Source organism: Paramacrobiotus metropolitanus, unplaced genomic scaffold, assembly GCF_019649055.1.
Source record: "Paramacrobiotus metropolitanus isolate TYO unplaced genomic scaffold, Prichtersi_v1.0 Parri_scaffold0000001, whole genome shotgun sequence".
Classification (NCBI taxonomy): domain Eukaryota; kingdom Metazoa; phylum Tardigrada; class Eutardigrada; order Parachela; family Macrobiotidae; genus Paramacrobiotus; species Paramacrobiotus metropolitanus.
Genome location: NW_026570221.1, coordinates 3,595,893 through 3,729,596, shown reverse-complemented (window position 1 = coordinate 3,729,596; position 133,704 = coordinate 3,595,893). Strand labels below are relative to the sequence as shown.

Genomic DNA, 133,704 nt, shown 5'->3' with positions numbered 1-133,704 from the left:
TGGCACTCGTACGCACTGAAGTATGCTGTGCGATGCATGCGTACGCCACTTAATCACCGCTTAGCAAAGCCGATTTAGCCGATCTACCTGTCTTTCAGTACGAGCGCTGACGCATCAGTACGCGCCGCGGCCAACACAAACACAGCGCAGCGTGACTTTCCGCTGTTACCGCGAAATTCCCCTCTCTTGTTGTTGTTCCCCAGCAGCATATTCTAGCACAGAGATCTTGTAGCCATATTTTTATTGTGGCGGAGGCGGTGCTCGACTGCCGAGAAAACCAGTCGAGCCACTATTCCAGCGCTCACACCGGTGTTGCACAATCAATAATACTCGTATAGAGTGATGTGATAATGTCATTCACGTATCGACAATTTTTCTCCGTTGTTAATCGTGTTTCTATGCTGCAGCTTGGCCCATCTTGTACGACCGCCATCACTGCCGGTACAAATTTGATATAGCATTACGGCGTTCGTCGGCTGACGAATGCCCCTGATCATGACCTCTAACCAAGGGATCCGCCGCTCCGATGTCTGTACACGTCACGAGCCATGAGCGGCACGAATACCAAATTTTAGTGCGCGGTTTACAGAAATACAGATGCATGGGTTACGCTAAGCTGCAAACCACGTCCCGCCACACCACACTCTTTACGCAGTACGTGCATTTGGCATTGCTGATGCACGTCAAACATCTATTCTATATGTGTCGTACTAGCGGTGATTGCGAACCACATTATTGCACGAGCGCGAGCCCCGGTACCACTGGGAAATGGTATTGGGATTGTGGAATTGGAAAAGCGTGACGTACGCTCTTTGTGGCGTCAGACAAATTTTATGCTCTTGACGAAGACTTATTGCAGCACCTCGCGCTTCGCGCTCGGAGCAAAAAATCGACGATTTTTGCAGTCGAATTTGTTGAGCCTAAAATGAACCTATTATTGCCAGAATTGTTGATTTCTAAACGCCAACCTCGCGCTTAATATATATGTACTACGTGTGCCTTTATACATGAAAATTTTCACCCCGCTTTTATACGACGTCGCAAATTAGGTATAGTTTAAGCAGCGACTATCTATCTAAATACAAAGTGGAAATGCGATATGTGTAAGGAGAGCAATCCCTCTGCATTATAGCATGGAGGAAGTGTTTTTGCTATGAATTTTGTTTTTGGAATTTAGTTTGTATCCGACATACTGTATTATGATACTTATTAAAGGCACTAACCCGTACCGTGTTTACACTTTGCACAATTACTAAGTAATAGATTATTATCGCCCAACAGTCGCGATATACGGTCCGGTATACGATACGGTGGGACACCGTATCGTGACCGTACCGTTGTTAAGTTGGAGTGATCGCAACGCGCAGACGGTAAACGATACGGTCCAATCCTGCCTCTGACGTGAAACATGCTGCGGTTCAAATCGGTTTTAAGACTTTGAAAGATGGTAACAATCGTTCAGTCGAAAACTCGATGAAAATTAAAATGCTTAACTATTTTTCGATACCAAAACGGCCAGATTTAACAGCCCATGAATCTTTCTACGAGCATTTAAATTTTAACACAGACGCGTATGGAGTTTAAATAACAGCTCGCGCAGAGTACTCCAACGGCTCCGTAAGCTTTGCATGCTAAATTCACATGGCTGCAGAATAGTTCGTTTTCGGATAAACTGCACTCGCTTGGTATCAAAAAATTCCTTAGAATTTTATCTTTCTTCTAATATCCTTTTCTGACGAATCAAGAACAATTAAAATCTACCAGAACAATTTTAAAGTTGTATGATTTGGCAGCTGCACACGTTGTGCTTCATGCCACTGCCACTAAGGGTGGTTGCTATATCGCAGATGTCAACGGTATGGTATTACGATATCTCAGCCTTCTACCGTCAATCCTACCGTCAAACGGTCCGGTAAGGGTACGCCGTGATGACGTAGAAGAGCCTACCGTCTATCATAGGTCCATTTTGTGTTGCGATAAGAATCTAATAAGCTGCAATGGCGCGTTCCCTTAAACTTTAAAGGTACTAACAAGTAACTGCCGTCCGTTCAAGCCGGCAATGCTTCAGCCTTCAGCTGATCCAGTAAGTATGTATGATACCATGAGGTGAGTAGTCTGCGCTCGCAGCTCCGCATTAACAGCCGGCATGCTGTTTCATTAATAATATTGGGCGTTAACAACCACGATTACTGCAAAATGCTGGTTACGTATGCGGCATCCCGTAAATCATGGACTTCCTTATCCAGCTGAAATCGAAGTGCTATTATTAATATTCGGATTCCCTTTAATTCTCTTAATGAGTTAACTTGATTCCAAATTTTTGTTGGCATGCATGATCAAATGAAAAGAATACGATGCGATCTAATCTTTATTAATTGGTTTCCTTTGTGTTCAACAACAATGATTACACACTACGGTTACAAGTTCCAAAAACAACCAAAATCATTCCCTTCCCCAAATTTACTTCTGCCCGGCAAAGTGCCTAAAACTGCGGCAGCGTTTCACTTCATTATCGCCAGACTGATGTGATGCGATAATGCGATAAAATGAACAGACTGATGTGATGCGATCTGTTCATTTTATCATAAATTGTGAGTTAGCCCTGCCATGAATCATGCCAGGAGAAGCTCCAAGGAAATTGCATAAAAAGCTTGCTACATAAACGGAGAATGAAGCCGGGCGTGCTGCTGACGGTGGCGTTGCTGGAGTCGTCACAATGGTGTGGTTGCCGCAGAAGAGGGGGTAGTGGAGCGTCTGGATCGCCGTGGTCACCGTCATGGACACGGCGGCGATGGGTCACACTGAACGACGTGACTGCCCATTAACCGTTCAGTGCGACCCATCACCGCCGTGAACGATCGCACACGTTGGTGATGTGACGGTGGCAGTAATAAAGCATTCCCTGGTGGCCTGGTCAATCTCTCCCAATTACGTATCGCGTTAAGTGAAGAAAAGAAATATAAAAATAATAAAAATATGAAGTTAAAAATTTAAGAAGAAAAAATATACAGTAAATCAATAATGACTTTACGAAACATAAAAAGCTGAAGAGTTGAGGTCGATCCTGTATTTTTTTCGTAAACACGTGCAGAGAAACCAATTCCCGTAGCGACTGCTTACTGCCACGATGCCGTAGCGAATTCGGTGAGATCATTCAGTGAGATCCGGTCAGTCTGATCGCTGATCGATATAAGATGCGGCCAAACTTTTTGGACGTATTTTATATCGTTTAGCGGTCGGAAACGGAAAGAGGAGTTCAGCTGTATTTTATGGTCATAGCGAGGTTCGAGCGATGAGGTCGGCGCAAACGGCCCCAAAATGGCTGCGGACCCCCCAAAAAACAATTGCGCCCGTCAATTCGTCCCGGTTAGTTCTATGGCATAAAAACGTTCTCAACCAGGGAGAGGGTGCGCGCGCCCGTGCGCTTTCCGCCCCCCGATACGGCCTGGAAGCCTTCCAATCAACAGCCCCACCCCCTCCCCCAGATCGTGGCAAAGCTAGCACCGCCAATGATAACCTCATAAACGGCAGCACAGTACAAACGCTGTTTTCATTTATTCTTTCTAACCACCTTATTAACAGTCTTATAGTTATGTATAACTACTTTGTATTACTATTATATCATCTTATAATTACCTGTCTGTTATGGCTAACTTAGTCCTGTAATTCATTGTGTTATCGTTCTTATACTGGAGTACATATTCTTCTAATTGCTCGTTCTCTTTCCCTTACACTGGCTGACCTTTAGTGTTTGACTTTGAATTTGATTTTGAACTTATTTGACCCACCCATTTCAGGCTTCCTCGAGTGATAGTCTGCAATAGAATCTTCAATTAAAATTTTTTTTATTATGTTTACGGTTAGCTCCTGGTTTGAATTTGTTATTGTGTACCTTTCCTCATTATTTCACTCGATCTTTACTTCTTTCACCGAAGACTTTGCTGCAACTTTCATATACAGATATACTGTACACATTCCTTAAAAAATTACTAGTACCTTGCGAAAAACTGAAATCTTCACTACGTACTCGTACATTCCAAGTACAATACCTTAATGACAGTCAGTTCTCCTTTCCCCTCCTCTTCGTATCTTCAGTCGCCATGGAGTCAGCGCATTACAGTATTAAATTTTGTGCAATTATCGACATATTGCAATACCCATACCACAAATCTGCTTTGAGTTAACGGTCTACGATTTAAATCTAGGTTTTATTTTGTAAATTCCAATGTGCAAAAAGCGAAGCGGAATTATACCACAAGTTCTTAGTACGATAATTGTCATAAAAGGTTCATGAATGCAAGTGGGAGTTCATTAAGTTTCGAAAGAAATTGCTAGAATTGATTTCCGTGAAGCTGACTACGTTTTCTCGTGGGTGAAGCCCTTGGTAGATAAAAGAAGCGAGGTACAATATTCGAATAGTAGCCAAAATATGGAGTGATCAAACTGTTCCTGTACAATATCAGCATTGCTTGCGCACATAATCTGGGTAATTCCGTTCCAAGATTGTAAAGCGGTAACGCACCTTTGCTTGTGTAGTTGGCCGACGTTGCCTTCCGGTGCTGTGGATTACCGTTAGTCGGGAAACGACTTCGCTTGAGGGTTGCTGCCAGTGCTTACGTTGCGCCGTCAAAGCCACCTGTCGCACTGAAAATCTCCACCTAACTGTACAGTAAGTCAGCTTTTATAAGCCATCACGGTTTGCATTGTAGACAGTCCGCAGCCTAAGCAATCGCTGTATTAGCACTGGTATAGCAAGTGCAATTCTCCACACTGCAAAACCTGATCAATTTAGTTAGCGCAGGCTTCCCTGATTAAATTAGTTTCTTGTAAGTCAGTGCAACGCCATATCAGGGTGTGGGCGATGGATAAGATGGAATTGGCCTGCGCCAGTTGCACCGCTTTAAAATTTAGTCTCGTTGAGCCCGTTGCGCCTGTATGAAATTTCTGCCTCCAGGCCGCGGTATACTACGTGCTATAATGTATAATTATAAGCAGTCTAATTATTGTAATTTCTGATCTGTTGATCACATCATCACTGTACATCCAGCGATAGGTACATCAGGGCAAATTAGTTTGAGACCACGGGCGCATGACTTGTGGCGCAGGCTGCGCCACTGGTCATGCGCCCCGCCAAACAACACTCGGCACCGCTGCTCACGTCCCCAACGAAAGCATGTTAAAACTCAGTCCCAGAATAAATTAATCTAGCGTGAAGTAGTGACAGGCTATCCACAAAATAATCAACACCGTCACCTCGAAGCGTTTACTTGCGAACCTACGATAGTTATGGGAAAAAGCACAGCGCCACGACGCGGTTGGCGGCAATGTAAAGATCAGTCCAATAGCCGGCAGGAAATTTATATCCACTGCAGACTTTTACAGTATTTGGCATTTGTCGGCCACGGGGATACGTGATTACGGTAGATATTGGTGCCCACAATGGGGAAACCGAAACCAAATAATACGGTATAGGCGATGAGGCAGTGCGCGATGAGTAATCCGTAGCCAGTGACGCCCGCTGCGCCCTTAAAAAAATCTAGCAAAAGTTGTGCGGCCATGGCCAGTTTAACCGTTACCGAAAAGATATGCGTGCGCCTATACCTTCCCTTACAGGACTGCCGATGTGTAATGGAAGGCTTTGGTTCGCTTTACGCCGTACGTTTGTTATCAACATCTCTCAGTTTCTATTTGCTTCTCCGCATGGTTAGCAGTCGTCGACGTGGTATGCGGCTGTACATTGACGACCTGTTGCTGCTCGTGACTTTGTCGTTGGTATACCGGCAATGTTAATTGCGTAATGTATTTTAAAGAAACAAATGACGTGACGACAGTTTTGTAAGAATATGTTAAGCGGTCTAAGCTTCGTGACAACATGTAGCCTAAATTGCTGGGTGATAAAGCTGCATTTAGAAAAAAGAAAAACAGTGAGTAACGGTGTTATCATTTTAGCGAAGAACAGCAACAGAGCGGAAACGTTACATATTGGCTGGAATGCACTTTTTGTGAGGCGAAGCCCGCGTATACCGACATTGCCGACCATATGCGCAAAAATCATCCGGGAAGTTGATGCACTAACTGTTGCATAATGCAGTGAACTGGTTACTAAACACGCGTCTTTTGAATTTGCAGAATGCGCGTTACGATATTTGCGTCAAGTGTTTTGCTCCTTTGACTGGACCACGTCGCCTATCGGTTGCCCATGAAAGTATCTGCCCGCGACGACGTTGCCCTTTGGCCACGCATCCAGCAGCGAATTTTGGCCGTACTCCGTATGTTCCATACAACCGGATTATCCTGCCTCTTCCGTTTCCCGCCCCTAAGAACAAGCAACGGTTTGTGGTCGAGCGTCTACAAGGGGGGAACGTGATCGTGCTCAACTGGAGAATGAACGGGCGTCGATAGACGGAACAAGATTTCGGCGTCATGTTTGAACGACTACCGTTCCTAGACAAGAATTTGTTTTACTTTTACTTAGATGTGGAAAAAATAAGTAGCTCTGGTTTTGCTTTTTAGTTATACAAAAATTTCCTTTTTTGTGGCTTGATATGTGCAAATATCTTTTTGAAAAGTGTATCTACACCATATTTGCTTTTCATACCTTTCTTTGCAACATGATTTGAAAATTACCGCTGTAATACCAAGTTATGAACGACTTCTTTTTTTGCTGGCTTTTTGTTGCGAACGTTTCAGAAATAAAAACAACGCTGCAGCAGAATGCCTCTTTCTCAGGAAGCCCGTGCTCTCCCACATTTTATTGTCCAGATCAACAGCGGCTTTCGGCAAAAGACACCGTAACCATCCCTTAACCATCTCTGATCGAGTCGTGGTAGACCGCCGTGAAGGTGGCAGTGTATGGGATACTCAGCAAAATCGCGCAGCTCACTTCTTAGGTGCCTTCAGATTTTAATTTTTCTCTCGCACTACATGGCACGGCAACATTCGAAAAAATTATATTTATCTTCGATAATGTTTTCTGTATTATAAAAGTGCACATTTAGTGCAATTTGATAGTACACGTGTTAAGAGGAGCCGTTGGAAATCGACCACCATACGACGCGTTTGTATGGTATCCGCACTTACCATACGCTCTCACTTAACCATACTGTATGGTTAGTGTATGGGCATAGTTAAGCGGAGAGTGTGCCGAAAGCTTCTATTATTATAATGCAAACACAGCATATAAATTTCGCTTTAACACAAACTTCCGGTTAGAACTCGGATCTCGTTTGGAACTTTAGGATTGCCAAAGTACGATTGCAGTGTTTTAGATTAAGTGAAACCACAATGGAACCGGTACTGAACTCTTCTGCATACTTAGCGAGTTCGAGTTCCACTTTTTGACGTGGGAAAGGGTTTTGGGAGTGCGCGAAAGTGAAAGATTTCGTGCATGTACACGAATTTGGTACCATGTACCGGGCCACTTACCTGAATAGAATGCCAGTCAAAATAGATTGGAATTACAAATACAGCCCTGCCAGGCCATGTTGGGGCAGTTGTACAAAATAAATTTTAAAATACTTGTATTTATCGTATTGCTTTTTTCTTTTAACATAATCAGTTCAACTTTTTATTGCAAATCCAGTACTGTTAAAACCGGTACTTACGGATTAGCCTGTAGCGAGCCGATCCGTGATTTAAGGGGTGGGGTGATGATCTGTTTTAGAACGCTTATAACTGCGCTTCTAAAAAAGTCACCTGGAGATATTTTTTAGTGAAAGTTTTTGTAAACTATTGAGAGACCAAAAGGTATCCATTGTAAGTTGGGAAAGCAATCTTGCTCAAAGGGTGCTCGCGGACCCCACAAAATAAGGTGTCATCCACTTAGACTCGTATGTTATAACGCACCTTCAGAAGGAGAAGGTTGCCTAGCGCCCCTCGTGTGCTAATCTCGAACTGATATTTTCATGGAAGACACATGGATAATACAAATTTGATGGTTGGATTGGCATCTGTTGCACAGACGGGGATACGGTTGCGCCGAATAAGTACATAGAACAAACAACCGAAGCTGTGGATAAAAAAATACAGTCGCTTTTTGAACACTCTTGAACGGAATACCCCGAGCCTATTGTGAGGATAGAGAGACTTATACTAACCCCAAAAACTTCCTGAACAAGAATTTATTAAAAAAATGTGCGTCCGGCAGCCTGCGACTATACGGCGAGCATGCAGAGGAGGTCATCCTCCAATTCTCTGGTGCCTGCAGTCAGACTGCAAAGGTCACGCACGTCTGCTTGAAATGGGCTGGTATATAGACTAATTCGCAAGAGCACTGAATGGGAAATAGTTTAAAGTTACAGATTTCAGACTATGACATCTACTGAATTTTTAAACGAATTGTAAATGGGACAATGCCTAACAAGTATGATGGGTCAAACCACTTTTTCCAGCTAGTCTGCTCTAATTTTTATCCCGCTGTAATTCGAAACACGCTTTGAGCATGGAAAACCTTAAATGCAAAAGATGCAGGACACACACAGGAATCATGAAAAAATTTGATAAGTTTTTATCTTGTGACGAACAACTCACGGGAATTTGTGAGAAAAACTGCCCCAACTTGGCCCGGGCAGGGCTGTACATTAATCCAGCACATAAAATTAAACTGATCGTGCATTTGGATGGAATCGCCTCACCTCAGATTCGTCTGCATAGCAAGACACTGCGATCAAATTTATCACAACTACAGCACACCACAACAGAGCACACCTTGTGCTCTGTTGTGGTGTGCTGTAGTTGTGATCTGCATGATAGCAGCATTTATGGGCAATTGGCAATTAATGTTAACTTGCATGAAACTGGTCAACAGAAGAAATCAAAGCTCAATGCATTATCAAAAGTTACTCAAAAAGCTTCATTAAATCGAGCACTACCTGCTGAGCTTGTCACACATACCGTTTTTTGATATCATGTAAGCTTTAAGAGTTATAGCAGAAAATATTCAGGGGCGGCACTGATCCACCACCCCTGGTACGCTTTTTTACACTTTAAATTTTAAGTAGCAACGTTATTGGGATTTCCAATGTGGGATAAGCTTTTACACAGTTTCCGCACCGAATAGCGTTTCCAGAAATTTTTTTGGATGAACAGTACTCAGTAATTTTCATCCTGGAATGTTTGACTTTATAAAACTGCATTGTTAGTTTATTGAGTAAAATAAACTTTTTGCTAACGTTATAGTGTAGCAAAATCATTTTCTTGATATATGTTTAAGTGCGTTTGACGCAGAATCGTGTTACGACCGTGTGGTATGAGTTACCGCAAAGGGACCGAACCACTGAGAACCTCGCGTTAAAGGCCGGTTGGCTCTTTATATTTGCCCCTTGGCTTAATACTGTGATACGTTGCTGATCACACGCTGTTTAAGCGACCACAATTTGTCGAGTGTTTACAGGAAATAGATTTTCCTTCCTTCCAGGCCGGAAATGATCTGCATAAATAGTTCTTGAAAGAAGGCCATAATATGTACCTACTCTGTTTAAACACAGATTTTCTCTGTTAAACTGCGCTGGTGGCGCTGATGGCTAGCAAAACGAGCGGTACTCCTGCATGCCACTTTCCGGGTGCAGCGCGCGCATAGAGTACAAAGCGGCATTGCAAGCTGGTGAGTGACCCTTAATAAACCGGTTGCTCGTTGGACTATGCTTTAACCTGGCAAGCGTTATGGGCGGCGCTGCCCCACATCGCGGCGACGTACATTCGTGTCAGTACTGAGAATGGTAACCGGAATACACAGCATGTATCATATATAACAACCCCACCAAGATAATAAAATTTGTCAAACCAGTGCGCGCTACTTAATCAGTTTAAAGTAATTGCGCAAGTCACAAGGCTGTAGGCAAATGTACAAAGCGGGCGGCGTCGCCCCACCGTGCCTTTTCCCGAGCTGAACCTGTACTGTACCCTTGAATATTTACGGGGGGCGCTTGTAGCCGGCAGATATATTGGCCTGTTTCCTGTTGGCGAGCCCGGCAGGAAAGTAGTTTTCCTCCCATAAATCTGCCGAAATGCACCCACATTTCTGCCGACCCGATCCTATGCATTGCCTATGGGAACTCCAATATATCAGCCGAACCGGCGCAACCGTGAAATTTGATACTTTTGCTGAGCGCGAACCGGCAATAGCACGGCCGGGCTGCATCAGATAAAGTATAATTATTGTACCGGCACTAAACAGAGAGAAGCGCGCGCTTTCGCTTTCGCCGTGTCTAAGACTCTAATCGTTGCAGGGGAGCGCTTCTGCCGACTGTGGATTTATCCACAGACATCATCGCAAAACAAAGTGAATTGTTGAATGTATTTATTTTTTTCGATTACCATGCTTCTGACGCAAACAAACTGTGAACGGTGTACATTATCATTAGACAGCAATACTTAAATATTATCAAGCACTTAATCCGGCAATAGCCACTATACAAACCAGTTTAGTATGCCTCTACATGCGCTGATGAAACGTTTACCGAAAAGCCATAAACACCTTAAATTTTCAACACCTTCAATGCCTTAAATTCTTCAATACATAGCAACATTAACACACTGACAGTTTAATTGGCAATGTCATGCGAAATTTGGGCACCCAAAATTAAAAAGTGTTTTCCATACAGCGACCAATATATCTGCCGAACTGCACCCACATTTCTGCCGACCCGACGCTATGCATTGTCTATAGGAACTCCAATATATCAGCCGAACCGGCTCAACATTGACATTTGATACTTACTTTTGTTGAGCGCGAGCCGGCAATAGCAACGCCGGGCTGCAGCATGAGATGGAGCTACCAAGGCATATTGCCCCGGTACTAAACAGAGAAAAGTGTTAAGTGTTGATTTATTTTAAATGTAAGTAACCAGTTACCTATCATGATCGGCAATTTTTTATCCTGCATAATTTTACAGACTATGCATATTATTATCCATTCTATGAGAATTACAAAAAAACTGTGCAAAAAATTTTGCAAAACACGGCTTTGTAATGCTGAAATGATGGTTTAAAACTTGATCAGTATTTTCAAAAACTAATATCTGCTAAATAAGTTTATGCGTTGGTGTCGGACATTACAGCAGATAATAATAGCGTGTGTGCTGCGATGTGCAAGATATCATAATTTACTAAACTGCATAATATCATCATTCTATAATTGCATCCGAAAACGGCAAATGCAACATATAGACAGTTAGGAAGATCGCCGCAAATAATTTGAATAAGCACAAAATAATAAGTATATCAATTGTAGTAATGATGGTTGGCAATGAACTTCTTTGCATTGCAATAAGTAATTACATACATTGATGAAGTTTTATTTATGTACAGTTTACTCATAATCATAATTTACTCATAATTACTTATAATTTGGCTCCACAATGGCCTGTTGCAGTTTTAAAATTTAATGGTAAAATTCTCAAAGGGTAGCAGATAATAGCAGATAATAAACGCAGCCTCCACAATGATATAAAATAAAAATTTTGCAGATAAACAATAACAACTTGTAAGTGCTTTAAAATAATTAATTACCGTCTGCAACGATCGATGATGATGCCGGTTGCCCGGTGCCAGTATACACAGTCAGTACAGGCAATTGTAGCGTCATTTGTAAAAATTAAGCACTGCATTAATAAAGAGCAAGCGCTTCTCTAAATTTGGTGTCGGTACAGTCCCTAGGCAGCTACGTAGAAATGTCAAATTCCACTATTATTGTGCCGGTTCGGCTGATATATTGGAGTTCCCATACGCAATGCATAGGGTCGGGTCGGCAGAAATGTGGGTTTACTTCGGCCGATATATATTGGTCGTTGTATGAAAAATACTTTTTTAATTTCGGGTGCCCAAATTTCTCATGACATCGCCAATTAAACTAAAAATATGTTCATGTTGCGTACGTGTTGAAGAATTTAAGGTACTTATGGCTTTTCAATAACCGTTTTTCATTTCGTTTACAGTTTCATCAACGCATGTAGAGGCATACAAAACTGGTTTTTATAGTGGCTATTGCGGAATTAAGTGCTTGGTAGTTTTTAAGTAAAGCTGTCTAATGGTAATGCAGATTGTACACCATTCACAGTTTGCATGCGTTAGAAGAATGGTTATTTGGAAAAAAATAATATATTCAACAATTAATTTTGTTTTGCGATGGTGTCCTCTCCTGCAAGGAGTGGGCACAGCGCAAAAGAAAGCGCTGGTTTCTCTGCCTGTTTAGTGGCGGTACAATATGCTTAGGCGGCTGTATGTGTATGTGTATATGATGCAGCCCGATAGTGCTGTTGCCGGCTCGCGCTGAAAAGTATCAAATTTCACTAGGGAATTTTAGATTTCACATGGTTTAGGCTCCGCCCACTAGAAACTACCGCGTCATATAAACAGTACGTTAGCAGACTGAAAGTCGTTTAAATTTAAAATGCTTGTACGGAATCTACCGATGCACACTTGCAGCGACGTACAGCTGAAAAATAAATCGAATCGAGAGTGCCGAGAGCTTGACCAACCTGCTCTCGGGGAGGCGGTTAGAGCACACAAAAAAGATCCACAGGCAGCATACGCTGGCTTAGTACTCAGCCATATGGCTGAGCCATTGCACAGTTCCACGTAAGGCAGATAGGTTTTACGCGTCAGCCAACGACGATTACGGCGCCTTACGTCGCGAACGGACGTAATTCAACCCGTAACGCCAACTTCTGTCCGAACGTCGAACTGTACGGAACTTGGTTTGTGAAATCTAAAATTCGCTACTGTTGCGCCGGTTCGGCTGATATATTGGAGTTCCCATAGGCAATGCATAGGATCGGGTCGGCAGAAATGTGGGTGCATTTCGGCAGATTTATGAGAGGAAAACCACTTTCCTGCCGGGCTCGCCAACAGGAAACAGGCCAATATATCTGCCCGCTACAGGCGCTGATGATTGAAGAACTGCCTGCGTAGCTCACCTCGGTGTTTCCGCGGCCGGAGGTTTATGTCTCCACAACAGTTCCCGCTAGCAAATCCGGCAGAATGCGCTTAATTCTGAGATAATTTTTTGATGTTTATAGTGCACGTAGACAACGATACAGTTGCCGTGTGTAGCAGCTATTAGCTAAGAGGATTTTCTCCATCGACCTCACCGCATCGCGTTTATTGTTTGGTCTTAGTTTACCGATACTGTGATAAGCCAGCCAAGCCCGTACTTTCTTCCTTCAACAGCTGAGTAGTAGCGATTTCGAAGGTCTGAAGGAAGTTCCGACCTTCGAAATCTTGCAACCCAGCTTAAGGAGAGCAACGATCGCGGTGCGCAATACGGACACCTGCTTCGATCAGCAATCGGTCAGTGTGTGTCCGCCTTGTGAATTACACTGACCGTTTCCTATCTGCTGCTTGTAAGTTCTTTCTTCATAAAATGCATATATAGTATATAGGGGGACAAACAAGTCTTCTCGGGCCGGTTCCCTGTACTGCTGCCGTCACCCGCCTGGAGTGCGACATTACGGCAATACATACGGTTAAATCAGGCGCGGTACATAAGCGCCATGTATAGCCACAACGTAAAACACCAGCCGGCTGACATCGGCAGTACAAGGGACTGGTTCGGCTAGACTCATTTTTCCCCTATATATTTTATTTATTTGTTTATGTATACAAATGTCTCAAAGACAAGGCAAAACTGTAAGCGTGACCCGACGTTTCACGACAGCGGTGTGCCGTGGCCGGGAAAGTTGGACAGTTACGGCCAGCTGGATGTGGACAAATACGCATTAAAAATGGTAGTACTACGGTTTCAAAATATATGAGAATGTTTAATCTTACTGTGCATACCTTAAGAAAACTAATAAAATTAATTTAAGTCAAACGACAGCGTTTTTCAACCGCAAATAAAGTTTTTCTGTCAAAATAACTGACTATCCAACTGTCCTGCCGGCGAAGTGTCTGACCGCGATGTCTTCGTGTTACTTCCCTCATATCTGACGCAGACGATACCTATACACAGTCATCTAGAGCGGTAGCGAGGTGAAGTTGAAGAAAAAACGGTGTTTTCAGTAACCTGATACCGGTTGTCAACACTTTTTAAAAACTGCGGCCTCCCGTTTTCTTAGTTGCCTTCGGCGAAATATTGCGGCTGCCCAAAAAGGCGGAAACCAAATTTTTTGGAGCGCTTTACTGCCTAATAAAACAATCTCGCCCAACACGTTATAGCGCTGAATGTTAGTAAACACTTTTTCTTCCTCTTTCTCTATCGCTCGCGAAAAAGGCTCTTGTGCAAGGCAGCGTGGCGCGTAGCTTAAGAAGTCAGCCAGTCAATCGGCGCGCTGCAGGTAGCACGCAGATGGCAATCAGTGCAAAACCGGTTTTGAAATATAGCCGCTGCTGCCACTCGTACGCGCTCGGGTATGTAGTGCGCGTACGCCACTTGAATGCCGTTTTAAAGCCGTTGAATCGATAATATTACTGTACTCTCGACTCACGATGTCTCAGTTTTGTATGGTCTTTCCATGCAACACTATACTGACGTCACGGAATTCATTGAGTTCGGCTTTTCAGGCTTAATGAACCGTCTGAACAGCTCGAACCCTTCATTGGGTACTCCAGTAATCAAAATCAGGCGATTCTTTGGAAAGCCAAACTTATTCTTTTACTTAAAGTACCAATTTGACTTTTGTTTTGATTTAAATTTAAATTATTTTTCGGAACTTTTAAAATTGCGAAAATAAAACTCATTATTGTTGCCGTGGAAAGAAATTTAAGAAACTCAAAGTTTAGGCTGTGAAATCTGACGGAAAAAACTGAACCGTTACTGTTCAACGCGCTCGAAAACCGATCGTTAGCCGCTACTTTGACGGGTATTACAGCCAATCACTCTCATGGTGGATTTATGTTCACCTGATTCAGCGAATGTTTTGAACCGCGTACAGTGCATGGCTGGCTATACTTTACAAAACCGGGACATATTGAGCCGAGAGTAACAGTAATTTTAATACCAGTCTTTGCACTCGTACGTACTGAAATATGCACTGCGGTGCATACGTACGCCACTTAATCACCGCTTAGCAAAGCCGATTAAATCGGTTTTAGCCGATCTGCCTCTCTTTTAGTACGAGCGCTGACGCATCAGTACGCACCGCGTCCAACACAAACACAGCGCAGCGTGACTTTCCGCTTTTACCGCGAAATTCCCCTCTCTTCTTGTTGTTCCCAGCAGCATATTCTGTAGCTGAGATCTTATAACCATATTTTTATTGTGGCGGAGGCGGTGTTCGGCTGCCGAGAAAACCGGTCAAGCCACTATTCCAGCGCTCCCACCTGAAAGAACATAAGAGTATAAGTAAACAAGCAACCAGTTTAATATGGGTCACTCACTAGTTAGCCCTTGTGAATATTGTGGTAAAAAAATTGTCGTAACTTAACCACTGCGGAACCAGCAAAGTATCATTATGATTTGAGCCGGCAAAGTAAAACAGCTGAAATTTCTTTAGTTGACCAGTCACGGCAGTTCATCTGATTTTTCAAATCAACATTTTGGAAATGGTGATTTGAAAAATCAGATGAAGCGTCCCTCACTTTCGCAGTCAGGACAGCACGTCTTTTCCCATGATCGAGCAGGTGTCGGTTCAATGTGGAAGGTTCCACGACCAATCGGAGGCCAACCTGAACCTTTCCGATGCACCCATCCCCGCTGTTCAGCCGACCGGAAGTGGACGCGGTCACGCGGTGCTGTCGATAAACGGAGCCGTTCTTTCGTATCCACTCGCGATTCGAGACCAGGGAAAGCGGTCGGTTGGCGATGGTAACGACTGTGTGCCGTTCATAGCCACGAACGAACTGTGTACATGTATGCAGCATTCATATATCGACTTTCTGTTTACATTTTTGTCAATAAGAGGAAGTACTTCAGTAGATGAGCGACTATTTTAAGGGTATCTAACGTGTATGGTACAACTATACAAGCACAGACATCACTGCATCCCAATATAATTATGTTGCGTAAAAATGCCTAGAAAAGTGGTGCCTTTACACAACAGGGTGTCTGAGCTTGATTAATTAATTAAAAAAAGGGTGCTCAGAATTAACGGGGTGCGGAAAAGGGGTGGCTATAAAAAAGGGGGGTGTTAGGGGTGGCCATAGTGTCACCCTATTAATAATAGCACTTCGATTTCAGCTGGATAAGGAAGTCCATGGTTTACGTAACAAAAATTACGTACAACCTTGGGGATTGTGCAGGTGCCTTACATTGGTACCCGTTATTTACTATCCTTGAAAGCACAAAAGAGTATAAGTAAACAAGCAACCAGTTTAATATGGGTCACTCACTAGCTAGCCATGGTAAATATTGCGGTCAAAAAATTGTCGTAAATTAACCACTGCGGAACCAGCAAAGTATTATGATGCGAGCCGGCAAAGTAAACAGCTGAAATTTTTTTAGTTGACCAGTCACGGCAGTTCATCTGATTTTTCAAATCACCATTTCCCAAGAAAATTGGAATTCATCTGTCATGACTAACTCACGTACGTACGTGAATTAGTCATGACTGAAGAATTCCATGACAGAAGAATTCCAATTACACGTATACATGTGCACGTGCTGTTGCGTGTTTAATCATATTAATTTTTTATGACATAAAAAATTAAAATGATTACACACTGCACATACACATATTGATTGCACATTCTACCAGCAATAAAGAATTGCTCCCTAACTGCCAGTGTTCGGGTTTTAATGAAGTCATAACATTATGGGCTGACACCTACCATTGCGAACTGCCAGTGGAACATGCTCGGAAATCTCAGAAAATTTGGGCCTGGCCGGTGGTGGAATTGTCTTACTCGAGATGGAGACTTGATCGATGGAGAAAAATCCTCTTAGTTGATAAATAGGGCAACTGCATCATCGTCTAAATATACCATAGTAATCATAACACCACACACCTGTACTGTAATAACGTTAAAACCAAATCATTATTTAAAAGGCCAATGTCAAAAGGAGAAAGGAAATTTTTGAGGAAGGAAATTTTGTGTGGTCAAAAGAAGGAAGGAAACACGGACCGATTTTGCCTACCTACCAGGCTTAACCCTGGTCAAGCCGAACAGAAGATAGGCATGCATTGCTGAATACAGGACAGAATAGAGATTACAAGACAGAATACAGCGTGTTTAGTCAAAACTGTGCATTGAAATATGCATTGCGGTGCATACGTACGCCACTTATTCACCGCTTTAATAGCAAAGCCGATTTAGCCCTGTCTTTCAGTACGAGCGCTGACGCCTCAGTACGCGCCGCGTCCAACACAAACACAGCGCAGCGTGCCTTTCCGCTTTTACCGCGAAATTTTCCTCTCTTGTTGTTGTTCACCAGCAGGATATTCAAGCACCGAGATCTTATAGCCATATTTTTATTGTGGCGGAGGCGGTGCTCGACTGCCGAGAAAACCGGTCGAGCCACTATTCCAGCGCTCACACCTGAAAGGACATAAGTATAAGTCAACAAGCAACCAGTTTAATATTGGTCACTCACTAGTTAGTCCTTGTGAATATTGTGATCAAAAAATTGGCGTAACTTAACCACTGCGGAACCAGCAAAGTATCATTATGACTTGAGCCAGCAAAGTAAAACAGCTTAATTTTTTTTAGTTGCCCAGTCACGGCAGTTCATCTGATTTTTCAAATCACAATTTCCCAAGAAAATTGGAATTCTGTCATGAATAATTCACGTACGTAACGTGAATTATTCATACTGAAGAATTCCATGACAGAAGAATTCCAATTACACGTATACTTGTACACGTGCTGTTGCGCGTGTAATCATTTTAATTTTTTATGTTGCACATTCTACTAGCAATCAAGATCTGATGCATTTGAACGATGCGCTAAGCTGGACTTGGAACTGCCTTAACAATTCCTTAGAGGAAAAAACAACGAAGCGAAACGAACTGAAAGAGCAATTCTTTCATCTCGCTTCTTTTCGTTGTTTTGTTTGTTGTTTGGTAATGATGGAGAGAAATTACGTCTGCATGAGTCTTTTAAGGAATTAATGGCGAAGTCTTGCAGAACCCCATGTTACCGTCGTGGGAGTGATCGTCCGTAAGGTAAGAACCTTACGGACGATCACTCCCACGACGGTAACACTACGGGACTCGGCTACGGGACTCGGAAAAGAAAACGCTACGGGACTCTCAAAAGAAAACGCTACGGGACTCGGATAAGCTGAACGTGATTGTTAATGCAACACAACTGCCCTCCACCCTTCAGTTTCATATATTTAATAAAATAATTATTTTTCAGTTTTTTCACGTTGTATTTTGTGCTTTTTATATTTTCCGTTTTTCTGTTTTTTTTTTGTTAAGTTGTCGGAACACTTTGCATGTCACCTGAGAATAATCGATTAAATTTAATTCATAATTGCAGCCACTGTCCGATGACCAGCATGTGGGACCGCTTATCTCACCACTCAATACAATAGTGCATTTGCGTTTGTTACTTGTATGTATACAATTCACGCATACATCTATACAAGTAGGCAAAAGTAGGCCGGGCCAGCCAATGGCAATTGCGAAAACGTCTTAGTTGTATCACTTGTATGTAAGTATGCGTGATTTGTACACGTACAAGTTGCAGCGCTAATGCACTAATGAAACTTCTCTATAACATACACCCTCCGTTCCAGGCTTTCTGAATGTTACAGAGAGGTGTCTGTTATACAGGAGCACTGCCCCCAGGGGCACTGTCCCAGGGGCACTGCCCTCAAGGGCTCAGGATCGTAGCCGCCGGGGATTTCACTTTACCAAAGAATTAACAAAATACCAGAATGTGGATACAGTTGTTGAGATTCACGGTAGCTCATTCGATTTTTCCAGTTGCCACTCGTCCAGGAAACTGCAGGAATCCTTCTATTATGTCTGCACAGTGTGCTATTAGTTTGGTTTCTTTTGTAGCACTTTCTTGCAACGAAAACGATTTGATTCAGCTGAAAAATGCATCATGTTGCAAGCGGTATCTTACAAACAGTTCGTTAATCGAGCAAAATATACTTTCGAGGGTCTTGAAAGAGTAAAACTTAAAGACGTGTTCGGCCATAGTACGGAAAACTTGATAGTTTTTCTTATTTCTGGTCGAAATTCTCTCGTATCGATCCTTCGTCGATTTCATGCAATATCGCTTGCTACAATCTTGGGAGTGATCGTCTTTAAAGTAAACAAATACTTCGGGATTCAGTTCTATGCACCGGTTGACTAATGAAGCAGGATTGACCTCCACTCTTCAGCTTTTTATATTTTACAAAAAAAATTGTGTTTTTCTATGTATTTTTTCATCTTGTATTTCGTGCTTGTTATTTTTTTTTTAAATTAGTGGAAAAATATTTTAAAATTAATCCTCTTAATTTTACCGTCGGCACATCGAGACTTCAACTAATAGTTTGAACGCGTACCTCGATGGTAGATACATTTTCGCGCCGTTAGCCTTCGAAACACTCGGACCATGGGGCAAGTCGGCATCCGCTCTAGTGAAGGAAATCGGCAAGCGACTGCAGCAGCACACTGGTGAACCTCGATCACATGAATTTCTACGCCAGCGTCTGTCTATCGAAATTCAACGGGGAAATGCGGTGTCCGTTTTTGGAACTATGGATGTAACGGACAACTTACGAGAAATTTTTCTGTTATAATTATTCTTGGTTTATTAACAAAATTTGCAGTGTGACTGGCTTGTGCTAATAAAGACACATAGTTTGAAATTTAGAATAAATTTTGTATGGGATCGGGGGCGCTACGGTCGTGCAACCGTAGTCACTTCAACCAGGAAGGTGTTTGTGGCTAATCCATTAACCAGGAGGAACGCAGAAATTTCTTAACAAAATGTATAATATTGTTTCCCACTCCAACGGCTGTGAAAATCAAACACCCATAATTCCTTCAGTATGAGTAGTACATTGTAGTGTTCTCAGGATTTTCGGGCAAAAATGTCGATGGCCATTATGATGTTGGCTTGTATAAATACATTCCATCAGTTTAAGCCAATCAGATCGGCGCCGGCGGGCACTGCGTGTCGCCGTTTTCCATCCACACTTTATTGTCCCGAGGCGGTGCACGGTTGGATCCGGACCAGGCTACATAGAAATCTTTGTCCTTCAGACTCAGTCTCCTATGCAAATATTTGTACGATGCCCACTGCCCAAGTGGTAAACACAAAACCTGAACCAAAACTGTACTCAAGGGGCTTTCTTGAATACTTACAGTATACAAAAAGATGCAGCGCGCTGATTGGCTGGCTGGCTTCTTAAGCTCCGCGCCAAGCTGCCTTGCACAAGAGGCTTTTTCGCGAGCGATAGAGAAAGAAAAAAGTAACAATTACATATTAAAGTAAAGTAAACAATTATTATTAAAGTAACATTTACTAACATTCAGCGCTAGAACGTGTTGGGCGAGATCGTTTTATTAGGCAGCAAAGCGCTCCAAAAAATTTTGGTTTCCGCCTTTTTGGGCAGCCGCGATATTTCGACGAAGACAACTAAGAAAACGGGAGACCGCAGTTTTTAAAAAGTGTTGACAACCGGTATCAGGTTACTGAAAACACCGTTTTTTCATCAACTTCACCTCGCTACCGCTCTAGTCTCTAGATGACTGTGCATGGGTATCGTCTGCGTCAGATATAAGAGAAGTAACACGAAGACATCGCGGTCAGACCCTTCGCCGGCAGGACAGTTGGGTAGTCAATTATTTTGACAGAAAAACTTTATTTGCGGTTGAAAAACGCCGTCGTTTGACTTTAATTAATTTTATTAGTTTTCTAAAGGTATATACAGTAAGATTAAACATTTTCATATATTTTGAAACCGTAGTACTACCATTTTTAATGCGGATTTGTCCACATCCAGCTGGCCGTAACTGTCCAACTTTCCCGGCCACGGCACACCGCTGTCGTGAAACGTCGGGTCACGCTTTCAGTTTTGCCTTGTCTTTGAGACATTTATATAGATCAACATTTGTATACATTAATACATGACAAATAAATATATACAGTATATATGTATGTTATGAAGAAACCACTTACAAGCAGCAGATAGGAAACCGTCAGTGTAATTCACAAGGTGGACGCATACTAACCGATTGCGGATCGAAGTGGAAGTAGTCCGTATTGCGAACTGCGACCGTTGCTCTCCTTAAGCTGAGCTGCAAGATTTCGAAGGTCTGAACTTCCTTCATACCTTCGAAATTATTGCAGCTCAGCGACTGCGGTCCAGCAGCATCAGCCCAGAGTCCCCGCCATCAGCTGTTTATTTTTACTAAAGTAATTAGTGATTTCATTTCAAATGGCATAGAAGCTGATGCAGTATTTTTGGACTGTTCAAAAGCATTTGATAAATTGTCACACGACTCGATTGTAAAAGCCCTTGTTGATTTAAATCTACCAAGTCAGATTGTGCATCTGATTTACGACTACCTTAAAGAGAGATCTCAGTGCGTTTCAGTTGAGGACGCTATTTCTGACATTTTATCAGTGATAAGTGGTGTACCTCAGGGGTCAGTTCTAGGTCCACTTTTGTTCATTTGCGTATTAAACGCGATTCTTGCTGTGCTTAAAAACGGCAGCAAGATTTTTGTTTTTGCTGATGATATGGTAATTTTGCGTCCACTAATTAATAACAATGACTGCAAGCTACTGCAAGAGGATATCGCGTGTGTTAACGAATGGCTAAAAGAAAACTGTCTGTCCTTGAACGCAGGCAAATCAGTGCATGTTTGTTTTTCCTTAAGGCGAGAAATTATGAACTGTAACAATTACTACATAAATGGCAGTGATGTTCAGAAAAGTGATGTCGTCAAGTATTTAGGTGTTCAGGTTGATCGTAAACTGAGCTGGAAAGAAAACTGCGAAAAACTGTTTTCCAAATGCAACCGAAGAATTATGTATATTAATCGATTATTTAGGTTTTCTCATTCTGGCGCTAAAATCCACCTGTTCGAGTCGTTAGTTTTACCGGTAATCGATTACTGTGCTTCCTGTGTCCACCCAGTACTTAAAATGTCTAGTGATATCATTGAAAAGTGCCAAGTTCGCTTTGTGAAAAGCATTCGTCTCGGAAGTAATATGTCGGATTACGAAGAACGCTTAAAGGAACTAAAATGGGATAGCCTCAAGTTACCCCGTGTAAAGAAAGCGCTTGTTTTTGTGTATAAATTATGGTTTTGTAAAGTCCCGCTAGGAAATTTTTGTTTTGTAAAGTTTGTCGGTTCGGCTGCTGCGCTTCAATCTGTTATATGGCTCACCATCCTCACCCAATAATGCCGGCTCCAACATCAGTATGCGGAACTACCGTGACTGCTGTCCATGGATCGCACGTGGAGCAACTTGCGACCTTGTGGAATGAGCTTCCTTTACCTCCAGAATCCTACAAGTCCCTCTCTGCGTTCCAGAAGGCACTCGACGACGTGGATTGGATGAAACTTACGTGGATTAAGAAGCATCCTCTGTGGATTAAGAATCACCCTCAGTTTGCCGCTTGAAACATATGTGCTGTCGTTGTTGTTTTGTTAAATTTCAGCTGAAACTGACTGTACAGGAGGCTCCAAGTGATATCTGTAGAATCTGTTTGATCTTGGATACAACATCCTTCTTTTTACACGAAAATTTCTGTTTGTTTTCCATCTTTTCTGTCTTAGCTTAAAGGGGGCAATGCTCCGTAGCGAAGGACAATAAATTCCGTTATTATTATTAATCACAGGATGACGCCCCATAGTGCGGCACACAACACTTCCGGACTAACCGAATAAACACAACTTATGCAAGCTAATAACTAATGCAAGCGGCATTGTACTCGTACCTGCTGGGCAGATACATCTTCACACCGCTGGCCTTTGAAACTCTTGGACCATGGGGAAAATCAGCTAGCCGTTTAGTAAAAGAAATTGGCAAACGACTCCGACAGCATACGGGAGAGCCTCGCTCCCATGAGTATCTCCGTCAACGTCTGTCGCTGGAAATTCAGCGAGGCAACGCTGCTTCCGTGCTCGGGACGATGGAAGGAGCGGCAGCGTTAAATGAAATTTTGTTACTTTGACTTGCTGTTTTGGAACTGTGATGTTACCGCATTTTGTGAAATAAATCTCATTAGCTAATAACTTATCGGCAATCAATTCAATAACATTTCGTTTCAAATTACTGTAAATTTCCGTTTAAAGGTTAAAGGAAGTCAGTCGTGATGGGATATGAGCAGGACAGGATGCGGGAAATTTGTAATATTTTGATTTACGGCTACAGTACGGTATCATTCCTCTGAACCGGCTTGAAATAGTGTCAGCCTTGGCCCCTGGTCAAAACGTACTTTCAGCTGGTCCTGCGTATGCGTAGAGTGACCGTGTCGTGGGAAATCCGTTACCACGGAAACTCCGTCGACGCCTGGCCCTCGAGAAACCTTTTCTCCGTCTCAAAAACAGGTTGACTATGGGGCCGCCTTTATTTTATGTATCTTGCCTATCTGTAGCTAACCTCTGTTCAGCTTGACTGCGACTTAGCTTAAAAAAAGCCGTACTTTGCGATTGCTTTATTCGGATTTATTTAATTCGGCTACATATTTGTTCCGAACACGGATCGGTTTATATACTCAGCAATGCATTACTCAGGTGACAGACAGAACATTCTATGCAAAGTACGTTAATTCGCTCACGCAGAGTTACAATGGAGGCTATAACACTGCAACAGGCAGATCGTATGCGGCAGCTCGCAAGCGAGAGCAAGACGTTCAACAGAACCAGACTCAGAGAATTCTAAACAGATAGACAGCAAGCACATCTTTAGGGAAGACGCTATTATTCGCTAATCCTCTGCTTCGACCGATCTCCCTGTCTCCTTCCATTTGGCAAGATTCTTGTCCCGACCAACATAGGGCCGGCAGCGACTGACAGGAGTGCACAACCCCGGTCCGCTGATTTTATTTTACTAGTTGAATCTTCATCTTTTATATGTGTTATAATACAAAATATACCGATACGTACTATGCGAGTACAAGTGATGTTGTACATTGGCTTAGTGTGCATAAAGAAATCTCAAAGTGCGACTTTTTTAATATAAACTTCTGTTGGCTGATTAACTGAATCAAAATTTGTATAACAGCTATTAAAAACTCGTTTATTATTTTGTGTGGAATTTGGAATCGATGGCTGTATCCGCAAGTATAATAGGTACTATTGTACAAGCCTAATTATTACTGTTTACCAGGGACCAGTTATCGGTTCGCCTCTCGAAAATTTTGTTCGTTGCATGATGGTAGATTTAACGTTAGAATAAACTCAAAAAAGCCCCTTCTGGGCAAAAATCAACGAACAAAATGACCGTTGTTTTGCTGTTTGTTTACATTTTGACTCCTATACCGTAAAATTCTGTTTAGACGTTCAAAATTTGCTGCAGACTGTGGGAATAGTGATTACTTAACCAATTTACCCTGAAACGTTGGAGTATCAAGACTAGATTAAGGAGAATTTGTACTATGGTCGCAAGATGGAAAACGAGATTTTCGAAATTCTACAGTTGTAATAAGAAGGGTGACATCTATCACTGGGCGGAAGTTTAGTAAAATTACGGTGAAAAGAAAAAAGTTATTCAAGTTTTTTCGTTGCCGACCAGGAGCGATTCGGCGGGCTGGCGTATCTTTCTACACTACTGCCACCTGTGGTCAAAATCGGTGAAAGTAAGATTGCTTCAAGAAGCGCTTCTTTCATTCTGAAAGATGCCTTGTGGTTGTTATATACCATGCCAGTTAGCAAGTGTGGTAGGAGCAGACAAGGCTCATGTTTACACAGTGAGGACGCATAGAGCATGACAAAGGCGCTAGACAATGGAAAGATATAGCGCTGTCCCGTGAGTGCACCTGAAAGAGTGGCCAAAGTCCCCTCTTCGGTGTGCACACAATCTAGTGTGGCGGCACTGCATGCGCAGAATCGGTAAGACCAAAGGAAAGCGCAGTACAAAAGAAGGTTCTTCGTCCCATCCTGAACAATTTTCGAAAAACAACTTCTAAGATCAATAACAATTCGCAAAGGTTTCAGAAAATTTCTAACTTTGATCAGACTTCAGAAAAATCATTTTCAAAAAGAATTGTGAAGCGTTTTCGTGGAAAATGTTTATGTACTCTTTAACAAATAAAAAAAAGTAACTTTGGGTGTAATAAAGTTTGTTTTTTGCAGCACCGGATGGGTTTTTTTGAAAAATCGCTCCACAATACTTTAGTCATTCCATCGGAACACATTGTTGTGCTTGAATGAAAAATTTAAAAAATCTGCTTGAATTGTTAATGCGTCCGCAAAATAACGACTTTAAATCAGTAACTTTTACACTTTAAAATACCCAAACCGAGTTCAAACTTCTAACTTATGTAGTGAAAATATCATAGTGTTTGGTGAAATGCATAGTTAGCATGCAACACAAGGACACGCATTTCGCCAGAGAGAACAGTGAAAAGAGGTCGAAATCGGTAGAATCTCTACTTAAGACAAGATTAAGATTAATAAAATAAATTTGACTCTTAATAATTATTGTCCTTTACAGAAGGGGATGTCTGTGGGGAAGCCGAACCGAAAACTTTTGCAAATGTAAGTATTTTCTCAAAACGCAAGTATTTTGAATGTGTTTTGAATATTTCAACGTCATAGCGAACGTAATAAATAAATCATTTAGAGGTTTGTAAATTCGTTAGCTTGTAATTTCAAGTACTTTTATCTTGCTACCGCTTCTAATTCCGCTGTATCTCTGTAAATTGTTGTCTTCACAAATTATTATTTTCACTACAATTTTTTAGAGGAAAAATGATTTAGATGCCTTTATACCGTTGCAGTCTAAACTCTACCATCTGTAAACTGTGAACATTGCAGGACTGGGAATACATTGCGTATCTGAATGCGGAAGCGGCTCGCTTTCAGGCTCTTTACGAACAGCGGATGAAATCACTTGCCGAAAAACGCGCTGCTAGTGAGCGGACACGCAACGGACGCAATTTTAATAAGTTTGGATGCTGTACCATAATGTAAGATGGAGTTCACTGACGAATAACTAACACTACCATATCCTCGTGCGTTTTTCATTTTCTTGTTCCTGACTGATCATTTCTGAATAATAACAGTACTTTGGTGTTTGATATGCATCTGTATAGTCTTGGCTTAATATGAGGCCTTATGTAACGTTCCCGAAGGAATCTGATTTTTGCGCACGGGCCGATTAGCTTTGCCAGTTTGCCTAGCTTCGGCTGAGCGCAAGCATTAAATGAAGAAAGGACTGTCTAAATTCTTCCACACATGCATATAACATATATACTTTCCACATACAGTTTGCAGCAACGCATTGTCAGGGATGGAAGAGCAAACACGATAACTGCTTTGTCTATTCCTCTGTTATAAGGATTAGAGGGAGGCACTTAGCTGTCAAGGTAGCGGGTTGAGCCACTTATCTGGCTTCGATACGATGCATACCGAAGATTATCTGCGATTATTGTTCGTCGTTGTAGTTTGGTCTCCGTTGCACGAGCATGATCAGTGCCGATAGCTGTCGACTAGTACAGTGTATTTGCGCTGTTCTTCGGCTGTTGAGTGATGCTCCGCTGTGCAAAGTTCTCCAGAATTTTTTCTTCAAAAATTACCCGTATTCCTTGCTGCACTTTGGCCTTCATCCTCCATTTAGCAGATCACATTAACTGAGGACAGTAATTTTTGGGTTTGATCCCACATTGGACAACAAGGATCGAATCATGCATTCAGCGCATCAGCGATGATTATTTATTAATTGAATTTAGTAGCTGGTGTGAATGATTCTGTCTACTTTGCGGCATCCAGCGAAATTGTTCAGACGGCCATCGAATCATTAATAGCTACTGCAGTGATTTGTGTGGCGCCAGGCACAGAGCGGAGGATGGCGTATCAAGTATCTCTATAATCTCTATACCTACATCGGTACTTGAATATTTCTATAAGTACATCTAATTTTCGTTGCATATATTATAATATCCGTGTTTTCTTGCAACCTTCGGTTATGTATTGCAGCTGCATAAATACCGGCGCCTAACTTCGTATGCTTGTATGTATCCTGTGTGCATAATTATATACATATTACGAGTATATAACTCGTACATGTACATATGTAAAACAGCGTGCCGATGTGTATTAATTTACAATGTTAGTTGCAGTTTTTTAGTTGCAGCTGGCCTCTGGCCCAGATGCCGCGCAGACTTCATTAAAAGGTCAGTCATTCACTTACTACTATTTTTTTCAAAAACTTTCGTTGTGTTAATTATGCGAAAGTGAATTTCGAATTTCTTACTACACTCTCATTTATTTACCGTAAGCTACGGGCACGGAAGACGTTGTGCGCGCGGTTAACACATTATGATGACGAATTCCCGGGGAATAATAAAATTATTTAACAATGCGACGAGAATTTCCTGAGGCACAGAATTGAGTGGATGCATCTTCTTTACTATTTCACAATTGTTTATAATCTTTCAATTTTGAAAAATTGCACTGCAGTTTTTCAGGGCGCTTAACAGCCCGTTATTACTGTAAGCGGAAGTCGAAGAAAACAGATTTAAGGTGTTATCTTCATTCTCTTACAACTGGGCAATTTCATGGTCCCTCATTTCATTTCTAAAGTTATGATTTGATTCTGATTTTTTCTTGCAATACAGATGTGCGTCTTATCTAATTACAGTGGGATACATATTACATAGACGATGATGTGGTTGTCGTAAACTCGTAATCAGCAAATAAAAGAAGGATCTCCTCCTTCGACCATCGCGCTTCGCTTACTTAATCTTAATCTTACATTTACCTATACTTTAATAAGCCAGCAAAACCCATACTTTCTTCCTTCAACAGCTGAGTTGTAACAATTTCGAAGTCCTGAAAGAAGTTGTGTCTCTTGAGAGTTTCAAACTCAACGATCGTAATTCGCCCGACGGAGAATTCTCCATACAAATATGCAATTCATAAAAAAAACTTTATTTGCCGTCCTAGTTTTTCAGTTGCCTTTCTGCTGCGCGCATAAATGGTTGCTGGATTGCCAACGAGCAATCAAGTAAGCAGTTACGCGCGCAACCAACCCTCCATCGGCCTCACCGCATCGCGGTTATTGTTTAGTCTTAGTTCACCGATACTTTGATAAGCCAGATAAGCCCGTACTTTCTTCCTTCAACAGCTGGGTTGCAATAATTTCGAAGGTCTGAAGGAGTTCAGTATCTCGAAATCTTGTAACTCTGCTTAAGGAGAGCAACGATCGCAGTTCACAATAAGCACAACTTCCACTTCGATCCGCAATCAGCATGCGTCCGCCTTGTGAGTTACACTGGCCGTTTCCTACCTGGTGCTTGTAAGTGCTTGCTTCATAGAAATATATATAGGGGGCAAAACTAAACGTGTTCCACGGTTCCCCTGTATTGCTGCCGTCACCCGTCTGGAGGTTTACGTTGTGGCTAAACATGGCGCTTATGTACCGCGCCAGATTTAACCGTATGTACTGCCGTAACGTCACACTCCAGGCGGGTGACGGCAGCAATACAGGGGAACCGTGGAACACGCTTAGTTTTGCCCCCTATATTTACTGTACGTATATATTAACTTGCTTACGTACTCGTATATGAGAGTGGAAATCACACGTGGAGAACGGGCACTATTAACGGAAATCCAAAATTTTGCCTTGGCGAACCTAATCCAGTTGCTTGCTCTGTTTAATTGTTTTACGGCACTATACAGCCGTCAAATAAGCGCGAGTACTGACCATCGAACATATGCCGCCTCTTAATTCGGAAAATTCTCGTTTTTTTTGTGGAAAGGTAGTATACTTTCGTAGTATGTTTGAAAAATATTTACATTTACTGTGATCAACAGGGCGTTGCCAAACAAAATGCAGAAGTTTATATGAGCTCGCAGATTAATTTTTGAAAATGTGCACCTCGGCATCAGAAGCCCGGGCCACCGCACGCGGGCTTTAATTGCGTCGGTAGTCAATACCTGCAAGAATCTGCAGCTACTGCAGTTCCTAATTTGCATCACCGTAGTGTAGCGTGTATTAGCGGACAAGAGGACCGCATCCGGAACTGGCGCCGGGCGCAATAGTGACGCAATGCGTGGTGTACCGACCGCGTTCGCCAGAGGACACAGTGATCCCGCCGACTTCGACTGGCGCGATATAGCCTGGATGCACGAAGTTGGGACAGTCTGCGAAGGGAGCAAGGAGCCAGCCGATTTCGTTGGCGGAGGATGCCACCACGGGACACGCCTAGAGCTTCAGTCGCGTCAATCACACCCTTATAAACGTTAGATACATTCTGACTTAGACGATATTAATTTTTATTCATACGTTTACAGTATATTATCGTAAACTGACGAGTCACGACGTGTTCACGCGTCCGAATATTTACGGTTTTGGACGGTAAGTTTGTATGAATATAATAGACATAAATCATGGGATTCCAGGTTGAGTTGTTGTGTGCCTGGTATCCTACAAACTTTTGTCGACCGGTCTATGTTTGTCGCTACACTACTCGAACGTACACCCGGCAGCCCACATACTGTATGTGGGCTTTCGAGTGTTGGCACGAGTGGGAAAGGACCCGGTGACCTTGACGACTCCACCAAGCGCAGTCTGTCCGAGGATCAAGAATCCTTGATGGATGCTTGCCGGGACTGCTGAGCAGGCGGGCTTCGCGAAGCCGGCGCCATTGTCATATCCGGCAATCGTGTTACCGGCACAATCCAGCCTGTTTAGTACTGGAGCGGCTCTCACTCACAGCATATTAAGTGAACTGGCCCGGTACATGGTACCAAATTCGTGAACATGCAAGAAAATGTTCATTTTCGCGCACTCCGAAACGGTTCCTTGCTTTGTCTTATGACATTCTGTAGCCAGCAGATTTGTATACAAAGGCGTAAAATCCATTTGTGCGCGCAACATCCGGTTCGGGAGTTATGGCTGTTCGAAAATTCCCAAAAGTTTAAATGCATTCAAGTGTACCAAAAGTCTCATTATGGACCGATCCCTTTCAAATTTTGCACGTACATGCACATGGCCATGAAGATCGTTTTTACCCCGATCCAGACTTTCATGATTTTTTTTCAAATTTTGAAATGAACTTCAAATTTTTGAAATTCATTTTAAAATTCGAAAAACATGCTATAACAGTGGATCGGTGTAAAGTCGTTCTTCGTGGCTATTTGCATTTATGTGCAAAATTTGAATGAGATCGGTTCATAATGAGATTTTTGGTACACCTGAATGCATTTAAACTTTTGGGAATTTTCGAACAGCCATAGCTGCCGAGCCGGATGTTGAGCGCACAAACGGTTTTCTCGTCAGTGTATACAAATCATCTTGCTACACAATGCCATAAACCGAGACAAAAATGTGTTTGGGAGTGCGCGAAAGTGAAAGTTTCGGTGCATGTACACGAATATGGTACCGTGTACCGGGCCACTTTCCTTAACAATAATCATTCCTCTCCTTTGTCTCACTCATCAGATTTCGGCCACTTCAAGTATACAGTTTCTTATTTCGGTTTTCTTGGGCATGTTAGAAACCAAATTGCAGAGAAATTAATTTCCTACATTTTAGTGTGAAGGTAAAAGGTGAAGTAACTTGAGAACACGCAGTACACGGGTAAAAAAATATAGCTACTGCTAAGTAGCTACCTGTGTAAAATCCGCAATGCTCTGACCCTGAAATATTAGCAGCGCATGAGGTGTACAGGGAATTATCGAAGCGCGTCTGCACGAGAACATCCCTAATTGCGCTCTGTTTTCGACATTGGCAAGCGATAAAAAATTTCAGCTAAGGATAACACCCATGGCACGGCGATTGCTAAAATATTTCCGGGCATGTGTTTTAACCTGTATCCACAGACCACAGTGTCAGAGTATTTTCATAGTCGAAAAACACTTTCAGGAGATTGTGTACCTTTTGTTGGTCTGTATCCGGTACAAGCAGTATCATATTCTGCTTGTATCCTCAAAATTATCCAGACTGTGTTATTTCGCTTATTTATGCTACTGCTCTCTGCATCATCTTACCGTATTCCCATGTATTGTGCCCCATTCACCGCATATTTCCTGTTGTTTTACTCAAATAACCGAGTAGAATAACTGATGGTGAGTACTGAGTACTGACTAAGTAGAAACCTTGGAATACGTTTTATCATACGTGTACTGGAGTACGTACGTAGAATGCGATGGTCAAAACGGACCGATGTTACACAGAATCAAGAAATTGCCAGAAGATGTGGTTAGGAGTGGTGGCCACCATGACTATGTGCATTTGGTGGCGGTGACCGACGAATGGACACCGCGAGTGACGTGGGGTGTGAGTATATACGGCCACTGTGCATATGTGCGTCTGTTATTAAAGCCACCGTGCAAATGTGCATTTCGCGGCGGTGTGTATGTTGCGGCGGTGTGCGGTGCACGGCGGTGCGCGGTGCAAATGTGCATTTCGTGACCGACGAATGGATGCTGATCGGATTTTGCATTAGCGCTGAAGATAAAGGACCTTCGCTACGCTGCGGTCGATTATTTGGTTATGTTATTAATAGCCAATTACAGCCGTCAATCTCGCAGGGGCGCCGGCGATACACGGCCTGGTTGGAAGCCGGGCGTCCGAGTGATCACGTCATACGCTGGAGTCTACTTGGACATGCCGATTCCGTTCCTGCGCTTCCGCTGCACGGACACGCCCCGCCGAGTAGTGTCGCCGTTGCATCGCCACCGTCAACGACAACTGTCCGGCCGTTGGTGAGAGCATCCACGCCAAAATAATGAACGTACATGGGCGCTGGGTGGAGGCGTTGGAATCACCCGCCCCAATGGACCGGGAGTTCCTCACTCTGTGAGTTATCCCATGCATGAGCTTTGTTCGTTTGCGTATAACGAGACGGATCCTTGTTCATTCAGGTTCAGCGGTGTACTTCCTGGCGGCCATCTGCAGCACTGGGATGGACGTGCTCAGTCCGTCAGGTCCGCACATACTCGACAATCACTGTGCAGACTGAGGCACATATTATGGAAGCAGTATGGGAAAATCGTGCATCTGTTGCAGCTACAACTATACATGCATCGCTGCAGAATTCGTGTTGTTTGCACCGAGCGCGAGCCGCGTGGTGTTGCAATAAGTCTTCGTCAAGAGCATAAAATTTGTCTGAAGCCACGAAGAGCGTACGTCACGCTTTTCCAATTCCACAATCCCAGAACCATTGCCCAGTGGTAAATAATTTTGCGCTCGCGCTCGTGCAACAGTGTGATTCGCAACCACCGCTAGTTATTACTGTTACCATAACTACGCTTTACTATTTCTAGTTGTACCGTTTATTTTATTTATTTGTTTTCTTATATTTCCAACCTACACGACTAATCCTTGGATGCGGTAACCAGCATTTGCAGTTACTATTATTAACCAGCTGCACAACAAACCTAACTATCATACGTGGTGCTGATATCACCAAATACTCAAACACGAATTGCGTTTTTTTCGGAACACCTGGAATCCGACAAAAACACAAACAATCGTATGACGGCAGCCGACTAGCGGGGCGCCATCCACAATTCGCCATCCACAATTTCACTGTACGATGTGAACCGCGAAAACGAGGCAGCACGATCCACGCTGTAGCGTGGTATTTGTGCAAAAGAGTGCGAAATTCCTACGGCCCGGCAGCCTCGATTATTAAGTAATGTAAAATTTATTTACCGGAACGGATAGCACTGGAATGAACCCCCTAACTATCCTTACTAAACTAAATTGTACTGCGACGATATTATTCACGTAATGTAGACTGTGCCATTTTCTTCATTTCGCAGACGGGTCAACAACGTGCCCGATAAACAGGACTGTGCCGGTTTGCTCGTGCCGCAGCAGGAACATAAAGGGTCGATCGGCGGCAAATTCGACGCTGGTCCGGCGTGGCGCACTACAGTATACAAATCTCTCCGCTGTTGCCGCGGACGCAACCGTTCCTCTCTCACTGACATCTGAATAAACATAGTGAACAACTCAGATACAGAAGCTGATTCGTTCTGGGCCTCTGGCGTGTGTGATTAGGAACAATTTCGTAACCCGTCGTTGTTATTCAGTAACAACCGGATACGAAATTACACTCAGGCAGAAATGACCTGATACGAAATTACACTCAAGCAGAACCGACCGGATACGAAATCACACTCAGGCTGAAATGACCGGATACGAAATTAGAGTTATTCCAATTGTTCATTATAAAAAAAAACGTTAAAAAAACTGAGTGGGCAAAATTTACGGCGGTCGTTTAGGCTGCCCCTGGTCGTTTCGGACGGTTTAGGGGCCAAAACGAGCGGCGGACGTCTGAGACGACCAATCGTTCTGAAAAGGTTGCACATGTGCAACGATGAAATTGCAACGGTGCGATTCATCACAGCATGCACAAAGTCTCCAGAATAATTCATACGACAATAATCACAAGAATAATAGTACTACTTGTTACTAACAGCGATAAATTTTTTTCAGCAGTAATAGCTTAGAAAAACTAAGAAAGTGAAAAAAAGCCTTAGAAATACAGTAACTTAAAAAACTTAAAAATCTGGGAAAACATAAGAAAAATCTAAAACTACCTGAGAAAAACAAGGAAAAGCCTGAAAACTACATAAAACCTGTGAAAACTTATCCAAACTTTTTATCGTGCTTACCTATGTAAACCTTGTGTTTAATCTTGTCTATGCAGATGGGTGCCGACGTTATGCCGGAGAAGTCGGCAGTGGTTTTGAAAGCCGACCGCATTCCCAGATCCTGCAGCGTGCTCTCCAGGTCGATGCTCTGCTCTATGGAGAACTTCGGCAACTGGATTGTGCCGTACCGGCCCGTACGTGATGGGCTGCAGCGAGTCCAGCGCCTTTTCCAGCATCATCGGCGTCAAGGCCTGCTGGAGACCCGACAATGCGGAACCGGGTGTCCACGTGGGAGATCCATCGTTCTTTCCCGGCAGAAAGAAGCAAGTGCTAGAGCGCTTGTCGCCGTACCACAACTGCATGCAGAAACCGCGCGCCGCCTAATTCTTTACTTTCGTAATACTGGCAGTCCATCAACACGTGCATGGTATCCACCATCACGGTGCGGCCGTCGGCCAGGGTGAAGGGTTTCTTGACGGTGCCCCGCTCGGGAAACACACGGTTCCATTCCGCTTGAAAATACACCGCGCTGATCAGTATAAACGCCGTATCGGGCGTTATGTCCGAAGGAACCAGTATATCGCGGATGGTGCCGGAAGTAGAATCCTCCACAAGTTTGTTTATGCGCTCCACGGCTTCAATGGGTTCGGCGCGAAAGCGCGCAGGATGGCAGACGGTGTTGAACAAGGTGCGCAGTGTCGGTGTAAGTGGTTTTGATGGGAAAATCTTCGTCAACGTATCAATTCAAAAACATACACTTTGGAGGCGCGTCGTTTTGGTCAGCGTTCCTTTTTATTTCCGTCAGCAACGCGGCAAAGTGCTCCAGCGTGTAGTCCTCGCTGAGTCCCAGTAAATCAATCATTTGTTGTCGCGTTTCCCCCTTTGCATAAACGCAAGCCATAACAAGAGCGAGTTCCGCACAGAGCGGCGACCACAGCGCATTAGTTTCCTTGGATCCTTGCGCACAAAGACGTTTGTAAACCTTTACACAAAAGTCCAAACGGCAATCAGTACCCATGCTTATGGTATCGGAGTTTGGAATAAAGCAATTATATATGTATATGTGTTCCGTCACAATTTCCGTGAAGTAGGCGAAAGATGAGTTAAAGAGATCAGTTTGTTAATGATCAGGCAGGGAAAAATCAGTCTGCCATCATAAAATGTACTGCAACCTAAAACACTACAAAATTTGATACTGAATATACTAAAAAAATACTGCCAGCGCTGAACGCTCTTAGATATGATTCCGGTTTGAACATGACCCAGGAGATTGAGACTGGATTGCTGTTTATACATGAGATAAATAGGCATGCCACAAGATGGGGCGGAGTAAATCTTCCTTGCTCACACATCTTGCACGTACACATTCTCTCTCTCGCCGTGTCGCATGCTCATGCGAAGATTTTTTTTTTTATGCGGATGATAGCAGCAAAACCGGCTACTCTCACCATGATTGTATCGATCGATTTTTGTTTTTGGGTTGTGCGTAACCGCCACAACGCGTCCAGAGTGGTGCAGCATCTTGGAATGGCTACATTATTCTAACCTGAAAGTATTTAAACCGTATTTAATGATCAGCTCATGTTGCAAAAACTTTTGCTTTTTGCCGGAAAAGTTACCGCCCTCAACTCGGATTTTGAGCAAGTACAAATTACTAGACTTATATCCGTTTCCTTCGTCTTGGATGGAATTTAAAAACTGTACTGACTATTGATGAGCAACACGTATACAACCTGCCAAACCATGCCTCGATCCAATGGGTCCGGAGTACATCGGCCGTAATTAGAACCGCAAATATTCCCTGTTCAAATAGGTTTGGCGGAATATTTATCCGGATTGCCGGCAAGATTTTTGCCGGAACTCTTGAAAAATATTCTGCCCTTTCCAAAAACAAATATCAAACTTGGAAAGTTTTGCCATATTCCCAGAAGAGCGGGTTGTTCATCTGTCCGGTAGGTTTCACCGGATACTGGGATTTATTTTATATATATACGCACTTCATGGTCTAGAAACTGCGATTTAGATAAACATGATAACAATTACGGGGCCACCTAATAAATGTAGTACTCGCATTCCTGCTACGCTGCGGTTATGCAGTGCGCGCCAGATTCCAGAAGCGAGTGCACTTTTCTAATTTATCATTTCCTTTGGAGAATCTTGGTTAATAATATCTGTATAATCTTTGGCGTCCGCCACTTTAACGGCCGCAACAACACCACAGACGACAAAACCCCGCTTCGCTTGTTGGAGAAACCAGTCATGGAGGATTTCGGTCGGTGAAGATCTTTCAGAAGAAAAAATCGCGGTGTCACAAAATTGTTGCCTCGGAACATTTCTGGGTTTCGGGACCGTTCCGCGTCCCTAAGAAATGAGAATGCTGCCTTAAGAACTGCGTGGATGGTGCTGGAAATTACAAAGGCATCGACAGTATCTTCAGCGGCATAGCGCTCAATAGTAACCTTTGGAAATCAGACGAGTCGCTGTTCCAGTTGTACCGAAGCGATCCTACAAGTGTAGCTAAAACCTGACTTGCTGATGTAGCGCTTCGAGGAAGCTGGTGACGGATACATTGAGAATAAACCGTAAGTCGTAAGACTATCAACGTCAGTGTGAATGAAAATCTGCGACCGTAAGAATAAGGACATTTAACTACTGGCTCGGTTTCTTAGGCGTACAGATCGTTGCGTACCTTAAGAACCCGACGATTTAATTCTGAAAGCAAAGAAAGAAAAAGCATACCAAGCTTTCAGTGATTCTGACGTCACGCTACGCTTTTGGTATCACACAGACAAAGGTTGAACGGACTAGACTAAATTAGAGCCTTCCCGTTGTCACGAAAGTGACATGAGTTCCTGGTTATAATTTTTCTCTCATTCTATGAATAATAATTTATTAGTAGAAAGAAGCTTAATAAATGATTTGGCCCGGTACGTAGTAGCAAATTCGGGTATATACACGGGAACGTTCTCTGTCGCGCACTCCTAAACACTTTTTTTGCATTGCTTTATGATATTTTGTAGCCAAAGGATTCGTATATATTGGCGAAATAACCATGTACCAAAAGTCTGATTATGAACCGATGCTTTTCAAATTTTGCACGAAAACACACATTAATATGAAGATCGTTTTGGTACCGAACCAGCTTTCTACCATTTTTTTCAAATTCTAAAATGAATTTCAAAAGTTTTTAAAATTATTTAAAATTTGAAAAAAATTATAGAAAGCTGGTTCGGTACCAAAACGATCTTCATAGTACAGTAAAATCTGTGTACATTGAACACCTACGGTTCCTTTAAAAGTGTTGAAAGTAGACGAGTGTTCAATATTCGCAGTAGCTGCCCTGGGCACCAACTTGGGGGGCCCCCGGGGGCAGCAAGACGGACCCCCAAAGGCAGCTATCGGGGGTCTCCCTTTTGTGATGTTCAATCTCACAGATTTTACTGTAATGTGCGTTTTCGTGAAAAATTTGAAGATCGGTTCATCGGTGCATCGGTTCATCCGTGCATCGGTTCATAATGAGACTTTTGGTACACCTCCGCGCGTTTAAACTTATGGAATTTTATTTCGCTAATAACTTACGAACCGGATGTTGCGCTCAAAAAGCAACCCAAAAAAGTGTTTGGGAGTGCGCGAAAGCCAATATTCCCCTCAATGTACACGAATGTAGTGCTATGGACCTTTCCAAATCCCTTAAGCGGTGACACTATGCCACTCACGCCGGCGTTTATACGGGGAAGGGTAAACTCCCATTAAACCGGACGGGAGTGGTGAGGATGTACCACTCCTGCTGCGTGGTGTCGGAGCGTGCCCAGCACGCCAGCTTGGCTCCGGTGTGGTTCGGCCAGGGCACGTGCAGCGTCAGCGTGGAGGCGCAGTGCAGGCGGCCGTCGGCGCCCGTTATCTCGGAGTAGGTGGTGTGGATCATCAGCGTCTGCCGGTCTTTTTCGATACAGGCCGTCTGCTGCAGGTAGTGACCCGGCGGCCAGGCCAGGTACATTCCGCGGTAGCGCCAGATGAAGTGCTGCGCCGGATTGGGACCACAGGGGAAATCCAGCTGACAGGTCACCGCGAACGGCATGTATCGCGGCACAGTGACCTCCGGCATTAACTGCGCGTACACCTCGTGGACATCGGGAAGAGGTTTGGGGAAGACCCAGTGTTCTGCTTGCAGGCAGAACGTTCCTAATCCGGAGTTCGGACAGCGCTGGTGGCACTCGAACTTGCCCCACGCCGCGTAGGTGACGTTGTGCAGGATCAGGGCGTTGTCATGAGCGCGGCTGTGGCGAACGGCTCCCGTCGTCTGGTTAAGGGGTAACTGGTGACCTTTGTGTTTCCACACCACATCATTCGGCTGACTTGATCCAACCGCACACGGCAGGCTGATCGTCTCGTCCAGGTAGGGACGGTGCACGTGACCTTTAGGGTCGGGAGGGGGCCTCGAGAGCTGCGGCAGCCAGACAGGATTCTTCCCCCGGTGTGCCTGCTCCGCTTGGATGATTAGATTCCACGCTGTGGATACGAGAAGATGTTAGTTGGCAGTTTAGCGTTCAGATTACGTAGCAGAAGTAAATGCACATAATATTGTGTTATGTTGGCGGAGAGACAATCCTGATGGGCACTAATCGGAATCCAGTTTGTCGTCTTATACCGGTGTAGTTCCAGCATGTCTCCAGTGCCGCCGTAAGACGATCCAGTGCGCCCAGCATTCCGGAAAGGCTAGTCTCCCGTTTTGTTGGCACAGCGTTCACGAGTAAAATACCCGCAGAAGCCAAGAAAAACAACGCGAAATCGCTTATCGCGGCACAAGCCATCGTTCTGCCCTGGTTTTTTGAACAGGTTGATTTTATTAAAGTGAAATCATCAGAACTGGTAAATTTTTGCTAAGCATAGGAGTAATAAGCAGAAAACACGAAGGCTGCACCGGCAAACCCCGCTGCAGTAAATGTGAAAGCATAAATCAGTAAACGGTTTCGGCTTAGAGAGGTATGGTTTCCGTACCGTACGGTGGTGCCGCTTAGTAGAATATTTCATCAACACTTTTGTTGTCAAGGTGACAGTTGGGAAAAATAAATGAAAGTCGTGAGTCTATTCGTAGTTGTGTTAATCGCCGTAGATTTCCCGTTGTAACGAAAGTGACATGAGTTCCTGGTTTATAATTTTTCTCTCATTCTATGAGTAATAATTTATTAGTCAGTAATAATTCACTTCACTTTTGCTCACGTCGAGATCAATCAATAAATTTAGCACTTTTACTCACGTACGTGAACCATTGAAACCCGACCGGGCGTTTGCTTTACTGCACAGTTACACGATTACCGTATGCTACCGTGACCTTTTTAAAACTACACCTTATGTTTTATTAAAATCATGTCGAATCGCGACATTACTTACGATTTACAACCGGATTTTACCGATTATGTCCAAAAAGTTACTGACATATTGACTGCCCTCTGCACACAACTGGCGAAAGATATTTGCGAATATCTTCAACAATCTTATGAGAAACGTGAACAGTACGAAGAAGCTTCCTCGAATATTCCTGGGGACAAAAACCTGTATGCCGCGGACTGCAATACCTCCAGTTTAGACCGTAATTCTGCTTTTAAATACGTCAAGTCTGTCGGAATCCAATGCCACATTAACGCAAATGCCTCTGCCGACACCACCATGAAATCTGGATATTCCACTGTTTTCCCAACTATCTGCACCATCAAAATCGGCTATAAACAGGACTGCTCTACGTGGAAATTCACCGACTTCTTCCCAAACGGTAAGCGGAAAAGAACAAAGTTCAAATCGACGAAGCATGGTAACCACGACCACGAAATTGCGCCTCGCTGCCATGCTGACGAAAATTACTAATGTGTCTTCGTGAACTTATTGGCAACTTAACATATCGCATGATTCTTAACCTCGTACTGGCTTTGTCTTGCTTCTGGTATCTGATTAGTGATTACTCATTGCACAACCTGTTTAATTTACGGAATTATGTAAAATAATTCAAAATCTGATGTGAACTTCACTCTGACAGTAATGCATCACCAAGACGAAAGATAAAACAAATTCATCGAAAATTAATCCTTATACAGTAATAGGAAAATTACTTTTGATTAAAATCACCGGCTGCGAAATGAGAAGCATTGTTAGCGAAAAGTTGACAGGTTTGTTTGGCGGTAAGAAACTCATCAGTTGTCTGAGATTCGAAATAGAAGTCCAGCATGAATAATATTACATACTCCCACAGCTAAAGAAATTGCCCGGGCAAAATTTACGCAGTGTTCAGGAACAACGAAATGTTCATCTGTCCGGGCGGTTTTACCGGTTATAGATTTTCATGTACTTCGTAACGCCCACGTTAGTAAAATGGATTTTACGAAATACAGCAAAAATCAATAACCAGTAAAACCGCCCGGAAATGCCGTACTCAGAAATATAGTATTTGGAACTCTAATCTAATCGATAATTGTAAACATCGTATGATAGACTAATATCGCCAACGACCTAATGTGAATAATCTATCATATAATCCTGCTACGCTTCGGTCATGCAGTGCCCGCCAGAAACGAATGCACTTTCGTAGTATTATACAAATAAAGAGGCGGGAATAATCTTAATTACTTTCCGCCAATAGGAAATGAAAAAAAGCCCATGAGAATTAGACAGAAAGGTCATCTCCGTCAGGAAAGCGGGCATTGCGGTTAGTTTTTGGTAAAATTTTTACAGCGCATCGACGGCGACAGCAGAATGATCCCCTGCCGGATCTTGCACAATGCTGCTCTACAGGGTGCTGTTCTTGGGAGTAACCATCAGCGTCGTCGTCTGCACGACCCATTCATGGAGGTACTGATGCGGCCGGAACCAGCACTGGATGTATCCTTCATCGGCCAGTTTGACGGCCCGGAAGTAGAGTCTAACGTGTTCCAGCTGGCCCGGGCTGTTGGCCGACCCTCCCAAGTAGTACGGCTCAACGTCACGCGGTCCTTCCGTTCTGGGCACCAGACCCCGGTAGACAGCCTCCCACGGACCCTCCACGACGCGACCATTGTGGACCCAGATCAAATGGTTGCGCAGTTCGAAGAAGACGTCCTCCGGTACGGGCAGCCGGATGCTAAACTGCACCGCGACAGCCTCGCCCTCGATGGCGGTCACGACGGGGCGTCGGGCGCGGCGAAGACCTCGCTGCGCTGCGTGATCAGCGGCAGCAACAGGAAGCGCTGCAGGACGCGGCGCTCCGTATTATACTCGGGGCCCTGGGGCTCGATGACGCAGCGCACGTTGCCGCCGGAACGCATAGTGACGTTGCGGACGACGAAAATCAGAGTGTGATTAACGCGGGTGAAGTCGTAGGTCTGTCCCGTGGTGTCGCCGTCCCGCAATGCCTGCGGCTCTCCTGCTTCGAAGACGGACCAGTCCTGGTGCAGCCAGGCCACGTGGCGCCAGTCGACGTCGACGGGGACGCTGCAGTGAAACACCGCGTCCTCCCCCAAACGCGGTCGGGACACCACGCTGTCCGGTGGGGTGTCGCTCGGAGCCAGTCCGGTCAGCACGATGCGGTCTTCCTGTCGGTTATTCAGCAACGCATCCGCCAGCATGTCGCTCACTATCAAGTAACAGGTCTGTCAGTTTCATTTTATTACGTCTGTCTATCTCATTTGGGGCACGGTATTTATTCAAAACACTATCGCCATTCTCCTGTGAGGCGAGAAGCAGCTCACGTACAGCGACAAAGTGTTTCAAATGATTTCAACGTATTGCGCCGTGGTGCAGTGGTACTGTCTACGCGGATCTAACGACTTTGCCGGGGTTCGGAACTCCCATCGGTGCCTTTTTCAGCCGTTTCTCGGTTTCCACAGGATTGCGCCCTGCTTAGACGCCATTCACTGCGCCGCTCCTGCGTCTGCCTCAGTTAGATTCAGACACAGTCACACAGACGTTGTTTTAAACTGACCTTATGTTACGGTCTGACTTTATGCTAACTTGTTTTAAAAAACCAGGAGGAGTTTGAACATGTCCCTTTAACAAAAAAATAAAAATAAAAGTTCGAATTTCCCTCGCAACGCCAAGCAACACCTTCCCCTGAAATCAACTCCAAATTCATTGCAAAATAATGACACTCCTAACTTATTTTTGCTTCGACACACCGGCCCTGTGACATATTTTTAAAGTTATTAATCTTTCTATCAAGCATCCTTGATCAAATAAATTAACACGACGTACAGCGCGTTGAAAACGACACAAATGCGTACAGCTGCATTTTAGCCAGAGACCTGACGCAGGTGGGCAGTCGGAGTGCCTTGTTCCGAAAAGAATACTCATCCCACAGATCGGCGAAAAATTAGGGGAAAATCTATTTGTCTTTTTGATAATGACGCAGTACTCACGGTTGACGGGTGCCGAGTAGGGAGATGATGAGGGACATCCCGCCGAGCAGTGCAGCAGCACCAAGAAACACCACCAGAGGCATGCTAGACTACCTGTTTTCCAGCAGGGAGACATCGCAGCGGCGGCCAGCACAATAACCATACCTGGAGGAAAATGGTTAGATCTCAAAAATACAGCAGAGAGACCAAGCTATAGTAAATAACGGCTTAGTTAATTAAACTAGACAATTGAGGTTGTTTCCTCAAATTAATAACCAATAACCCACGACAGCAGGCTGTCAGCGTCACCAACCGCACGTGCCGCTGGTCCAGGCACCAAGAAGAAAGACCTAGGGGCGTAGTGAGCTGACCAATGGGGCGGCTATCCCCTGCATCAACGGATATTGGCATCAACGGATCAGCGCAGAATCCAGCGAGGCAGCGCCTCAATCATTTGCAGATTGTCGTTTCCGTCCAGTTCAGCCACTAGGCCCACTACTGAAAATTAGTTTCCCCTAATTTATTAAAATTTGTTTAATTCAGTTTAAAGAATCCCCAGTTAATTTCTACAATTATGTTTATGCTTCGTCTACTGTAGTAGCTGTTTTGGCTTAATTGAGGTTTAAACGGTACATTCATCGAGTATCTGCGTTAATTTTGCAAAATTGAAATCTCACTAAATTAAAGGTGGGCGCGCCGCCCTCATCCGGAACATCCGGGTCCCGTCATCCCGGCGATCCTGCGCGGGATGGAGCCGGTTGTTTGTTGGACCACCACGTCATTAGCCGACAGGTTAATTTACCTTCAACTGGATTTTTAAAATTTTATTCTTTTTCCCATTTTTTTTTATTTTTACTTCCAGGTAAAATTTTTTCCCGTTATTTCCCTTACTTTCTATATTTTAAGCTTCCCAAATTTAGTTGCATTTTGATTTCGGTAACGCATTTATTGCCACTGTGAATTTGTCATCGGTATTAGGTAATATAATTCCTGGGTTTCTAATGCGTACGACTCGTTATTGGCCGAAAACTGAAAAGCCAAACACTGACGCGCAGCCGTGGTTCGCTTTTCAAAAACAATGCGAAGGCGACGGCATGCCCATGGCTTAATTCTGCGAAGGTAATTGTGAGGTTCTGTGGGCGGGCCGGACTGTGGCCGCCAGATGACAGGTTCGGCTCACTTCGAGAAAGCAGTATGAACTGTAAACGATTGTACGTATACGATTGCATATTATGGTCACCGGTCACTAACACCACCACCCATGTGGTGCGCTACAGCAATAGATGCGGACCGCACAACGTGCTTCTGATTTGGTTGGCACTGGGACTCTGTAGTCATTAAAACAAAATAAAAATGTTGGAATTCAAATCTCTGAAATTTGTGCACGTGGAAGAGCGGTTGTTGTGCATTGCACCCGGTCCACTCCCTGTTCCTACTTTGGTTTTTTATGGAAATTGTTTTGAGTATTATGAAGAAATCTCGGTTAGAGATACTGAATAAATATGTAATAACATTATACCATGGGCATAGTGCATCTATGACAGAAAAATGAGAATCCTCAAAATGGCGAAAGATTATCGAAGTGGCTATTTTACCCCAGTCTTTGTGGCAAAATACATAGCTTTTGGCTATTTTGCCCCAGTATGAGGGGTGAAATAGCTTACTGCTATTTTGCCCCACACTGCGCGCAAATAGTCTTCAGCTGTTTTGCCCCAGTACAGTCGGCAGAAAAGCCTATTGTATCAAACATTGCGCTTGGATAGTATCTAATTAATTTGTCGCAGTTTCGAGGGAAATATTGCTTTGGATTTGGTCATTACGATTTACAATCACGCGCCTTTGATAGTTTTCCGCTGTATCGGTGCATTGCTGGATCTTTCTGCTTAACAGCCGTCGATGTATGTGAGAATGCCTTCAAGTACTAGTAATACTTTCGGGATGAATGCGGCTAGACCGCAGTGAACGCGTTCGGCTGGGCCCAGCCGGCCACTGGGGCACATTCCGACAGCTGCGCGATTGGCAGACTAAGCAAAGAAACAGCTCATTATACGCATTCGCATCCCGTTCCCATTCGGGCAAGGCCGGTTGAAAATTCAAATGCGTAATGTTTTCTTTGTTGCTTTCAACTCTATGTGTACTGTTTTAATAAAATTTGCAGATGCGAAACTGGCGCCTCCATGCGCTTTCAGTATGAATTGCATATTATCAGAGTTTGACCTTTCACGCTTTCACTATCACGAATCGTCGACATTGTAAATGGATCAGAAAACGGGTGCACAAGCGATTTGTGCGCATGTTATCGTATGGTATGTTGATAACGTACCCGGCCAGATAATAATAGTTTTTCTTGAAAACGTTCCTGCTTCGAAAGCTAAAGCAGAATTAGTTTGGACTGCATTCACCAAATGCAACTAATTAGTAATCCTAATTAATTACAATATTAAATTATCTTGACTGTTTAACCAGACAACCTCACCCGGAAAGCGGAATGAGGATGATAGCCTGGTCGTTACTCGCACCAATAAGAGGTCCGAGCGCAGCGTCAGATGTGTGGCCCAGAACATCAGCATCCATGTCCCAATGGACACGGATACCGCACCGCCCTCATTGGACCCACCGGCCCGAGTTGACGCCAGTACCAGTGCAACGGACTTTGATCCATATAAATACGCCGCAGACCAAGGCGTTAACATCCGGCCACAATACCTTCAGGGGCCGGCACAGAGACTACCGCTTCCGTCAACCTGACGCCCACGAGGACGGGGCCGATGAGTTCGTTAACCGAACGGCTACACGGAAACTTCCAACGAAGTTTCGCCGACAACAGCCAGGCCGATCGTCCTCGCAGAACCAGACTTCGGCTGAACAATCCGGTCCAGCAGCCCAACCGGCTAGCGCTTCCAGTCACCAGGACCAAGAGGAACTGGCGCTTATGGAAGAAAGTGTTGTCGACCCACTACACCCAGAACGGGCCGACGACCGCCATGACGACGGAGATGCGCAGGAATAGGCCAACGGCCATTCCTGCATGTCGGCCCTAGAAGTGGACCGACATTGGCCTAGAAGTGGCCTTGGTCCCTAGAAGTGGGACCATAAAGCTGAAGCGGAACTTTGACCACCTTAATGGGTAAAATCCAACGGTTGTTACCCTCGCCCAACAAACGTGGCCTACGGCCATGTAATGTCAACTTTACTGGACCTTAATCCCTGGATCTTAACCGGATTCCCCGGATTGGCTCTAGCTTAGCGGCTGGGACCATGAATTTGGCCTGGCCATCCCAGACCATCCGACGGAGTCCACCGGACCGAACTTGGCGCGAGCTAAGTTCCCCGCCACGGAAGAGATTCAGCGCCCAGAATATGGCGACGGCCCGCCGAGAGGTTGCGACAAGCCGTGGACAAGTCTTGGCCCATAGTAGTTGGACCAGGCCCGCTATGCGTCTAACGGACCATGAGCGGCTCATGAGTCTAGTTGCCATACCAGGTAACTGGGACAAGTGAGTTAGTGGGAGCCACATAGAAGTTGTGGTACACCCACTTTTGCATGCACCGCCCAGAGGCAAAATCAAAGATTTTACCACTAACCGCCAAAGAGGCGAACTGAAGACACTCCCGCCCAGAGAAAAGACCAAAGATTTCCAAGACCGGCTCCTCGTGGTAAACGCCTACCGGCGCCCACAACTTAATTTTTGGAGTTTGGCCCGGCTAACCTGATGTTTCCATCGGAGCCACCGTTTGGACACGAGCCACCACTTTGGTCTCGACCAGCGTTTAATTTTTATGGCCACGATCTTGGAGAGACAAAGTCAGAAGACCGTACTTAGGCGCATGACCCAACCGGGTCCATGGCCACACTTAGGCGCAGGACCAAACTTGGGTCCTATGGCCAAACTTGGGCGCAGGACCAAACCTGGGTCCTATGGCCACACTTTGGTGCATGACCAAACCGGCATGCAAGACCCAACTTGGACTAGGACCAAACTGGTCCAAGTTGCAGACCCAAGTGGACCACCCTAACGGGACCGGTTCAACAGAGGCAAGTCAAAGACCGAGTTTGGACCGGGTTTGGTCCATTACACCATTTCGGTCATAGGGACACAGGCCCATGGCCACACTGACGCGCGCGACCCAACCGGGGCGCGCGGCCACACTTGGGCCCATGACCCAACTTGGGTCCATGACCAAACTAGGGCCCATGACCCAACTTGGGTCCATGACCAAACTAGGGCCCATGACCCAACTTGGGTCCATGACCAAACTAGGGCCCATGACCCAACTTTGGTCCATGACCAGACTCGAAGAAGATACTTGTGTAATTGTAAGTGTAGAGTCCCAAACCTTTGTTATACACCGCGTGGCAGGTATGCCTCGAGGAAGGTAATATTTTTTAGTAATTTTACTCACAGTTGAAAATGTTGAAAAAATTCTGCCGGCGCTTTGACCACCGGAAATTCGGTCGGCGTTTTGACCCCACAAAAATTCTGCCGGCAGGAAATTCGGCCGGCATTTTGACCACACAAAAATTCGGCCGGCAGGAAATTCTGCCGGCGTTTTGACATTGGCCTGTCCATATTTTTCCACTGCTTATCATGCGCAAACATTGCCATAATTGCTGGGGTTAATTCAGTCGCCCTTTCCGGTACAAGTTGTCTGCCAGTCCATTTGCTCAACTTAAACTCAGTCACCTCTTCGATAATTTAACTGCCGAACATCTCCATTTACACCCAGCAAACTGTGCATGCTGTTCATATGGATTGCCAGCAGAAAAATCTTACTTTCACTGCAAAACTTCAATAAGGATTGCAGCGCCTCGGTCGCCCCGCACAAAATGCATAAATTTGTGCTCAGTATCACGCTGTAGTCTGCTGTGCATGCGCAACCGCATTCCACGCCACTCGACAAAAGCCCCCAACAATGGCACTGCAATAAACGACAGCGATCTAGACGACATGCGTACTGTAATCATATTGCCACAAATTACGTACGAGATATTTTGGCGACCATACTGCGGCACAATACAAAAACGCTAATGCAACGCATAGTGGGGCAAAATAGCAAAAGGCTGTTTAGCCACACATACTGGGGCAAAATAGCTAAAAGCTATTTGAACTCAGTGTGGGGCAAAATAGCAAAAGGCTATTTTGCCACACTGCAGAATACTGGGGTAAAATAGCCATAGCCAAAGATTATACTACAGTGAGCAAAGGCTTTCTGAAAAGTCATGCATTCTCTCCACACACATGAATAAGAGAGAGAAAAAGACAGCAGCGTGCGACGACAACTAGTGACGGCAGAGATGGGCGTGGCCTGACTCAGGAGTCGGTGTCGTCGTAGAACTGCTCGATGAGGGCGCCGTACTTGGCGGCGACGACGTTGCGCTTCAACTTCAGCGTGGGACCCAGCTCGCCGCCGGGGATGCTGAAGTCCTCGGGGAGGAGCTTAAATTTCTGCACGCACTGGGCGCGACTGGTGGCACGTTTGTTGACCAGCGCCATGCGCTTCTCGATGACCTTCTGCAGGCTGGTCAGCCCGACGGCCTCCGTTACCGTGCACACGTCCTGGCCGATGTTCTCCTTAATCCTGCAGAAACAGACGCTTTAAGGAAAATGCCCAGTACATGGGATCACAAATGGGATTCATACACTAAAACTTTCGCTTTCGCGCACTCCGGACCACATTTTTACAGTACGTTATGTCATTCTAAAGTTAAAGGATTTGTATAAATTGTTCTGGAAACCGTGTGCGAGAAATCGCAAATTAAAACGGGCGAAAAGTTAATATTTATTGTTGAGTACCAAAAGTCTGGCAAGTAGCCTATTACCCGATCTTCTTGAAGCTTTGCTGTAAAAGGCAAATGGCCATAAAGTCGAAAGTGAACCAATATCAGATCCATGACATTAAAACATTTGGCGTGTCCATTAAAAGGCCAACCAGCCAAATGCATGTTACGTGTTTAAACAGGGTGCGCATGCGCATGCTCATAGTCAACCCCACAAGATAAAATGGCCGACATAATTTTTCTGATAACACTCTATGAAAATTATCCCAAAGCTCTCTTGATTTACACTGATACCCGCCATGGTCCCGTTATTACGTTGCCTTGAACGATAGCGGGTTGAATGCCGTATTCTTATCAGACCATACCAAGTGAACGAAAACGACAGTACGGTTGCCCACTTTCCCTATTTCAGCGGTTTTTTTATAGTAATTTATTGTGCAGTGATCGGTAACTCGGGCAAGTGTGTAACTTCCGTTGGCGATAGGCAAGCGTCATCAATGAAGGTGATAACGCATTAATGACAGCGACAACCATAACCGCAAGCATGCCTTCATATAATTTTCCCGCGATGTTCATCGTTATTTTATCTTTTCACAATGGATGTGATTTGTGATAGGCATTTAGCTTTATACCCCTTTCAACTTTTCTCAATGTTCGATTACTCCCTTCGCGTACTTTCTCTGCTTGCTTCAGTTAATTACGCGCATAATCGCACGTCCTGAAGATACATAATTTTATAGGTAATTGCTTTACATTGTCACTTTGCATTGAGTAATTACTGATCAGCCTTTATAAATCGCACTTTAATTTGTACAATGTAAACGCACATTGCGGACTATGACCAGAGCTTGTCCCGTAATTTAAAGCGCGTCAACACAGCGACAAATACCGATACCGCAGCTTACGCCAGACTCCTCGAATTGGTTGTGAAGCACTTTTATTTCCAAAAACGCGATAACAATATCAAGAATCAGTTTCGGTGGAAGAAAACAACATTTTCAACCGTACCAGAAACAGAAGCGGCATTAAATAAATGATCGGTAATTCGGCCAAGTGTGTAACCTCCGTTGGCGACAAACAAGCGTCATCATTAATGAAGGTGATCGAACTGGTTACCCGTGCGCATAATACTGTATGTAGTGTACCTGTAGTCCCCTTCCGATGCATTCTTTTCACTAGGTACTGGAGCGATTTTTAAAAGTAATGAATGTTTTAGGCGCATCGAACTGCTTCTGTCTATGTGATCTTTCTACACTGTCATCGCTTCAGTGTTAACGTCACGTCCTGTCGCACGTTGTACGTTTTTACTTAAAAGTAAAAACAACCAAAGCCGGTGTAGTTGTACAATTGGACACAAGGCATAACCGTCCGCAGCACAATCGGACACATTTACCACTTCAACCAAGATGTGACGAACAAGCAAGAAGCTGTGGGCAATCTAGTCGAATATTGCTTACAGAGTAAGCCCAGCCAGTGCAGTGATACATCATCGTCAGTTCAGGTCAGTTCAGTACAACGCCCCGACAGTTAGACGAATTTCTAGGAAATACATAACGGATCCCCGTGGTTTCTGGTCATACACCGGGCTCCAGGAGAGGAATCTCCGGGTTCTTCATCCACTGCTCAGCCTGGGTCAGCGGTGTGCGGCACCAGCCCCTGTCCCTCCACCACCGAACTTCTGTGCATTGCTTTATGATATTTTGTAGCCAAAAGATTTGAATACGTAGGCGTGAAATCCGTTTGCGCGACTAACAACCGGTTGAAATGTTATGGGTGAAGTTCCAGAAAGTTTTTAATGCATTCAGGCGTACCAAAAGCCTCTTTATAAACCGATCTCCTCAAAATTTTGCAAAAAAATGTACTTTAGTATAAAGATCGTTTTTATGCCGGACCAATACTCTAGATTTTTTTCCAAAATTTAAGTGAGTTTCAAAACTTTTAAAAATTATTTTAAAATTTGAAACAAATGGTAGAGCTCTGGTTCGGTGTAATAACGATCATCATGTATACTTGCATTTACGAGCACAATTTGAAGATCGGATTATGATGACACTTTTGGTACACCTGAATGCATTTGAACTGTTTTAAATTCTGGAAACCCATAACTTTCCAAGCGGATGCTGCGCGCGCAAGTGAATTTCACGCCTACATATACAAATCTTTTGGCTACAAAATATTATAAAGCAAAGCAAAAAAGTGTTTGGTAGTGTACGACAGCGAACGCTCCCATGGATGTACATGAATTTGGCTCTGAATCCTTTAAATAGTTCGTTTGCTGTTGCTAAAAAGTTTTCAGTGATGCAGATGAGCTGTGATGCTTTTACCTGTTTCAAAAGCCAGGTAAAACTTGCAATCAGCCACGAGCTGATCACAAATTTCCGTAGTATCGGTGCTGCACTGCTTGGTCCCGCATTTCCCGTAAATATCCACATGGTAATAGTTGGCCAGCTGCTTCACGTACACATCCCGTCGACTGGGAATCCAGTGGCAGTTGGAGACAAAGGTCACGGCGAAGCCTGCCTTCTTGGTTAACAGCTCATCCAGCTGTTGCTCGTTCATCACATTGGGATGAAAGTGCTGAAAATAAGAGTCCGTGACCACATCCGAGTCCAGCCGATACGTAAAGGTCAGATTGAAGGATCCCCGCTGCCGGTCCAGGTGGCCGAACGTGTGCACAAGGGATTCCATAGAATACGTAGTACTGCTACTGCCAAGCCGCTGTGAGATATCAAGAATAATAATTAATTTAATTTTCCATTACTTTGTATGCTGATTAAAAAGTGACCGAATAAGGGCTGCATAAAAAGTTATTCTAGCAAAATTTCAAAAGCTAATTGCATAGAATAATGGATTTTAAATAAAATGAATTTTACTATTATTTTATATATTGGCTATAATGTTTTACATAAAACGATGAAATGTTGGCTCGAAATTAGTCATAAAAATAATAAATAAAATGGAATCATACGATAAAAGTATTTAAATTATATATATATAAATGTTAATATTTAAAAAAATAAAAAAGTTTTATTTTGAATATCCGGCGTAAATGGCGGCCATATCGGAAATGAACGAGTCCGGCGCATTAAACGGCGCATTAACTGTTTTCCTTCTTTTGCTAATTGAAGCAGATAATGCATAATGCTTGGCATTAATCCGAATTCGTAGCAATTATTCCTATACAAAATACACTACTCCGTTTGATTTACTGCCTCTTTCAGCGTAAAAGCGATAAAACATTAACCATAAGTACGAGTAGTGCTACTGGCATTCGACACAGCCACTGCACAATAAACCTAGCCGATTCTGCCGCGCTCGCCGATTCTGCTGCGATCCGATAATTCTGCCGCGCATGTACAATTATGCCGGCAAACTGCAGTTTGTACCTCGTAACACAACAGCACTTTATCACATGTGTGCGATGTGATAAATGGATATTTCCGGCTGTACTTCTTTACTCCAACCAGCTAATCGAAGTATGCCCCATTAATAACATAAATGCCGCCGCCGTAAATCTAAGAATACCATTGTGAACAAGGCCGATGCTGTTTTCCTGCCAGGCATCCAACAGATGTAGATTAGCGACTAGAGAACAATCCGATTACCCGAGGGTCGCTCAACAAGTTTTAGAAATCGCTCTGCCGTTTTCCACTGCATTAACATTTGTTCTTCGTTTCCATAAATTATGTTTCTTTAGTCTACATTCATTGCAAAAATCGATTCCATAACTATCAAAACGAATCCAGTGCGAAATTACACGGAAACAAAGAGGTCTCCCCATGAGAATTTTTTATCAGTTTTCCATATTTTTTTATATTTCTGCCACGCAAGAATTTCTTCAAGCGAAAAAATGTGTTGAGTAGATAAAGGACTAAGGTAAACAAAGAAAAATAACGTGGAACGATACATTAACTTGAGACCAAGAACAAAAATAATTCAGGGGACGGGGTGCTTTTCTGTGGATTTTCGCGATATTGCACCACACGGATGATACCGTGTCAAAATCCATTTTCTTCTGCGTTATCACTGATAACTTATCAGCCAGGAGCTGCAGCACATCCGCGACACCTTTCGTTCAATAATGCTTGATCCCTCTGCTATTGCTTCGCGGTTGTTTGAGAATCATTCTCGATCAGCGTTTTCACCATGAACACTTTTCAAAAGTGGAGACTCAAAAAAATGATCCCAAAATTCGAGCACACTTGTCAAAACGGAGTGCTCAACGCAAAGTCGCTGGAATCAGCTGGCAACATTAGCATAAAATGGTCCTCTTTCAGGAAAGAGAATAGGCTGTTACACATGAAAAAAATCAATGCTGTTCTGTGCAGATTATTTTTTCAAAATGATGTCATGAAAATCGGCCAATAATGCAGTAACCGTTTTCAGTGATCAATGCATAACCAGCTCTACCTAGCTGTGTTCATAGTCTTGCCAACCGCCAACCGTAGGCGGTATGGCCACGGCCATGCCCTATGATCTAGTTATGAATGCTACAGTTTTTAAAAAATTAGTTCATAATTTTATGAATGTTCTATCATATCGATTTCTAAAACTCCTTGAGCGACCCTCGTTTATATACGTGCTTACGCTTTCATAATATTTTAACGTTATTTATGTATGGGCCATATTCCAGTCGTCGGGGGATGGCTCGCTAGCTAGCTCGCTCGTAACTCCATCTAGCCATCTTCGCTTTTAGTTTTTACTCGGCAACATTCTGCCACTTCATTTATAATATTTATTTTCCCAATCGGCCGTTTTAATTTCTTCTTTATTAAGAGAGTCACGATATGTTTCCCTGTTCATCCCCCCTATTTGGTTACATTCTGTTGTCCGTTGCCGGACTGCTGCAGTGGATACAATCGAGTACGGGATGTGCGCCAGCAGCACATAGTTCACGGTCGACAGCCAGCCGTAAGCCATCAGTAACGTAACATCAGTTAATTTTATCTCTGTGAACTGTATGAGCGTATCTAAAATAAGGCGTCCGGTCCAAGATTTAGCAAATAATTAGAGAATAGTCAGGAAAATTTAGGATTACTTCTCACGATGATTTCCGGAGTCCGGAACAATTTTCCAATTACTAAAAGAAAATTTCTATCCGGTACCTAAAATCATATGTTCACAGAAATAAGAAATATGCCAGCTATTTTCTAGATTATTTCCAAATTTCGGAATTTAATTTAAAATTATCTTTCGCATTTCCGAAATCCATTTACAAAATAATAATTTTCAAATTGCGTTCCTTGTTGATTTCCAAAATATTTTGAAGTTTCTTTTCGAAATTATTTTTCCACGATGTCTTCCAGATTCCCAGATTATTATTTTTGTTAGAAATTAAATTTTCAGTTTATTCTAAAATTCGAAATCAAATCTAAAATCTGTAATTAAAGACTTGAGCTCCCGAATTGATTTCCAAAAAAACTAATAAATTAATTTGAATAATCAATGAATTTTCGAAACCCAGTTACACATAGTTTTCGAAATGATCGAATTACATAATTTTTTGTTACTTGATAATTTTATTATGATAAATGGTCTGTTTATTGTTTAAATCATTTTCGACTCATTTGAACCTGTTGCAGGTAAATTCAGCGTAATTTGCTGAAATATTAAAGCATTTACTGATTTTCCAAGTAATTTGAAAATCACTTCGAAATTTTTAATTAGGTTCGAAAACTTTCCAACTTTTTAAAATAGTTTTTGATTTGACCTTTACAGTTCCAAATTACTATATTTCTAACAGAATTTTTTTATTTCCGAATACTCTCTAAATTATTATAAAACCGTTATAGGCACCCCCTAAAACCCCCGTTTATTATAGGCAAACCCTTTTCGCACCCTGTTTATTATAAGCACCCATTTTTGATTAATACCGTACATATTACTATATGACCCGAGATGTTCAAGCTCCGGTTTAAACATTTTTGTAAAATAACAAAATGTTTTACGAATGCGTGCAGCCGTGCACTATAGAGAAATCGAAAATAACGGCTCTGGAGCTCGTATAGCCTACGAAACCAAGGCCCAGCTCGCATCAGGCTTGCAGCCAGCATCGGCGGCCGCGTCCTACGTATACCAGGTAGGAGAAGAAATCGACCATAACCATCGACTGACAGAAGGTAGGAAAACGTTACCGGGAAACCGCCGCCCTAGCCATGTTCAGTCACAGAAGGTAGCATAAATGCATAAATCCTTCCTGCCAGGGCAATTCAGCGACATATAGCTAAAGAGACCGGCAAGGGTGTCACAGGCCAAGTTATACAGAACCCGCAATATGGCGAAAACAGTTGACCGTGGTGAACGTACGGAAGACGCAATCGTTACATGCTAAAGATCCGAACGCTTTCGTGAATGTGGAACTGCCTAACACCGGAACACGGACGTGGTCCGGTGTCGCCGCATGTCAAATTGCAGCTCTCTTTGCTGTACGATGGCGAACAGAAGCCGGTCACTGTAGCATTCCAATTGTTGAGCTTCTGCTGTCGGGGTCCAACCAGTGCGTCCCGATGGCTTTTTCCTGTATTGCTGTAATGATCTGTGCAATATCGCCCGCGAACATTTATATTCACAAAAGTCGCGGCTCAAAAGTCTTACCAGCTGAGAAAATCACAAGGTGATAACGGATTGGAAGGAAGCCAATGAATGACTGACCAACGCGAAAAATGACCTGGTCACAGTAGAAGGGGCGATACTAACTCAGTAATTCGCTCTAAGCTGCCTGATTTGCCGAATCGCCCTATTATCAGCTGGAAAACTTGATGTACTGAACTCGGCGCTAGAGATAAATTATTGTAAAAAATTACTGAAAATTTGAAATATTAGCTGAATAAAGCTGCATTATCACCTGAGAACACTGAATCTATTATATACCATATAACTTAAAAAGGGTGCTTATAACAAACGGGGTGCAAAAAGGGGTGCCTATAATATACGGAGGTTTTAGGGGGTGCCTATAAGGGTACCCAAATTATTAATGACTTTTCAGTTTAATTGTCCAAATCAAGTCAAACTTTAGAGTATTAATTTCTAAACTTGTACGGTACGTGTCAAAATCATTTGCCAATCGACAGAAAATTAATTCCCGGGTTATTTCCGGCAATATCTCATCCGTGAATCAATTTTTAAATTTGGAAAAAGATTACAATTTATTACAAAAATTACTTTGAAAAAATTGCAAATTAATTTCTGAATTATTAGGAATTTCCCAATAAATCCCCAATGTTTTTTTAATTTGTGAAATCGTTTTTTCAACTATTTTCAATTTTCTTCCTAATTTTGAAATTTTCTAGATAATAATTTCGGAAATTCCATGTACGGAGTGAAAGGTTGTGATTTGTGAACAAGTGGTAACGGCTCCTTTTGAATATTGTAGTGGAGGACATGATAACGGAGAAGTTATCATACTATCGTGAAGACGATTTGATAAGTCTTGTGGAGCTGAGCACGATGCGCGACACGCCGGACTGCGAGGTGCGTCGACCCCGTTTGGGGGACAATGTGGAATTCACATGCCAGACGCCCAAAAAAGACTATGTTAACAGCGTCACCCTGACGTATCAGGGCAAACATATTTATAATACAAGGGAAGCTGTGCCGGCGCCAGATGAGCCCAACGCCTCAGGTCACAATTACACCATCCGCTGGCGACCAAAAGATGACACCCTCACCTTCACCATCTACCACATCGATCTGCGCTCCAGTGGCGTGATAAAATGCATCACGCTCCCGGTGCAACGGCCGCCCCTGGAGCAATGTTTCCGGCTGCTGCCCATGATCACGCACGCCTATGAGGTCTTCGCCAGCAAACCAACGCCACTGACCGTCACCGAAGGCCTGCCTGTCGTTTACGTTTTCTGCAGCATCCGGCTACCCCTGCCGGAGGATATCTACAGCAACATTGACAACCACGTGATGTGGCGGCACAACGGCCGCATCGTGAAAGGACCCACGGAAGCGCCGTACTGCGCGGTAATGCCCAATGTGACCACTGTGCCCACCGTATCCACTACGCCCACTGTAACTACTGCCCGACAGTTCCAATCCCGTCGGCGTCTGGTCCCCCAGCCCTTCTACCATTACCCCTCTCCCAACATCCACGGCAATGCATGGCGCCTTGAATACCATCTGCGGCCCGTCAGGAAGACCGATGAAGGATGGATCCAGTGTTTATTCCGCCCGCACCGGGAGATCGACGAGTGGGTGATGCAGGAAACACAGCTGTCGGTGGCTCGCAAGACCGGCAAGCGCCATTTAATGGCAGATACCGATCCCGTTTAATTATTCACTTATTTGACGTGCTATTTACAATTCCTGATTTGAAAATGAAGCGCGATCGATACTGTACGTGCATAGTGTTTATTAACCCGTCTCTCTGCAGATTTGCAATGATTTTAATTTGGAATAACTGACGTGTCAATACCAACATTCTAAGTAAGACATCTTGCCGCTTATGAAGGTAAACAGTAAAAACGTACAATACATGCACATCAACACACAACATCCCAAAATAGTGAAAATACTGTAGCATTTATGTTAGAGAAAGTGCTAAATATTAAGCCGATAAGTGATAAAGACAACAAACGTTTCACATTACCAAGCCAGTTACACAAAACAGAAAAGTGATGGGGCAATCAGCCATATTAATGGGCAACACCATGACAGGAACACATATTTTCACCGGCGAAACAAGAATATTTAGTATGGAAACAATCTAGATAACTCATAAGTATTATACAACCAATGCATATGACTTCCTTAATTTGGTTTTTGGCCACGTTCACTGGACCATTGCCTAAGAAACTGAATTTTTTTAACTGCCCTGCTACTCTGTCTTCAAGCAAAAAATGAGATTTCTCGGAGGGGGTGCCTCTGGCCGGCCCCCTGATAAACACTACCGGCTCTATCAAGCCTTTCTGTGCTTATTTCATTTTATTTATCGAACAGTTCGATACTTCTACTGATACTCGTGTTATTTGCCGGTACACTCAGGTTGCGATCGAAGCGTGAAAAGCTGCTTCGCGATCCACTTAACTAGACTTGTTAAAAACAGTTGTTTCTATTCCGACGATGTTCTCACCGACGAGGAACTCCGAGTACAGGCAAATGGTGAACTGAATGTTCTTATGATTTATGCAATTTCATAAATCAGCGGGCGCAATTCCCGATCACTTCCAGTTAACCCGCCATTACAAAAACATGAAATCCAATCAATAATCATATACAAACTGTCAACTCCGCCAGCAAAGCGGGTTGTTATCGTCTCAACCGTTGAGTCCATCCTATACGGGATCAACGCCGCTTTCCTGCGTGCTGTTCTTGGGAATAACCATCAGCGTCCTCGTCTGTACAATCCACTCATGGACGCCCAGGTGGGGCCGGAACCAGCACTGGACCGATCCTTCATCGGCCAGCGCGACTGCTCGAAAGTGTAATTCCACCTGTAATAGCTGCCCGGGGCTGTTGATGCACAAATTGTAGTTAGCTTCGACGTCACGCGGTCCTTCGCCGGGGGGCATTGGGAGCCGGTACGGCGCTTCCCAAGGACCGCGGACGATACGGCCCTGATGCACCCACATCAACTGGTTGGGCAGGTTCAGGAGAAGGCCTTCGGGAACCGGCAGCCGGATGTGCCACTGCACCGTGACTTCCTCGCCCTCGATGGCCGTCACGTTACTCTCGTCGGCCACGGCAAAGACGTCGCGGCGCTGCGTGATCAGCGGGAGAATGAGGAAGCGCTGCAGGATGCGGCGCTGCCGGATGTAGGGTGGGTCGATGACGCACTGCAGGAGGCCGCCGGAGCGCATGGTGACGTTGCGGACGAAGATAGTGAGGGTGTCGTTGACGCGGGTGAAGCTGTAGGTCTGTCCCGTGGTGTCCCTCTCCGGCAACGGCTGCGGCTTTCCTCCTTTGAATACTGCCCAGTGTTGGTGCACCCAGGACACCTGGCGCCAGTCGACATCGGCCGGAACGCGGCAGTGAAACGCCGCGTCCTGCCCTAAACACGGCCGGTACATCACGCATTCCGTCAAGAATTTATTCACCGCCAAGCCCGGGAATACGGCGCGGTCGTCCTGCTGGTGCGGCATGGCCTTCGCCAGCATGTCCTTCACTAAAGTGCAAATCAGTTGTAAAAGCTTGTCGCTAAACTGAGCATTCGTAAATACAGCGAATATTAGACATTTAATTACGGGTGACGCGTAAATCCGTACTACGGCGCCCACGCCACACTGTTTAAACACGTAACATGCATTTGGCTGGATGGTGGGTTGGTGCACACCGGATATTTTAATGAGAACAATTATAACTGCCTGGCGTAAGGTGGCTACAAAGCGGTCGATGCAGTACAGGACAATCCAACTGCGAAGCGCAGTTATGCATTACGATGAACGTAGTGCAGTGGCCATCATTCAAGCGCCACCTTCGCACTAGTATCGCTCTACCCGTATCTTTACATGCTCAATTGTTGGCAGGGTTGTAATTGCATCGTGTCTTCTTATTCCGTTAGGAACACGTTCCTCTATAAATTCGGCAGTCGCCAAGCTACTGTGGCTGTCCGTCAGCGCGCGCCCCACTGCCACAAGGGGACAGTACACAGTATTTCAATCTCTGTTGACACTCTACAACCGAAAATATTGGAAAAATAATTTTTTTATTCATTTGTTTCCCCTTATCGTTATTTCTGATTGTAAAGTTTCAATTCATTTCCAAACTGCCTCAAACAAAACTGACTGAATTCCAACAAAGGCCCTCACGGCGAATGTACTTCCCAAGAATACGAAGCTATGGATAAAGAGAAACCAAACGGTTGCGTTTGTTGTGCACGAAGCCGCAGTTCAGAGGGGCCGCTATTAGCTAAAAAGGTAGAACACCCAAAACCCTACCATTTTTTCTAATTATTTGTATTATTTTATCCAACTTTATCCAACTATCTGTAGTGCCGGCTAATCCTACTGCTATTCCTTTCACGGTCACTACGCGTTGCCGACTCCACAGTGAGCGCGGTTAATGCTGCGGTGCGGCGGTGCTAGCTGCAGTTTCCGGATACAAATCGATCGTGTTTTTATCTATTATCACTTTATATAGAATAAATATATTTCTAGAAGAAGCTTTTGAAATTTTGCTGAAATATTGCTATATGCATCGTTACCCAGCCACTTTTCGATTATAGTTATATAATCTTAAATTACCGGAAACCAAGATTTAAAATAAAATTCAAGATTTCTAATATTTTACAGCGGCTTGGCTGTGGGTACGTATTTATATCAGCATTTTCCATCGTCCAGGAGCTGGGCACGCCGCACGGGCCCGAGGAGGGCGTCTACAGCTGGGCGGAACTGTTGGACCTGGCCAAGTACGTGCCGGACGTGGCCATCCTGGAGCGGCACGCCGCCATCGCGCCCAGCAAGTGCTGCACAGTCAACTGTACCCCTCCGGTATTTTCTTTTTCTTTATTGATATCACTAGCGGTGGTTGTTAACCACATTATTGCACGAGCGCGAGCGCGAGCGCCAACACCACTGGGAAATGGTACTGGGATTGTGGAATTGGAAAGGCGTGGCGTCTCTTCGTGGCGTCAGACAAATTTTATGCTCTTGACGAAGACTTATTACTTATTGCAGCACCTCGCGCTTCGCGCTCGGTGCAAATTATCTAACTACAGTAGCCAACTCCTTTTAATGGAGATATTTGTCAGCTTACAGGAAAGTTGTTTCTGGATTAGTTGAAAATTTCATGCATTTTTAGTTGATTTTTAGGAGATAGACAGTTACTCAACATATGCATAAAAATTGATAAAATAACGGAAGTATGCATACGAAGAAAGCTTATTTTAAAGCAAATCGTCGGGTAGCATCCAGGTGCCGGAGGAGTTGTTCCTACAGTTCGTGTCAATTTTCTGAAAAAAGCTGGGTTTTGCTCGCACTTCGAAGCGACACGTTTCCTGTGAATTAAACTGGAAATTCACTGACAAAATAACAAAACTCGAGTAAAAAAGACATATCTGTTGCAGCCGGCGTTGCAGCAAAAAATAATAAGTAACATAAGCTGAAAAATACAGATAAAACACTCCCATTTTTTCGAAAAGTCGCGAAGTGCGCCGCCTGTATATTTCATCCAGCGCATACACCATGCCAGCAATTTTTTTTTATTTTGTTCTAATGAAAGCATTTACACCTTCTTCAAATAAAAACAGCTACACAAATTGCAGTATTGCCTGCGGGAAAAAAAGGCCGCCGAATAAATGGAGATATTTTTACCGAAAAAATACGCTTTTCATGCGAATTATTATTTCCTGTTTTGATAAGACACCCGGTGCACCGCTAATTTCGCCGACAGTTAGCTGTGATTCTCTTCTTTACGCAGATACTCTGTACACCGGCGGAACCCGGCGCGATTTGTTCCCGAAAATTCTACAGACGTCATTAGCATTTTCCAAAAATTTCAAGGTGATTTTTCCGAGTTTAATTATTGATTAATTTATTTATTTCCGAATTTAATTTATTTCGAAACAACTTAAGAATTACTCTGTAATTCAAGTACTTATTCAAACCTATCGGTCTCCGACAAATTGGTACAGCAGATTCAAGGAGAAAAACAAGCAGGTACAGCAAAATAACACAGAGACTCTGGCTGAGACAATTTCCGGACACAATCGTACTTATTGTATTTTATTTAATTAATAATTAACATTATTATTATCAATTATTATTATCATTATTGTCGAACTACAGTAGACAGCTCCTTTACTAATGCATATATATTATTATCACGCATTCAGGATACTGGAAATTAGTGCTAGGTTTTTTGAAAATTTTTGTGTCTTTTTTTAGCCTGATTTTATGAGATGGAAGTTACTCAACCGAAAAAATAAGTATTGATAAAAATCTTCTATCAAGGCAAATCGTCCAGCGGCCCGCATGGACAAGAACATATAAAATTCCAAGAAAATTTCCCTTTTTTTCCGAGCTCGGAATTCAGAGAAAAAGCCCAATTTCGCTCGCCACGCCCAGCGACGCACGTTTTCCTGCGAAATACACCAGAAAATCCATGAAAAAATAATCAACAAATTTTCGAACATTATTATTTTCGCCACACCGGCCTCGTAATAATTTTAAAAATTAGACGTTTTTCGAATCTAGCGCACCGGAACTGGACAACTAAATTAACTCGACGACAAATGCGTACAGCGGCATTTCAGCCAGAAACCCGGCGCAGTTGCGCAATCGGAGAGCCTGTTTTCAGGGAACGCGTTCCGAAGAGAATAACCATTGCACCACTCGCCGCAATCCAGGAGAAAACATATTTTCCCTGCGGATAATTACGCAGTACTCACGGTTGGCGGCCGTCGGCTGCTGAAGGGAACATCCGTTGGAGCAGTGAAGCTGCAGCAGAATAAGAAGCGTCAACCACGTCGGTGACAGGCAAGTGCCTGTTATCCAGCACGGAGACATTGCAGCGGCGGCCAGCAGAATAACGATAACCTGGCAATGATGATTATATTTTAATCATACAGCAGAGACACCAACAACAGTAGAAAACGGCTTAGTTAATTGATTTAGAAATTGAGATTATTTTGGGTAATTAATCAGCCCATAACAGGCATATGCCTGTTCTGGGCTGTAATTCAGGCTGACGATCAAGTGTAAAATTGTAAATTAGAACTAACGCACGGGTAGCTTGCAAACTGCAGCTGCAACGAACTGAACGAAGGAAGGACCAGAGGCGCAGTGAACCGACCACCTGGGCGGCCGTCCCATCCGCACAGGCTGCAGACGGCCCACCACCCACCGGTCAGCGCGCTGCGCCGCTGCACGATGATCTAGCAGTAATTCTGACACTCACTAGAAAAAATACAAATACAATTCTTTCTTTAACCAACCTTGCCGTAACACCATATGGCCTTGCCGTTTATCGCCGCGCCTTCCACTCGTGCCGAAGAAAGCAGCAGCAGCGCTAGATGAGCGGAGCAAGACCGGGGAATAGAGCAGCATCGCGTTGAGGATGACGGGTCGTCCCCGTAGGCTGGGAGAGCTGGGGATCATGCGGACCAGATGGACCGAGCTGGTAGGTGTCCGCGCCCAGATGATCCTGCAGAAACAGGCGCAACGCGAGCCGCAGAGTTTGCGCAGCACCGGATCAGCGTGCAAATCCAACGAGGCAGCGCATCGATCGTCTTCAGATGATCCTGTCCTTTTCATCCTGTTGAGCCAGTATGTAGTTGTACTGAAAATGAGTTCGGACTTTCCTCTAATTAAATAACATTAATTTAATTTAGTTTGCAGAACTCCCAGTTAATTTCCACTTATGATAGCTGTAAGGCGTCGGTCACTGTGGTTGCTGTTTAAATTCAACCTATTAATTTAAATTAATGTAGTGCCATTTAAAATTTATTATGGCTTTAATGGAAATTTAAATGAATACATTCATCTGCTGATTGATTTCATTTGGTACAATTTAGATCTCACTGAACTGCAGGCTGCGCCGTCATCGGCCACATCCGTGTCCCGTCATCCCGGCGATCCTGCGCGTGATGCAGCCGGCTGCGTGTCGGATCTTGGTCCGGTCAGCGCTGCGCGCAGCCCGCTATCAGCCATGCAGAATCCGGGCAGTCGTCCGCTCTTCCGCTGATCGTTATGAGAGGCCCGGCGCGTGCTCCTTCCGCTGTTCCGCCAGCTGCTCAACCAGATTGACCAGATGCCACGCAGCTGGTAGTGGTCGGTGTCCTCGCCAAGGTGATCCTGCAGAAAACAGGCACAACGCCAGCAGCCGCGTATTTGCAGCACCGGATCAGCACAGAATCCAGCGAGGCAGCGCCTCGATCAGCTGCAGATGATCCTGTCCTTTCCGTCCAGTTGAGCCACTAATGAGAATCAGTTTCCACTAATGAAGTAAAATTAGTTTAATTTAATTTAAGAATTCCCATTTAATTTCTTCTCATAATAATTGCGGTGCGTCGGTCACTGTGACTGTGGTACCTGTTTCAATTAAATTTAATAAATTAATTTAAACTTAATGTAATTTATTAGAAATAATTTAATTGAATCAAATTAATTTATATTTCTAATTTAAATTAAATCAATTAATTTAGCGTAACTTTTAAGTTTATTATGGCTTTAACTGCCATATATCTGTAAAGGATGCGTTCATTTACGATATTGATTTAGTTGTGTACAGTTGCAATCTCACTGAATTCCAGGGTCCCGGATCATCCCGGCGATCCTGCGCGTGACGGAGCCGGCTGTGTGTCGGACTGGTCCGCGGTCAGCGCTGCACGAATTAGCCCGGCATCAGCCAGAACTCCAGGGCGTCATGGCCGTCGTCCGCTCTTCCGCTGATTGCTAGAAGAGTGCCGGCACGTCCTATTTCCGCTGTTCCGCCAGTTGCTCAGCGCACTGCTGGTCCGCGGGGACGACCGACTCCATATTCAGGGAAACAGGCTCCTGGTGTCCTTGGCCGGGAAGGATGTCCAGTCTGGTCCCCGCCAGGCGGCCGTCGTGCTGGAGACGCTGTTGGGGAATGGTGGTGCGCACCGCCCACCGCCTCGGAGGCCGACTGGTCAGTTTCTCCTTCTTCTAGATTTTTTTTAAATTTTATCCTTTCATTTACATTTTTCGATTTTAACTTCCCGTTCTTTCCGCTGCGTTTTATATTTTAGGCTTTCTGAATTTAATTGCATGTAATTATTAAATATCACTCTAGCTTTACATATTAATTTTGCGATTACATTAATGCGTCTAGTTTTTTTTAAAAATAACCCAAATAAATATGACTTAAAAACAGAGCCAGTAAAAACCAAAACAGACAAAATTAGGTGCTAAAAGCTGCGAATGTTACCGAACTAAAAATTTTCCTAAAATGAAAAATCTACTTAATTTTTAAAAAGTCTACATCGGCGTTAATGAAAATAATTGTTTTTAAAAATAGCAAAATAAGCTTAAATCAGAAAAAAAAGTTGGAGTTACGTTAAACAACACTAAAAATGTTTCGAAAATAAATCAGGAAAAAAAGCAACATCTGACCTTTTTTTCGGTATTTCGTCACAATTTTCGGTGATGCCATAAAGGATATTTTCGCCTTGGATGCCCGACGCCGACTAAATCCAGCTCAGCGCTGCCGCCCCGGGCGGGCAGCCAGCGGCAGCGCTGTCAGTGCCCATCTCCAGAAGAAAACACTGGATGGCGTAATCGTGCATCCCGTTCTCCTCGCTCCCGTTCTCCCAGTCTCCCAGGGAAGAGAGCCCGAATATCCGGATGATTTTGGGAATTAGTCATCCGGGAGAGGCTGCGGCGCATGTTGCAGGGGCAGGCCATTACGTAGATCCTCTGTGGCAAAATTTCTTCGAATTTCGAATTCGTCCCTTTCGAGTGATGGCTGTCCACACTCCGCAGCGCTTAAGCGCTACAAAGTCAAAACAGTTGGCTGCAGCGTTCCAGGAAGATTCCTTTCCGAAGTCAATTCGGAACCAGATGCTTCCCAGTATTTATTGCTCCCCGGGCTCCAATGTGAAAGACTCGTTCTTCGGGGAAAACACAACTAAAAAGCCAAGTACAGACGCGCAGCCATGGTTCGATTTTTAAAATAATGCAAAGGCGACAGGATGATCGTGGCGTAATGGTGCGAAGGTAACTGCAGGGTTCTGTGGCCGCCAGATGACAGGTTCGGCTGACTGCCACACGCCAGGATGGACTTTGAACTGCCGGTCCGAAAGTGGCGTGCTGTCGCCCAATGTAGGCGAGAGTTTCTTACAATTTTGTCGGTTTGATCGACGGTTTACTAGCGCACAAGACGCTGCACAGAATGCAGATCAGCTGACTGCTATAACTGAGAAGTACGCGTACAGAGTTTCATTCACCGGTCACTAACACCACCGCCCATGTGGTGCGCTACAGGAACAGCTGCTGATCGCACCACGTGCTGTTTCATTTCTTCGTCACTGGTCGGTGGTCATTGGAACAAAACTGAAAATGTTGGAATTAAAAGTTTCTAAATTGTGCAAACGTGGAAGAGCGGTTGCTTCAAATATTGCACCTGGTCCAGTCCCTGTTCTTTGATGTTTTATGGAAATGTTGCTTAGTTCCTGCTTCGAAATTACTGAGCGAAATTTTTACTATGAAAGCTATTCGTTTCTGGTATTTTCGCAATTGTTAGGAAATTTTAACAACAGGTGACCAAAATATAAGAACGTTTACACAAGAAAGAATATTCACAGTGACCGAAATATGAGAAAAACCGAAGTAACGCTAAAATAATAATAATAATAATAATAATGGAAGTTTATTGTCCTTGCACGGAGCGAGTGCCCCCTCAAAGCTTCAGACAGCGAGACAGCGGAAGGAAAAACACTGGGGCATATTGCGGACATATAGGCTGTTCTATCTGTATATGAAGTAATGTATTTTAAGCATACATAATCGACGTTGACATAATTACGTTCACAAAATGCTGATTCACGAATTATTACGAAGAAATCTCGGTAAGAGATACTTAATATCAGGAAAATAACAATATAGTATATACCACGGCGCACATGACTGAGAAATGAAAATCCTCAAAATGGCGAAAGATTATACTACAGTGAACAAACTGTCTGAAAGGTCATGCACTCTATCAGTACACATGCTTAACAGAGAGAGAAAAAGAAGTATAGCGTGCGATAACGATGCATGCCAGAGATGGGCGCGGCTTCCCTCAGGAGTCGGTGTCGTCGTAGAACTGCTCGATGAGGTCGCTGTACTTGGCGGCGACGACGTTGCGCTTCAGCTTCAGCGTGGGACCCAGCTCGCCGCCGGGGATGCTGAAGTCCTCGGGGAGGAGCTTGAATTTCTGCACGCACTGCGCGCGACTGGTGGCGCGCTTGTTCACCAGCGCCATGCGCTTCTCAATGACCTTCTGCAGGCTGGTCAGTCCGACGGCCTCCGTCACTGTGTTCACATCTTGGCCGACGTTCTCCTTAATCCTATACAAATTATTAATGAAAAAATTATTAATGAATACGAAAACTAGCTACTCATCACAATAATGTTAATTACTATTCTTGTGCGGGCTTGGTCAGTCTGTCCAGCGGAGCGCCGGTCGTCGGTCAATCTCCGATTTCAACGTTAATAAAACGGCGAGGAATTTCCGCTTATCGCCGATGACCATAGCGTTACTGACAATCGGCAGTTCTTCCTTGATCGCGTCCTATTATAAATCACTGATATTAAACATCTTTATTATATTAAACATTTTAATAGAAGTATTCATAGTAATTATGTTAATGTGATAATAACTGTGTATGTATACATTGCACTGTTATTGTATTTTACAAACCAAAAATTTTTTACAATAATTTGTTAACATGTATTTTATGAGTATTACTTGCATTTACATTTTTGAACATGTATTAGGTAATGCTGTTTTAATATTTTATTGGTGCTGTGATATCGGTATATATGTTTATACTGTGACTTGATTGCCGAATCGAGTGCGCACGTACTTCTATGGGAATGGGCGGGACATTTTCGCCGCCGGCGGTAATGAGCAGCTCCTTGAGGCGGCCGGTAATGAAGAGGAAGCCTTCGCTATCTTTCCGCCCGATTTCGCCGGTGTGGAGGTAGCCCTGGGCGTCCAGCACCTCGCGGGTCTTTTCTTCGTTGCCCAGGTAGCCCATGAAGATGTGCCGGCCGTACATGCAGATCTGCCGCGCAACAGACACCACATTTATTTCTTCGACCTTTATGTGCAACACGAATTTTAAAAAACCTCGCCATTGCCAACGGCATCGAGCTTGTCGATTTTCGTCACCACGCCGATCAGTTCCCGACCGGCTGAGCCGATTTTGAAAGCGCCGGGCAGGTTCAGCGTGTGGGGAGCTAAAAAAGAGAGCATATTAATAACTGCTATCGCACTATATTGTAGCAGATTCAGCATGACGTACCGGAGCTTTCGCTCATGCCGTAAATGTCGTAGATGGGGATGTTGAAGGAGAGGAAGTACTCCAGGGTCTCCTTCATCATGGGCGCGGCGCCCGAGCAGGTGAAGATGCAGCGGTCCAGGCCCAGCGCCTGCCGCACCTTTTTGAAGACCATCGCGTTGGCCAGTGTCCAGCCCAGCGGATTGCCGTTGCCATTGCTGCGCCTATATAAGGAGACTTGCATATAATGCAAATTTGTCGAAGAAAATCTGTTGGGCATTGTACATATGTATATTGTATTTACAAATTTTGCTGACGGTTGCGGATGTATATACACCCAATATTTCGGTTATGTCATATGTACAATGTCATATCCATATATAAATCTTGACGACGACCTTTGACTATACATGTGCATATACATCCACCTATATGTATGCATATCGATACTAGTACTAAAGTTGTAGTAGCGAATTATTGCTTTATATTATTAGTCAAAGGACACCATCAGGATTCATAAATGGGTATCACATTGCACATATGACATAACCGATATCTTGGGTGTACCTGTATATACATACATATACATGCGAAACCGTATATACATGCATGCGAAACCGTATATACATGTAGTATATACATGCGAAACCGTATCGCAGGACTTTATGTACGCAGTACGAGACCATAATTAGGGAATTTTAGATTTCATATGGTTTAGGCTCCGTCCACTAGAAACTACCGCGTCAAATAAACAGTACGTTAGCAGACTGAAAATCGTTTAGAATGGTTGTACGGATGCACACTTGCAGCGAACGTACAGCTGAAAAATAGATCGAATCGAGAGTGCCGAGAGCGTGACCAACCTGCTCTCGGGGAGGCGGTTAGAGCACACAAAAAATATCCACAGGCAGCATACGCTGGCCTGTCGCTCCCCATATGGCTGAGCCGTTGCACAGATCCACGTAAGGCACGTTTACGCGTCAGCCAACGACGTTGGGTTAAGGCGCCATACGTCGCGAACGGACGTGAATCAACCCGTAACGCCAACTTCTATCCGAACGTCGAACTGTACGGAACTTGTTTTGTGAAATCTAAAATTCGCTATTATTACGAGCATACGGATATACATATATGCGGCGTGCATATGTATGCGCAAAGGCCATCAAGATATTGTACAAATAGTTTCATATAAATTATTTGCTTAATTTATATGCGCCTAATTATGTGACATATCTTGCATACGTACCTATAAGTTTTTTTTTGTTATTTCTTATATGTGAACTAATATGCCGCCATAATATTATTATGTTGCCAAAGGTCAATAGAATTTACCCATTGAATCGCTTGAGATTGCCGCGCAGCCCGACATCCTGCGCCACGGAGCCGATCCAGGTCTTGACGGCGCCGTTCTTCTTGCTGACCGCCTGCATCTTCTCGGCCATCTTCTCGAAGACCCGCGGCACGCCCACCAACGCCGTGGGCCGCGCCTCCCGCAGCGTGTCGACCAGGGTGCCTTTTAGCGCGTCCGGCTGGGCGAACCAGACCACGCCGGCGGTGTTAATGGACAGGTAGAGGTCGGTCATCTGCGCCGCCACGTGGCTGAGCGGCAGGTAGCTGACGAAGGTCTCCTGGATGTCGCGCCGGCTCTTCAGCGTGGTGAAGGCCTCCGTCATGGCCATGCGCGAGGTCCACAGCAGGTTGTCGTGGCTGAGCATGGCGCCCTTGGGGTTGCCGGTGGTGCCGGAGGTGTAGATGACCGTGCAGCACTTGTTGGGCGCGATGGCGGCGTGCCGCTCCAGGATGGCCACGTCCGGCACGTACTTGGCCAGGTCCAGCAGTTGCGCCCAGCTGTAGACGCCCTCCTCGGGCCCGTGCGCTGGCGTGCCCAGGTACTGGATGATGGCTTTGAGGTGCGGCATTTCGTGGCGGATCTTTTTCGAATATATTATCGAAATTTGAATATCTTATTCTGAAAATTAATAGTTTCAGTATTAGATAAATTTATGATTATTTGTTTTATATATTTGATATAATTTTTTATATATGGAATAACAAAATTTTTTTATATAAAATAATGAAGAATTTTATATAAAATCATAAAAAGTTATTACGAATTTCACGGTAATTGGTAATAATGTAGAAAGATCATGAGATAAAGAAGAATACTGGGAGTTCCATGTACCTAGAAAACCGTTGCCTTTCCAAGTCGTTGCATTACTACCTGCCATTTAGCAGAATGCAACGGAGGTTGTTCATTAATTTTGCAAGCTCGGTATCTGTTTGTTTTCTTCATTCTCTGGGTAACATTTACCAACATTCCCGCAAAGGCGCAAACTCCTCGTTGCACATCACGGATTCGTTTAAAATTCAACATATGTCAGTGCCAAGCTACGTTTTTCTATTTTCACTTGAAATATACCGTAGATGACTGATGATGCATGTGCAGACGGAAAGGTCAACATTCGAAGAAGAAAGAATCGAAACGAAATGGACGAAAGCCAGCGATAAAAATTGTAAATATGTTGCAGGTGTTGGTCTGACCACAACCTTTGGTACAACACTTAATACGGTAGTGACGATTCAACTCGGATCGTGTGCTTTGACATCCGTATGACACTCACATACAATGTATTCTACTCGTCGTCTCGTACAGTGATCATTCAACTACCGGCGATTTCTTAAATTGCCCTGAAAGAAGAGTGGTGTCATGACTATTGCTGTCCAGGTGGGTTGCACGTCAATTTACCGACCTTCAATTTGCTGACCGACCTCTTGCTGAACGGCAAGTTCTTGCCTGACATTTCGCTTTCCGTTTAGCTTTATACCTCCTTCGACTTTTCTCAGTGACCGATTACTTTCCTTTCATTCGATTACTGATACTTTCCCTATTTCCATGAATTAGTCATGCGCATAATCGCATATCTATATCTATAAATTATATATCTTAGATGCATAATTTTATAGATAATTGCTCTGCATAGTCACAGTCACTTTGCATTGAGTAATTATTGCTCACCATTAATTTATAAATCGCACTTTGATTTATACAAATTAGACTCACATTGCGTACTATGATCAGAGTATGTCCCGTAATTTCTAACGCGTCAACACAGCGGTCAGCGACAGACACAAATTTGTACCTTACGCCAATCTCTTCGAATCGGTTACCCGTGCGCAAAATACTGTATGTAGTGAAAGTACTTGTAGTCTTCTCCCGATGCATTCTTTTAACTAGGTACTGTAGCGATTTTTAAAATTAATCAATGTTTTAGGCGCATCGAACAGCTTCTGTTCATGTGATCTTTCTATTCTGTCATCGTTTCAATGTTAACGTGACATCCTGTCGTACATTGTACGTTTGTACTTAAAATCAGTTCAACTCGGTTCGTCAGCTCAACTCATCTCAGTACAACGCCCCGACAGTTAGACGAATTTCTAGAATATGCGTAACGGGTCACCCATGCTTTCTGATCATACGCCGGGCTACAGGAGAGGAATCTCGGGATTCTTCATCCACTGCTCAGCCTCGGTTTGCGGTGTGCGACACCAGCCCCTGTCCCTCCACCACTGCCCCATATCGACCATGACCTTCCGCCGTGGTAAGCGCGTGTTGAGAATCCGGCAGATTCGGCACCAGGACCAGTTGTCGGCGGTCAGACCGCCGGCCAGCCGGGATGCAGTTGGGTGCATTCGCCACTGGAAATATCGGCGATATTCGCTGGGGTTCTTATCCAGGAAGAGCAGGTACTGGGCAAGAGCTTTTGGACCGCTGAAATCCAGGACGTTAATGAAGGAGCCGCTGGGAAAGATGGCTGAGTAATTGGCGCCACCGTATACCACCGGCACAGCGCCGTAATTGAACGCGCGGTGGATCTTCTCCGTCACGTAATCCTTGCACACACTGAAAAGGGAGTGGTATTATTGATCGATGCCGGATTGCTGCGTAGTTCTGCCGATAATAATACAACTAAATAAATTAGTAATAAAATAATAAAACATCAGGACAAGTGACGTAAGAAAACTCTGAACTCGTGTATGCCATTAAAGTATTTTTCAACGCCAAAAGAAACGTTTTAATAAAAGCACAGAATTAAGTGGCTGCGCTTTAACTGATAATTATTTTGCACCGGAAAGGAAAGAGTCTCCAGTATTTGGACCATGTTACAGAAAATCTGTACGGAGATTTCGGATTTACGCCTTAAGGGATTTAGTCATTTTGGCCCGGTACATTGCACAAATTCGTGTACATCCACGGGAACTAGCGGTGTCGCGCACTACCAAAGACTTTTGTCCTTTGCTTTACGATATTTTGTAGCCAAAAGATTTGTATACATAGGCGTGAATCCGTTTGCGCGCGCAACATTCGGCTGGAATGTTATGGATAAATCAAAATTCCAAAAAGTTTAAATGCTTCAGGTGTACCAAAAGTCTCGTTATAAGCCGATCTTCCCTAAATTGTGCAGGAAAAATTAACATTAGTATAAAGATCGTTTTTATGCCTGACCAAAATTCAACAATCTTTTCAAATTTTAAAATGTATTTCAAAAATTTTAAAAATTATTTTAAATTGGAAAAAATGGTAAAACCCTGGTACGGTGTAAAAGAATACGATCTTCGTGTATACGAGCATTTACGAGCAAAGTTTGAAGATCGGTTTATGATGACAGTTCTGGTGCACCTAAATGCATTTGAACTTTTTTATTTTCTGGAAACTCATAACTTTCCAAGCGTATGTTGCGAGCGCAACCGGATTTCACGCCTGTATTCAAACTGTACTCGTATACAAATTTTTTGGCTACAAAATATTACAAAGCAAAGCAAGAGCACGAATTTGGCTCTATATACCGGGCTAAAACAGTCAGTTACAATCTGTAGTTTTTTGCTTTTGTTAAAATTGTTTTTAGTGCAAGTCTGCTGTGATAGCTTTACCTGTTCTCAAAAGCCAGGTAGAACTTGTAATCCGCCACGAGCTGATCACAAATTTCCGGGGTATCGGTGCTGCACTGCTTGCTTCCGCATTTCCCGTAAATATCCACATGGACATAGTTGGCCAGCAGCTTCACGTACACATCTCGTCGACTGGGAATCCAGTGGCAGTTGGAGACAAAGGTCACGGCGAAACCGGCCTTCTTGGTTAACAGTTCGTCCAGTTGTTGCTCATTGATCAGACTGGGATGAAAGTGCTGAAAATAGGAGTCCGTGACCACATCCGAGTCCAGCCGATACGTAAAGGTCAGGTTGAAGAATCCCCGCTGCCGGTCCAGGTTGCCGAACGTGTGCACCGGGGATTCTAAACTGTAGAAGACGTAGTACTGCTCCGGCCGACGCTGCAATGGGACATCGTCCCAGGAGAAATCCCGCATGTGGAAGACCAGAGCCGCGCTATCCCGGTACCGGCGACGATCGTTGGAGAGGAGACAGTTGGAGTGCGGACACTGGCGTATCCCGGATTCGGCTTCTTGGTGTAGTCGCAGAGACGGTACAAAATCATCTCCATAAAATTTTGTCCACATTAGAATGACATGCTGATGCCTGGAATTCGCTGGATACGCGACGCTATCATTGAAAGCAACTTCTTCCGGCTGGAAAGTTATTTCCGACATGGGCGGACTTAGTAGAGTGTATACTGCTGCGAAAATAAACAGGAGCATGGCGAATCGCGCCGCCGTCTTGGTTACCGGGGATCCTGTTGATTGAAAAGCAGGCATGATATCACTCGGCCAACCGAACTTGTACGGATGCATTTAACTGTATAGTTTCATTAGGAAATTAATTTCGTTTCCAGTGCGCAAAGCTAATGACCCGGCCAGCTAACAAATATTAGAAACATAAAATACAAACAAGTACGGAAGTACAAACAACCTCCCGAAAAACTCGTACTACGAAAATGTGGTCGTTAAAGTGTGTATGTCTAGTATCTGGAGGTCCACTTACTTCCGTCCAGCGCTGCGAACAGCCGGCCATTGACCAGACGTCGTGACCTCCAGGAGCCCCATGCCTTCCACTTGGTGTGTGCCATGGAAATACACTTAGTACAGTATCCGGCCGTTGCAGCATTCAAACCCGACACGGTCAGATACACTAATCGAGATTGCTCGGCCCGACTGGCCGACAGGGCCAATGTACTCCGGTTGGGATCGACGTTACGCATACGGGTAGTAATACACCGGCCTTAGCACATTCCTCATAATATAAATTATGTACCATACCCCAATAAACCGCAATGCTTAATCCGGCTTCACCGTTCTGGCCATCATTCGGATCCAATGAACAGTTTGACACTTGCTACGCCGTCCGCAGCCAACATTACGTACATTCTGTCGGTGCACAGCATGGTCATCGCGCGGCAAACACAAATCAGTTGTTCTGAACACCATCCATCCATAAATTCACAATACAACAATCGGCAACGCCAGTGCTGCACTGCTACAGTAACTGCTCAACCTGCAACGTTTATGGAATCAGCGGCATACAAATGGAAAGAATATGATTACTGTCAAGTAGTTAGAATTTATCTGATGCAGAAACATTTACAACGTTATGCAGAGCAAATCCATACAAACAAAACACACATCATCACAATATTATCATTACGTACAGTATTATGGTTTATGATCGAGGTTGGTACGCAAATAAGCTCCATGCTGTTAGTCTGCCCATGATGCTGTGCTGGTTGCTATGCGACAAAACCCGCGCTACTCTGCCAGCTTCTTCCTCAAGAGGGACTTAATTACCACTTATCAGTACTAAGTTTTTCATCACATAATAATAACAAATAATTATTATTATTATTTTTCAAACCAGGGCTTTTTTTAAGCACTTTTCGTATCTTTTCTAATTATATTTATATTTATTTATTTTTTCATACCAGCTTACCGACTAAAACGTTTTTATGCGCGTTTATAGGGACTCGTCAACGCGTGCCAGTTTAAATCCAGCTTGGTCTTAAAATTCCATATTTTCCCGAGGTGTGCCAATAGATTTGAGATTTTTTTAGTAAACTCTGACCAGAAAATAATTTCATTTTGATGATTTTTGTCTTGCACGCTGTATAAGTCATATTTAGTCATCATCGACAAATTGCTGTCGAACGATGTAGAAATTCGTACAGGAGTGGCAAAAACGACGAAGGTAATTCGAGATAGGGAGAAAACCTTCAGTACATATCACAGCCACAATAACTAAAGAACAGTGGAAATCGTTAGCGCCTGTAATAAAAACAAAACAGAGCGCATCTGGAGCTGCATCACTGGGTCCAGAAATTCAATTCGATTGCTGAATAGTCAGTAAATTTTGTAATTTGCTTCTGCCGGGAAATGAAGGCCATGCACAGCTCGTGCGCAATAAAATTAGCCATTTAGCTACCAGTGTTTTGGTAAATACAATTTTCGAGTGAATAAACAGTAAATATCTGTACAAGCTTGTCCGGTAATTTCTGTCGTAAAGGTACAGATAGCACATATTTAGCGCGAAGTTTGCGCTATAGCGATTGCCACTACACTACATTTGGCGTAACACGCAAATTTGTGTACTTCGCTGTATTGAACCGGCAGAAATTACAGTAATTGAAACAGAAATATAATATTTACCTGCACTGTACCTGCACCAGGATCCTGTACCTGTACATACGAATAACACGGTACACCATGATAATTATTGTGAATTGTTTATGCTGATGTTCCAGTCAGTGCCTTTACAGATCAAGTCAACGTCACATCAGCACCAGCAGACACAGTGTTGTCGTTTGACGGCGGTTCTGGTGCATTGTACAGCGCCAGCAACGAGACCACACCGGTCAACGCCGGCAACAACCAGCTTAATGACTCTGTCAGTCCATTACATCCTGACGGAAGCCTTAACAACGACACCAATCCATCCCTAAATGCGCCATTCACCGAGCTGTCGCAACACATGAACGAGGTGAAGATGCAAATGAAGGCCCTCCAAGATGAACACCGTAGTTGGCGTACTACGGACCAGGAACGGCTACAGCGCCTGGACAGTCTCAGCTCACAAATCAACGCTGCATCGGACAGCGTGCGCATACTACAGCAGGACGCGGCAAGGACGGCTAAAGAAAAAGACAGCCCGGAGCAGAAAATGTGTCCGCGATCAGGAAAGCCTCAAGTCCGCGGTAATTACATAATGCCAATTAAGAAAAATGACCCGGTACATAGCGTCAGAAATGGGATACATAGACTAAAACTTTCGCTTTCGCGCACTCCGAATCACGTTTTTGTAACACTCGTACTTTATGTCATTTTAAAGCTAAAAGATTTATATGCATTTTTCCGAAAACCGTTTGCACGCGCAACATCCGGGTGCCGAGACATGGTGTACTAAAATGGGTGAAAAGTTTAAATGCATTGTTGTGCACCCAAAGTCGCATTACCGGATCTTCTTGAAACTTTGCTGCAAAAGACACATGGCCACAAATCGAAAGTGAACAAATTTCAGATCCTAGATCTGAAATTTTTAGCGTTTTTCCCATTTTAAAATGAATTTCAAAAATTTTGAAACTCAATCTAAAATTATGGGAAAATGCTATGAACCTGAAACTGGTTCACTTGCGACTTTATGGCCATTGTGTCCTTTGCAGCAAAGCTTGAAGAAGCGCGGGCAATAACCAGACTTTTGTTGCACAACAATGCATATAAATTTTTCACCCATTTTAGTACACCATGTCTCGGCACCCGGATGTTGCACTCGCAAACGGTTTTCAGGACAATGTATGCAAATCGTTCAGCTTTAGAATGACATAAATTATAACAAAAAAGTGATTCGGAAGCGAAAGCGAAAGTTTTAGTGTATATATCTCATTTTTGACACCATGTACCCGGCCATTTCCCTAAAGTACAGCGTAATCGCTGGTTTTGTACTGCTTACACCGGCCACTGTAATCGGCCTTGTGTTTCATAAGAAGTATATCTATACAACGAGTGCTTTAAATAGCAGTTATGCTGATTCGTTAACTGTTTTGTAGTCGGCACGTTGGGTGTTAAAGGTCAGTATAATGGTGGCCTCAACGCGCAAGATAAACTGTGTGCCAGCGACGGAAAAACCTGTCTACTGGTCCATCCGACCGGCAACTTAATCCTGTATGACACATCGACGTACCAAGTGAAATGGGAATCGCGCACCTATGTTGGATTTTGTGATGTGGTGCTACATATGCAACATGATGGCAATTTGGTGGCGTACAAAGGAAAAGGCGTTCCGTATTGGCATACGAACCACTTTCGGAGGTAAAGACACCATTACTCTTGCCAAGCTTTAGAGACAGCAATCCGCCAACTGCGCATGATGGGTTTTTAAAATTCCTTGTTGCTGTATTTGTAGAAATGATCCTGACCTTTACAGACAACGGAAGGCTATGCGTGAGGAACCTACGCCAGCCCGGTTGCTCCTGGTTGGCCTGATCGCTTCAGCGGGTGCGACGCTTTTCAGCCATCATGACCATGTCATGTGACCACTGCTGGCTTTTTTAAATAATGTGGTTATTGCTTGCTTGATTACTGATATATTATTATTTATTAGGCTACTACTTAACCCAACTGCGGCTTGTGTCTCCTGCCAGTACTGCTTATCGTTCACCGTTTATCGTGCTGCTTTCTTCTCTGTTTTTGCTTTCTGCGTTGGAAAACAAATTGGATACAAGAAGAAAAGAGCCTAGCATACAGAGAAATCCTTACGTTGTCAAATTAATACAGTACTTTATAGGCGAAATCGTGTAGGATTTTACGAAACAGTTAAAATGATAGGCCGTTTCTGCATCGTTCACAGAGTTACAGAAGCTTCCTATTGATAAAAGCAGGAAACAAGCGCATTTTCCACCATGAAACCCTCGGTTGGTGTTGCCGCCGGTTAATAGCAGGGTTATGCGTACGCCAGCGAAATGCTCTTATCGGCCCCGTATTGAATATCGGACATAAATCATAATAATATTATTGTGAAAAATACACCATGTATTACGGTAATAACGACTCATATGCCAGCGCAGGTCGCAGTTTTAGCGGGATTTCGATCATAAACAATGAAAACTGCCTGCGCCAAGGAATATACCGATTTGAATTCACGTCTCCAGTGCACGCTTAGTTTGAGGCGGCCAGATACCGGTTCTTGATCTGCTGCTGATGACCACCATAAGCTGCTGATACAAGCGATGACAACGCACAGACATTCTTTTTACTCCTTTAATTGGCCGCTAATTTAACAGACCGACTGCCACCAATGTACAACTTACATTCATTAGGACGTAGTGCGCTGGTTAAAATGAACATAGTACTTTATTACACGTAACTACAACTTGGCTTTATTATCGGTTTCTGTCTTTCTTGCTTCCTGTTTCCTTCCCAGAATACAAGCCTGGCTACAAATAGATCATAAAAAAGGACAGGTGAAGCAAAATAGCGCACCGTCAGCGCCTAAGATGATGGCAGGTACATTACGATTATCGCAATGACAGAATTAATTTTTTTTTTCTTACCACCCATATTCGTGCGATATTCATCCAATATTCTCAGTATAGCTATAGAACGTACAAAGACCAACATTTGGCTTAGAAGTTACCTCACTTGCCATATTTCTACAGAAGCGTCCAAAACGGCGGCGTTTTATATCCACATATTTTGTTGTAATTTTAGAAAAAGTTTTTTTTCTGTTCAAAAACACCGGAACGACAACATTGTGTGAAGCCGTGTTATGTGACGTGCAGTCACGTACGTATACAGTTGCGTTCACTGGTAAACAAGTATTTATGCAATTGTTGTGAACTATCTTCACGTAGTTAATCGTGTCTAAAAACGTCTGTTTTCTGTGCTGATTTCTTAGCGTTCGGCTGAAGTTGTGTTTGAGCGATTCAGTATCTGTCATGAGCGTGTACAGTAAAGATCGTTAATGGGATTCAGCAGTATTCTCCGTTGTGTATAACGTAGGAGATACGTTCATTTATCAGCCGTACTTAAGGGAAGTACGGCAACAGTGATGTTGTTCTTAAGCCCGGATAGTGGTAATATGGTTTCGCGGTAGCCTCACGGTTCTGTACAACGTCAGACAAGCAAAATTGTTGGAAAGCGATTTGTTGATCAGTAATTTGTTAGTCACTGGTCGGCAGGTTGAGTGAGTCAGCAATACGTCGGTCAGCAGATTGCCGAAAAAGCCAACGGAGATCAGGGAACTGACTGTGTCACCGTCATCCGGGTACCGGAACCATGGAACCGCCCAGTGTATTGGCAGTGGCGTTCCATAGACGATAATATTAAAAGATAAACTACATCCATTTGTTTCGTTGTGCTTAAGGGAAGTGGCCCGGTACATGGTACCAAATTCGTGTACATGCACGAAATCTTTCACTTTCGCGCACTCCCAAAACCCTTTTTTCTCTTGTTTTATGACATTCTGTAGCCAAATGATTTGTATACACTGACCTGAAAACCGTTTGCGCGCGCAACATCCGGTTCGCGAGTTATGGCTGTTAGAAAATTCCGAAAAGTTTAAGTGCATTCAGGTGTACCAGAAGTCTCATTATGGACCGATCTCCTTCAAATTTTGCACGTAAATGCACATGGCCATGAAGATCGTTTTTACACCAATCCGGACTTTCATGATTTTTTTTCAAATTTTAAGATGAAATTTATAATTTTTTGAATTTCATTTTAAAATTTGAAAAAAATCATGGAAGTCTGGATCGGTGTAAAACGGATCTTTATTGTAACTTTAGCGATTTTAGGGTAACAGTATGGGTCTTTGGGTCTATAGTATGGGTCTATGGGTATCTGTAGACTGTAGTTATCTTGTAATGCAGTGTTTACAAAACCGTTCAGGCAGTAACAAAAATTAACTTAATTCATAATATTATATAATAATAATATATATACTGATATTCAATGACAGTTGTAAGTACTCGCTACTCATGTGACTTTTGTTGGTTTACAGGTTTGGAAACGACTGGACGATTGCTCGGGCTACTCATCGGGGTGTGTCTGGCACTCTGGCGTCATGTTGCTGATCACCATACATCGACTTGTCAAGTAAAATATCTTTTTATGAACCGTTATCTTGTATAGAAATGGTTTGCTACTCTACGTGTATTTGGAGATTGCGTAATTATTTTGCAGAGAATGTAATAAAATACAAGATGGCACAAATATGTAATAGGCTCGCTGTTTATTATAAATAGCGTTGCAGAATTATGAATTTTGGTTGGAAGGGCCGTATCTTACAAGTAGTGTCAAGAAACAAAGCAGCGGTCAGGCCAAACAGAGCGGCTGCACGTAAAGTCTAGAAAGAGATTGAAGGCCAACACGTAGTAGCGTTAGCCCAGCACCACTTCCAATGCAAAACACAAATCAAACTGCACGGCATGCAAACGTAGCGACAATTCACGGACAACCATTACCAGGAGTTATTTGGGGGAAGGGCAGGTTCCTGTTGAAGCAGACGGGAGTGACCAGGATGCACCACTCTTGCTGGGTGGTGTCGGAGCGCGCCCAGCACTCCCGTTTAGCACCTTTGTGGTTCGGCCAGGGCACGTGCAGCGTCAGCGTGGAGGTGCAGTGCTGGCGACCGTCGGCGCCGGTTATCTCGGAGTAGGTGGTGTCGACCATCAGCGTCTGCCGCTCGGGAGCGATACAGGTCATCTGCTGCACATAATGACCCGGCGGCCAGGGCAGGGAGATTCCGCGGTAGCGCCAGATGAAGTGCTGCGTTGGATCGGGACCGCAAGCTGACACGTCACCGAGAACGGAATGTACCACCACACAGTGACCTCCGGCATTAACTGCGCGCACACCTCGTGGATATCGAAAATAGGTTTGGCGACGACCCAGGGATCTACCTGCAAGCATAACGCTCCCAATCCGTAGTACGGCAGCGCGGCAGACACTCAAACTTTCCCCACTACGAGTGGCTAACATGGTGCAGGATAAGGGCATTGCCACGAGTGCGAGTGAAGCGAAGGGTGGCCTTTGTGTTTCATTGGTTGATTTAAAAAACTCCGGAGCCTTGCTAAAAGCAGTTTTTATTAACGACAGATATGAAAAGCCATGGCGTCCTGATACAGTGAAACCAGCCTTAAAACGATATTACTTCAATAAATACACTTTTGAATATAATTCATTGTACAGTACGGACCCGGGTTGGCTGTTGCCTATTGAAGTGTATTAGTATCAGGCACAGATACATGTATGTTATGCGCACTGCTTTTTGTTATACACTGTACGTCTTGTTATCTTATGTATTGCAAAAGTGCTCAAATATATTGCTCCACTGTCGTTCCCGCCAACCAAAGAATACTACAAAAGGCTAACACAAGAAGAACAATTCATTGCAACATACAAAGAGTTATTAAACAAAAGTAACGGATACACAGCAGAATTCTCCACTCGGTCTACCGCTTGGTTGTGCATTCTGCTGACGTGCGCTTGATAACGTTTTGTAATTACTATGAAAACACCATGTATCGATCACACTGCTTAAGGGATTTGGCGCGGTACATAGCATTAAATTCGTGTACGTCCACGGGAACTTTCGCTGTCGCGCATTCCCAAACACTTTTTTTGCATTGCTTTATGGTTTTTTGTAGCCAAATGATTTGTATACAGAGGCGTGAAGTCTGTTTTCGCGTGCTACATCGCGTTCGGGAGTTATGGCTGTTAGAAAATTCCAAAAAGTTTAAATGCCTTCAGGTGTACCAAAAGTCTCAATATGGACCGATCCCTTTCAAATTTTGTACGTAAATGCACATAACCATGAAGATCGTTCTTACATCGATCCATTTTTCTAGCATGTTTTTCAAATAATAAATGAATTTCAAAAATTTTAAAATTCATTTTAAAATTCGAAAAAATCGTGGAAGTCTGGATCCTTGTAAGAACGATCTTCATGATTATGTGCAATTACTTACAAAATTTGAAAGGGATCGGTCCATAATGAGACTTTTGGTACACCTGAATGCATTTTAACTTTTTAGAATTTTCTAAAAGCCATAACTCCCGAACCGGATGTTGCGCGCGAAAACGGATTTCACGCCTCTACGTACAAATCATTTGGCTACATAATGTCAAAAAGCAATTCAAAAAAGTGTTTGGTAGTGCGCGAAAGCGAATAATCCCGTCAATGTACACGAATTTAGTACTATTTACCGGGCCAAATCCCTTAAGTTATAACACGGTTACAACATACAAGCCGTAATGTACATAAACATTGTATTGCAGTGTTTATTAGTTTGCTGTAGTAAGCGTATGCATACACAGGCTTGTCCCGTCATTTCTATCGCATCAACACCACGATAAAAACATTCACGGGATAAACGGCGATCTCCTTACTATGACGCCATAATTACTTCTACAAGTTCCACATGCATTTGCCATGGCTAATACATGCCAAACATCCATCTGACGATAACATGTACGTATAACATGTATCTACGGATATTTGTGGACCATGGAGGTTATCGTTGAAAACTAACAGCGTGTTTGGGATAGTTTTCTGACAGCGTTATCAGACAAATTACGAGTATGTCGGCCATTTTATATTGTGCGGATGACTGCTGCGGGACAAGCAGCCTGTCGCTGGGTCAGTATAGTGAGTAAGGGCCACAGCGCGCCAGCTCAAAGGTCACCCATAACAGCTAGCTGTAATACGGCAGCGTGCGTGTATTTATCGCGGCTTTTAATCAGCTCAGGCTCTTAATACTTCCACATCTAACACCATCTTGTAACATCATCTTCCATCTTGTAACACGTCGCCTTCAGCTGCAGGTATTACTTCGGATTTCGGTGGTGTTACGCCCGAAGCAATCTGGGGGCTTGCCCTTACAACGCTCTCGTTTAACCCTCAACCAGTGAACTCGTTGGTGTGGTGCCTGTGGATTCTGACTGCTTGCTTCTGTGGTTTTTTGTCGGTCTCTTTGTTTGTTAGGTTTGCAATTGTCGTAAATTCATCTCAACTGTCAGTTGTTTTCATAATTTCATTAATTTATGTTGATTTGAAAATGTCGTACAACTAAGTAACTGTACATATGTAAATCAAAGTGTAATAAAACATGTATGTACCCGTACATGTATTAACACACGGCACGTACAATGTAAAATGTTGGTAACCTTTTGACTGTACAGTACATGCTTATATACTGGCTGGTCTGGTAATTCCATTGTAGGGGTAAAAAATGAGAAAACGTGAGAAAACATTTGGTCTACTACAGTTGTAAAGTCGTTCTTCTCAAGATCTCAAGTGCGTAACTATAAAGGGGAAGAGTTAATGTTTCGTAATTTATATCGTTAGTTTGCTGGTATAATGGATAATTTTATCGCTAATACATGTACATATATTAGTACATATGTACTAGATATGTGTGCACATGCAGTAATACCTGCAGCTGAAGGCGACGTGTTACAAGATGGAAGATGATGTTACAAGATGGTGTTAGATGTGGAAGTATTAAGAGCCTGCGCTGATTAAAGCCGCGATAAATACACGCACGCTGCCGTATTACAGCTAGCTGTTATGGGTGACCTTTGAGCTGGCGCGCTGTGGCCCTTACTCACTATACTGACCCAGCGACAGGCTGCTTGTCCCGCAGCAGTCATCCGCACAATATAAAATGGCCGACATACTCGTAATTTGTCTGATAACGCTGTCAGAAAACTATCCCAAACACGCTGTTAGTTTTCAACGATAACCTCCATGGTCCAATTATTACGCTACGTTGGACGATTACAGGTTGAATATCGTATTTTTATCAGCTACATACTGTACAAAATGAACGAAAACGACAATACGGTTTCCCACTTTGCCTCCTTCAGCATTATTATTAGAGTAATTATTGTGCAGTGATCGGTAATTCGGGGGAAGCGTGTAACCTCCGTCGGCGATAAGGAAACGCCATCAACGAAGGTGATAACGCCGCAATGACAGAGACAACCATAACCGCCAGCATATGCCGCCACCGCAATGCTTTTATATAATTTCCAGTGATACTGTAGAATTATGTTATCATTTCATCGACATGATATCCTTTCACAGTGACTTTGCAAGAGTCGTTTATAGCCACAAACCTCTTTCGACTTTTCTAAATAATCGATTACTTTTGCTATATACAGTATTGTCTTCGCTACCGAATTTCCTAAAGACACAAGTTTCTAAAACAATTTTTATTAAATTTGTAAAATTTCAAAATATGACATTTTAACACAGTCAGTTTGCATGCAGTAATTTCTGATCAGTGAAATTAAGATGTACTTTAAATATTGCGGAGAGTAGATTTGTCGTTGGTTGGCGTAGTGTATTGGCTGTCTTTCATAGCGAGCTAAATAAAGATATTACCTTTACGTAAGAAATTATAGGACAAGCTTGTATAACGATAAATTTTCGAAATTTTTGTCCGTTCAGGAAATTGAAATACACGGGCAATCCGTTGCTTACAAATACAGCGCAAATCATCGGTTGTTGCGAAAAGTTCAAATCCACTGTTTTACATGAAATCGTGTGCGGTAATTCTCTCCAGAAAGTGCCGTGTGGAAGTACGGTCAAAGGTCAGTTTTTGCGCTGAATATTGTAACCAGGTGGAATTCGTTCGCCGGTCCACAATTATGTTCGCGAGTAGCCAGTGACAGGCAGCAGCATTTCCGGCTACAACGTGCACTCTGCCCGCGCGCTGCGTTCTCTTCCTGTACACAGCAGTGCTGACATTATTGTGCCCGGATGCCCTTTGCCTGCTGCGTGGACTTTGGCCGCGCCTGCACGTCCTGCGTGCTACCATGCGGCAGCGGTATAAAAGCTGCGGTGGCCAGCGCAGCGCCGCTCTTTCTGGCGGCTGGTTATCGAACGCGTAACGTGCATTCCGCAGCTAACATATAGACTTATATGTCCACGCCACGCAACCGATACCGCGGCGTCCCTGGTGTATCTTATCGCGGCGCGTATTACTTCATCCTTCCGTCCGTGTAATTCGCAGCATCATCCCGCTCCGTCTGCTGGTCGAAACACCGCTGCTGCGTAGTGCACGCTGAGTTTAACCACGTCTTTCTCTACTCGCTGGAATTTAGCAGTCGTTCTGTTTATCTGCTGATTTTGACAGTTTGTCACGTGGAGTGCGTCGGATTTTCTGTTTTCTGTTGGAGACGTTGATCCTACACTATTCATCATGACGATTGTTGATCCTTCGGAGACCGGGACGGTCAGTTATCAGAAAAGGTTAGCACTGCTTAAAAATCACTGTCTAGTTGTAGTTTTTCCAATGCTTCGATCAGAACGATTATAGTTCTTTTTAATTAATAAAAATTGCCGCTTCATATGGCGTTTTCACAAACCGCTTCATATGGCGTTTTCCCTATCGGCAATAATAGATAAAATATTAACTAAAAACTCAGCGGTACTTTGCGATTGCTTTATTCGGCTAATTCTTCCGAAACCCAGGCAAATATGCATGATGTAAAATTTACATAAATGATGTGAAAAATACCATAATATTTGTAAATACGTGCGTATACCGCTTTTTTTTTTATCTTGCATACTACAACGATCTGTAAGTACGTGAATAAAAATATCGTTGCGGAAAACGTTTGAGCAATTCACCATAATTATACAAGCTACAAAACGATTATAACTTTGTTTTATCTGGATCTGGTTTCGTCTTACCTTACACTGAACCCATAAGAAAATTTTCTTTCATTTGGAAGATACAACCTGGTTAAATATGAAGCAGCTTTACTGAAGAAAATAAATTTAATTTTTATATTATGAGGAAGTAGTTGACAAACGAGGCAGCTACGATTGAGTTACTGATGGTTGGCCGCGATGCCCTTGAGGCTGCATCGCGTTAAGCGTCCTAATGCTTCGCTCGATGGTCGATGGACCGGCGATGCCAATCAGGTGGCATGCCGCGCGCGCGGGACACCAGAATTCCGTGCTTTCCCGCTGGCGATCAGCGTGCGGCTCACTGTCAAGGTTATGTGACAAAAACATCCCGCTCCAAGGTCCTTAGGTAGTTGTTGCCAAAACCCCAACGCACAACGCGTAATACAACAGTTATTACATCCGTACCGCTTGTACGCGGAGCCGATCAGATTTTACTGTACTTTTGTACAGTACAGGGTTGTCTTGCTGAGAACTGATTCCCTGATACAATTCTTTCCTACCATCAGACAAAGACTAACCCCGGCGTCAGATTCGTTGGGTAGCTGATGCCCGATATGGGCTAGTTAGTGCGCAGTACAAGCGTGTTATTTCTGGCAAGGTGCCGTTGATTTCGGCTGTTTTCCTCGCCCGGAATAACTTGCTGCCCAGCAGTGCTATTTCCGCTGTAAGCAGCAATGGCAAAGGTCAAACAAACTGACAAATTAACCATCAGGAGCTTATATATCCGGCAGAACTCGTTAATCAGACAATACGCAATTTCTGGATAATATACCTAATTCAACATTTGGATTTAAGTTTTATCGTGTTATTTGATACTCGTACATAGTTTTTTGGTATAATAAAATCGAATTAATTATTACCAAGTTTTTTGCTAGTAGCGTTTCTAGCACTTTACGTGAAAATTATTATAAAGATTTTTATAAAAATACGGCTTCTAAAATAATAACAAACTTACATTTCATTAGCATGGATAAGTTGAATTAAATGGGTAAAGTCATTAAATGGGTAAAGGCCTGGGCATAATTTAAGGAAAGTAGTTCTATTTTTAAGGAAAGTTGCACCAACTTCTTGTACGAGTATGTACGTAATGTATACACAAAATTGTTTTAATTTTTAAAATTATTTTGAAAAACTGAAAAAAAACTTTCGAACTCTGGTTCGATGCAGGAAAGGTTTTCATAGTATTATGTGCGATTGTGAGCAAAATCTGAAGGGGATCGGTTCGAAATGAGGCTTTTGGTACATCTGAATGCATTTAGACTTTTTGGAATTTTTTTTGCCACTGTATAAATCTTCAACGGGATATTGCTCGTTGAAGTACCAATCATCGGGCTATAGAATGCCATAAAGCAATGCAAGAAAGTCTTTACGAGTGCGCTAAAGTTTTCGTATATGTACACGAATTTGGTACCATATTACCCTGACTGAAAAAAATATACAGCTTGTATTGTGTAATGCAGCATCCCCGGCAACGCCTCGCCGAAGATGGAGCTGTACGGGAACGGCAGCCTGGCGTCCAGTCCGTCCGATCCGCTGTGCAACGGCTTCCACTACAGCGTCGACGCCAAGTACACCAGTCCCCCCAACGGTCTACGCGGCGTCAGTCCCATCGACGGCCACTGCGGTCCGGACCAGTGCGCCCCGGCCGACAACATCTGGTCCATCCAGCCCGGCACGCCCGTCAAGATCCGCATGGGCAGCCATCCGCACACCGACGGCGTCCAGCCCGAGTCCGTGCCCACCTGGTTCACGCGCATCGCCACCAACAACGCCGCGCGACCGGTACGCTTACGATCTCTTAACGGGCGAGAATTGCGCGTTATTAATATTATTATTGTTATTAATATTACGGCACAAGAGCAGACAACCCCGAAATGACTTCAAGACTGCTCGAACAAATTACAGTATTGGGATGCTTATAGGCACTAAAGGTCAAGCGTGATGGAGCCTGGAAAACCTGGACATACCAGCAGTATCATAACGATGTTGTGGCCGCCGCCAAAGCCTTCATCCATCTCGGCTTGGAACCGTTCCACGCTGTCGGGATAATCGGGTTTAACGCGCCCGAGTGGTTCATTTCCGATATGGCCGCCATTTATGCCGGGTAAATACAACGAAATAAACATTTTATTTTAACTTTAAAATTATTTATGAATAATTTTAATACCGATTTTCAACAAATAAAAAAAATCGTAGAAACTATTTTATTATGTACTAGTAATTCTTGTTTATTTAATATTTATGAAATTAATTCAAACAAACTTTTTGTTATTTTATGTAACAAATATTTATTAAGAAACGAACAAATATTTTTTAAGAAATTATTATTTTTTAGAACAAGCTTTTAAAATTTTGCCAAAAAGAAGTTATTATGCATGGTTACTCGGTCTGCGGTCACTTCTCGATGAGTTACAGGAATTTATGGAAAATCGGATCGATTATGTTAGAATTCATGGTGTTTTGTAGCGGCTTGGCTGTGGGAATTTATACGACCAACTCCGCGGAAGCCTGTTTATGGAACGCCTCCGACTCGCGCGCCAACATCATCGTGTGCGACGACGACAAGCAGGTGCAGAAGATCATGAAGATCCGCCACGAACTGCCGCACCTCAAAGCCATCATCCAGTACCTGGGCACGCCGGCGCACGGGCCCGAAGAGGGCGTCTACAGCTGGGCGGAACTCCTCGACCTGGCCAAGTACGTGCCGGACGTGGCCATCATGGAGCGGCACGCCGCCATCGCGCCCAACAAATGCTGCACAGTCATCTACACCTCCGGCACCACCGGCAACCCCAAGGGCGCCATGCTCAGCCACGACAACCTGCTGTGGACCTCGCGCATGGCCATGACGGAGGCCTTCACCACGCTGAAGAGCCGGCGCGACATCCAGGAGACCTTCGTCAGCTACCTGCCGCTCAGCCACGTGGCGGCGCAGATGACCGACCTCTACCTGTCCATCAACACCGCCGGCGTGGTGTGGTTCGCCCAGCCGGACGCGCTGAAGGGCACCCTGGTGGATACGCTGCGGGAGGCGCGGCCCACGGCGTTGGTGGGCGTGCCGCGGGTCTTCGAGAAGATGGCCGAGAAGATGCAGGCGGTCAGCAAGAAGAACGGCGCCGTCAAGACCTGGATCGGCTCCGTGGCGCAGGATGTCGGGCTGCGCGGCAATCTCAAGCGATTCAATGGGTAAATCTTAATGACCTTTGGCAACATAATTATATTATAACGGCATATTCGTTAACATATAAGACTTATTAAAAGCACTTACATGTACGTTTCCAAAAAATACGTTAAATAATTAAGCTTATACGTAGATAAAACTAGCAAAACATTTTATATCAAACTACCTATGTGTAACGGTCTTGATGACCTTTGCGCATATATATGCACGCCGTATGTATATCCGTATATTCGAAATATGTTCTCATACATAAAGTTCTGGGATATTATTTTACGAATATAGATATGCATGTTATGCACACCGTATATATAGGGGGAAAAATGTGTCTAGCCGAACCAATCCCTTGTACTTCTGATGTAAGCCAGCTCGTGGTTAACGTTGCGGCTTGACAGTGTTTTCTGTAAAGCGCTGCTATTAAGATTGCAGGTACTGATAACAGGTAAGCAGCACTCGTACAACTGCAGGTAAACAGGCTTAAACTGTATTATAGCCCGCACCTGCCTGGTGCAGCTAATACCACATGTACCGTCAATGCCGCACAGCCTTAATAGCAGCGCTTTACATAAAACGCTATGCATCCACAACGTTAACGTAAACCACCAGCTGGCTTACATCAGAAGTACAAGGGATTGGTTCGGCTATACACATTTTTCCCCCTATATGCGTTCATATGTAAATATTAATGTAAGACATAAGATGTTCATAAAATAATGAGTTATGGTGACGTTTGCGGATGTTTATACACAAAAGATGTGGGTTATCTCATATGTGCAATGTGATACCCATATATAAATCCTGATGGTGACCTTTGAATAATAATATAAAACGATAACGCACTACTACAACTTGTAACCGTAGTGTGTAATCATTGCTGTTGTACTACTACAACTGTACCAGTATCGATATGCATGATAGGTAGATGTATACATATGCATATTATGTACATCAAGATTTATATATAGATATGGGTATTACATGGTACATATGATAAAACCAATAGCTTGGGTGTATTAGAGTATATACGTGCCGCATCCGCACCGTCACCAAAATTTATATATTTTAGTATATACGTGCAATGTCCAACAAAATTTTCTCGACAAGTTTGCGTTATGTACATGTGGGCTTAAATAGGCGCAGTAATGGCAACGGCAACGGCAATCCGCTGGGCTGGACACTGGCCAACGCGATGGTCTTCAAGAAGGTTCGCCAGGCACTCGGTCTAGATCGTTGCATCTTCACCTGCTCGGGCGCCGCGCCCATGATGAAGGAGACGCTGGAGTACTTCCTCTCCTTCAACATCCCCATCTACGACATTTACGGCATGAGCGAGAGCTCCGGTACATCACGCTTAATCTGCTGCAATATACTGCGATAGCAGTTATTAAAATGCTCTCTTTTTTAGCTCCCCACACGCTAAACCTGCCCGGCGCTTTCAAAATCGGTTCGGCCGGTCGGGAACTGATCGGCGTGGTGACGAAGATCGACAAGCCGGATGCTGGCGGCAATGGCGAGGTCAGTTACCATTCGTGCTGCACATAAAGGTCGAAGAAATAAATGTGGCATCTTTTGCGCGGCAGATCTGCATGTACGGCCGGCACATCTTCATGGGCTACCTGGGCAACGAGGAGAAGACCCGGGAAGTGCTGGACGCCCAGGGCTACCTCCACACCGGCGATATCGGGCGGAAGGATAGCGAAGGCTTCCTCTTCATTACCGGCCGCCTCAAGGAGCTGCTCATTACTGCCGGCGGCGAAAATGTCCCGCCCATTCCCATAGAAGTATGTGCGCACTTGATAGCCGACATCATAGTATAAATAAATTATTATAGCAATATTTATTACGTAAATGCATGTTAAAAAATAAATGTAAAAATTGTTTGCCATATAAATATAATTACAATTTTAATGTATACATGTACAGCTAATTATATAGTATCGTACTACAATAATTACTATGTATATTAAAATTAAATGAAATGTTTAGTAAATGTCTAATATAGTAAAGATGTTTATTATCGGTGATTTATAACAGGACGCGATCAAGGAAGAACTGCCGATTGTCAGTAACGCTATGGTCATTGGCGATAAACGGAAATTCCTCGCCGTTTTATTAACGTTGAAATCGGAGATTGACCTGACGACCGGCGCTCCACTGGACAGACTAACTAAGCCCGCACAAGAATGGTAATAATAGTTTTATTGAACAGCAGTTTTCGTATTAGTCACTTAATCTTATCCATTTATTCAAATTTCTTTCCTTTTCATTATTATTATATATTTTGTAATATTTGGAAGTATTCTTCATTAGAAATTACAATTTCTTGCTGTTAACCCTGAAATTCTCGATACCAGTTCTGCACCTGCCTTGAAATTCTCACTCAAATCTGTTGATCTCTCTTACATGTTCACATTCGAATTTACTTGTTTTGTTGGACCCCACTTGAATTTCCTTGGTTGTCTGCTTTTGTGCCGTAAATGTAATAATAATAATAATAATAATAATTTAATTATGTGTTTGTACAGGATTAAGGAAAACGTCGGCCAAGATGTCAGTACGGTGACGGAGGCCGTCGGACTGACCAGTCTGCAGAAGATCATTGAGAAGCGCATGGCGCTGGTCAACAAACGCGCCACCAGTCGCGCCCAGTGCGTGCAGAAATTCAAGCTCCTCCCCGAGGACTTCAGCATCCCCGGCGGCGAGCTGGGTCCCACGCTGAAGCTGAAGCGCAACGTCGTCGCCGCCAAGTACAGCGACCTCATCGAGCAGTTCTACGACGACACCGATTCCTGAGCGAAACCACGCCCATCTCTGCCATGCATCGTTGTCGTCGCACGGTGCTGTCTTTTTCTCTCTGTTATTCATGTGTGCTGAGAGAAGGCATGACCTTTCAGAAAGCGTTTTTGCTCACTGTAGTATAATCTTGCGCCATTTTTAAGATTCTCATTTTTCTGTCATGTGCACCGTGGTATAATGTTATTTACATGATATTAAGCATCTCTTACCGAGATTCGCTCATAATAATCCGTGCATCAGTAATCAGTATTCGATGAACGTATAGACATAACAATTATCACAATTGTCTGTCAACGTTGATTATGGATGCTTAAAAGACAGTACAGTAATATACGATAGAAATCATAGAACAACATGCGTCGGCTGCCTATATGTCCGCAATGCAGTATGCCCTTGTAGCCCTACTTCGGTTTTTCTCATATTTCGGTCACTGTGAATATTCTTTCCTATGTAAACGTTCTTATATTTTGGTCACCTGTTGTTAAAATTTCCGGACAATTGCAAAAATACCAGAAACGAATAGCTTTCATAGTAAAAACTTCGCTCAGTAATTTCGAAGCAGGAAGTAAACGAAATTTCCATAAAAAACCAAAGTCGAACAGGGACAGGACCAGGTGCACTGTGAAGCAACCGCTCTTCCACGTTTAGACATTTTAGAAATTTTTAATTCCAACATTTTTATTTTTGTTTTTTGTTCTAATGACTACCGACCATTGACGAAGAAATGAAACCGCACGTGGTGCGATCAGCAGCTGCTCCTGTAGCGCACCACATGGGCGGTGGTGTTAGTGACCGGTGGAGCCAAACATGCAACTCTGTACGCGTACTTCTCAGTTATAGCAGTCAGCTCATCTGCATTCTGTGCGCTAGTAAACCGTCGATCAAACCGACAAAATTATGGGCAACTCTCGCATACACTGGGCGACAGCACGCAACGTTCGGACTGGCAGTTCAAAGTCCATCCTGGCGTGTGGCAGTCAGCCGCACCTGTCATCGAGCGGCCACAGAACCCTGCAGTTACCTTCGCACCATTACGCCACGGGCATGCCGTCGCCTTCGCATTATTTCTGAAAATCGAACCATGGCTGCGCGTCTGTACTTGGCTTTTCAGTAGTGTTTTCCCCGAAGAACGAGTCTTTCGCATTGGCGCCCAGGAAGCAGTTATTACTGGGAAGCATCTGGTTCCGAATTAACTTCGGAAATGAATCTTCCTGGAACGTTTCAGCCAACTGTTTTGACTCTGTAGCGCATTACACGCTGCGGAGTGGGGACAGCCATCACTCGAAAGGGACGAATTCGAAATTCGAAGAAATTACGCTACAGCGAATCTACGTAATGGCCTGCCCCCGCAGCATGCGCCGCAGCCTCTCCTGGATGACTAATTCCCAAAATCGTCCGGATATTCGGTCTAACTCTTCCCTGGGAGAACGGGAGCGAGCAGAACGGGATGGACGATTATGCCATCCAGTGTTTTCAATGGAGACGGGTGCCGGGGCTGCCGCGGCCCGGGGCGGCTGCCAGCGTGTTAATGGCAGCGCATAAGTACTGGTTTTAGTCGGCGTCGGGCATCCAAGACGAAAATATCCGTTATGGGATCCCCGAAAATTGCGACGAAATACCCAAAAAAATGTCAGATGTTACTTTTTTTCCTGATTTATTTTTGAAACATTTTTGGTGTTGTTTAACGTAACTCCAAGTTTTTTTTCTGATTTGAGCTTATTTTATTGATTCTTAAAAACAGTTATTTTCATTAACGCCGATGTAGTCTTTTTAAAAATTAAGTTGATTATTGATTTTAGGAAAATTTTTAATTCGGTAACATTCGTAGCTTCTTTTTCTAATTTTTGTCTGTTTTGATTTTATTTGAACAACCGATTTTCACTAATAAAATTGCAAAATCAACGCTACAGGCTACAGTGATATTTAATTAACTAAGTTAACATAATGAATATTTATTTACAGGTTGTTAGATTCGCCAGCAAAATCCAAATTATTCTTAAAATATTTACGGAAATTAAGGAAATGCAAAAATCCTTTAGGTTGAGGAAAAACTTGAGCTTAAATAATTCGGAAAAATAGATCAGTTGTTTTCTTTATTTGCAGAACAATTTCATTTATTCTTGTTAATATAATTCTTGCCTTTTCTCTAGTTGCTGGATTTATTAATTTTTGAAACTTTTAATTTTTAATAATTATATTTCGTTAACACAATTTTTGTCCGTTTCTAAAACTAATAACCATTTTTTTTTTATTAATTTTTAAGAAAAGCTTAATTTTGTTAGCAATGCTAGCATTGTTTTTAATTCATATTTATTTTGGTTATATTTCAAAAATGTGAATTCGTTGATGTACAGAGTAAACGTGAAATTTATTCTTCAAGCTCGAGTGTTATTTATGTAATTAACCAAATGCAATTAAAATTCGAAAGCCTAAAATATAAAAGCAGCGGAAGGAACGGGAAGTTAGAATCGAAAAATAAAATGAAAGAATAAAACTGAAAAAAATCTAGAAGAAGGAGAAACTGACCGGTTGTCCCCGCGGACCAGCAGCGCGTTGAGGAACTGGCAGAACGCCGGAAGCAGCTCGTGCCGGCACTCCGCTAACTATACTCTAGCGGAAGAGCGGACTCGGGATGACGGCCCGGTCGCCCTGAAGTTCTGCCTGTTACCGGGCTTCGTGCAACGCTGGCCGACCCAGTCCGACAAGCAACCGGCTACATCCCGCAGGATCGCCGGGAGGAGCGGGAACCTGGAATTTCAGTGAGAATGCAATTGTACACAGCTAAATCAATATCGTAGATGAACGCATCCTTTAAACTGCAATTAAAGCTATAATAAATTAAAAGTTACGCTAAATTAACTGATTTAATTCAAATTTAATAAAAATTAATTTGAACAAATCTAATTAATTAAAATTTAATTTAATTTAGCTTGACTTAATTAAAGTTTAATTTACACAGGTATCACAGTCACATTGGCCGACGCACAGCAATTATTATAAGAAGAAATTAACCGGGAACTCTGTAAAATAAATTAAATTAATTTTATTTAATTAGAGGAAAGTGGAAACTCATTTTCAGTACGACTACATACTGGGTCAACAGGACGAAAAGGACAGGATCATCTGAAGACGATCGATGCGCTGCCTCGTTGGATTTGCACGCTGATCCGGTGCTGCGCAAACTCTGCTGCTGGCGTTGTGCCTGTTTCTGCAGGATCATCTGGGCGCGGACACCTACCAGCTCGGTCCATCGGGTCCGCATGATCCCCAGCTCTCCCAGCCTCCGGGGACGACCCGTCGATCATCCTCAACGCGCTGCATGCCGCGATTTTCCTCGGTCTTGCTCCGCTCATCTAGCGCTGCTGCTGCTCACTTCGGCACGAGTGGAAGGCGCGGCGATAAACGGCAAGGCCATAAGGTGTTACGGCATGGTTGGTTAAAGAAAGAATTGTATTTGTATTTTTTCTAGTGAGTGTCAGAATTACTGCTTGATCATCGTGCAGCGGCGCAGCGCGCTGACCGGTGTGGTGGGCCGTCTGCAGCCTTTGCGGATGGGACGGCCGCCCGGGTGGTCGGTTCACGGCGCCTCTGGTCCTTCCTTCGTTCAGTTCGTTGCAGCTGCAGTTTGCAAGCTACCCGTGCGTTAGTTCTAATTTACAATTTTACACTTGATAGTCAGCCTAAATTACAGCCCATAACACTGATAACAGGCATATGCCTGTTATGGGCTGATTAATTACCCAAAAATTATCTGAATTTCCAAATCAATTAGCTAAGCCGTTTTCTACTGTTGTTGGTGTCTCTGCTGTATGATTAAAGTATAATCATCATTGCCAGGTTATCGTTGTTCTGCTGGCCGCCGCTGCAATGTCTCCGTGCTGGAAAAGAGGCACTTGCCTGTCACCGACATGGTTGACGCTTCTTATTCTGCTGCAGCTTCACTGCTCCGACGGATGTTCCCTTCAGCAGCCGACGGCCGCCAACCGTGAGTACTGCGTAATTATCCACAGGGAAAATAGCTTTCCCCCTGGATTGCGGCGAGTGGTGGGCTGGTTACTGTGCTCGGAACACGCTCCCTGAAAACAGGCTCTCCGATTGCGCAACTGCGCCGGATTTCTGGCTAAAATGCAGCTGTACGCATTTGTCGTCGAGTTAATTTAGTTGTCCAGTTCCGGTGCGCTAGATTCGAAAAACGTCTAATTTTTACAATTATTACGAGGCCGGTGTGGCGAAAATAATAATATTCGAAAATTTGTTTAATATTTTTTCATGGATTTTCTGGTGTATTTCGCAGGATAACGTGCGTCGCTGGGCGTGGCGAGCGAAATGGAGCTTTTTCTCTGAATTCCGAGCTCGGAAAAAAAGGGAAATTTTCTTGGAATTTTAGATGTTCTGTACATGCGGGCCGCTGGACGATTTGCCTTGATAGATAATTTTTTTCAATATTTTTTCGGTTGAGTAACTTCCATCTCATAAAATCAGGCTAAAAAAAAGACACCAAAATTTTCAAAAAAACCCAGCATTAATTTCCAGTATCCTGAATGCGTGATAATAATATATCTGCATTAGTAAAGGAGCTGTCTACTGAGTTCAACAATAATAATAATAACAATTGATAATAATAATGTTAATTATTAATTCAGTAAAATACAATAAGTACGATTGTGTCCGGAAATTGTCTCAGCCAGAGTTTCTGTGTTATTTTGCTGTACCTGCTTGTTTTTCTCCTTGAATCTGCTGTACCAGTTTGTCGGAGACCGATAGGGCTGAATACTTGACTTAGAGTAATTGTTAAATTGTTTCGATATAAATTAAATTCGGAAATAAATAAATTAATCAATAATTAAACTCGGAAAAATCACCTTGAAATTTTTGGAAAATGCTAATGACGTCTGTAGAATTTTCGGGAACGAATCGCGCCGGGTTCCGCGGGTGTATCTGCGTAACTTTCTATCTCAAAAAATTCAACTAAAAATGCAAGAAATTTTCTACTAATCCTAAAACAGCTTTCCTGTAAGCTGTTAACATATCTCCATTAAAAGAAGATGGCTACTGTAGTTAGATAATAACACCAATAAAGAAAAGAAAAAATGCCGGAGGTGTAGATGACCGTGCAGCACTTGTTGGGCGCGATGGCGGCGTGCCGCTCCAGGATGGCCACGTCCGGCACGTACTTGGCCAGGTCCAGCAGCTCCGCCCAGCTGTACACGCCCTCCTCGGGCCCGTGCGCCGGCGTGCCCAGCTCCTGGACGATGGAAAATGCTGATATAAATACGTACCCCCAGCCAAGCCGCTATAAAATACCAGAAATCTTGAATTTTATTCTAATCCTGGTTTCCGGTAATTTAAGATTATATAACTATAATCGGAAAGTCGCTGGGTAACGATGCATATAACAATATTTCAGCAAAATTTCAAAAGCTTCCTCTAGAAATATAATAATTCTATATAAAATGATAATAGATAAAAACACGATCGATTTGTATCCGGAAACTGCAGCTAGCACCGCCGCACCGCAGCTAGCACCGTTCTAGCTTTTTAGCCAATAGCGGCCCCTCTGAAGTGTGGCTTCGTGCACAACAAACGCAGCCGTTTGGTTTCTCCTTATCCATAGCTTCGTATTCTTGGGAAGTACATTCGCCGTGAGGACCTCTGTTGGAATTCAGTCAGTTTTGTTTTGAGGCAGTTTTGAAATGAATTGAAACTTTACAATCAGAAATAACGATAAGGGGAAACAAATGAATAAAAAAAATTATTTTTCCAATATTTTCTGTTGTAAAGTGTCAACATAGATTGAAATATTGTGTACTGTCCCCTTGTGGCAGTGGGCGCGCGCTGACGGACAGCCACAGTAGCTTGGCGACTGCCGAATTTATAGAGGAACGTGTTCTTAACGGAATAAGAAGACACGATGCAATTACAACCCTGCCATCAATTTAGCATGTAAAGATACGGGTAGAGCGATACTAGTGCGAAGTTGGCGCTTGTATGATGGCCACTGCACTACGTTCATCGCAATGCAAAACTGCGCTTCGCAGTTGGATTGTCCTGTACTGCATCGACCGCTTTGTAGCCACCTTACGCCAGGTAGTTATAATTGTTCTCGTTAAAATATCCGGTGTGCACCAAGCCACCAGCCAGCCAAATGCATGTTACGTGTTTAGACAGTATGCCGTGGCGCGCCGTAGTACGGATTTACAAGCTACCCGTAAATTCCTAATGTTCGCTGTATTTACGAATGCTCAGCTTGTCGACAAGCTTTTACAACTGATTTGCACGTTAGTGAAGGACATGCTGACGGAAGCCATGCCGCACCGACAGGACGACCGCGTCGTATTCCCGGGGTTGGCGGTGAACAAATTCCTGACGGAATGCGTGATGGACCGGCCGCGTTTGGGCGAGAACACGACGTTCCACTGCCGCGTTCCGGCCGATGTGGACTGGCGTCATGTGTCCTGGGTGCACCAGAACTGGGTCGTCTTCGAAGATGGACGGCCGCAGCCGCTGCCGGCGCAGGACATCACGGGGCAGACCTACAACTTCACCCACGTTAACGATACATTGACCGTCGTCGTCCGCAACGTCACCATGCGCTCCGGCGGCCTCCTGCAGTGCGTCATCGACCCTCCCTACACCCGGGAGCGCCGCATCCTGCAGCGCTTCCTCATTCTCCCGCTGATCACGCAGCGCCGCGACGTCTTCGCCGCGGCCGACGAGAGTAACGTGACGGCCATCGAGGGCGAGGAAGTCACGGTGCAGTGGCACATCCGGCTGCCGGTTCCCGAAGGCCTTCTCCTGAACCTGCCCAGCCAGTTGATGTGGGTGCATCAGGGCCGCATCGTCCAAGGTCCCTGGGAGGCGCCGTACGGGCTCCCGATGCCCGCCGGGGAAGGACCCCGGGATGTGGAAGCTGACTACCAATTGGCCGTCAACAGCCCTGGCCAGCTTTTGCAGGTGGAATTTCACTTTCGAGCCGTCACGCTGGCGGATGGAGGATCGGTCCAGTGCTGGTTCCGGCCCCACCTGGGCGTGCATGAGTGGATTGTGCAGACGAAGACGCTGCTGGTTTTACCCAGGAACGGCACACAGAAAAGCGGCATTGATCCGGTATTGGATGGGTTCGATATGGCGGTGCTGAGCCGATAATAACCCGCGCTGCTGACGGAGCTGAACTTTTCTATATGATTATTGATTGGATTTGAAGTTTTTGTAATGGCGGGAAGTGATCGAGAATTGCGATCGCTTATTTGAGAAACTGCATACGTCATAATAATAATATCCAGTTAACCATTTGTCGTGCTATCTTTGGCACCGCGACATTTCTCCGCGGACAACTAGTCGCCGGACTTTTGGTCGCAGACATTTCACCGCAAGCTGCCATCTCGCCGCGCGACGTTTCGTCGCAGAACATTTCATCAGCGGGACTTTACGCCGCGAGAATTTCCGTCCTATGACCGTTTCGACGCAAGGATATTTTGCCGCAAGGACATCTCCACGAAGCGACATTTCGCCTATCAGATAAACGATTTGCTAATATAACTAAGAGTTAAAAAAAGGAAATCTAGAAAAGAACAAAACCAAACAAACAACCTAAAAAACCTGAGAACCTAAAAACCTAAGAAAAACCTCGAAGACCAAAGAAAGAACCTAAACAACTCAAAGGAAAACTAATAAACCTAAGAATTTAAATAAGCAAACCAAAGAATACATAAGAACCCTAAAAAATTTTAAGAAAAACTAATAAAACCCAAGAAACCTAAGAAACCCAAGAAAGTCTAAGAAAGACTAAGAAAACCTAAGAAACCTAAGAATAAAACCTAAGAAAAAATAAGAACACGTCTAAAAAACTGATAAACTAGTGAGAATTAAGCGCGGTAAATTATTTTTCGGTGACTTGTCAGATCCTTCGAAAAGTCCAACGACGAATTTTCCGCGACCATACGTCTTGCGTCGAAAAATGGTAAAGTAAAATACCAGATCTGACAGTAAAAGCAGCAAAAAGGCGTTGAAAATTAATGGTTACCGGTTTATTCTGTAGAATAAACTGCCAGTAACACAGCAGCTTTTCGAAAAGGCATGCTCAACAAAAGCGCTGCAGAGCCATTTTTTGGAGGATTAACATAAATTTGTAAGCAAAACATTAGCGGCACCGTGTTTAGTTGCTATTGACCAATATATGGCCAGCCCCCTGGGGGTGAGTCATTGACCACCCCCAGGGGCAGTGCCCCTGTGTAACATACACCTCTTTACAACATTCAGAGAGCTGGGAACGGAGGGTGTATGTAGTAGAGGGATTTTACTGTAGATTGCCCAAAATTTCCCCTTTGCTCGTGACTTTTTGGTTGAAGCGATATATTTTCCCGGTCGTGCTGCGGACGGTTATATCTAGTGCTATGGGGAGATTGTGTCCAGCTGTACAACTACACCAGCTGTGGGATTTTGAGTACGAGTACAGCGTGCGACAGGACGTGACGTTAACACTGAACCGGTGACAGTGTAGAACGATCACATGAACAGAAGCAGTTCGATGCGCCTAAAACATTGATTACTTTTAAAAATCGCTCCAGTACCTAGTTAAAAGAATGCATCGGAAGGAGACCACAAGTACATTACGTACAGTATTTTGCGCAAGGGCTAACCAATTCGAGGAGTTTGGCGTAAGCTGCGCATTTGTATCTGTCGCTGTGTTGACGCACATGTGTTGATTTAATTTGTACAAATCAAAATGCGTTTTATAAATGCTGATCAATAATTACTGAATGCAACAGTCATTATGTCCTTACAGAATTAACGCGACTGGTTGTAGCAGCACTATCCCTGGCAGATTTGCATGATTCATTTGCGGTGAAACCATCGAAAAACCGGCCATTAGGAAGATAACACAAGCATTCACATCGTGGTTACCTTTGAGCGTGCAAAAAGCATGGTGTCTGTTAGTTTGCACAGATGGTCTTAGTAAAATGGCTGTTGCGGCTAGAGAATTATTTTTCCTTGTTGTACCGGCGTTTTGACATTGGCCATTTTACTATATTATTGTGGGACGACTGCTGCGGGACAAGCAGTATACCTGTCTATCGCCGCTAGTGACCAAGGGCCACAGCGCGCCGGCTTAAAGGTCACCCGTACCACCCATAACAGCTAGCTGCAACACGACAGCGCATGTGTATTTATCGCTGCTTCTAATCAGCTCAAGGTTTATTAACACTTCCTTGAAAACGTGCAAAAACGCTTGGTCTACCACAACTGCAAATTTGCTCTTCTCAAGACCTCAAATAATTATAAAGGGGGAAAGTTAACGTTTCTTAATTTACATCGATAGTTTTCTGGTATAATTTAGATATGAATATTTGGCATGTTAGCCACGGCAAATGCTTGTAGCAAAAAAATAGTGTGGCATTGTACGCCGTAACGTGGAGATCGGCGGAACCGGGAATTTTTCACTATTGCTGTGTTGATGCAATAGACATTATGGGACAAGCCTGTACATTGCATACGCGTCCTGCAACATAATAATAAACAGTGCAATATACTGTAAGACGAGCTGGAAGAGTGATTCTATTTGTTCTATCTAGCTGACCTTTTGAATTTAAGTGAAAGTGCAATACAGTGTTGTTTATATTACTTACTTGTAAGGTTGTAACAGTGTTGGAACTTATGCGATTTGGTCGGTACATGGTGTTTTCATGGTTACGAAACGTTAGCAAATGTACCTCAACAGAATGAATGACCAAGTGGCAGAACGAGTGGGGAATTGAGGTGTGTATCAGCTACTTATGTTTTATTACTATGGATTCTGTATGTCGCATGATTGTTGTTCTTCTGCTAGCCTTCTTGCTCGGTTCTTTGGATGGAGGCAGCGAGAGTGGATCAATAATAATAATATTTAATCCATTTTTCCCTGCATAAGAAAACCAGTACAATGTATATATAACAAAAAACAGTGCGGATAACAGATTTGCCCCTTCTAACAGGGGATGAACGGCTAGTTCACCCCTGTGCGCGAACAGTTTAACGGAAACTGAACGCCAACACACTGCACACTTTATCGCTCTCACATACAACATCTCAACCAGGAGCTGCAAAAGGAAAAGCATCCAGCTCAGACGACGAAATCTAGCACTGAAAAATCTACCAGATTTAGAATCTGGTAGATGGAGAAAAACACGGCAAAAACAGCAAAACAACCTAGCAGCCGCCTGTGCGCGGGTGAACGGAGAGGCCACTCCTCCTCACATGCCTGCGGGTGGATCCCATGAGGTCCTCCGAATGCATCGCGCGGCGTCGCGAACTCCCCTCCATGTCTTCCCGGGCGTCCTTGCTGCCCATTGGGGCTTTAAGCCTCAGCTCGTCCGTCCACACAGCCGATGCGCATCCTTCACACTGCAGGCACGGGCCGTGCCTGCGGTTCTGGAAAAGCGGACACACAGTGTAAGCACCTTGCTTAAAACGCACCTTCGCGTAAAAACTGCATCCGCTGACGTCACCGGTGCCTGCGGTACTGGATAGACGTCACATACGGCTGGCTTCACATCGGCTCGGCTCACGGTTCGCTTCGGTACGGCTTGATTCCGGTCCACTTTGACCTGCTTTGCGTTGTCTGGGTCAATGCACTGGCTGCAACGACATCCAGCGTCCAACCAGGAAATGGGTGAATTCCATTCTTTTTTCAGTAGGAAAGGTCACGTTCTGAGGAAAATCGGGCAGGGGTTTGTGGCATTGGAACGCTGGTGACCCTGCAAACACCAAAATACGATTCTTCGGTGGGGAAATTCCTCTGCATCCGTCCGGGAAAGGTCGTCATCCCAGGAAAAACGGGCCGGGCAGAGGTTTGGGGCTATCTGACACTGGTGACCCTGTGGGGCAGCTCACTGGTACTTCTGCGATGGCAGGGTTCACGTGGGCTTCGGTGAATGGCAGTCCTGGAGCTGCTACGGACTGGAGTTGGCCTTGTCGTCGCTGGCTGCTGCTGACATCATCCTTCACGTCCTTCTTCACCCTCTCCATCACCGCGCTTCGCGATGTGGTATTCCTCCGGCCTCCGGCGGGGGTCATTCCTCCCGTCCATCGTCGTATCCGGGGCTGCCGCTTCGGCAAAGTGAACTTTCACTAGGGGCGTCAGACGTCGCACTTGGGGCTCGAAAGGGTGCACATGGTTCTTCCGAGATCTGCTACCATCTAACAGGGGATGAACGGCTAGTTCACCCCTGTGCGCGAACAGTTTAACGGAAACTGAACGCCAACACACTGCACACTTTATCGCTCTCACATACAACATCTCAAAGGCCACCGCAGCACCTTGCTGCGGGGCAAAAAGGAAAAAGCATCCAGCTCAGACGACGAAATCTAGCAACTGAAAAATCTACCAGATTTAGAATCTGGTAGATGGAGAAAAACACGGCAAAAACAGCAAAACAACCTAGCAGCCGCCTGTGCGCGGGTGAACGGAGAGGCCACTCCTCCTCACACCCTCATGCCGCCAATCTTTTATGCCGTAGTCAGTCATTTTTCAGGACAATCAGGAATGTACGGTAATTGAATGATCACTGTACGAGACGACGAGTACATGACATTTTGTACAGTATGCGTCATACGGGTTCCAGAGCACACGATGCGAGTTGAAGCGTCACTACCGTATTAACTGTCGTACAACATCCGTTGCATTCTGCTAACTGGCAGGTGGCAATGTAACGACATTGACAGCGAACGGTTTTCTAGGTAGACTCGAATTATTCTTCGTTATCTCATAATCTTTCTACAATGTCATGTTGTTAATTTTACCGTGAGGTCCTGTCGCACGTTGTACATGTACAAAAGTCTTGCGACAGAATGGACTTATAACTGAATTAATTAGAGGCGGCATGCAGATTTATCCATGTTCGAGCCTTCGAGATAAATAGAGTGTATGCTCCGTACTGCAACAGAAATCACGACGCCGAAGCCATCTGTGTACCCTGTACTCTGGATGCTGTACCCTGCAGCACTGAAGCACACAACACGCAGCATTTTATCGTATTCAAAACCTTTAGCCAATTACAGATAGGCAGTATTATTTGCTTGTATTCCAATTCAGAAGCCGAAAGCACTTTCCAGACAAAACTTTGAATGATAATAATTTCTGCAGAAGATGACTATATACACGTACTACAGCGTTATTCGGGCCGAGCAGTTGCGTACAGCCCAAAATCAGCCAGCGCCGTGATACAGCATCTTTAGTAGGGTAAGTTCGTCACTTCGTACAACACCCTGACAGCTAGACGAATTTCTAGCATACTAAAACGATTCTCTTAAAGCATCTCAGCTGGAATTACTTATATACATGTGTATTTATATATTCGTTTTATCACATGTATATTTCTATATGCCCAGGCGCAGTAATCGCAACGGGAACGGCAATCCGCCGGGCTGGACACTGGCCAACGCGATGGTCTTTCAAGAGGGTCCGGCAGGCGCTGGGCCTGGACCGCTGCATCTTCAATGTGGTGTCTGCTTCACGGCAGATCTGCATGTACGGTCAGCACATCGTCATGAACCTGCATTTTACTGGAGTAATCACTTTCTCTGAAGCAAAAGTGCTTGATTTTGTCGTGATTGGTCATACAAAGTTCTGTGCTGGTATTTTGATGCATGTTATTTACAGAATAAAATCCGGTATAGCAACTCCGCTCTTCCATTTTTTTTTGGTTAAATTTCTGTGCAACAATTAGAAGAACGTTTTGCACTCCTGCGCTCCGTCCGTGTCCCATGGACGAAGCCGCATCGATCAGTCGGCATTTTGTGTTGAAATAAATAGCCATAGATTTATCAGTTGTATGGTGTTGGGCGGCTATGAAGCTGAAGGATCCGCGACGTGTCCCATGTACACAATGTAATCAAGATCCCGGTGACGTATTAGGAAAATGAACGGTCGGTCGGCGATAAACTCGCCGTTATACGGCATAAAGTTGTCCATTTGGTCCATTATGGTTAACTGCTTATTGATGGGTGGTGTTTCCGTACCGTATTCGTCAACATCTAGAAAATGCAATCCTGGAATCCAGTTAGTGTTTCCTCCGATACCAAAAGTTTTATTAGATTTCCCAAAATCTGTTGTCTTCATAACACATTTTTTTATTTGTCAGAAATTTTCGTCAGCAGTGACAACGAAGCTACACGAATTTCAAGCGAAAAATCGGTTGCAAACGGTGCTTAGTGGAAAAGTTGCCATACCTATTCTGACTTTTTGAAGGACACTGTTAATACAAAACGGTGATGTTTCCGCCATTTCAGAAAAATCCGCCGAGTCATCCAGTGCCGTCACAAGGCCCAGTTCTCGCAGTATTGGACACAGCTCTATATTGCGTTCCATTCGAAATTTCGGCATTTGAATCTCCACCTCCTGCACCACTTTATTACGCATGTTTTTCAAAATTTCTGCTAACTTAACATCCGTCAGCAAACTAGTGAGCTCCTCCAAGCTGTGCTGGCGCTTCTGCATCCAAGGAAACCGTCTTGTAAGACCGGGCAGTATAAAAATCGCTTTCCAAAAACCTTCTGCAAAGGGCACTTCAAGAAATTTGGCCCCGCCCATGTCCTCCGGTGTCCAGCAGGGGCATTTCAGAATAATATGCATCGTGTCCACGGAAACACGGCCTCCGTCCGCCGTTGTGAAAGTTTTCTTTAGGGTTTTTGCCGTGCTAAAGGGCCGCCGCCAACTTGACTGGAAATGGAGTGCATTGAAGATTCTGCAGGTGGAAATTTCTGACAGACTGGAAAATAAATCCGTCTCGCTCATTTTGCCCTTGGTTTGTTCTTGTAAATAACGGTTGAATATTTCATTGCGCCTGGTACCGGAGGTTTCCAAGTTAACCACTTTAAATATCTTGTTGATTTCTTCCATGTAAAACGGTTTTATAATGTCGCTTTGTGCGGTAAGCAGAACGTTGGCCAGGTACAAGCGAAAATTTTCGTCCCTACCTAGAAGTGAATCTGCTTTAAGATATACCTTATGGCATAGACGTTTCAAGCGAATAGATTATCTATATTTTATTAAGTAAACACATACGGTACCTCTGAATCGTCAAATTAAAAGCAACCTCAATAACTCTGCAGTTTCGAACGGTAAATTGAAACGGTGAACGCATAGGCTTTCACAACGGCCAAGAGAAAAGTAAATAATTGAGTAAATATTTGAGTCTGAGAAATAAGTAAATATTTGAGTCTGAGAATTTCTGCAATGAAGATTTACGAAAGGATTGCAGATCAAAAAAGGCTTACTTTAATAATATAATGACCTTCAAACAACTAACGGCTACGTGACAAGTCGTCGCGGGACATTTCGTCGCGGGACATTTCGTCAAGGACACTTCGTCTAAAGGACTTTTGGTCGAGGGACAACTGGTGTTAGGATGTTTCGTTACAAGGACAACTCGTTTTGGGACACTTCGTTGTCGTGACAGTTTGTAGCAAATGTACTCGTTGCTTACTTAACTGGTACATTTCGTCGCATGGATAAATCGCCGCATGGACTTTTCGTTGCGCCGCATTTTTTTGGGTTTTGGATTGGCACGGAACTGTTGATTGCTTGCGCAATTTGGCGTGTTTGTCCAAGGTCACCTGCCGCTTTCTGACGCAAATCCATGTGTGAAGTGTGTGCAATTATGGCAGCACGGTCACCTGTATGGCTGTGAACTTTGGTAACAGTGAGTGCGTTGTCAAGCAGGCGCACGCGACCATTGCACGAACGGTCTTTACATCGCCAAAACTGGGCAGTATTGACCTTTCGTTCCAGCGTATACATAAAATAATCATGTATTAATAGCTTCCCACCACGAATGGTCGAAGAAAAACTGTATTCAGCCATGATATTTAAAAACTGAACGAAATGAATCAAAAGGTCAAATGTGTTGAAGTTCGCGCTTTAGTTAAAAAAACTAGCAAAATAGTGTAATTATCTTGGAAGCACCGTTGTCGTAAGTTTTTTGAAGTGTGATCTTGGCGCGATTCCGCGTCGACTTTTGAAAACATTAAACCAGAGTTGCCCGTCTTTTACAATCGTAAGAGTGAAAGAGCAACTGCAAGTCAGAAAGAGAAAGTCATTGTTAAATTTTATTGCTGTTCAGCAGTAAACGACTTGATCCTAATTCTTTTTGTATCTTATAGGTCTCAATGTGTGGAAACGGAGACTCGTTCGGTCCAGCCCCTCTATCACATAATCAAAGTGAGTGATGGGAACTGGAACTACATCATTGTTCGGGTAAAGGAAAGTGAGGGTGACTGTCCGTGCTGTGATTTCTCTGTGAATGAGCTCCAGATAGAGAGTCTGTTAGAAGCCGGAGATAGACAACCGGGATAAATAACCAAAATGGTTGTCGCTTGGTTGTTATCTCTGCTTTATTTTTGCCAGTGAAAGTGCAAAAACTAGGTTGATTTATTAGTGTATATTTGTTATTTAATACCACGTAGTGACGTAATGAGTAGCAGATGGATTAGTATAGTCACTATAGTATATCACAATTATTACGTCGTAAGTGTTTTAAGAAAGGCACTATGTACAAATCACTGAAATCAGCAACTTAAATTTGTGTATCATCTATTTAAAATGTAAGACTACGGTTTCAAAAATTTAAAAATATACAGAAATGTGTAATCTTACATGCCGGTCTCAATAAAATTTATTCAAAGCCAAACGACGGCGTTTTTAAACTGAAAATAAAGTTTTTCTTTTAAAATAATTGGCTATCTAATTGTCCCGCCGACGAAATGTCTGGCCCCGATGTGTCCGTGTTACCGGATGTCTCGCAACCAAATGTCTCCCGACCAAAATGACTAGCAACGACTTGTCCAGAAACTAAATGTCTTCGGGACCAAATGTGGCCGACGAAGTGTCCCGCGACGAGATTTTATGCGACAACTTGGTCGGTCACGCAACTAACGATTGGGCTTATCATTATCGCCCCTGGATGACAAATTTCCCGTCATTCAGTATGGAGGGCGGCTACGGGACCTTAGTCTGGTAGATTGTTGTTCTCCAGAGGCTGTGTGGTGGCAGCTGTCCCGTTGACATCCAGCGACACGCCAGTGGAGTACCCGTAAGTCTCCAGCTCAATTCTCCTTACCACGCGTGTCTGTCGTGGAAATTTGATGTCATGCCTCAGTTTACTTGTTCTGGATGCGGTAAATTATTACAGGGTTGGGGAACACACAGACGTTCGTGTCCCAAAACTTTGTCGCAAGACCCCGAACTGATTCCAGTAGCGACCCAACAGTCTCCTACTCAAACCTCTTCTGCGCCTGTTACATCCAACCAGTCCGCCCATCATTCTGCATCCGGACTAGCGCCGACGAATGAGCGAATCACCCGCAGGGTTCAACACGGTGCTCGTGGGGCTGTAGCTGCGTCGTTTGAGAAAGCCGTCAAAAATACCGTGCAGAACAATGATGAGCCCCAGTGGCAAAAGGTGCTATTTTTTCCGACGCAGGTTGTATCTGTACCAGAAAATCCCAACTGCGCTCGCAAAGCCTCACTTGCCACAACTATCAAGCAAGCGGTAGCGGATTACGAAAGTGGTAAGAAACGTCCTCCGTCAGCGCGAAAACGAAAGAAACCAAAGAAACCTAAGGACCCCAACAGTGATCTAGTGAGACGTGGAGGAACAAGGATTGACGATTGTTCGGGAGCCGTGCGCATTCTCATGTCCACTGACTCTATAGCCGAAACGTCGCGTGAGGTCTTGGAAGTCATGTCAAAGAAGCATCCTGAATCTCCTCTACCTAACAGTCCCGCAACCACTGCATCAGCACCTCCAGTTACTTCTGACGAAGTGTGCCAAGCCATCATGAGTTTTCGACGCAGGTCGGCTGCAGGACCAGACGGACTCCTACCACAGCATCTCCTTGACATGATCGGAAAGACGAAAGACGATGTCTCAGTGAGTTTCGGTAACAACCTGGCCCAGTTATTGGATATCGTCATCCAGGGTAAAGTTCCTGACTGTATCCGTCCATATTCTGCGGTGCCAAGCTTATCGTTCTGCAGAAAAAAGATGGCGGCCTGCGTCCTATCGCTATTGGGAACACCCTGAGGCGGTTGGTAGCAAAAGTAACCTGCAGTCGTGTGAAAGAGCGCACTATAACAACACTACAGCCAAGTCAAATGGGTTTCGGTACTAAAGGGGGATCGGAAGCCATTGTCCATTCAGCACGGGAATTTTTAACAAATAAATCGGACAATGTGCGGGTTCTTCTAAAGATAGACCTTAAAAATGCTTTTAACTGCATCTCTCGCGCTACCATCATCGAAGTTGCCAGCACTCACCTTCCGGAGTATGCTAGTTACCTGCACGCCTGTTACGGCCATTATACTGATCTTTATATCGATGACGAGATTTTGTCTTCTCAAAGCAGTGTCCACCAAGGTGATCCACTGGGCCCACTTTTGTTCTCACTAGGGATACTTCCAATAACATACTCCCTTAAGTCTCCATTCAATGCATGGTTCCTCGACGACGGAACTATGGGTGGGCAGATCGAGACAGTTGCCGAAGATTTTCAGACGATCATCGATGCCGCACGGTCAATCGGTCTAAGTGTCAACATGTCAAAGTGCGAAATTTTTGTTAGCGGAGGAAGCACTGAAGATCATAAGACCGCTGCCAGTGCATTTCTAACCCGGTTCCCGGGAGTTACAGTCGCTGCACTAGAGAACCTGTGTTTACTTGGTGCCCCACTTTTGAAGGACGGAATCAAGACTGCGATGCAACAAAAGACGGAAGTGTTGCGCCTTATAACCAGCCGCCTCGACCTTTTACCCAAGCACCAAGCGTACTTTCTGCTGAAATGCAGCCTCAGTGCACCGAAGGTTCTTCACCTACTGCGGTGTTGTCCAACCTTTGAAGTACGTGACAGCCTTACTGAGTTTGATGAAGTCCTTTGGGAGTCGTTACAGTCCATTTGCAATGTCCGCATGAACTCATCCGCGTGGCGTCAGGCTTCCTTGCCAGTTCGCTGTGAATGACTTGGAATCCGACGGGTAGAAGAATTATCACTGCCGGCATATTTGGCCTCGATTCCCGCTACCCAGAGTCTGGTTTCCCAGCTGCTGCCGTACTCAGCGGGTGTTGACGCGAACAACCATACCACGCTTTGGAGCTATCTCTCTGACGACGCTTCACCGCCTCTTCCCGAAAGCAGACATTTGCAACGTGCATGGGATACGCCGTACTGTTTAGCTGAGCAAGCAATCTTGTTGTACGAGACTCCAGATGCAGCCAACAAGGCACGGCTGTTGGCAGTCTCAACACCTGAGTCAGGTGTCTGGACACACGCTCTTCCCTCTTCGCCAATCGGAAACCTGTTAGGTGACGGAGCCTTTCGCATCGCCGTTGCCATTCGACTTGGCGCACCTGCTTCCTCCGAACATCAGTGCAGGTGCGGTGCCGTAGTCGCCGCCGATGGCCATCATGGTTTAAGTTGCGAATTTTCTGCTGGAAGACGGGCAAGACACGACTGCATTAACGATATCTGGCGACGGGCTTTGATTTCGGCAGGCACCCCGCGCGAACGGAACCCCGAGGCATGCATCACGAAAACGAAACACGCCCAGACGGAATCACTACTTTCCCCTGGACCAGAGGGCTATGTTTAGCGTGGGATGTAACCGTTGTCGATACCGTTGCCCGCTCTTACTTGGATCACACCAGCGTAAAGTCCGGATCGGCAGCCGACCAAGCTGAAGCCGAAAAAGTGAGAAAATACAGCTTTCTGTCCGGGCGATATGGTTTGCCGCTGTTGGTTTGGAAACTTTTGGTAGTTTTGGTACATCAGCTAAGAAACTGTTTAAAGAGGTCGGAAAGAGAAATGAGCAACAAACAGGCGAGACGCGCAGCCATGAGTTTTTAAGGCAGAACATTTCTTTAGCTATTCAAAGAGGTAATGCCGCTTTTGTTATTGGTACTGTAGAAAATGCTGCTATGTTTAATTGAAACTGAACCTTGATATTGTTATCGCGTTATGGAAATAAAGTCATCTCTCAATAATTGAGAAGGTAAAGGAGCGGCGAAGGTAAACTTGGCCGACCCGCATGTTTCATATATAGTTAGGTATCCTTGTATAGACCAAGTAGTGAGCCACTGTGTTAAAAGATACTGACTGCATCCCGAGTAGTGAGCCATCCAGTTTTCTAAGTCGATTTTTTTCTTGATGTTGTTTTTCTTTATCGGTTCTTTGTGGCTTAATGAACTTATTAGCGTTGCCAGATTGAAAAAAAATTTTCGAAATCTTACAAGAATTTTCAAAACAAGTATCACGGTGGACTTTGGGGCCCAGGGCCCGTTTTTCGAATACTCGTGCGGTCGCGGTTCAAAGCAAGGGGGAAACGGTCTTTTGCTTTCAAACGATGTATTCTTGGTAATTCATTCTCCCTCATTCCGAATCTGAGATTAGAAAAATTATGGGGAAGACTCCGCACACCATGTTTCACCACCAAAGTCTCCCCACACCACGAAACACCACCGCCAGGCTCCGCACACCACTTTTTATTAGTTTTTAATTTTTTTAAAAAAGCCACCTAGATCTCCTAACACCACCATAAACATCCTGCACACCACCAGAGTCTCTGCACGTGCACACCACTATTTTGAAAGAAAATTTAGTAATTGTTATTACGGGCGAAAAAAGACAGCTCTTTCGTCTCGCGGTGGGTGACTGGTCGTGACCCTATTCCTCTTGGGATATAACGGGTGTTGTGTGCGCATTACCGTTTGATCTGATGTATTTGTATTGTAAATCTTTCGCACAATCGTCGGCTGCTGGTAACCTTTCGGAGCGACGAGTTTGGAAGACCGTAAAAGTCTCTTTTTCGCATCTGGCAGTAGCAGCCTCCTAGGCTGCCTAAGAGGCGAAACTCATTCCGAAACGCAGGTGTTCGCTCTCGTGGCCATTTTCGTCGCGATCATCAGAGTAAGAAGTACGCGACATTTTTTAGTATGGCGATCGACCAAGAACGACTTTTTGATTAAAAGTATCACAAATAGTTTATGGTTAATTGTAGCTGCAAAGAACTTTCTGTGCTCACTTGCAAATTATGCTTGCTGTTTAGTCAACGCTTGCCCTTCGCTATAATTATTAAAAATCCAAAACATTGTAACTTAGATACACCCAAGTATGCTTAGTAAAGTACTGCTCCCTGTACGAACACAGAAATTACAATACATAGCCCATATTAGTCGTATATACGACCGACCACTGCATATCTTCGTAACTACGGCCTCGTCCCGAATTCAAAGCGAATCTCGTTGCGATACAGCAACTGCACCTCGCGAGGTGGCTTCGCGTACCGTATCGGTAGGCGTGGCCACTGCATACAGCCACCTCGTGCGGTTGAGCAACTGTACCATAGCGAGATTCGCTTTGAATTCGGGACAAGGCCTACGAGTAAAATGTGGTGTCTCGAGACTACCGACGTTTGCAATTATACTTATTGCTGGCGTAAAAATGGTGGCCGGAGACAAAACGTGGTGCGAATTGTGGTATGCGGAGCCTGGTGGTGGTGAAAGGTGGTGTGTGGAGACTTTGTTGGCAAAACATGGTGTGCGCAGCTACAAGCCCATCCAACAATTCTTTGACCGCTGTAAGCGCAGCGCATATAAATCGCGCACAGTAATGCAAATACGCATCATAGTGTAGTGGCAGATATATTTATAAATATTCAACCAATAATAATCTATTAGATCACAATTAATAGACCGTTATTAGACCAACGTGGAATCAATCATCTTTAGCCCGGGCATGTTGCAATCCCACGAAATTACAGCTTTTTGCAGCACGGTGCAGTAATTTGAAAGTAATATGGATATTAAGTACCACCGCGATATTGTATTGCAAAGCAAAGATAATACTGTTACAAAAGCATAAAATTAATATAAATTATGATGGCAATAAATAATGCTAAACATATTACATTGTATATCTCAGATACAGTAACTGCATGCAGATTTGTTGCTTATTCACGCTGAATACGCAGACCCATGTGGCGTGACGTGTCGAAGCACATTAAATGGCTCAAGCCCACGTTTCTTTAAATTCCCGCTTACAGCGGTCAAAGAATTGTTGGATGGGCTTGTATCTCTAAAAATTATTTGTTCGTGTCGTCGCAAGATTTGTAAGACGCATTTCTTTATAAGCTTACACTTAGAAAGACAAAACACAGTGTGCATGGCTCATAAAGTTGGAAAATCTTGTGACGGAACAGCAAATAATTTCTCGTACGTGGCTCTGAAAATTGTTTTAAAAGCGCAGAATTTAAAAGCCGAAATTAAAAGTGCAACACTAGTTTGCTTCTATTTTTCACCGTTTGTACAAAGTTCTCCACGTTATACAAATTATTTCGTTATTTGCATAACGAAATCTATCCAAATGCAACGGGGAATCGCGATATGTGTTATGGGTCCTCTCCCCGATCAGGACAGCGTTGAAGAAGTGCTTTTGTTATGAATTCTCGTCTTTTTTAGTACTCAGTTTGTACTTACATGCGATACTTATTAAACGCTGTTGGGGATATGAAAAATAAATTTCGTTCGTGTGACCGTGTCATACGAATTATTCGTATATTACTTGTATATTACTCGTATATTATTCGTGAGCCTGCCAAATATATGCATGTTCATTAGTTCATATTCGGAATATGAACTAATGAACATGCATATATTTGGCAGGCTGCAGAGTGCAGACATTTTCGACCTGAAAACAAGAGAACAAAATAAATAAAATTTGGAACAGTTTTCAGAACTTTTGCTACAGCTGCCTTCTTTTGGTTGCATAACTTGCATTCATACAACTGGGTCTAGACCCACATGAAAAACCGCATTAATCGGCATTATAATAAGAAAATTCTAGAGTACGAGTAAAATTGGGTCTCGTTTTTCCTTTACTTGAGGTTACCGGATCGGGAAATGTTTCGTACTTGTAATATCTCTTAGGCAAGCTAAGTAGTCTGTACCGACTGGCGCGCCTATGCTGCACTCCCCCTTCATTTTTGGAGAAAGCCACTTTTACATAAATTTACTGGGATTATTCCCGGATGCTGCCAGTTAAGCTCACTAAGAGCCTGCTTATTAATTTATCTAGTAATAATCTATCTGGAAATAATTTCGATTCATAATTATCACAGTATTAACCAGACACTACTGCTACAAAGTTAGGTGATTAATAATTGTGATTACTGCGAGGATTGCTGGGATCGCAGTTATCATCTTCTTCCTCCATCATCTGATGCAAATCCTTGGCCATCTTTCCCGCCATGAAACGCACATCCGTATCCAATAAATCGGATATTTCCTGTTGTGCCTTCCCAACTGCACCGGCATGCAGCATTATCAAAGCCATTTCGGCAGAAAATGGAGAAAAAACTAAATTCCGGGACGAAGTTGTCTGCTTAGCACAGTTTTTGTACAGGTTGATGCACATTTTGAGATGGGCACTGGATGGATGTGATGAAGTTGCCATGATAATGCACAAGCGAGTTTGATTCAAACTAATCAGTTTAGCGATCAGCTAAACTTCTACCGCATGTACAATTGAAGATTTTGCAAATCTTTTTCAATAATATCCATGTCAATTAATTTTGACGTCGGATGATAACTTGGGTTCACCAATAAACAGCAGCAGAAAGTTAACCGCAAGTAATGCGTAAAAAGAAGGTTTTCCGGGATTTGTGTTGTACGTTGCTCATAGTTCATCGTATTGCATGTCTCTGTCAAACTGGCAGGCAACATCGCTGTGTTTGCGTTTCCTGTCAGGCCTGGCTCGCAGATACTTTGCATGCTATTACTGCGTGCCGGCAGGGACGATCAATATCCATCCGTTAGCAGAAAACCTTGCATTTACGTCGCATGAGTGAACCGTCCTTTAATACTACTCACTAGAGCGCGGTTTCTGGTTTATCAGCTGTATGTATCCTGATTCATACAGCCTAACGTAAAGTTGTCCCGCAACGAAGGATCAGAATCTCGTATGTATTCTTTACAGGCGTCAAGTGCACTATTGGCGGCGTGTTGTACAGATATTGGTGCCGCTCTGTTTTAGGCTTTTAGCACAGAACGCATGACATCGTTCGGTACAGAGCTTGTATGCAAGAATGAACGATGGATACGAGTATGCCAGATGCTTACTCGTATGCTCCATGGCTATGAATATTTCGACCAGAACGCTGGTAAACATTAATGCTGATTCCATAGAGTACGCCCGGTACGGTAGAAGTTAAAACTGCAGAGTGCTCATTTATATCATACCAAGCTACTGGAAAATTTTTTTGGTTAATTTAAAAAAATTTTGTACTTTCTTTGGTTTGATTTGATGAAATTAAGTTATCCAACCATTAATTAATGGTTTGGGCTAATGGCGCCACATGTGAGTCAACGGACCTTTTGTTCGATTTTTATTACATTTGGCTACGGACACCACAGGAAGTCATTTGACTCCGGTCATACACGTCGGTGTACTCCGCGCGTAGGTCAAACGGTTTTTTTTTTGTGCCTTTATCCTTCTGATTTTGGCGCTCTCTTCTGCGCTGGATCGTTTCGAGCTGAAGTGTTGCATACATCTGAATCAACTCAATCAAGGTGATCGTCTGAAACGTCTACATCGGCGCTTAAAGGCGCGTTTTTCATCTGCCGACTTGCTAAGGCATTCGAGAAGATCTTCGATTACGGTCCGAAATCGGGTTAACTCGGTTGTGACAGCAGAGCCGGCGGTAGTCGGGACAATGTCCCTTCAAGCGGCGGCCTAGTCGAAATTAAATTGTACAAAATTAAACCAACAGAATAGAGTGACATTCAGTAAAATTCCCAATAAAGCTATAACAAATTATAAAAATGTAAACAGGTACCGTGCTCGTAGTAACCGAAGCAGAACATTTATCACGTTGAAATTATTCACTGGGGAAAGCTGCGTATCTTGGCGGAACGAGCTTCTGTAGATGCAGCGCGTCCTCGCTGGATTTCTATGCTGATCCGTTGATGCAAATCCTCTGTTGCTCGTATTTCGCCTGTTTGTTGCCGTCCTGCTGGATCATCTTCCCGCGGACACCTACCAGCCGAAATCGAGGCATATGGTCCGAATGGTGCTTGCCGCATAAGACCTTGCCAGTTGCCTCCTGCGAGGAAAGAAGCGGCTCACAGACAGCGATAAAGTCTTTCAAAGGATTTCAACGTATTGCGCCGTGGTGCAATGGTACTGCATACGCGGATCTAACGACGCAGCCGGGGTTCGATTCCCCCATCGGTGCATTTTTCGGCCCTTTCTCGGTTTCCTTCGACTTGCGCCCTGCTTATTCCTCCTAAACCCTAGCGGCGACAACCAGCCATCTTGGACGTGATGCTGCGATATTTCTCCGGTCACTCTCCGCTCGGCTAGCGCTGCTGCTGCTCCGACAGGTCCGCGTGCCAGTCGCCGCGATATTCGACCATTACAGCCATCATGGCCACGGGTATATCACTTGCGATAGGTTTTGTTAGGCAGAGCAAGAAGTACAGTATTTGACAATGGCCTCACGATTTCCTCCGCCACCGGCATACAACAGGGTGATCCTGGTGGAGCCCTGTTATATTGCCTTGCTGCTCAACCCATATCCACCAATTTAACGTCGGAGCTCGGTGTGTTTCTTCCTCGATGATAGGGCTCTGGGAGGAAAGGTGGAGCACGTGGAAAATGATTTGCTCAAAATCATTGCGGAGGGTCAACACGCTGGACTGGAGTTAAACCCTGGAAAGTGCGAGTTATTCGTACTGGGAGGTTCCGACATTGAACGCAAAAACATTGTGAACAGGCTTCATGCAATCGCCCCCGGGGCAGTTGTACTGAAGCCTGAAATGGTAAATTTATTTGGTGCACCACTTACTTCGGAAGCTCTAATTGTCTGCTTACAAAAACAATTGCTGCCCTGAAGTTGCTTCTAGGTCGCCTAATGTTAATAAGCGCCCACCATGCTTTCAACATCCTGCGGAACTGCCTTGTCATACCGAAACTGCTCTACACATTGCGATACAGTCCGTGTTGAAAAGCGCCTGCCTGCCTGGATGAGTTTGACGACTTGGTACGGGTCGCCTTGGAGACGATCACAAACACTCGTTTGCATGGACCCGTACTCCTGCAAGCGTCTTTCCATGTGGCAAGAGGAGGTCTCGGTTTCGGTGTCCGTCGGACGAAAGCGCTGGCTACTTCGGCCTTTTTGGCCTACGTGTTTTCCACCCGTACGCTGACGGCTGGGATTTTTGAAAGCTGCAGTGATGAGGCCATTGAGGCGGCGGTCGATTTGTGGAAGCGTCAGGCTGACTGTACCGATACACCACCAGAACCCGCTCGTGTGCACCACTGCGTTTGGGACCACGCAGTTTTGGAAAACGACACGAAGAAGATGTGGGCAGCGACAGGTACGGATGACCGAAATAAAGCGCGGCTAAACGCCATTAGCAGCAAATATGCCGGCGCGTGGCTAAATGCTCTGCCTTCAAATGTCTTTGGAAATTGGCTGGATGATCAACCATTCCGCATAAGCATCGGCTTATGGCTGGGTGCCAAAGTAGTCGAGCAGCACCGATGTAACAATTGCGGTAAGAATGTCGATGAAACAGGTTTTGGCGACCGTTTGCTCACGCTCCAACTGGGATCATTTTTTTATTTGATTAGTGAATATTGTTTTTGTGACGCTGTCCACCATACTCAAGGTTAATAAAATTTAATAAAAGCTGTATTTGACAACTGACACTCACTGACAGCTTACTGCAAGAATTAAGTAAGAGTACTCAAGTAAGTACTCGTACTATATTCAATTTGGTCTTTATGCAGCGGCGTAACGAGCGTAAGTAGCTGTGCTGAGCCATCACTCCATCAGCGTTTACTCTCTCTGTCACAACCTCCCCGTGGAGGTGGCCACTGGACGCCCAAATGGTAAGCTGGTCCTGGTTTCCTTGTGTCGAATATCGAATATACGTACTGCATGATCTGCATCTGCCAGCAAAAGCTGCGCGTGCGCTTGTTTAGGTTTGGGCCGGTTGGGCTGTGTGGTTATTAAAAATTTAGAACAAACGTTTTAGAACAAACGTGAGCTGTCGAATTAAGCCCGCGTATTTATTTTCTCTGTGTATTGTTGAATTATAATTATTGTTCTTATCACGTTGTGACGTTGTCGTTATTTTGCTGGCAGCCGCTGCAATCAGTGCAATGTATGCGCGCGGAGGGATAGAACTGTGCGTCTGCCTGTCACCCAGCTTGATCTGGTGGTGTTTCATGCTGCTGCGGCACTTCGCGACCGCCTCCGCTCCCTCATCTCCGCAGTCGCCACCCGTCAACCGTGAGTACCGTTTATCAACAAGAGCATAGTTTTTCTCCTTCACTTCTACGACTAGCTGACTATTTGTCCTGTGCGGAGCTCGTTCCCTGATCAGACATGCAGCCTGGCAACTGCGTCGACAGTCTGGCTAAAAATGCAGCTTTATTCATTTATGCAGTTATCAATGCTCTTGTGCGCAGGTTTTACTTTATTTGTATTTTTCCCTGCAAGTGTCAAATATGCTAGATAAGAGAAGTTTTTAAGTTTTTAAGATTATTACAGCGGCGGTGTGTCGAAATAAAAATCAATTTGGAGTCTCGTTGCTTTTCCAAGAATTTGGAGGTTGTTTCACAACCGAACCGGTCGTTGTGCGCTGAGAATTCTAACTGGGAGAAAAGACTAAAATTTCTTGAGATTCTGGACTTTGCGTCTCGCGAGAAAATTGCAGCGAATTATAAGATGAACTCGTTCAGTACGTGCTTGCAACCGGGCAGGTTCTTATGAATTAAAGAACGTTTTTTTTTTATTTCTTGGTTGGGTAGTTTTTTTCTCCATAAAAAAATTTAAAAAATATAAAATTTTCTAGAAACCTAAAACATTTCGCAATGGCGTGGTAATGTATCTCCATAAAAGGAGTTGGCTAATGTTGTGCATGGATAATAGCGAATTTCCGCTGTATTTCTGTAATTTTCTCGTGTACCAAGTACCAAGCACTACCAACCTGTTGCCGACTCCCCGGGGCGCGCCTTCTGGTGCCCCGGGGACGAGGTTGTTAACCGCGAAATTTCTTAGCGGTTCACCGGGGAAATTCGGAGAAGTCCCTGTTGAAAGTTTCTGAAAATATTCACTGTGGTGCAATTTTCAGAATTCGCGCCGTTTTCCAGCGTTGTAAGACAAGAAATACACGCGACGAAGTGGGTGAAATTGGCGATGCACCGGTGTAAAAAACATAATGGAGAATCTGCAGGAAAGTGTAATTTTTCGGTAATTAAAATATCTGCATTTTAGGCGCTTTTGCACTACTTTTATGCTCGCACGCGCATCAACAGGGAGCCGTCCGTTGTGGCAATTTACGTGATGCGGTTTTACTTGCGGTTCTTCTTTGGACGACAAACGAAGAGAAAAATTATAAGAAACGATTTATATTATGCTTTAAGTGCGTTGTTTGGAAGCACACTAATGCGAAATAAACTTGCCTCCAACGTGCGCTGAAAAATAACTACGCTACTGCAGTCAGGTAAATCGAACGTGCCGTTACGCAGGAGTGTTAGCAATATTAAATATATACGAGTCTTCTACTCGTAGTGATCGCTATAGTAGATTTCCGGCTTTCGGCTATTCCAACTTGTTGGCAAACAGCAGCCCCTCTGGCTGGCGGCTACTTGCAGAACAAACGTTTACGCTGGTGCTGGGTTTCCCGTTTTCCACGGCATCATAGTCTTGGGAATTACATTCGCCGTGACGACCTCCAGCCTGATTTTCAATTGATTTTGACGCATTTTTGAATTAATTTAGGGTGAGATTGTTTTGAAATGAATTTAAAAATTGAAAAAAATTAAAACAAATGAAAAAACGTTCAAAAATTTATTTGTCCAAATTTTTTGTTGTAAACTTATAATAAGAGGGTGACATACGATATTATGTATTCATAGCTTCCAGATTTTCAACAGACGGCATGGAATTTAATCGATTCATCCATTCAAAATTATTTTATTAAAAATAAAAAAAATATAATTTTTTATTTCATAACCGTTGGATTTCACGGTTTTGGCAATTCATAATTTTAAAATTAATTTGAGAAACGGTCCAATTTGTTTGGAAATTTTGAAAAACTCGTGGCTTTTAAAAGCACCATCCAGCAGGTGTCACTGTGTGCCAGTGTTCGCGGGCGGAGAAATAGCCACAGCAGATGCGCAGAAGGTCTTGTGCATGCCGATTTCATATAGGAACGTGTTCCGAATGGGTTCGAGGAAAAAATCGGACATTTGAAAGTCGAACATTTGGAAGACATTTGTTTTATAACTTTCTTGAATGAAAGTAAACAGGAACGTGTTCCGAATGAAGTGAACAGAACAAGGAACAAATTGACAACTGACTCATATTTTTAGTTAGCGAGATGCTGGCGGAGGCCCTGCTGCAGCCCCGAGACGACGACCGCGTGGTGCTGGCACAGCTGGCGCCCAGCCGATTCTTGGAGGGCAGCGTGGTGTCCCGACCGCGGTTGGGCGAGGACGCCGTGTTCCACTGCCACGTCCCCGTGGGCGTTGACTGGCGCGATGTGTCCTGGCTGCACGACAACTGGTCCGTCTTCCGAGGAGGATGGCCGCGAGCGCTTCCCGAGGAGGACACCACGGGACAGACCTACAGCTTCAGCGGGGTCAACCGCACCCTCATCCTCGTCGTCCGCGACGTCACCATGCGCTCCGGCGGCTCCGTGGACTGCGTCATCCCGCAGTACTCGCAATCCACCCGCAAGCCCCACCGCGAGTACCTTGCGCGCTTCCTGCTGCTGCCGCTGGTCACGCGCCGCAGCGAGGTCTTCGCCGCGGTCGACAAGACGTACGTGACCGCCATGGAGGGCGAGGAAGTGACGCTGCAGTGCAGCGTCTACCTGCCCCTTCCAGAACACATCTACGGGAATCTGCGCAGCCACTTCATTTGGGTGCACAATGGCCGCATCATCGATGGTCCCCGGGAGGAGCCGTACGGATGTCCGCCGTTAGCCGGGGAAGGACCGCGGGACGTCGAACCCTACCTCTACCCAGATCCCTCCAACAGCCCCGGACGGCTGGCCCATGCGCGCGTCCTTTTTCGGGCCGTCACGCTGGCCGATGCCGGGGACTTCCAGTGCTGGTTCCGACCGCACTACGCACTGCATGAATGGATCGTGCAGAATATTACGATGTTGGTTCTTCCCAAGAACAGCACGCAGTCTGGCGAGTAGCGGCATGGACCCAGTATGGGATCGACGCAATGTCCATGTTGAACGAAAAGTTGTATAAATGCAACCGATAATAAATAACTCGCAGTGCACTTTGCTGGCGGGACTGACCTTTCTTGCTCACTTATGGTACTCATACTTTCTTTCAGCCATTACGAAAACGATAAAGGGCGCTCCTGCATATATATTCAGCCTTTAATGTCATGTTGAGACAGTACAATATCGTGGACAGTTCACCGAAAGTATGATCAAAATAAATTTGTACATACCGTTAATCGGCAATAAGGAAAACCAGCTAGGGTAAGCCGACCTGCACATCACAGGCACTGTATCCCAATCCACACGAAATGGCAGCAATGCTCTGATTAATCCTTGGGCAAAAACACAAGCTCCGTCTCCCGCAATGGCCAGCGCATGGAGGCCAACGGAACTTCCATGTGCGGTGGCCATGGAAGTCTCGTTGGCCTCCGTGCGCCCTGTCACGATGCGGTCCTTGTGGCCCCACAGCAAGTACCGGTCCATGTTGTCATAGACGTACAGTGGTACCACGTTTATGACCACATAGACCAGTGCGTGGTCGGGAATCGGCCGCCGAATGCTGCAGGACAGGGCACTAGGGAACAGCCCTCGGTGGTGGTCAAGTGTGTGGGTAGTTCGTCGGCGAAGACCTCGCTGGCGCTGGTGATCAGCGGCTGCAGGAGGTAGCACTGTCTGGGTTCGTTGGGGTCGTCGGTGAGGTTGGCGGCCGGGTCCGGGTGCAACGGGACCGTGACGCACTCGACGAGACCGGTCGAGCGCGGCGTGACGTGGTGTATTGTCAGCGGGATGAAATCTGATCCGTATTTGGTACGTAGAGATCGCCGGTCCTAGTTGTGTCCCGCGGGATCAGGCGCGTCATAACAGGCTGGTTGGACCGGCACACCAGTCGACTTTGGTGCATGGCGTGAACGCTGTTGGGAGTGGTTATCCCTGGTGCATACAGCACCGGAATACGGCATCGGCGCTTAAGCGGGGTTGGGACACTGCGCGCAGGCCGACACGTCCCGCGTCAGGCGGGCGTGGTCAAAGTCCTTCAGCCTTGAAAGGCTGAAGGAAATTTACCACGTCCGTCTGACGACAGTGCATCATGTCCGGTAACACGCCCTCCACTATAAATAACAGCTAACAAGTGAGCTAGTTATATTTGTAGTCGCTTATTGCAGTATTTAGCTGCACGCGTGTGCCGGCAAGTGGCAACAGTTACTCGGAATGGCTGCATTGGCTGACTAACTATAAGACATAGCCGGGAATAACCATCACGATGTACTGGTATACATGTGATAAGAAATCGTTGCCGGCACAATTTTGGGCGCCAAATTTCCCGGCTCGGTTCAGCTGTTCAGTTAGCTGTGCCGGTGCACAATTAATTACGATGTGTCCAGTCTTCTTGCTTTTGGCCAGTTATTTATGTTCTATGCTGTACAGTCTGTGCCGGTACTCTGACGACTATGTTCAGTGACTTCGGTCACTCTGATATTACCGGAAATTAATTCTGTCACCAACACGCTTAACGCTATACTGTATCTGTACTGAGTGGGCGTGACACTGATCAAGAAAAACAGAAAAAACAACGGTGACCAATACAGAAAGGAAAAGAATTGTAGAAAAACGGGGTGTCGCGTAGCGTCTGCTGCGGGTCATTGCCGCGGTACGGCGACGTTGCAGATACCTCCGAAATAACCGGCGCCGATGATCATTTCCCTGCGCCCCCTACCACTCCGGTTTGATTTACCGGGAGGCCGTATTTTCCCGGATAAACTCGGCTCTACCGCCGAACCTGGCGAACAGTTACTTTTCTCGATTGTGAGGGGGAAATCTCCAACAATTTAATCCACAGAATCGTCGCTACATTTTTTTGCGTTGGAAAATAACTGCAAAATTCTGGCTCGATGTGGTAGTAATTTTTGGAAATTTGTAAGATATTATGGAATTTAGTTTTAATTAAATTTAAATTGGAAATGCATCATGGAAAAACTGAAAATTCATTTGAATACTGGCTGGTGAACTACAATGAAACTAATTCAAGGAGCGACTAAATAATTGAAGAGCATGCACGAATTGTGAACGTAATTCCGGTAGCTAAAGTAGAAAACTGGAAAAAAACTACTACACTAATAAATTAATTAATTCCAGAAATAAATTAATTTCTTGGTAAATTAATTTAATTTTTTCGTACGAAATTAATTTCTACTGCATTCGGTAATGTCCATCTGTCCAGCCGTCCGTTGGGCTTTTAATAAAAGCTACCGAGAAGCGACGGTGGTTACTGTGATAAAATAAATTGGGGTCGCCCATGCCAGTAAAGGCAGGGAACTGCAAACTCTTCATTACTCTGACAAAAGTCACCGCAAATAATATTATTATTCTTAAATTTTCTTTACGCACAGTGACTTACCGCTGTCTGGCATTGACCTTCGGCTGGGCAGACATCCTGCCGCGATTTCCAACATGCTGATCAGCAGTCCCACTAACTGACCAGCATGTTGGAATTCGCGGCAAGCCGGCATCGTTTCTCGCTTGCTAATATGTATAAGATTAGTTATTACGAGAAAGACAGCGGCAAAGCTATCCAAGGGAGCATTCGTAAATTCAGTGGTGAGTTTGTTTCACCAGTGTGGATACAAATCCAAAACAGTCCTTATCACAACAAAAAGAATTCGCTTGACGCTGCTATCCCTTCCATGGTTCCGAGTACGGAAGCGGCGTTGCCCCGTTGGATCTCCAAAGACCAGCGTTGACGAAAAAAACTCATGAGAACGAGGTTCGCCCGTATTTTCTGTTAAGACGCTTGCCAATTTCTTTTACTACGCTGATAGATGACTTTCCCCACGGGCCGTGCGTAGCCAGGCTATATGGATGATTAATGAGCCAGAGAGAGGGAAAGAGAGTGGCTAGGTGCCGGTTAGTTGAACGCTGCATCACGCGAAGTTTTCGCGCGGCCATAAGATCGCTTTGTGACCGCGGTCGCGGTCACGTAGCGATCATATGGCCGCGCGAAAACGTCGTGACTAACGGCAACAGCAGGAACTGCTGCAGGATGCGAGGAGGTGCCATGTGGGACTCGATAACGCATTGAAGTGGGCCGCCGGTTCGTATAGTCACGTTTAATATGACAATAATGAGGATGTTGGATTGCGTTCGGTCCTCCCAGGCAACCCGGTCTGCCGGCCCCCACTCGTCATTGACCACACACTGCTTGGGCGTCTGCCGGCTCGGTAGCGTTTGTTGATAGATAGTATTGCCCCAGTGAACACATGATACATTCCTGGCGGTCTTCGCATATGGAACTTGAGAGTGTGTGTGTGTTCCATAAGACATAAACAACTGTTACGCATTACCAGTCCGCAGAACGGAAAATGGCCCAGCCGAGGAACTGGCCCTAACATTGGTGCTGCCTTATCTACTGGATCAGTTACAAAGTACTCGTAACAAGTGAGCTGGTTACAATTTTAGCCGCTTATGGTTTTAGGTCTACCACTCCGTTCACAACCTTTCACAACGCAAATCATATCCCAAAATTGCTTTGTAAACCAATTTCAACATGGTTCGGGAAAATGAAAATTATTTGTGGAAATTATTTGAAAAGTTAAAAAAACATTATGGGAATTATTTGGATACTTATTTTCGGTTACAGACTACGCAGTACATTTTTGTTGTCATTTCAGTGAACAAGTTCATTCGAGGATACAATAATCCAAGAAACAACTCAGGAATTCAATGGCAGATTTCGACAACTTTAAAGTTGTCGAAAATTGTGAAAATTTTTACAATTACTTTGTGACAGTAAAAGACTATTCGTGTGTTAAACATGAAAAACATATTCTTTAAAACGCAGTACGCAACATATTCTTTAAAACGCAATTTTTGTTTCGCAAACCGGTAAATACAAAATTCAGTACTTCTAATACCGTTTTTACTGTACACGAAAGATTTTATTCTTCAATTATAGTCTGCATAGAGAATTTATTTCGTCAAAACCATTTTGTTTGTGCAAAGTTATTTACTTTGAGTGAAAGATCGTAGCCGAGTGTTGGTACTGCCAGCCGCGTTATATTTTGTTGCGGCTAATAGTAAATTCTTTAATTAATAATTTCCTTTTTCCAATCTGCACTTCTTACTTTACTTACTATTTACTTTTCACGATGCGGCTACTTTTACTTTCACTTACTATTTTTCTGTTTTGTGGCTTACTAAGTTTTTACTTAATCAGTAAAGCACAGAAGCAGCCTACTTACTAAGCAAGGTCTAGTATTTACTGTCACTACATATATACTTTATATATATATACATATTACATATGTACATATATATACATATATACGTTAATATATATATATATAAGGTATTTCAAGGAGACGAAATCAACACTGCGCGCCTGCTTGCCCAGTCTAGACCAGAAGCCGGAATTTGGTTGAACGCCTTGCCGTCCGCTCACATCGGCAATCTACTGGGGGACGACGAACTGAAGATCAGCATCGGCCTCCGACTCGGCGCCACGATCTGTGAACCGCACGACTGCGTCAAATGCCACAAACCCGTTGGTGGTTACGGGCACCACGGGTTATCGTGTGTTTTCTCCGCCGGACGGCATCCGCGCCACGGCGGGTTAAACAGCATCATTTGTAGGGCCTTTGTATCCGCTGGTGTGCCTGCAAAACTAGAGCCGCGCGGCACATCTCACACAAACGAACGCCGCCCGGATGGCTGCACGACATTCGCCTGGAAGCGCGGATTGTGTCTTGCATGGGACGTGACATGTGTAGACACGGTTGCGCTATCGCATCTTAAAGCCACTTCCACCACAGCGGGAGCGGCCGCTGCCCAGGCAGAAGGAAAGAAAGCAGGGCTATATTTGTATCTGACCGGCCGCTACCTATTCGTCCCGATCGCTTTCGAAACACTAGGCCCGTGGGGACCTTCGGCGATCGCCATCATCAAAGAGCTGGGAAAAAGACTGCAGCAGCACACCGGGGAAGCACGCTCGCACGAATTTCTGCGACAGCGTTTGTCCATCGAAATTCAGCGGGGAAATGCGGCTTCAGTGCTGGGCACGATGGAAGGGCTAGATAAACTAAACGAAATTTTTCTGTTATAGTCTAATGTGTTCCTTTTCTTGCTTATGCATTGCGATTTTGATTTGACCAATAAAAAGTTGAAGTTGTATATATATATATATATATATATATATATTATATATATACATACATACTTTATACTACATATTTACTATTACTGGTATTTACTGTAAGTAAATGTTTGAAAGACACTATTTTTACGCTAGTTATCATCCACTGGATCTGTGGGAACATTAACGCGCCCATCAGATATTGGGCTAAGTACAGCGAACGCGCATGACACAGCATGCCGCTCAGCATGCACTTTAAACTAGCGTACACAAGTACAGTACAATACACACATGAACTACGTAGAAAACATCCATGCCGCTGTGGCGTGACAACTACTCTGTACTTACAGGTTATCAAAACAAAATTCAAGAGCAAAATGAACTATTTTAAAATACGGCCAAAATTAACGAAACAAATTAACCTGAGCAATCTTTTGCTAGATCGATAAGCAAAATTAAGATGCATTTTCAAGAAATCTTCGTCAGAATTCAGATCAACAACAGTAAAACTACCAGGTGGCCGAACAAAATGTCGGTCTGCCGTTTTGGTTTGTTTCTCGCGGGCCGTCTGCCGCACCGTTAAGTATTTAGACTCGTTCGATAGAGAATTTTGTTAGCTTCCAAATCCAAGAAAACATTTTTGAAAAAATTAAGCTGCGCTTATTTTATTTATTTGACAATTAAAATCGTGTGGAAATTTTTCGTGTCCCAGGTTTCAAAACTCATTATCTCGTGCCATTTCTTTCACGTATGGATGTTTTAGGTATTTTCAACTGTTTTGTTTACAGGAATACCTCCTGTTTTTAAAGTAAAGCGGTTGTGGACATGCTGCCTGCGCTGGGCGAGTTATGCAGCGTACGCACTTCGTGACTTCTTCGAGAATTGCCGAATCTTTATTTGATTTTATGAGTAGTTTTTGTTAAAAATTTTCGCTGCGTGACAGGTTGAAATAAAAAATGCCACTTTAACGTTATATTGTAGCTAGCACATCGCCCTTGCAGAAACAAGATTAAAACAGATTAGCTTTTAAAGCGCTGGTCAGAAATCCTCTTTCAACATCCCAACAGGTGGATTTCATGTGAATTAGGTATTCGTGCGGAGTTTCCGTTATTCTGTGTACTGACAAAATACGGTTGATAGAATCCTGCTGCTCCTTACAATAAAAAAAAACCAGAAACAACCCTACACCCGAAGCACTAACTGGGTATTTGTAGTGCTACTTATTGTTACTGGAACTGGTAGGGGTACTGGTAGTGGTAGCATGTTATGGCATAGATTAACCCGTTTAGGGTAAGAAGGCGGTTCCTCTAGAGTTCCAATGGTTCCACAAGTTCCACTGGTTCCACAATCTACATCGGTTCCATACGTTCCACTGGTTCCATAAGTTCCACCAGTTCCATCCAATCCGACTAAATATCTACGCTAGTATCCGATGAAACCGCAACAGAAGTTAATGTTACGTCCCCTCATGATACCAATGGAACGTATGGAACTCTGTTGGAACCCACTGGAACTGTCGGAACGACTGTACATTTCTCATTGCGCCCTTTACGTGATGCATGGAATCCATGGAACTCTATTGGAACCCATTGGAACGTATTAACAATGTTTCCTTCGGTTCCAGCGAGTTCCATTGGAGTTCCATAAGTTCCACTGGAATCAGATAAAGGCGCAATGAGACAATTTACAGCAGTGCCAACAGTTCCATAGGAGTTCCATAGGTTCCATTGGTATCACATATCTGTAACATCGCAATGAGACGGTGTACAGACGATGACGACGACGAGACGATGTTCCAATGGCTCCAGAGGGTTCCAGTAGAGTTCCATAGGTTCCATTGGTACCACACAAGGGCGCAATAAGACATGTACAGGTAGTAGTTTGAACAGTTCCAACGGGTTCCAGTAGAGTTCCATAGGTTCCATTGGTACCACACAAGGGCGCAATAAGACATGTACAGATAGCAGTTCCAACAGTTCCAACGGGTTCCAGTAGAGTTCCATAGGTTTCATTGGTACCACACAAGGGCGCACTAAGACATGTACAGGTAGTAGTTTGAACAGTTCCAACGGGTTCCAGTAGGGTTCCATAGGTTCCATTGGTACCACACAAGGGCGCAATAAGACATGTACAGATAGCAGTTCCAACAGTTCCAACGGGTTCCAGTAGAGTTCCATAGGTTCCATTGGTACCACACAAGGGCGCAATAAGACATGTACAGATAGTAGTTCCAACAGTTCCAAGGGGTTCCAATAGAGTTCCAATAGAGTTCCATTGGTTCCATTGGTACCACACAAGGGCGCACTACGACATGTACAGATAGTAGTTCCAACAGTTCCAACGGGTTCCAATAGAGTTCCATTGGTTCCATTGGTACCACACAAGGGCGCAATAAGACATGTACAGATAGTAGTTCCAACAGTTACAACGGGTTCCAATAGAGTTCCATTGGTTCCATTGGTACCACACAAGGGCGCAATAAGACATGTACAGATAGTAGTTCCAACAGTTCCAACGGGTTCCAATAGAGTTCCATTGGTTCCATTGGTTCCATTGGTGTCTCTTGAGGGCGCAACGACTTCTTGTGTTTCGACTATTACGGTCGGTACAGGGAAACTATGTCTTAGTTACCCTAAACGGGTTAAACTCTCCCATAACTGTTACTGTATAGTGGTAGCGAGAATGGTTCTGTTACTGGTAGTGGTACTGGTTGTGGTACCATGTCATGGTACTGGTATTGGTAGTGGTAACGATCACGATACTGCCGCAAGTAGAAGTTTTACCGGGAAACCATTATTACTTCGCTTCCTTGTTAATAGGTTGACAGAGAGTGCCGAAATTCGATTAAGTTATGCGATTTCGTCGGCTGCTGAACACAAGCTGCAGTCAGGCGGACTAAGAGGCGCTGTAGCAGTTACGAAAGTAAAAATTGTTAACTTTGTTAATTTACGAATTTTGTACTTTGTTAATTTACTTTGTTAATTTGTTAAGTTACGAAATTAACAAAGTTTACACTTTTTACTTTCGCTGTTTTTAATGCTACGAGCGAAAGTAAAATTTCTAATAAATATCTGTTGCAATAAGTGTCACCCCTTCACGAATGGTTTCCTTGTAGCATCAAAAACAGCGCAATATGAGGAACATTTCAGAAGTTTTGACCGCTGTTTTTTTTCTTAATTCGGATATTAATGAACGCTGATAATTTATGTCAAAATTATTATGCAATGTCCCAGATCCACGCTGGAATTTAATTATTACCACAGCAAAATAACAAAAAAGTACATACAAAGGCGATTCAAAAAGCTTCTTTCCCTATTTTTTATCTTCCCCCACAAACTCAGTTAGCCCTACCCATCTTTTTACCAATGCCACTTACTAACTAATTATTAAAAAATTTAAACTAGGCCCTGTTCAAAGAGGATGGGCAAAATTCGCCAAAAAGACTTTCAGCGGTGTCTGACAGCCTATTTTCTGGGTTTCTCGCAACATTGTAACATTTTTGACGTTCTCCCCGTTCGAACTTCAAGAAGCTCAAAACGTTTTTCTGTTCAGAAGTCTTCCCTCTTGCAGTGTAAATCAAGATCGAAAAGATTCGGCCCTTTCTGCTTTTAGAAGAAAATCGGAAGTGTTAGTGACCAGTTGTCAAAACACGAATCTTGCCAGTTTTCAAACGGCAAAAACAATAAAAAATCCGGAAAACAATTTGTTGCAAATAGACTAGCGATAAATTAAATCATCGCCAGTATGTGCTGGGGTGGGTCAAGGATACAGTCTTTATTGTGGAAAAGAATTGGAAGTTCGGAATAGCAGGAAAGCGGAAAACCAAAAAAAAAACGGATGTGTGTAAAAACAAATTTATTATTTTAATTTGTGAGAGTTTGGAAACGATTCATGATCATGATAATAACAAGGACATAGTGAGCCTTCACCTCGATCTACCGCCTTTTTAAGACAACGATTCAGTTTAGCTGTAATCCGTGGAAATGCTGCAGCTGTTTTTGGTACACTGCCTGCACGTCCGAAGGCGACGAGTGGCTATAACGTTTTGGATGCTTTTTTAATGTTTAAATTCGATCATTTTTATTAGTGTAAATCAGCGCAGGCATGTTGTTATGTTTACCGGCTGTTGTCGATATAACTAAAGAATCACATTACCGCTGAATTTTTGGAAGGACAGTGGTTAGGCTGCCAGAATTTTTTCACCTGCGCAGTTCTTCATCGACAGTTAAAAGTTTTGTTTCTTCGATAACTCAGAGAACATGCTACGTAATAAAAAATATATCGTTTGCATATTGCACTTGAAATGGCACGCAGGCAAAACAGGGAAAGAAACTTTTGGAATGTCCTTTGTACAAGAGGTTATCCAACCATTTAAGTTAGCACAACATTTTAATTATTTGCTGGTGGGCAGCGCTCGAGTATTACGTAACGGCTATGGGTGGGGGGTGGTGTAACAAAATTGTTACTCATTGTTACATGGGGTAGGGGGTCCAAAAATTTTTGTTACGTGCGGGCCGACACCCCATAAAAAGCTAAAAAAATTAATATACTCGTATTTTAATTACATTTTTATAGGGGTTGGTCGGACTCTTTGTTACGTATGCAGCTGGGGGGTTGAAAATTTTGTTATGCGGCGTTACAAGGGGTGGGGATGGTCGAAAATCTAGAAAAATCGCGTTATGTAATATTTGAATCACGCCAGTGTACGTGATTTAAGGTACTAAGAAGTATGACGCATCCAAAAAAAATGAAATCATGGTGACTAATGCTAGTAATGCCGTTAATAAAAATCGTGGGAAATGTATTTTGCTCCAGGTTTCAACACTAAAAATTAATATCGCGCGCCGGTTCTTTCAATCACGAAAAATTCTTATCTTTTCAAGTAGAGTATGCAGATCAATTCAAAACTCTATGGTATACTCAGAAGTAAACTCAAAACTCAAGTTTCAACGTACAGTTAGAAAATCAAAACTTCGCAACTTTACAACAAATTATTATTTTGACTTGTGGTAAAAAATGCGAGTTCTGTATCATAACGGAGCCAGGAGAGTTCCTTTTAGATGCAGAACACTTTAACTCAGGCGTCCAATCAGCGGTAAGGGGGTGGTAACAAAATGTTACAGAACTTCCGGCTCTGTATCTTGCAGAACGTATTTAAAGTGCGGTGGTACTACTGCTTTACAGCATTAAGGGAAATGGCCCGGTACTTGGTGTCAGAAATGGGATACATACACTAAATTTTTCGCTTTCGCGCACTCCGAATCTTTTTTTCGTAATATTTTATGTCATTCTAAAGCTAAATGATTTGTATACATTGTTCTGAGAACCGTTTCCGCACGCAACATCCGGTTGCCGAGATATGGCTTGCTAAAATAGGCAAAAAGTTTAAATAGAGTTATGTATGCCATTTTGGATGATTTGTACCGGGCCATTTTCCTTAAACAACCCACAAAAGCTCAGGAACAGAATGCCCGTAGTAAGACGGTAATCATCTTTCAAAGAATTCACGTTTCGCGTTCTTTGACCTCATACTGAGATTTTAGAATTGTTATCCGTATTGCTGCTGCATTTATGTCAGATTGTGGTTCGTTACTGCCGACGATCAGTGTTAAAAAACAACAAACCTATCGCGCGTAGCTGATTCTGTAGCTGATTCTCTACAATTTTTATTACGGGCACGAGCTCTCGCGCGTAGACAAAGTACTACGCAGAAAGGATGCAGTACAGCAGATTTACCAGGATAAAAACAGCCACACTGTAGTCTCTCACAATCAGATGTTTCCATATTGCAACGATGCCGTAAGTTACTGAGTCATAAAAAATCTCCCGAAGACAATTAAGGCATATCTTCCACGAACTAATCTGAACAACCGCCTCCACGTACCATGGCAGTGTCGGTGAAACGGCCAGTTGATAACTTCTACAGTTCTACGGTTCTACCCACCAATGCCACCGTAGATAGAAATTTTTTCGTCCCGCGTTGCCTAACGGAACACCACTTTGTGGCATGTCGTGTTGCTGGAACGTGAAATAGGAGAAGGTGTAGCAATTATTCTCTCGACTAGTTCCCAGTATCCAGCGATGCAGATTGTGTGAACCGTGACAAATGCCAAAATAGAAGAGGCACCAGCAATATGAAGAGAAAAAATTGTTAAAAAATTAAAGCAAACTTAAGACCTCCATACTGTACTCTGTATTAAAACCGGAAACTAAAAAAAATATTCAGAGATGCTTATGAATAAAAAAACCTCTCCTAATAAACTTAGTTTTATTGGAAAATAAAACTAAAAGTAAAACTTTTATTTATTTTACAAAGAAAAAAAAATAATTAATATAATTACTTGTATTAAAAAAAAATTTATTCTTATAATTCTGGAATTTTTCTTGTTATTCGTTTTTATTTTTTTTTCTTTCTTTATCTTTTTTGTTATTTATTGTTTTAGGTATTTCTACTTTTTTTAATGATTCGATTGTTGAGGTATAACAACAGCACAGCACGATCGCGTCATGTATGTATATTTCAAATTTTTAAATTAACATTAAAATTTAAAGAAAATGACGAAACCTTCGTTCTGGGGTAAAAATTGCCACTGACATTTGCCGTTACGCGTTTGGCAAGTGGTAAACATTTCGGAATTTTATTTTGCTCGTGACGTCCCAAACGGCGTTCATGCGCATAAGTTGTGACAACTTATTTGACTAAGACTAAACAACGGAAACAATGTTCGAGCATGCGTGAAAAAAAAAGTACGCGTGCATTAACTCGTACTACAGGCGTTTGGTGCTATAACTGCACTACTGTAGGTAATACGAGGTATCATCCAGTGCTAAAGTAGGAATATCCATACTTCGAAGAACACGTACATGTATTCAGGCAATAATATGAAGGATCGTGTGATGGGGAACAGTACTTGTGAACTGCAGCCACAGTTTACACTGTACTGCAAACGAGGAAACGAGGCAGTGTGATCTACGCGGGATTTTACAAAAGTGTACGAAATTACTGCGCCCCATAGCATCAAAATTAATATTACTGAAAAGGTCACCTGAACAGGTAACGTTTGTAATACTAAGGGAACATAAAAACTACCCGTCCTAAAGTGATTTAAGCTAATTTAAACTGCGGCAATATCGTTAACATATTGCAAGCTGTAAAATTTTCTTCATTTCGCCGATGGATCAACAACGTGTCCGATAAACAAGATGTTGCCAGTTCTCTCGTGCCGCAGCAGGAAAATAAAGGGTCGGTCGGCGGCAAATTCGACTCTGGTCTCGCGTGGCGCGCGACAGAGTACAAATCTTTCCGCGGTTGCTGCGGATGCGACCGTTCCTCTCTCGTTGACATCTAAATAAACATAATAAACATCTGTGATAGTGAAAGTGTTTGGGCGTGCCAGATAATGAATCGAAGGACGAACCATTTATGATGACAAAAACAAAACGAGACGCCGATAACGGCGATAAGTGAAGCGGTATATTGTGCAACATCTACTCTGTATTCTTGTAGGCTTAAAGTCAGCCTTAATATCGTCAGTCTGCACGTCAAGTAGCTGCTTGGGAGACGGTTGAAGTTGGTTCTGAGACAAACACAGGAATACATGGCCCGTTCGAGCCTTTGTTCAAATGTACATGCAAGCTGTTGTCATTACATCACTGCACGTGATGGGCGAAGTACGCAAAACGTGGGGTGATGTAAAGCCTAAAGGTGAAACTGATCCATTGGTATGCCGGCTGTCATACTTTCGCCAATCTTACGTTCTGCACAGCGGCACTCGGAAGACCGCGGGTACATCAACGCCTGATGCCTAATGGATATAAAATGAAGCTTCTCTACTACGTACAACCTCCGTTCCTGACTTTCTGAACGCCACAGAGGGGTGTAGCCGCTGCCATCTCCAGGTTAAATTCACTGTTTTAATGTTAATACTCCCAAGATAGATGTACGTTACAGTGGTGAACGTTGCACAGAGAACTGCCCCGATGTTACAGTCAACACTACCGGACAGTCCGCTTCTTAGCCGCATGCACATAATCATGGGGTGAATGTCATATAAGGGTGTATGTTAGAGTTTCACTGTATCTTGTAAACATCGATCTAAAGTTTTAGTGCTGAATTTGTGTCCTAGGGTGCATTCACGTGCAAGAATGAACTTGCAGCGGTACGATTCATCGTAGCAGAAAATCCCAGGAATTTTTCATACGCTATTCGATATTACTTGTTAGCTGTTACAACGATTAATTTTGTCTTCAAAGAATAATAGTCAACAAAAACTACAAATTTAAATGAACACCAAAAAATAACCTAAGAAAACTTAAGAATGTGAGAAAGGCAAGAAAACCTTACACGAGCTAAGAATCTTAAAGACAACCTAAGAAAAAACAAGGAAAATCCTGGAAAATTAAAAAAACCTGTGAAAAGAGAAAAGTGCGTCGAATTAATTTACTCGCGAATTGATTTTAAAAAGCGACAAAAGTCTCATGACAAAATGTTTGCAAGCAGATGTCCTGTGTGAAAAGGTCGCAAAGGTGAAATGTCTCAAAGCAAGCTCTCCAACCGTCTCTATGTGAAATGTCTTTCGGCGTAAAGTCGCGCGTCGATTTTGTGTTTGTAAGTTTGCCCAGTTGTATTACTGGCGACAGGCTGACCAACTTTATTGGTGGTATCATGCTTACCAATGTACACCTTTTGCTTAATCTTGTCTATGTAGATGGGTACCGACGTTATGCCGGAGAAGTCGGCAGTGGTTGTGAAAGCCGACCGCATCCCCAGATCCTGCAGCGTGCTCTCCAGGTCGATGCTCTGCTCTATGGAGAACTTAGGCAACTGGATTGTGCCGTACCGGCCCGTACGTGATGGGCTGCAGCGAGTCCAGCGCCTTTTCCAGCATCTTCGGCGTCAAGGCCTGCTGGAGACCCGACAATGCGGAACCCGGTGTCCACGTGGGCGATCCGTCGCTCTTTCCCGGCAGAATGAAGCAAGCGCTGGAGCGCTGGTCGCCGTACCACAACTGCAGGAATCGCGCTCCGCCTAATTCCTTACTTTCATAATA

The 133,704-nt window shown here is 43.9% G+C and overlaps 15 protein-coding genes across 29 annotated transcripts in view; 8 read left to right on the top strand and 7 right to left on the bottom strand.

The window, feature by feature from the left end:
- Positions 1-35,838: 35,838 nt before the first annotated feature.
- On the bottom strand, positions 35,839-38,561 carry LOC129580810 (uncharacterized). 5 transcript variants are annotated; one of them, XM_055471528.1, is made up of 3 exons: positions 38,257-38,561; positions 37,325-38,117; positions 35,839-35,969 (listed from the first exon to the last, which is right to left on the bottom strand). In XM_055471528.1, exons 1-2 carry the CDS (start codon positions 38,417-38,419, stop codon positions 37,333-37,335), a joined length of 948 nt encoding a protein of 315 aa, XP_055327503.1. In that variant the 5' UTR covers positions 38,420-38,561; the 3' UTR covers positions 35,839-35,969; positions 37,325-37,332. The 5 variants fall into 5 exon arrangements, with proteins under 5 accessions (XP_055327503.1, XP_055327494.1, XP_055327485.1 ...); XM_055471519.1 differs by lacking the exon at positions 35,839-35,969 and adding an exon at positions 36,366-36,483; XM_055471510.1 differs by lacking the exon at positions 35,839-35,969 and adding an exon at positions 36,434-36,483 and having other exon boundaries at positions 37,286-38,117.
- Positions 38,562-38,759: 198 nt separating this feature from the next.
- LOC129602725 (uncharacterized) lies at positions 38,760-41,222 on the top strand. The gene is made up of 2 exons (XM_055501849.1): positions 38,760-39,378; positions 40,332-41,222. The coding sequence occupies exon 2, from the start codon at positions 40,353-40,355 to the stop codon at positions 40,932-40,934; it is 582 nt and encodes a 193-aa protein (XP_055357824.1). The 5' UTR covers positions 38,760-39,378; positions 40,332-40,352; the 3' UTR covers positions 40,935-41,222.
- A 6,058-nt stretch (positions 41,223-47,280) lies between these two features.
- LOC129581531 (alpha-(1,3)-fucosyltransferase C-like) lies at positions 47,281-50,435 on the bottom strand. Its single transcript, XM_055472665.1, has 3 exons — positions 50,072-50,435; positions 48,893-48,929; positions 47,281-47,548 (listed from the first exon to the last, which is right to left on the bottom strand). The coding sequence occupies exons 1-3, from the start codon at positions 50,433-50,435 to the stop codon at positions 47,281-47,283; spliced, it is 669 nt and encodes a 222-aa protein (XP_055328640.1).
- Positions 50,436-52,276: 1,841 nt separating this feature from the next.
- LOC129581035 (uncharacterized) lies at positions 52,277-56,155 on the top strand. The gene is made up of 2 exons (XM_055471877.1): positions 52,277-52,658; positions 55,120-56,155. Exons 1-2 carry the CDS (start codon positions 52,535-52,537, stop codon positions 56,022-56,024), a joined length of 1,029 nt encoding a protein of 342 aa, XP_055327852.1. The 5' UTR covers positions 52,277-52,534; the 3' UTR covers positions 56,025-56,155.
- Positions 56,156-56,668: 513 nt separating this feature from the next.
- LOC129599615 (uncharacterized) lies at positions 56,669-64,338 on the bottom strand. 6 transcript variants are annotated; one of them, XM_055498236.1, is made up of 6 exons: positions 63,764-64,338; positions 62,931-63,316; positions 62,210-62,604; positions 61,624-61,967; positions 61,078-61,225; positions 56,669-57,855 (listed from the first exon to the last, which is right to left on the bottom strand). In XM_055498236.1, exons 5-6 carry the CDS (start codon positions 61,193-61,195, stop codon positions 57,026-57,028), a joined length of 948 nt encoding a protein of 315 aa, XP_055354211.1. In that variant the 5' UTR covers positions 61,196-61,225; positions 61,624-61,967; positions 62,210-62,604; positions 62,931-63,316; positions 63,764-64,338; the 3' UTR covers positions 56,669-57,025. The 6 variants fall into 6 exon arrangements, with proteins under 6 accessions (XP_055354211.1, XP_055354054.1, XP_055353910.1 ...); XM_055498079.1 differs by having other exon boundaries at positions 61,624-61,991; positions 62,215-62,604; XM_055497935.1 differs by having other exon boundaries at positions 62,215-62,604.
- A 1,063-nt stretch (positions 64,339-65,401) lies between these two features.
- Positions 65,402-68,953, bottom strand: LOC129581522 (long-chain-fatty-acid--CoA ligase ACSBG2-like). The gene is given in 8 exon segments (XM_055472653.1): positions 65,402-65,700; positions 65,774-65,822; positions 65,825-65,924; positions 66,220-66,420; positions 66,486-66,595; positions 66,661-66,860; positions 67,981-68,567; positions 68,948-68,953. Coding segments are annotated over 8 exon segments (1,521 nt in total). The 3' UTR covers positions 65,402-65,432.
- A 980-nt stretch (positions 68,954-69,933) lies between these two features.
- LOC129599524 (alpha-(1,3)-fucosyltransferase C-like) lies at positions 69,934-74,074 on the bottom strand. Its single transcript, XM_055497830.1, has 4 exons — positions 73,513-74,074; positions 72,571-73,080; positions 71,566-72,322; positions 69,934-70,537 (listed from the first exon to the last, which is right to left on the bottom strand). Exons 2-4 carry the CDS (start codon positions 72,785-72,787, stop codon positions 70,120-70,122), a joined length of 1,392 nt encoding a protein of 463 aa, XP_055353805.1. The 5' UTR covers positions 72,788-73,080; positions 73,513-74,074; the 3' UTR covers positions 69,934-70,119.
- A 41-nt stretch (positions 74,075-74,115) lies between these two features.
- LOC129600006 (uncharacterized) lies at positions 74,116-76,239 on the top strand. The gene is made up of 4 exons (XM_055498416.1): positions 74,116-74,275; positions 74,336-74,770; positions 75,620-75,881; positions 75,976-76,239. Exons 2-4 carry the CDS (start codon positions 74,548-74,550, stop codon positions 76,103-76,105), a joined length of 615 nt encoding a protein of 204 aa, XP_055354391.1. The 5' UTR covers positions 74,116-74,275; positions 74,336-74,547; the 3' UTR covers positions 76,106-76,239.
- Positions 76,240-83,426: 7,187 nt separating this feature from the next.
- On the top strand, positions 83,427-90,490 carry LOC129599059 (long-chain-fatty-acid--CoA ligase ACSBG2-like). The gene is made up of 9 exons (XM_055497226.1): positions 83,427-83,829; positions 85,734-86,055; positions 86,196-86,377; positions 86,740-87,459; positions 88,586-88,791; positions 88,857-88,966; positions 89,032-89,232; positions 89,486-89,637; positions 89,977-90,490. The coding sequence occupies exons 1-9, from the start codon at positions 83,780-83,782 to the stop codon at positions 90,242-90,244; spliced, it is 2,211 nt and encodes a 736-aa protein (XP_055353201.1). The 5' UTR covers positions 83,427-83,779; the 3' UTR covers positions 90,245-90,490.
- Positions 90,491-91,188: 698 nt separating this feature from the next.
- LOC129599147 (uncharacterized) lies at positions 91,189-97,807 on the top strand. 6 transcript variants are annotated; one of them, XM_055497328.1, is made up of 4 exons: positions 91,189-93,020; positions 93,303-93,678; positions 94,085-94,232; positions 96,531-97,807. In XM_055497328.1, exons 1-4 carry the CDS (start codon positions 93,013-93,015, stop codon positions 97,391-97,393), a joined length of 1,395 nt encoding a protein of 464 aa, XP_055353303.1. In that variant the 5' UTR covers positions 91,189-93,012; the 3' UTR covers positions 97,394-97,807. The 6 variants fall into 6 exon arrangements, with proteins under 6 accessions (XP_055353303.1, XP_055353610.1, XP_055353465.1 ...); XM_055497635.1 differs by having other exon boundaries at positions 91,192-93,006; positions 93,351-93,678; XM_055497490.1 differs by having other exon boundaries at positions 91,192-93,006; positions 93,327-93,678.
- Positions 97,808-103,070: 5,263 nt separating this feature from the next.
- On the bottom strand, positions 103,071-104,054 carry LOC129581512 (intracellular coagulation inhibitor 2-like). The gene is made up of 2 exons (XM_055472642.1): positions 103,454-104,054; positions 103,071-103,258 (listed from the first exon to the last, which is right to left on the bottom strand). The coding sequence occupies exons 1-2, from the start codon at positions 104,016-104,018 to the stop codon at positions 103,071-103,073; spliced, it is 753 nt and encodes a 250-aa protein (XP_055328617.1). The 5' UTR covers positions 104,019-104,054.
- A 2,023-nt stretch (positions 104,055-106,077) lies between these two features.
- Positions 106,078-116,124, top strand: LOC129581501 (uncharacterized). The gene is made up of 4 exons (XM_055472632.1): positions 106,078-106,144; positions 106,619-106,792; positions 115,282-115,830; positions 116,066-116,124. The coding sequence occupies exons 1-4, from the start codon at positions 106,078-106,080 to the stop codon at positions 116,071-116,073; spliced, it is 798 nt and encodes a 265-aa protein (XP_055328607.1). The 3' UTR covers positions 116,074-116,124.
- Positions 116,125-116,128: 4 nt separating this feature from the next.
- LOC129602646 (uncharacterized) lies at positions 116,129-119,617 on the top strand. The gene is made up of 3 exons (XM_055501730.1): positions 116,129-116,167; positions 116,424-116,570; positions 118,658-119,617. Exons 2-3 carry the CDS (start codon positions 116,441-116,443, stop codon positions 119,491-119,493), a joined length of 966 nt encoding a protein of 321 aa, XP_055357705.1. The 5' UTR covers positions 116,129-116,167; positions 116,424-116,440; the 3' UTR covers positions 119,494-119,617.
- An 11,795-nt stretch (positions 119,618-131,412) lies between these two features.
- On the bottom strand, positions 131,413-133,541 carry LOC129602672 (leukocyte elastase inhibitor-like; the record flags this gene model as incomplete). The annotated part of the gene is made up of 2 exons (XM_055501767.1): positions 131,413-131,999; positions 133,328-133,541. Coding segments are annotated over 2 exons (396 nt in total), but the record flags the coding sequence as incomplete, so codon positions are not given.
- A 33-nt stretch (positions 133,542-133,574) lies between these two features.
- The window catches only part of LOC129581495 (uncharacterized), a 5,223-nt gene continuing 5,093 nt past the window's right edge, over positions 133,575-133,704 (top strand). Inside the window, exon 1 of the mRNA XM_055472620.1 lies at positions 133,575-133,588. Within this exon, the coding sequence (XP_055328595.1) occupies positions 133,575-133,588 (14 nt within the window). The remainder of the gene's footprint in view (positions 133,589-133,704) is intronic.

Bases quoted from the DNA above. Each gene is read 5' to 3' on its own strand.
- LOC129580810 (XM_055471528.1), bottom strand. From the start codon at position 38,419: ATGGCTTGTGCCGCGATAAGCGATTTCGCGTTGTTTTTCTTGGCTTCT. The intron at 38,118-38,256 runs GTATAAGACGAC...TCGTATCCACAG, and splicing joins GACATGCTGGAACTACACCG to CGTGGAATCTAATCATCCAA.
- LOC129602725 (XM_055501849.1), top strand. From the start codon at position 40,353: ATGATCCCCTGCCGGATCTTGCACAATGCTGCTCTACAGGGTGCTGTT.
- LOC129581531 (XM_055472665.1), bottom strand. From the start codon at position 50,435: ATGGAATCCCTTGTGCACACGTTCGGCCACCTGGACCGGCAGCGGGGA. The intron at 48,930-50,071 runs GTAAAAGCATCA...AAATCGCTCCAG, and splicing joins TTACCTGGCTTTTGAAACAG to TACCTAGTGAAAAGAATGCA. The intron at 47,549-48,892 runs GTACACTACATA...CTGTTTCTGCAG, and splicing joins GCATCGGAAGGGGACTACAG to GATTAAGGAGAACATCGGCC.
- LOC129581035 (XM_055471877.1), top strand. From the start codon at position 52,535: ATGTTTCCCTGTTCATCCCCCCTATTTGGTTACATTCTGTTGTCCGTT. The intron at 52,659-55,119 runs GTAAGCCATCAG...TGAATATTGTAG, and splicing joins TTCACGGTCGACAGCCAGCC to TGGAGGACATGATAACGGAG.
- LOC129599615 (XM_055498013.1), bottom strand. From the start codon at position 61,195: ATGTCTCCGTGCTGGATAACAGGCACTTGCCTGTCACCGACGTGGTTG. The intron at 57,856-61,077 runs GTGAGTACTGCG...TTTGCACTTTAG, and splicing joins GCAGCCGACGGCCGCCAACC to TGAAGGACATGCTGGCGAAG.
- LOC129599524 (XM_055497830.1), bottom strand. From the start codon at position 72,787: ATGCGTAACGTCGATCCCAACCGGAGTACATTGGCCCTGTCGGCCAGT. The intron at 72,323-72,570 runs GTAAGTGGACCT...TTCAATCAACAG, and splicing joins GTTCGCAGCGCTGGACGGAA to GATCCCCGGTAACCAAGACG. The intron at 70,538-71,565 runs GTAAAGCTATCA...CTCCCTTTTCAG, and splicing joins TACCTGGCTTTTGAGAACAG to TGTGTGCAAGGATTACGTGA.
- LOC129600006 (XM_055498416.1), top strand. From the start codon at position 74,548: ATGAACGAGGTGAAGATGCAAATGAAGGCCCTCCAAGATGAACACCGT. The intron at 74,771-75,619 runs GTAATTACATAA...ACTGTTTTGTAG, and splicing joins AGGAAAGCCTCAAGTCCGCG to TCGGCACGTTGGGTGTTAAA. The intron at 75,882-75,975 runs GTAAAGACACCA...CTGTATTTGTAG, and splicing joins CATACGAACCACTTTCGGAG to AAATGATCCTGACCTTTACA.
- LOC129599059 (XM_055497226.1), top strand. From the start codon at position 83,780: ATGACGATTGTTGATCCTTCGGAGACCGGGACGGTCAGTTATCAGAAA. The intron at 88,792-88,856 runs GTACATCACGCT...TCTCTTTTTTAG, and splicing joins CGGCATGAGCGAGAGCTCCG to CTCCCCACACGCTAAACCTG. The intron at 89,638-89,976 runs GTAATAATAGTT...GTGTTTGTACAG, and splicing joins ACTAAGCCCGCACAAGAATG to GATTAAGGAAAACGTCGGCC.
- LOC129599147 (XM_055497328.1), top strand. The intron at 93,679-94,084 runs GTTGGTTAAAGA...CATCATTGCCAG, and splicing joins CCATAAGGTGTTACGGCATG to GTTATCGTTGTTCTGCTGGC. The intron at 94,233-96,530 runs GTGAGTACTGCG...TTTGCACGTTAG, and splicing joins GCAGCCGACGGCCGCCAACC to TGAAGGACATGCTGACGGAA.
- LOC129581512 (XM_055472642.1), bottom strand. From the start codon at position 104,018: ATGAGCGAGACGGATTTATTTTCCAGTCTGTCAGAAATTTCCACCTGC. The intron at 103,259-103,453 runs GTATGGCAACTT...TGCATTTTCTAG, and splicing joins CCTTCAAAAAGTCAGAATAG to ATGTTGACGAATACGGTACG.
- LOC129581501 (XM_055472632.1), top strand. From the start codon at position 106,078: ATGTCTTCGGGACCAAATGTGGCCGACGAAGTGTCCCGCGACGAGATT. The intron at 106,145-106,618 runs GTCACGCAACTA...GTGGGGCTGTAG, and splicing joins TTTATGCGACAACTTGGTCG to CTGCGTCGTTTGAGAAAGCC. The intron at 106,793-115,281 runs GTAAGAAACGTC...CGTGTTGAAAAG, and splicing joins GGTAGCGGATTACGAAAGTG to CGCCTGCCTGCCTGGATGAG.
- LOC129602646 (XM_055501730.1), top strand. From the start codon at position 116,441: ATGTATGCGCGCGGAGGGATAGAACTGTGCGTCTGCCTGTCACCCAGC. The intron at 116,571-118,657 runs GTGAGTACCGTT...TCATATTTTTAG, and splicing joins GCAGTCGCCACCCGTCAACC to TTAGCGAGATGCTGGCGGAG.